The sequence below is a fragment of the Hippopotamus amphibius genome, chromosome 1 (genome assembly GCF_030028045.1).
Source record: "Hippopotamus amphibius kiboko isolate mHipAmp2 chromosome 1, mHipAmp2.hap2, whole genome shotgun sequence".
Classification (NCBI taxonomy): Eukaryota; Metazoa; Chordata; class Mammalia; order Artiodactyla; family Hippopotamidae; genus Hippopotamus; species Hippopotamus amphibius.
In genome coordinates, this window is record NC_080186.1 from 78,726,228 (window position 1) to 78,870,406 (window position 144,179).

General features: G+C 41.6%; 1 protein-coding gene and 2 pseudogenes across 2 annotated transcripts; 1 reads left to right on the plus strand and 2 right to left on the minus strand.

Moving 5' to 3' along the window:
• Positions 1–17,714: 17,714 nt before the first annotated feature.
• AK4 (adenylate kinase 4) lies at positions 17,715–94,378 on the minus strand. Of its 2 annotated transcripts, XM_057717300.1 has the most exons (7): positions 94,301–94,376; positions 93,562–93,833; positions 92,286–92,372; positions 56,654–56,773; positions 36,618–36,790; positions 33,704–33,822; positions 17,715–23,488 (listed from the first exon to the last, which is right to left on the minus strand). In XM_057717300.1, the coding sequence occupies exons 2-7, from the start codon at positions 93,704–93,706 to the stop codon at positions 23,374–23,376; spliced, it is 759 nt and encodes a 252-aa protein (XP_057573283.1). In that variant the 5' UTR covers positions 93,707–93,833; positions 94,301–94,376; the 3' UTR covers positions 17,715–23,373. The 2 variants fall into 2 exon arrangements, with proteins under 2 accessions (XP_057573283.1, XP_057573289.1); XM_057717306.1 differs by lacking the exon at positions 92,286–92,372 and having other exon boundaries at positions 94,301–94,378.
• On the plus strand, positions 24,133–24,650 carry LOC130858652 (nuclear nucleic acid-binding protein C1D-like; annotated as a pseudogene).
• Positions 94,379–107,817: 13,439 nt separating the features above from the next.
• LOC130833665 (CDP-diacylglycerol--inositol 3-phosphatidyltransferase-like) lies at positions 107,818–108,396 on the minus strand (annotated as a pseudogene).
• Between the last annotated feature and the right edge of the window lie 35,783 nt (positions 108,397–144,179).

Here is a 144,179-nt window from a genome sequence, read left to right on the forward strand (position 1 = left end):
TGTTGGTGAAGCTTTGAAATGAGTGGTAATAGGAAAGTGGAAATAAAGTGGGTTCTGTTAGGGACTCAGCTGCAGCCGCATAGGAGAGCATTGGCCATTTCAAACCTGTCTCACCGGCTGGGTCTGCACCGTCATATCTTTTGTTCTCCTGGAGACTGCTTTCGCAATACTTAGAATTGGAGTGTAATGCCTTCAGGGAAAGCCCACATGCTTTTAAATCTTAGAATGTTACATGCTCCTTTTTTTTTTTTTTTTTTTTTGTGGAGGTATAATTATAGTTAAAATTGGAGTTTTTATCTCTCCTTTATTTGCTGTGTATCTTTGTTATCACAGTATTAATTTGCTTTTGTGATAGAAATGGCGGGTGCTCACCAATATCCATGTTTCTCTTCTTCCTGGGCACACGGCTAGACTGCTTTCCCAGCCTCACTTGCAGTTGGTCATGGCCATGTGACTGAGTCTGCCCGAGGGAATGGGGAACAATGATGTATGCCACTCAGAAGCCTGGCCTCTGAAACTTCTCACATAACCCTTCAAGCTGTCTTTCTTCACATATCAGCTGACTGGAAGCTGAAGATCCAGTGACAGATTTTGAAGCCCAGAAGGATGGTGGAGCTTTCAGATGGAGGGAAGCCTGGGTCCCTGAATGACTGCATGAAACAAATCCCTCCCACTCCTTCATCAATCTCATTGAACTGCAGGATGAGCAAGACACATCTTTGCCATGTCCGGCATTGAGACTCTGCAGTTGTTTGTTATAGCAGTCAGAATATTCTTACTAACACACCTGGAGAGACTGCATACTGGGGGATAAATATCTAACTCGGAGCGGTATCCCTGGCAACATGATGCCAGATGGACACTTCCAAGGAAGACTAGCTGGAGCTGCATATCAGCATCTCCCAAGGGGCCACAAAAAGCAAATAAGATCATTGGATGTAACCTCTAAGGACAAATTTCTCTCAATTACATTTGCTAGTTTACATTTCCCTCTTCCATGAAAAACTACCTCTGCTTCTTATTTTCAACTGTGGGTGGTTGATGATGGAGAGAACTGAACGAGTGGATAATAAAAGGTGTTACAAAATGGAGAGGGCTTTGGACAGTATGAATATTTGAGAGGGTTTGCTTCTGTGAGCTTGGCTTGACATGTTACATTGTCTCATCCTGTGAAACTGACATGCCTCCGTGAATTCCTTCTTTCATTAAACAACTACTCTGAACAAATATCCCTTAGGATATAACACCAAATGACTGAACAACTGTGGTTCTTTTACTCAAGGAGCTTATAGTCTAATGGAGGAGAAAGACATTAAATAACCAAGTACCCAAACAGATAAACATGTGAGTGGAATAGGTGCTATGAAGGAAAAGCCCAGTGTACCAGCACTGTTAGAACATATAATGGTGGGGGTGGGGGTGGGGGGGGTGACTAAACTCACTGAAAGGGAAACATCTCCCTGAGAAAATGAATGGACTTCCAGACCTGCAGGATGACCAGTTGTCCGGGGAAAAACATGTACAGTATAGAAAGCAAATCTTAATGTGTGAGGACTACTATTGCTAATAATATTAACCAACACTTTTATAACACTGATTATATGTCAGCTAGTGATCTAAGAACATTACATATATTCATGCACTTAATCCTTTCAGCCACCCTATGAGGTAAGTACTATTATTATTTTCATTTTACAAATGAAAAAACTGAGGCACAGAAATGTTAATAAGTTGCTAATACCCGGCAAAGGAAGGATTTGCACGCCAGCGATCCGACTCCAGGGGTTGTACTCTTAGTCCCAAGGGTCTACTGAGATTTGGTGTGTTCTGGGCAGGAACAGAGAACACCTGCATGGCTGAAGCTTGGTGAGCAATGCAGAAGGTGGCAAAAGGTGACAGGACAGATATGCGATTTGAGACTCCTTTGGGGTTGGGGGAAGCTATGGTATGCACTACGAGGTCAACAAAGTCCCCTAAAATTCTGCAAGCCATCTTGATCTTTGTTTTCTCCACGGGAATTTGGTGACCCATGAACTTTGGGGGGGGCGGGGAGTGACCCCTGAAGGATAGAGAGGTGGTCCTGCCCTGTTAGCAGCTTGCACATCCTATCAACCATAAGTTCTTCCCTATGGAGTTTAGTTTAGTTCTTCCCTCTGGCTGATCTGCCTGGGGGCCACCTGGATATCCTACCAATGGGTTCAAAGTTCCTGCTGCTCTGAGAAGTGAGTTTTACTGATGCTGCCTGTGACTCATCAACCCGCCTGATACACCTTCCAGATGAGCCCAGGGCAACCTGACTACATCTAACTCAGCACAGTCATTTCCCTTATGCACCCTCCTCACACAATTCACCCCTCTTGCAGTCAAGTACAGGAAATGCAAGAAAAATCAAAGTTTTTAGAGCTATGTTGTTCAATACAGTATCCACTAGACGCATGTGCTATTTGCACTTGAATTTAATTAATAAACTTTAATTGAAAATTTAAATGTCAGTTCCTTGATTGAACTAGTCACATTTCAAGTGCTCAATTGCCACATATGGCTAGTGGCTACTATATTGATAGCATAATTAGAAAATGACTCTATTGTTGAAGAAAATTCTATTGGACAGTGCTGCTCTAGAAACATGCTTCACGTCCCTTGGGCTCATCTCAAGATCTGTAACCATGGCAGAGAGCATTTTATTCCAAAGCCCATTCTTATTACACAATGCTTCGTTCCCATTTATAGATTATTCTTTTTCATTCAACTAATGCACACTGAACATCTACTGTTGTCAGACCCTATGCTGGATATTGAAATAAGCTGAACTGTCATTTTGCTAGAAAGTCTTAGATGACTAGAGCAAGAAGTGTTTGAAATATGGGCGTACTGTACTGTCCCATTTTTTGTGAGTTTGTGGGTAGGCAATCAAACCTTGGGCAAGTTACTTAAGCTCTCTGAGCCTCATTGCACTGTTGTGGGTATTAAATGAGATGACATGAAAAACACTTAGCAAACACTCAATAAATGGTAACCATTATTGTTCACATCACCATCATCTCTCCAGTTGACAGGGAACACAGTGGGAAGGGAAGCCAGCCTCGTTCAGTATGGGATAGTAATAACTGTGTAACTCTTCTTCGTACTGATCACAGATCTATCTTCTCCCTAGCGTTTAGTCACCAGTCTTAGCTGTGCCTTGCACTGCTTGTTACCGCTCTTAGATATCTCTAGAATATGCCCTCTTGTCCACTCCCCACACTCAGCCCCAGGTCCTTCACTTACAAACCCCCCTTCGGCTGCTTCTCATTTCACTCTCTTCTTCTTTTTAAAATATTTATTTATTTTGGCTGCCCCAGGTCTTCGTTGTGGCACGTGGGATCTTCGTTGCGGCATGCGGACGTAGTTGCAGCATGTGGACTTCTCAGGTGCGGTATGCGTGTGGGAATCTAGTTCCCCGACCAGGGATCAAACCCAGGCCCCCTGCACTGAGAGAGCAGTCTTACCCACTGGACCACCAGGGAAGTCCCTTCACTCTCTTCTGAACGTTTCCTTCTTTCACAATACCTTTCTGAAAAGTAGAACCCAGAACCTCCCCAAGTACTTCAGGTATTGTCAAAATACCCTATATTCAACATCTACCAAGATACATGGCCATGCAGAGGCATTCATTTAATAATTTTCTAACATTTAAAAAATCATTTTTGAAGGTTGACTCCTATAGCTGAATTTTGAAAATTAAATACAAGACAGTTCATATCCACTACTAAACACACACACACACACACACACACACACACACACACACACACACAGTTTTTACACAAATGGTATGTATCATAGTTTACGTTTTGTTCATATTTTTTGTTAACAATATATCTGGAAGTATTTCCAATGCTGGAAACAATATAATGCCTCCATTAATCTGAACACAAAACTATATTTCTATTATAGGAGCGAAGATCCTATCACTTGTTTTTTAGGAGGAGGAGGATTTTTTAGCATTAGATTAGGCTAGTGTCTAGTTATCTAAAATCTCAGAATTTTTTTTCATAAAACTGTTCACAAGCCAAGTTCCTCCCATTTTATACTTCTGCAACTGAATGTTTTAAATTTAAATGTAGGACTTGGCATTCATTTCCATTAAATTGCATTTTGTTGTTTTGACCTAGCCTCAAAGTCTTTTGAAATCTTGACTCTTTTACCCAGAAGGCAATCCCTCCCAGCTATAAATCTAATTAATATAATTCTACTTCCACTAAATCACTGAAGCATCCAAGGCCAAGAACAGAAGCCTATAGACAACAAGACAGGTGTGACCTTGCTCCAGATACATAGATCTGCTTCCCCTTGCACTGATCTTTGCAGGTGTCTTGTCCTGGGACTATGTGTTTTACTGGATCCTGACCCTTTGCTTTCCCCTCGTTCTCCATTTAGGTCTTCCTCTTTATATTTTTTAAGACTTTTTTAAAAATCATTTTTATTTATTTATTTGGGCTGTGTTGGGTCTTGGTTGCTGCATGCGGGCTTTCTTTAGTTGCGACGAGCAGGGGCTATTCTTTGTTGCAGTGTGCAGGCTTCTCATTGCAGTGGCTTCTCTTGTTGTGGAGCATGGCCTCTAGGAGTGCAGGCTTCAGTAGTTGCAGCACGTAGCCTCAGTAATTGTGGCATATGGGCTTAATTGCTCCATGACATGTGGAATCTTCCCAGACCAGGGATCAAACCCGTGTCCCCTGCATTGGCAGGTGGGTTCTTAACCACTGCGCCACCAGGGAAGTCCCTAGGTCTTCCTCTTTACATTTGAACCAAAGACTGTCAAGCATGATGAAGCAGAGAATGCATTCATTTACTGTACTACTCCTTAACAGCTTTGGTGACAAAAACAAAATTCATCACAGGAATGTGAAACAACAGAGATAAAATAGGGTTTGGGGGTCTACCAAAGATTCCAATTGGAAATTAAATATAGATCAGAAACTCATTAGATGAATCCATTATTTATTAATCACATCCATTAGGAGGGGATGGATGAGAGGTGACACCCACTCTGCTTGTAAAAAGTCAGCAAACAAGGATGGAAAAAAGGAGTATCTCATACATGTCACTTTTTCTGAACCTCTAGTTTGGAGTGTGTGGAGTCTTTAGTGGGTTCACAAATGTCATTCTCTTTCTCCCTCCAGGCACACAGCAGGGTTGCAGCTCCCTACTTTTTATAGCCTTTCCCCAGAGACAGCAACTGTTAACTGCTTGACATATACCTTTCAAGACCTTTATTCTACATTTCCACATATGAATAAATGTAAGTAAAAAATATCACTAGAAACTATTTAGAAATATTAACCAAATTCCTTTCTTGCCGTAACTCTCCAATTCAAACACCTTGGCTCTTTTGTGCTCGCTGAGAGAAGGATGAGAAAAAACAGGATCAGCGAAACGAGTCCTGCACCTGAAGAATGATTTCCGCACCCATGGACAAGGTGGAGAAGAGGCAGGGAGAATGCGTTGGAACTCCGATGCAACCCTGGAGAAAAGGAATGAGAAACTTTAAATTCATTGAGAGTATATCTACAAGGTTGATATGGTGAGGATTTGAAAGAGAAATTAGACCAAATTATAACAGAAAATTATAAAAAATTTTTAAAGTTCTATTTCGGAATTCCCTGGTGGTCCAGTGGTTAAAAGGGCACAGGTTCAATCCCTGGTCGGTGAACTAAGACCCCACAAACCATGCATGAGGGCAAAAAAAAAAAGAGTTCTATGTCTTCTATACCTGACTTATGGACTTTGGACTTACTATCCATCACACACACACACAGATGCACACACACACACACACACACACACACACACACACACACTCACACACCATTTTTTACATAAATGGTATCATAATCTACATATTGTTTTTATTTTCTCATTAAGAATATGTCTGAAAATTTTTCCAATGCAAAGTGTTCCACATATGGATAGAGTATGATTTATTAGTTATTATTTAACCATAGCCTTAGTGTAAGATATTTAGGATGTTTCCAGTTTTTGCTGTTTCAACCAAGACTTCAGTGTATATTCTTATGTATATAACTTTGTGCACATATGTATTTCTGTAGGAAGGATTCCGTAAAATAAATAGGATATAGGATCAAAGGACATGTGAATTTTTAATATTGATATATACAAGCAACTTGCCCTCTGAAGTGACTCATCAATTTGTATATCCTGTGACAGTATATAAATTTCCCTTTATATTATAACCTCACAATCCTGAATATTATCTGCATTCTTAATTCTTGAGAGCTTGATAGTTAAAAATGTTCTTCATTGTTCACTTCAGGGTAATTGTAAAATATGACATTTTCTTCCTCTTTCCAGCTTTGGCCAACTGAGGAATCCCATCTGAGGAATTAAAGAAGTACAGGCTTCTAACAGAAAAAAAGTGATTAGCCAAACCAGATTTCTAGTAGAATCTTATGTTAATATATTGTAATGTAATCCTTATTAACAATCTCATTTTTCTCAGATACGTTTAATGAATTTAATGACAGAACTCATTTATAGTTGTCTATAACTTAAATGCAGACATGCAATAATAGAGAACATACCTTCTTCTCAAGAATTCATGGAGAGTCACAAAACTTCACAAAAGAATATTCAAAAGTTCCATAAAATAGAAATCATACCAAAAACATTTTGACCACAATGCAATACTACTAGAAATTAATATCAAAATTAAAAATCGAAAGTCCTTCCACACAGAAATTTAAAAGAAAAACTATTAAACAGCCTTTGTGTGATGAAAATATACAAAAATTGAAGAACTTCTAAAAGTACTATAATGAAAACATTGCATCTCAGAATTTGTGAGATGTTGCTATGACAATAATCAGAGGAAATTTTACAGTCTTACATATGTGTAAAAATGATAGAATAATTACAAGTGCATTAAATTCTCAACTTAAACAGCTAGGAGAAAAAAAACAACCCAACAAACTGAACCAAGAAAGCACAGGAAAGAGATAATAAAGACAAAAACATAAATCACTGGGATATGACACAGATACGTAATTAAAACTTCTTGAGCAAGAATCAACGAAAGGAACATAGCTAACTTTTGAAATGGAGGAAATTTAAAAAGTCTTATTTGTGGAGAAACATGAGAGGCATTCCTTCTAAGGCCAGAAACAAGATAAGGATGCCATTGTCTCCACTACTATTTAACACTGAGTTGGAAATATTACCCAACGCAGTCAGACAAGAGAAAACAATTAGAACTAAGAAGTAGAAAATAAGTAAAACTATTTCTATGTACAGATATTTTACATGGAAGAACCAACAGAATCAATACTATAACAAATAAATAATAAAGGAATACCTTAACATAGCAGAAAATAAAAATGCTAGTTGTCTTCAAGAAAATAAGGAGAATGTAAATCAACTAGGCCACTAAGCGAACTATTGAACTGGACTGGCAATTTTTTTAAAAGAAAAACTTCCTAATTGCTGAAGAACATGAGTTGATTTACATAAGGCTGGGAATAGCACTGGGATAAAGAAAATACATAAATATATTAATATAAGCAGGAAGTAAGATTTTCAGTCTGAGAAGGAAAAATAAAAAGGGGTATGGAAAAATTCTGTAATGTTTACATTTGAATCAGAAATATCAGGATGAACTTATAACTTAAAATTTATGTATTTCTTAATTCTATCTAATGTCACCACAATAACAATGAGCATGCTTGGTACCAAAATCTTGGTGGTTTATAAATACCCCACTACCCCACTAAAAGAGACCAGAGGTCTGTGGAGAAATTACTAATTCCAGGTCTTGGAAGGGAAAACACAAGATGACATTGTGAAATCTTACACCAACAATCAAGTAAGTGTTCAAGCACTGAAGGAGCCATGTCAAAAAGAAACAAGAACAACTTGAAGAGGATCCTATTTGCCAAATTTGGGATGATTTGAGTGTGAGAAAGAATAATTATTAGAGCTAAAAAAGGAATTTAGCAAGGTGTCAGGATACAAAATCAACATACAAAAATCAATTGTATAGCGGTATTAGCAAAAAACAATCTAAAAATGAAATTAAGAAAACAATTCCAATGTTACAATAACATCAAAAGAACAAAATATTTAGCAAGGGACTTCCCTGGTGGTCCAGTGGTTAAGAATCTGCCTTCCAATGCAGGGGACGTGGGTTCGATCTCTGGTCAGGAAACTAAGATTCCCACATGCTGAAGGGCAACTAAGCACCCCCTCCCAAACCCAGTGCCACAACTACTGAGCATGCACGCTCTAGAGCCGGTGCACCACAACCAGAGAGCCTGCATGCCACAGCTGCTGAGCCCGCACACTCTGGAGTCTGTGCACCACAATTAGAGAGAAGCCCATGCATCACAATGAAGAGCCTGCATGCTGCAACTAAGACCCAAATTAGCCTAATTAATTAATTAACTTTTAAAATACTTAGCAATAATTTTTTTAAAAAATAGTATGACTTGTACACTAAAAACTACTAAATATCATTAAGAAAAATTAAATAAATAAGATACTACAAAAAAAGAAAACTACAGACCAATATCACGGATGAATTTAGATGCAAAAATCCTCCACAAAATACTAGCCAACAGAATCCAACAACACATTAAAAGGATCACACACCATGATCAAGTGGGGTTTATCCCTGGAATGCAAGGAGTCTTCAATATATGCAAATCAATCAATGTGATACACCATATTAACAAACTGAAGGATAAAAACCATGTGGTCATCTCAATAGATGCAGAAAAGGCTTTTGACAAAATTCAACACCCATTTATGATAAAAACTCTCCAGAAGGTGGGTATAGAGGGAACCTATCTCAACATAATAAAGGCCATATATGACAAACCCACAGCAAACATCATTCTCAATGGTGAAAAACTGGAAGCATTTCTTCTAAGATCAGGAACAAGACAAGGATGTCCACTCTCACCACTACTATTCAACATAATTTTGGAAGTCCTTGCCACAGCAATCAGAGAAGAAAAAGAAATAAAAGGAATCCAAATTGGAAAAGAAGAAGTCAAACTGTCACTGTTCGCAGATGACATGATACTATACATAGAAAATCCTAAAGATGCCACCAGAAAACTACTGGAGCTAATCCATGAATTTGGTAAAGTTGCACGATACAAAATGAACACACAGAAATCTCTTACATTTGTATACACCAACAATGAAAGATCAGAAAGAGAAATGAAGGAAACAATCCCATTCACCATTGCAACAAAAAGAATAAAATACCTAGGAATAAACCTAACCAAGGAGGTAAAAGACTTGTACTCAGAAAACTATAAAACACTCATGAAAGAAATCAAGGAAGACACAAACAGATGGAGGCACATACCATGTTCTTGGATTGGAAGAATCAACATTGTGAAAATGACTATGCTACCCAAAGCAATTTACAGATTCAATGCAATCCCGATCAAATTACCAATGGCATTTTTCACAGAACTAGAACAAGAAATTTTATGATTTGTATGGAAATGCAAAAGACCCCGAATAGCCAAAGCAATCTTGAGAAGGAAAGACAGAGATGGTGGAATCAGGCTTCCTGACTTCAGGCTATACTACAAGGCTACAGTGATCAAGACAGTATGGTACTGGCACAAAAACAGAAATATAGATCAATGGAACAGGATAGAAAGCCCAGAGATAAACTATGGTCAACTAATCTATGACAAAGGAGGCAAGGATATTCAATGGAGAAAAGGCAGCCTCTTCAATAAGTGGTGCTGGGAAAACTGGACAGCTACATGTAAAAGAATGAAATCAGAACACTTCCTAACACCATACACAAAAACAAACTCAAAATGGATAAAAGACCTAAATGTAAGGCCAGACACTATAAAACTCCTAGAGGAAAACATAGGAAGAACACTCTGCGATGTAACTAAGAGCAAGATCTTTTTTGATCCACTCCCTAGAATAATGGAAATAAAAACAAAAATAAATAAGTGGGACCTAATGAAACTTCAAAGCTTCTGCACAGCAAAGGAAACTGCAAGCAAGACGAAAAGACAACCCTCAGAATGGGAGAAAATATTTGCAAACGAATCAACAGACAAAGGATTAATCTCCAAAATATATAAACAGTTTATCCAGCTCAATATCAAAAAACAACCCAATCAAAAAATGGGCAGAAGACCTAAATAGGCATTTCTCTAAAGAAGACATACGGATGGCCAAGAGGCACATGAAAAGCTGCTCCACATCACTAATTATTAGAGACATGCAAATCAAAACTACAATGAGGTATCACCTCACACCAGTTAGAATGGGCATCATCAGAAAATCGACAAACAGTAAATGCTGGAGAGGGTGTGGAGAAAAGGAAATGCTCTTGCACTGCTGGTGGGTATGTAAACTGATACAGCCACTATGGAGAACAGTATGGAGGTTCCTTGAGAAACTAAAAATAGAGTTACCATATGACGCAGCAATCCCACTACTGGACATATACCCAGAGAACACCATAATTCAAAAAGACACATGCACTCCAATGTTCATTGCAGCACTATTTACAATAGCCAGGACATGGAAGCAGCCTAAATGTCCATCAACAGATGAGTGGATAAAGAAGATGTGGTACATATATACAATGGAATATTACTCACCTGTAAAAAAGAATGAAACTGGGACTTTTTAGAGACATGGATGGACCTAGAGACTGTCATACAGAGTGAAGTGAGTCAGAAAGAGAAAAATAGGGCTTCCTAGGTGGCACAGTGGTTGAGAATTCACCTGCCAATGCAGGGGACATGGGTTCGAACCCTGCTCCAGGAAGATCCCACATGCTGCAGAGCAACTAAGCCCGTGTGCCACAACTATTGAGCCTGCACTTTAGAGCCTGTGACCCATAACTATTGAGCCCATGTGCTGCAACTACTGAAGCCCACGCACCTAGAGCCCGTGCTCCACAAAAAGAGAAGCCACGGCAACGAGGAGCCCGCGCACTGCAATGAAGAGTAGCCCCCACTCACCGCAACTGAAAAGAAAGCCCACGCACAGCAAAAAAAGACCCAACACAGCCAATTAAATAATAAATAAATAAACAAATAAATAAATTTATAAAAAAAGAAAAGAAAGAGAAAACAAATATATATTAACACATATATGTGGAATATAGAAAAATGGTACAAATCAACAGGTTTGCAAGGCAGAAACAGAGACACAGATGTAGAGGACAAACATATGGACACCAAGTGAGGAAAGCGGGGAGGTTTGGGGGGAATGAATTGGGAGATTGGGATACCAAATTGTGCACTCTAAAATATGCAGTTTATTGTATGTTAACTGTATCTCAAGAAAAGTTCTTAAAAAAAAATAGTATATGACTTGTACACTAAAAACTACTAAATATCATAGAGAAAAATTAAATAAATTGTAATGCATCACATGGTCATGGATTAGAAGACTTAATGTTGTTAAAATGGCCATACTCCCCAAATGAATCTACAGATTAAATACAGTCTCTAGCAAAATCCCAGCTGTCATTTTTTGCAGAAATTGACAAGCTGACCCTAAAATTCATATGGAAATTCAAGGGACCCAGAAGAGCCAAAACATTCCCAAAAGAGATCAAAGTAGGAGACTCATCAACTATACCCCAATTTAAAAAAAGAAAAGATGGGAGACTCACATTTTCTATTTTTTAAATAAATAAATAAATAAATAAATTTATTTATTTATTTATTTATTTATTTATTTATTTATTATTTTATTGGCTGTGTTGGGTCTTTTTTGCTGTGCCCAGGCTTTCTTTTTAGTTGCGGTGAGTGGGGGCTACTCTTCATTGTGGTGTGCGGGCTCCTCATTGCCATGGCTTCTCTTTTTGCGGAGCTCAGGCTCTAGGCATGTGGGCTTCAATAGTTGCAGCACATGGGCTCAGGAGTTGTGGCTCGAGGGCTTAAGTTGTTCCTTTGCATATGTGGAATCTTCCCCGACCAGGGCTCGAACCCGTGTCCCCTGCATTGGAAGTCAGATTCTCAACCACTGTGCTACCAGGGAAGCCCAAATGGGCAAATGATTTAAATAGACATTTCTTCAAAGAAGATGTACAAATGGCCAATAGTGAAATATGAAAAGGTGCTTGACATTATTAGGGAAATGTAAATCAAAATCACAATAAGATCACATCAACAAGAATAGCTATAATCAAAAAGACACAATAGCAAGTGTTGGCAAGAATGTGAAAATATTGGAACCCGTTGGAACTCATTGCTGGTGAGAATGTAAAACGGTAACAGCCGCTTTGGAAAAGTTTGGCCATTCCTTGAAAAATTAAACATAGGGTTACCATATGACCCAGGAACTTAATTCTTAAGTATATAATCAAGGGAATTAAAAACACATGTCCACAAAAACTTGTACACAAATGTTCATAGCAACATTATTCATAATAGCCAAAAAGTGGAAACAACCCAAGTGATGACTGGATGAACAAAATGTGGTATAGCCTATATAATAGAATGTTATTCATCCATGAAAAGGAATGAAGCACTGATCCATGCTACAACATGGATGAACCTAAAAACATGGTGCTAAGTGAAAAAGCCAAGCACAAAAGGCCACTTACATGGTTCCATTTATATGGAATATCCAGAATAGGCAAATCCATAGACAGAAAGTAGATTAGTGGTTATCAGGGGCTGGGGAGAGGGAGAGAGTAGCATTGACATATATACATTAACAAATGTAAAATAGACAGCTAGTGGGAAGCTGCTGCATAACACAGGGAGATCAACTTGATGATGGGTGATGACTTAGAGGGTTGGGAGAAGGAGGGTGGGAATGAGAGGGAGGGTTTATATGTATAAATACAGCTGATTCACTTTGTTGTACAGTAGAAACTGGCACAACAGTGTAAAGCAATTATACTCCAATAAAGAGCTTAAAAAAAAGAAATCAATAAATACTCAAAATAATGTATTTTTAAACTTAAAAATTTTTTGCAATTTAGTGTTTAGAATTTTTCCCATCTGTAGAACACTTAAAAGAATATTATCCCAGTGCCCTACACTCAGCGTCAGCAACTATAAACTTTTTTTTTTCTTGCCACATTTGCTTGATAACTGAAGGTCAGCTTGGCTAGATGTGAAATCCTTGGTTCATGCTTTCTTTCCTTGAAATATTGCTCCATTGTTGGCTTGGTTTGTACGTTGAATCCCTTGGTCTTTTTGCCTGAAGGCTTACAGGAGTTTTCCTGGACACACAAGAATATGTCTTAAGTTGACTATTCTGAGTCAGTTTTCAAAGTTCCACAGTGTAATTTTTAATATACAGTGTCCCTTTCAATATATAGATTCAAGACTTTATTTATTGGTAAATTTTTATCGAATTATAGTTTTAAATGTTGGCTTTGATTTACTATTTTTCTTCTTTACAGAATCAGTTATAGGTGTATTAGATCTTCTTTGTCTATCCTCTATAGCCATTATTTTCTTTCTGAGCTTTTCACATTGTTTCATCTTCATGGAAATTTTCATTTCACTTTTCTATATCCCCTTTGTATACTTTGTTAATCTATTCCCTCTTGTACATCTTGTAATTTAGTCCTAATTTTGGAGATTGTTGTCATTTCATTCATTTTCTTTTCTGCATTCAGTCAATTCTTATTTCACACCTTTTTTTGGTGCCCTATTCTGCATTTTTGAATTACTGATTTGTGACTTTTTTCATAATTTTTATGCCTTGTCTAACAATATTTGATTCAAGTTGGAGTGTTGTGCTACAGCTTCTTCTGATTTAAGGTTGGGTCTTGGGTGTTTTCATCAGCTGAAGAATTTTGATTAGCAATTAATTTCCTGTTAAAAGTAACTTTGTGTGGCTGTTGGCTGCTTTCAAGTGTTCATTTTCAAGACTTTTGGATTTTCCTGGACCAGATGTTTCTACGAATAGGGTTGAAAGATTTGAGTGACTTACTAGTTTCTTAGTTCAAGAGTGCCCTCTTCAGTTGGTACAGTGAAATACAATTTCTTTAATGAAAAGGCTCTCCTGGATAGGGGAGAAGGATTAGGGAGAGTTCAGTGTGTTTTAGATTTAATGAAACACTCATTTCTGTAGAAAACTTAATTTATACCAACTTCTTTATTCTTCCCTCCTCGTCACTGAATCTCCAAGAGACGTCTCCTCCTTCCAAGTTCCTTGTTCTCTCCCAGAAGCTACACCTCTACATACATGTTTAGACACATTCAGACGCATGTACTTTCAAGCCCCTTCCTTCCCCCATTAGTGACGGCTCTAGTCCAGCGGGGCTGTTCTCAGTATTTTTCCGCTTAGTGTGGAACTCTCTGGGATGTCACTGCACTCATCTTTCCCAAATAATCCCTGCCTCACTCTCCATTTCCACATGGGCCCCAGAGCTGGTGCCACTCATTAGATATTTACATCTCCACCCTAATGCAATGAGAGTTTGTAGTCTTCTGCTTCCTGGTTATGCAGTAGATATAACTGTGTTATGTGGTAAGTTAACTGCGATTTTATTTGCTTTCCTTGATCTGTACAGTTTGGGGAAAATATGTGGAAAGGGTAAGATTTAGGCATCTGTCATCTTCAAAGAGCCCTCACCATCTAACCTCAATTGATAAATGCCAACATTTACAAATTTTTAGGTAAGGTTTTCATATGAACACTAAATAATTGGGCTGTTTTATTGGCTTCATATGGGGGAAATACAGCAGTTTTTTTTTATATACATACAGATAAAATGTAGATGCTTCATTCAGGTCTTTAAGCAATGTTAGCCTGCACCCCCTTCTCCCTGACCCTGTTGGACCGATAGAAGGCTTCCATATCGTGCTGAGTGCATATGATAAATGTGCCCAGGTAGTTAGTACACCCTGGAGGTCAACATGTCCAGAGTAGTCTGAGATGTCAGTGCACCCAGGGTGGTTGATGTAATATAACATAGTCAGTGGATCTAGAGTAGTCAGTGCATTGGGGCCATTACTGTGAAAAGTGGCTGATTTGTATTGAAGAATCTGGATAAGGACCATTCCTTTCCATATCCCTGATTCTTTATTGACAGGAAATCATTTTCTCAGGGTGCATGGACTTAGAATGCAAGGTACAAGATGGCAACTCCTGATGGGATATGAGATTAATCTCTCCTGGGGAAGTATTTTTGCCTTATTAAAGGGACTGATGCTGGGATTCTGGATAGGAGGAAAGCTGGCCAGAGGAGAAACTCAGCACTGCTCAGGTCCTGGTCACCCCCAAGTGGTAAGGCTCTCTACCTTGACTCCTGCGAGTCCTGCCCAAGGCCCCCCCAGGTGGCAGGGCCCTTAATTGTGGTCCCTCTGGGTCTTTGGGTAGCGAGAGTCAGAATGAGGAAGAACCACTGAAGAATCAGAAGTGAGCCCTGGAGTTGAAGTCTTCATTTAATTTCTCTAAGCCTGAGGATCTATAACTGGTATACAATGCTCGGCCCATTGCCTGGCACCACAGAATAAATCTTCAGTAAGCTGTAATTTCTGTTATATATGCATATATGTACACACACATATAATCCTATTTACAAACACATATACACATATAGGCACACATATATAAAATATGTATACAACATAACTAGTTTAGGTAGGTTCCCTCACGTATGGGTATGGTTTTCGTTTAATTATTGGTTGCTTACATATTCACTAGCTGAAATGAATATGGGGAAAATCAAATCCCGTTGAACTGGGGGGGAAAAAACTCAAGTGATTTATTTAAACAGGTGGTGTCTCTGATAAAGCAGACGTCTATATAACTGTGCATTTCTTTGGGTCATCAAAGTTAGAAAATCGTTCCCTTCATACTCCTTTTGTCCTTATATACTCTACCTCCTCACTTCATAGACAGCTAGCGACTAAGACCCTCCTTCCTACCTCCTGTGTGCTTCTGATCCAGAAGTCCCACATCAACTTAAAAGGACATGCTGTTTGGCCTGTGCAATGTTTTTTAAAGTTTAAATTGTCAACATTTAAAAATAAGATTTCACAGAGTGGCTCCCCTTTCAGAAAAAGCAGTGCCCCCGTTTCCCACAGTCCCTGCCACTCAACACGGCTTCCCCTCATTGTCCTGTTTCACGTATTTGTGTTCCTGGCTTCTCTCCTGGAGGCACTTAACTCTTTTACTCCTTATAATTCGATCAGCCCTTTTGGTGAACTCTACTACCACCTCTTAGTTCAGACCTGTAGTACTTCATGCACATCGGATGAGTCACTTCCCAGCACTGAGTCTGTACTGTCTTCTGTGAATTTTAAGACCAGGTCAATACAACTTCCTAACATAACTTGATCTTTATCTCCCCAGTCCTGCCTTACACCGTTCTGGCCTCCACCTGGCATAAATGCTTATACTTCCATACATATTGCGTCCCCTTGGCCTGGGTTCCCTCTTTCCTGCATCACTCAGCTCAAATATTGGCTCTCCCTTGGTCTCTACTTAGCCAGCCAAGAGTCACTCCACCCCTATTCTGTCGAGTATAATCCAGTGATTAATTCCAACAGTGTGTGTAGTTATTTAATCATGTCCATCCCCTCCAAATATAAGGAAGTCAAGGACAAAAACTGGGTCTTGCTCATCTTTGCAGCCCCAGAACCTAATAGTACTTGATTAAGAGATAGTTATAACTGGATGACATACTCATCTTGGACCCTTCTATCAGTCAGCTTGGGATGAATTATGCTACGGTATCAAACTCCACCCAAATCTTAGTGGCTTATGAAAACAAAAGTCTGTTTTTCATGCAAACTACTCATTCATCATGGACTGGCTGCATCCCTGCTCCACATCTTTACTTTAGGATTCAGGTAAAAGAAAAGCCCCATAAGGCTGCCAGGCTCGTTGCAGAGAGATGGGTGCCCATGCTCTGGCTTCATTTCTGCTCACAGTCCAGTGGCTGAAGCACATCATATACCCACGCATGAAGCCAATGGGGCAGAGATGTAAAATCCTCCTAAAAGGTGAATGTTTGAACTTTAAAACAATCTCCCGCATTGTCATCATGTCCAGTTCACCTTTCAGGGTCATGGAAACCTGGAGAACATGCCCCTCAGGCTCCTGTGTCAGCTGGCTTCTGACTGGCTTCAGCTGATGGAAAGCCCCTGGAGGAGACAGGATAAGGCAAGTTTAGGAGAAGCCGGGGCCTTTGCCCCTCTCCCTGCCACAGGGAGCTTCTCCTGCAGAGGCTGTATTTCCTCCACTCCTCGAGTTCCCACGAGACAGGCCCGCTGGAGGTTCTGCTTCTGCTGAGTAAGCCTGGACCCTAGGACCATAGAGTCATGTGTTCACATACTTTGATCCAGTCTCTCAATCTGTAGAAGGTGATCTGTGTAAGGTGTAATGATGGGATCTGCTCACATCATCCAGCTGTTTTAAGAATAAACTAAAGAAGGCCCATGAAAATATGTCAAGAATAAAGTGCTGGAAAATAAGGAGCCTGAGGGTAAACAAAGTAAGGCAACATGGTGAACAGACAAGAAAATGAGACCAGGGGTCATAACTCTTGGTTTCAGGGTCTCACTCTGCCACAACTGTTGCCCTATCCAGGAAACAGTGTGTTCTCTATTTTCCGCATCTGCAAATTGGGGAAAACACTGTTGATGATGGCGTGGTTGCAGACTTGCATAAATGAGAACATCTGTGAAGGTGTATATTGCCAAGTGTAGAAAGCTATAGAAATATTAAATGAACTCATTAGTTATAAGCAGAAAAAAAAAACTTTATTTCTATCAAATTAAAAATTCTGAATCAATCTTCAAGCAAGATAAAATCATCAATAACACAATTAACAGTTAAGAGAGCATGTACAGATTAGACTACAAGGTTTAGAATCTCTGAATTAAGCACATACACCAAAATCAAGAGGGCCGACAACTTTCACAGAGGAAAAGCACTGACTCATGGTAAACGCACGACTTCTGGGAAAACGCAGCTGACATTTCACAGGACAGTAAACCAGAGACAAGTTGTCATTAGGTTAGAGAACTGATTTAAGTTCAAGAGGAATCACAGTGAAATGCCATTGTAACTCAACAATTTCCCGAGACCTATTCACCTCAAAAACATGAACATATAAAAATCAGTAGTACAAATTCTCATAAAACTAGAAAAGCCCTCTGAGCCCTGACACCCTGGAGCTTACAAAAGACTGAGTTTCTGTTTTCTTCCCTTTATTCTTCTCTAAATTAAACACAAAACATTGTTTTTATTTAGCACATTTCTGACTTTATATTCAAAGCTTTAAAATGAAGAAAAGAAAGATTTTATGAAATGAAGTTAGATACACATTAATAACCCCAGGGAGAATCTTTAAGGTGCACTGCTCTTTTGACATGTGTTTAAACAGGAAATCTTTTATTTCAAGAATGACACTGTGCTTTCTGGAATAGCCTAATTTATCACCAAAGAAGGAATGAATATTCTCTCTCAAACACACACGCACACACAACGCACACTCATGCATGCACAACAATTTAGGGAATTTCCTGAAGCACACAGATAATGTCATTTATTTTGGCAAGAATTGTGCAATTTGTTAAAGAAAAAGTACACATTTATCCACAATTGTAATTATGTCTCAACAGATGCAGGAAGCACGTTTTTCCCACATAGTTGAAATACAGCTTCAAGGTTCCCCGACACCTGGGTCTTGCACATTTCTCCTCTGGAAAAGGAGACTGGGTCAGTTATTTATGGAAAGGGATGATAACCGCATTTCCGTATTAAAAGAAGTCTCTGCTACTGGGTTCTTTTGAAACACCAAACAGACAAGGGGTACTGAAAATGGAGGGGAACAGAGAGAAAGCAATTCATTCTACGAAAACAACGCTGTCTGACGAATTGCCTTTCTGGTAAAATTACTGCAGCAAGAAAAGATACTGTCTATTAAATGAAAAGAAATGAAATTCATCAGGTAGATAAGAATGCCTCCCAAGATCCCGTTCTCCTCCCAAGATCCCATTCTCATCAGGTAGATAAGAATGCCTCCCAAGATCCCGTGACCCAGCCGACTACAGATGAGACACACGCCCTCTGTGTACACAGTGTGCAACTACCACCAGGACCCCTGCAGTGTCCACTTCCTGTCTCAGCACCAGCGTCAAAAGCAAGGATTCCAGGTGGCAGCAAATACACTGTTTTACCTATTCATGAGAATAGGGCGCTCAAACTAGAGACACGTACAAAAAAGGCCTTTTTGAAACTTCTGATTAATCCCTAGAGGTATAGGAAGAGGTTAAGTAAATAGGATTATTTCCGTTTTTAAATACAAGGAGGCAACATCATTGAGATAATACTATTACATAACGGTAATTGTGGAGGATTTCATTAGACAATGGATGTAGTGCACTTAGCACCAAGTACCAATAAAAAGTAACTACCAAGAATATGCTGACACCATAACATGTCTGGAAATCTGCTGTCTTTTTTATTTGAGCAGGTACCCCCACCCCCCCAGCAGATGGTAAAACCTCTTTTCACAAACAGGCAAAGTCAGATATTGAACTCAGTTTCCAGTGACCTAAATTTTATAAAAACCCTATTTACAGGTTTATATAGGCACCATCCTATCTAAATTTATCCTGTCAACAACCTAAAAATGGCAGGAAAGGCCACAGCATCACTCTCTCCCAAGAAGCCTTCGCACCTATGCCTATTCTTACCTTTTCCCCTTCCCAACCAAAGAGAGGGGCATACCCTGGGTGAAGCCGGGCTGCTAGAGGGTGCCAGGGATGCCCCTGGGGAAGGAGGGTGAGACAGGAAGCCAATATCCCATTTCTGTCAGAGCTGTGCACGAGAAGCAGTGCCACCACATCAGAGGGCAGGCAAAGGGGTAGGTTTGCCATTCAGGATCATGTTAATGTGTAACGTCACACGGGGAAGATGGTATGAAAGTCAAGGATGACCCTGTAATAAGGGCTCAATCACCACTTGTTCACCTGCTATCCCTTTAGGGAAGCTCAGTTACCATCAAGGCCTTGTCTGGGGGTGGGAGTGAGGGAGGGATTTGTCCTGATGTCAGGGAAGCAAAGTGAGTAGCGTCTGGAGAACTCGCAGGAGCACCATGGCTGGGGTGGCTCAAGCATGAAGGTCCCTTCAGGGTCACGATACCACGGATACTGAAAGGGTATGTGAGGACCATGAGCTTGACTCTGCCACAGATTAGCCTGGACCCAAGCCAGGTCTACTTTGACAGCCTTTCATTTTATTTATAAATGAGTAGTTATGGAGGATCAAGGGCTCAGACTCTCCTCTAGCAGCTTCCTTTGCTTAAGCAAAAGGAGGAAGAAAAAAAAAAAGGAACAGTTTCATACAGAGCTGAATGTCACCAATGAACTCCGCTATTTTTGATGTGAGGCCACTTGGAAATATAAGCAAAACCAAGCAGCTCAGCACCCTGCGTTGCTTAAGACAGGACACAGGTAGTTAACATCCAGGAGCAGAGTCAGGAAAACCTAGGTTTGAGTCCTGTCTACACTGTGCATGGACAGCAGGCGTCACGGCAAGATGCTTTACTTTTCTGACCCTCGCCTTCTTTGTTTATAAACATGGAATCGTGCCTATCTCGAAGGATGCTGGAAAGATTAAACGAGATGTTTGTAAAGGTCCTAAAACTGTACATAGCACTCAGTAGGCCTTCAATAAATGGTACCTATTATATGCTTGCTTTAGTGTTAGAGTGTTTTTAAACACAGCAATGTTTTCAAGTTCCAAATAAGCAGGAAGCCAGTCAGCATAGTGTAAGGCCAAATGAACACAGAGCCAGGCAGAATCACAGACGGTGGGGATGGGTAGGAATCTTAGAAACCACCTACACTACGCTTTTTGCCTAACTGTGATGGAACCTCACGTGTGGCAGTAGAAGGAAAACTAAAGAAAGATATCTCTTTAATTTCACCTTTGTCAAAATATTTTCAAGAAAATTTTATTTTTTTTTACAAAATCATTGAACGAAAAACTAGACTTTGTTGAAGAAAACCAGAAACATTTTTAGGCCACTGAACATGAAACAAGCATCATCTTTCAAAGCCCACGGAAACAGTGTTTGGCTTTTATTGGTCTCACCTAGCAAAGGCGATTGCCCTCAAATAGCAGGGCAACCTCAGAAACAGCAAACATTGTTGAGACAGACTGAATCACTCTGACACTGGCTCTAAGTGTCTATTTTGCTGGAAGGGAGAAAGGAGGGAAGGATGGAGCAGCAGAGTATGGAGTCAGGGGTCCCCTGGGCCACTTCCCACACCTCTTCCCAAAACTCCAAAGCCAGTGATTACAGGGAGCATCTGCTAAATATCAAGAGAAGTGAAGAAAGAGGTTTGAAGATTTTTCTGCTTCCAGAAAAACACACAATTTCCTCTTCTGAATGATTCACATAATAACGTTCTACTTTTCCCACTTTGTGGAAATTGTCTCCATGGCAGAACTACTCTAAATTGTGCAATTTTCCTCATATCAGACTTATTTTTCTCTATGCCTGGTTCCCCAGGAAACCTGAGCTATATCTGTATGTCTGATTTTCACCTTATCCCCATCAACTGGCATTCAAACACGACTCTTCCAAAAAGTCACTATCATGCACTGATGTTTTATATACCTGAACCAGGCATTTTAATTGCATAAACCTAAAAAGTAAATAATCTTTTTTCGATTTGATTCAGAGTATAAGGAGGAAGCTGGTCTGTGTTGCCACTAAGGTAGCCAAAGCACATTCACATGAAGGGACAAAGAAGGACTGGAAAGAGTGGGAGCAGTTTTTGTAAGGAAGGTGTATGGCTACCATACAGAATCCATGGGTCAGTGAATCGACAGGGCAGTCACTGCGACATCTTCAGAAAATAAATATGTTTCAACACAACCCCTGCTGAAATAGGCTTCTTTTGTTTTCTCACCAGTAGAGAGTAGGACAGAAGTCACTCCCAGGAACAGTAAAGGACCCTCCCTGGGGACAATCATGATGCATGAAGAGGAGTATCTATTTTTAAGGCAACAGGAATAAATTTCATTGTCCTTCCCAGAGGAGAGCAAGAATTATAAAAGATGGCCACCAAGTCTGGAAACCAGGCAAATCCTTAATAAATGGCTGATTGATACTACATTTCAATGAATGACAAAATGCTATGATCTATATTTCTAGACTTAATGGCCACCCTATAGAAAGCATCTTTGGAATAGAATAAAAAATTACGACTTTGTCAAATCCCATAATCGTAAACCTGTCATCATCAGTGTAGGCGTGGCTAGTGCAACGTTTCCTGCAACCCCACAGGCTCCATTCCCTTCACCAACTGTTTACAATATGCTTCGGTCACTCACAGGAGAAAAACACTGTCAGCATCAATATTTAGCAGCATTTTCAAAATACATTTTTTTTGTCTTGACTAAAAAGCTAAACTAGTCATTTAGTCCAGTAATTCCATATGGTCTTATTTACTTCTATACATAACATATGATCTTCAAACATTTATGGAGGTGAATATTTCCCAGTTTTTGAGGGTTCCCTAAAGACTCTGAGGGTTTTATTTTGCCTGTAAAAGAAAGGAGCGGTGTCAACACATGAGAGTCAGACCAGCAGTTTAAGTAGACCTCCACATAGCTCAGTTCCCGGTGCATAAAGGGATTCAACATGGTCCCCTAGCTCTCAGCTCTTAGAAAGGAATTTGAGAGGGATAAAAAGCAGTAACAATCTGTATTATTTAATAGTCTAGGAAGGGAGAAAACAGATGTCTAACAAAAGTAGTAGAAGCCAAATCCTTTCATTCCAGGATGTCTGGAAGGGAGAGAGTCTATGGAGTATGGATGCAGAGAGAAGGCATCATTCTGAACAGAAGAAATGAATTGTGGACAGTGACTCAAGGCCAGAGAAGCAACCACCGAGAGCAATTGGCCTCAATCTCATTGTCACCAGGAGGGCACATACCAGAGAACCTGGGACAAGGGTAGCTACAGCCCTTGGCATTCTTAGGCCTCCTGGTGGTATGGTTCAACAGCCTCTGGGGGCTGGGGAGAACCAGGGACCACCACCATCACAAGTGAAAAGGCTACTATGGCAACAACATGGCTGTCGAAAATCAGTTAGAGCTTGGGTTACACACCACTTGAAATCCAGCCCATACTTGCTTGCTTTCTTGTGAAGGACTTGAGACATGTGCAGGGACATCTTAAACATGTGTAGGTAACCCCTCTTTTAAAAAGGCAAAGAAGAGCCTCTTCATAAACTCTATTCATTAGTTTTCATATCAGTTCACCATTTAAACTAGAAAAGATGCGGCAAGCTATCTCAGCTAGCTGCTGATTGGGACACGGCACCAATACTACACATACAATTGAATGACCATATCTTCCTGGTTCTTCCACTGTGCAGGCTCAGTAGGCTTCTTTGGACTGAATAGGTGTGATCTTGTTCGAGAAAAGTGTGTAAACGTAGGGCCAGATCTTGTTAGTCTCTGTTCCCGAAAACTGGTGGAGCACTCCTCGGCTCCTGAAAAACAAAGTCCAACATACAAGGCATTTTAGGTTTCCTCCTGACATGATACTAGCGCGGAAGATCCTGGGTACAGAGTGAGCACAATCTCATGGTCTATATCACGTATCACTGAATGCCAAAACAGCCCCTACAAATGCATCAACACCCCCGCTTAGGTAAATCCGAATAAGGCCCTATCTTCTGCAATTCTGGCAAGCTTGCTGTCATGCCACCTTTTCTCCACCTCTATAAAAACATATCAAAGAATAACATTATAGGGACAACCCCAAATCTGCCTCAATATATGCATTAAAAAGCAAATCACTGACAAACCCTGCTACTCTAAAACTCTTATTACTTACAACAATAGATTATGAAACAAACACAAGATGTATCCTAATAATATGATCAGAAACCTCCTATCTAAAGGCTTGCTAACTTATCTGGGGGCTACAAGATCAGAAATTGTTCATAGCAGAGGTTGTACACTGCTGTCCTGAATGCAGTCTGCATAGGGGGTTTGTTTGGCTTCTGTGCTGTTAAAATTTTTTTAACCTTCCTGCCAATATAAAAACTGGGGAGAGCCGGCATGCCACTGACATCACCACCACTGACTGCTTTCTGGAAGGCAGAAGGGGAAGGCCCATGAGTTGGTCACGATGGCAGGCGAAGAAATTAATGAAGACTATCCTGTAGAAATTTATGGTATGTATCAGCGTTTGAGAATTCCATTGGTGCTATGGATGAGATGCTGAAGACCATGATGTCTGTTTCTAGAAATGAGTTGTTGCAGAAGTTCGACCCATTTGAATAAGCGAAAGTGGATTTAGTTTCTGCTTACACATTAAACTCAAAGTTTTGGGTTTATTTGGCAACTCAGGGAATCAATCCTAACGAACATCCAGTAAAAAGCGGAAATTGGAAAGAGTTCAGAGTATACGTGAACAGAATCAAGGAAATAACAGACAAGAATAAGGCTGGCACGCTGGATAGGGGTAGAGCGTTGAGCTTTGTAAACAAAATGCCCTCTGGGAACCAAAACCTAAAAATGCATCCAAAGTTGCCAATACAGGAAAAAGTAAAAAATTAACCTTTTGGTTTCGGTGTACACATATTCAAAAAGTACAAAATTGTTATTGTTTTCCGCAAAACAGATGATTATTACGTGGCAGTGTAAGGTTTAAATGTATTCTTTATTGAATTCATATATAAAATTTACATTTTAAATTTGTAATGCCAAATACTTTTTCCCCAGAAAGATTAAGTTCTCTTTATTGATTTTCCTATAGAACACTAAGAGGTTTTTAACATTGTGGTATATTTTATATTTATAGTTTACCATCTCTCGGCAAGATTCTTACTTCTTTATATGGATCAATCTTTCAAGTGCCTTTTTATAAGCAACAATGAAATTTAAATGTTTTTTGTAAACATTTGTCTATTTCTGATGAACAATGATTTTATGGAATATGCTGAAGTTATAAATACATCTGTTTCCACCATATAATATTAAGAAAGCATGAAATGAGTTAAATCCCTTTTTTTCTGTGTAGTTATTTCATTATGCATTCATGGTTTTGGGAATCACTGCTTTTTGTGATATCTGAAATATGAAATTAAGACTTTAAGATTATTCTTTAATTCTTGGCACTGTGCCAGTATGTCCCATTTAAAGTAAAATATATTCTTATCAAAATTAATGATATTCATGTTGAAGTATTAAGGAAAAAGTAATATGAAATTGGCAATGCATTAAAAAGTAGATGGGGGGGCGGAGTCAAGATGGCGGCGTGGGAAGACTCGGAGATGGTGTCTCCCCACAAATAGATAGGTTGCCGGAGGTCGGCAGGGGACCTGAGGCCCAAGCAGACCGCAGGAACCCCGGAGCACCCGGGTAGGACCTGGGGGAAGTCAGGGGGGCAGGGAAGGGGAAGCCGGGTGGGACCGGCGCCGCTGGGGGTGGCTGGGTGAGGGGGGATGTTCCGGCCTGGAGGGACCGTTGGGGGCTGGGGAGATCCCAAACCACAACTGGGTTTCCCCTGCCCAGGAGGCCTGCTGGGCTCCCCAGCGGGGTCCTCCACCCTCCAAGGTCCCCTCCAGGCTGCCTGGGTCCTGGGGGTGTAGGAAGGAGGGAGGAGGGGCGAGGAGGTGGAGAGGCAGACAGGCGGGGGTGGGGGCTTTGAGATCGGGGGACAGGGAGGCAAGAGGGCATTCTGCCTGCCCTCTTGGCCAGGGAGGCCAACTGGGCTACCGGGCCTGGTCCTTCACTCTCCGAGCCCCCGAGGATCCTGGGGGCGTTGGGGTGGGGGGAGGGGGAGGGGGAGGGAGAGAGGCAGACAGTGGGGGTGGGAAGGGATCTCTGCGGGCCAGAAAAACAGCAGAGGCGCAGCCAGGTTATTTCTTCTGGGCGGGTCCTCCACCTTCCAAGGCTCCTCCCAGCCGTTGTCCTAGAAGTACAGGAGGGAAGTGGTGGGGGGAAAAGAAGAGAGGCGGAAGGGGGGAGGGACCCTCTGGAATCAGGGGATCGGGGGAGGAATGGAAGGCACTTCCACTGCCTACTGGCCCAGGAAGCTTGCTGGGCTCCCGGGCCTGGTCTCCAACTCTCCAGGGTCTCTCCCCTCTCCAGTGTTGGTCCCGGGGACGTTGGAGCGTGGCAGGGGAAGAGGAAGAGAGGCAGACGGGTGGTGGGACGTTCCAGGAGCAGAGGACCAGGGGAGGTGCGGGGGACCTTTCCCCTGCCCACTTGGCCCCGGCGGGGCTGCTGGGCTCCCGAGTCTGGTCCCTCGGTCTCTCTGGCTAAGGGGGTCATACAGGCGTGGGAGGGAGAGAGGAGAGGAGAAGAGGAAGAGAGGCAGACAGCGGTGGGGGGGACCCTGCAGAACCGGAGGATCAGAGGAGACGCTGCGCGAAATCTCCCTACCCAGTTGGCACTGGGAGGCCTGTTGTGCCCCCAGGCCTGGTTTTCGGTCCTCCAGGGGCCCCTCTAGGTCTCACTGGTCCTAGGAGTGTAGAAGGAAAGCAGGGCAGAAGAGGAGAGGCGAGCAGGGGAGAAGAGGAGAGGCGGGCAGGGGAGGGGGTCTTCTGGGATTGGAGGATCAAGGGAGGCAGAGAGGGTATTTCCCCTGCCCACTAGCTCTGGGAAGCCTGCTAGACTCATGGACCTGGTCTTTCACACTCCAGGGCCCCCTCCAGCTGCTTGGGACCTAGGAGAGTGGGGGGTGGGGGAGAGGAAGAGAGGCAGACAGAGACCCTACGAGACTGGGAGATCTGGGGAAGTGCTGCAGGCGTTACCCTGGCCCAGTTGGCCCTGGGAAACCTGTTGGGCGTCAGAGTCTGGTCTCCTGCCTTCCAGTGCCCCCTGCAGCTGTGAGGGTCCTAGGGGAATAGAAGGGAGGATGTGAGGAAGAAGAGAACCCAAGGGGAAGGGACCCTCCGAGATTGGAGGACTAGGGGAGGTGCCTAGCATTTCTCCCACCAACTCGGGCCCAGAGAGCCCGCTGGGTACCTCGACCTGGTCCTTTGCCCCCAGGACCAGAGGCATTCCTGGGCCCCTCTGCCTCACTGGGCCTAAGCCCCATTCCCCACCACCCCCAGGGCCTTTACTAAGCATAGGCCCTGCCCATTGCCTAACCTCCCCGCTCCCCCGACCCTTGTCTACGCCCCAACCCCACAGCCAAGGCCTTTTCTGGCTTTTTTTTTTTTCTTCCCACCTCCTCACTTAGGCTATTGCAGTTGTTTTACCTTCCAGTTATTGCTCCATCTTTTTTTTATTTTAATTTTTTCTAACACATCTGTTAGTTTCCTATTACCGTATTTTTTTTCTTACTATTGTTCTGCTGTTCTCCTACTTTTTTTTTTTTTTTAATTTTTTTCATTTTCCTGTTCCACACGGCTTGTGGGATCTTGGTTCACAAGCCCAGGGTGAGGCCTGAGCTCCTGAGGTGGGAGTTCTGAGTCCAAAACATTGGACTAATAGAGAAACCCAGTTCCCAGGGAATATTCATCAGAGTGAGGTCTCCCAGAGGTTCTCACCTCAACACCAAAGACCCAGCTATATTCAACAAGCCTACAAACTCAGGCCAAACACCCAGTGGGACAGGAACACAATCCCGCCCATCCAAAGTGGGGAGAAAATGAGACAAGAAAAAAATATGTCACAGATGAAGGAACAAGGCACAAATACACAAGACCAAACAAGTGAAGAGGAACTAGGAAAACTGTCTGAAAAAGAATTCAGAGTAATGATAGTTAAAATGATACAAAATCTCGATAACAAAATAGAGAAAATACAAGAAACAGTTAATAAGGACTCAGAAGAACTAAAGAGCAAACAAACAGTAATAGATAACAAAATAACCAAAATTAAGAATACTCTAGATGGTATAAACAGCAGAATAACAGAGGCAGAAGAATGAACAAGTGAGTTGGAAGATAGAATGGGGGAAATAACTGCCACAGAACATGAAAAAGAAAAAAGAATAAAAAGAATGGAAGACAGTCTCAGAGACCTTGGGGACAACATTAAGCACATCAACATTCAAATCATAGGCATCCCAGAAGAAGAAGAAAAAAAGAAAGGGTCTAAGAAAATATTTCAAGAGGTTATAGTCAAAAACATCCCCAACATGGGAAAGGAAATAATTAATCAAGTCCAAGAAGTGCAGAGAGTCCCATACAGAATAAACCCAAGGAGAAATACACTGAGGCACATACTAATCAAACTAATGAAAATTAAACACAAAGAAAAAATATTAAAAGCAGCAAGTGAAAAGCAACAAATAACATATAAAGGAAAACCCATAAGGATAACAGCGGATCTTTCTACAAAAACTCTGCAGGCCAAAAGGGAGTGGCAGGATATACTGAAAGTCCTGAAAGAGAAAAACCTACAGCCAAGAACACTCTACCCAGCAAGAATCTCATTCAGATTTGATGGAGAAATCAAAGGCTTTACAGACAAACAAAATTAAGAGAATTCAGCACCACCAAACCAGCCTTACAACAATTGCTAAAGGAACTTTTCTAAGTAGGAAACACAAGAGAAGGAAAAGACCTACAAAAACAAACCCAAAACAATTCAGAAAATGGTAATAGGAGCATACATGTCAATAATCAGCTTAAATGTAAATGAATTCCAACCAAAAGACACAGACTGGTTGAATGGATACAAAAACAAGATCCTTACATATGCTGTCTACAAGAAACCCACTTCAGACCCAGGGACACATATAGACTGAAAGTAAGGGGATGGAAAAAGACATTCCATGCAAATGGAAGTCAAAAGAAAGCTGGAGTAGCAATACTCATATCAGACAAATTAGACTTCAAAGTAAAGCCTATTACAAGAGACAAGGAAGGACACTACATAATGATCAAGGGATCCATCCGAGAAGAACATATCACAATGGTAAACATCTATGCACCCAACATAGGAGCACCTCAATACATAAGGCAAATGCTAACAGCCATAAAAGGGGAAATCGACAGTAACACAATAATAGTAGGAGACTTGAACACCCCACTTACATCAATGGACAGATCATCCAAACAGAAAATAAATAAGGACACACAAGCTTTAAATGACACATTAGACCATCTCAACTTAATTGATATTTATAGGACATTCCATCCAAAAACTACAGAATATACTTTCTTCTCAAGTGCACACGGAACATTCTCTAGGATACATCACATCTTGGGTCACAAACCAAGCCTCAGGAAATTCAAAAAGATTGAAATCGTATCAAGCATTTTCTCTGACCACAACGCCATGATACTAGATATCAATTACCTGAAAATAACTGTTAAAAATACAAACACATGGAGACTAAACAATAAGCTATTAAACAACCAAGAAATCACTAAAGAAATCAAAAAGGAAATCAAAAAATACCTAGAAACAAATGACAATGAAAACACAACAACCCAAAACCTATGGGACACAGCAAAAGCAGTTCTAGGAGGGAAGTTTATAGCAATACAGTCCTACCTCAAGAAACAAGAAAAATAACGAAGAAACAACCTAACCTTACACCTAAAACAATTAGAGAAAGGAGAACAAAAAACCCCAAAGTGAACAGAAGGAAAGAAATCATAAAGATCAGATCAGAAATAAATGAAAAAGAAAGGAAGAAAACAATAGCAAAGATCAATAAAACTAAAAGCTGGTTATTTGAGAAGATAAACAAAATTGATAAACCATTAGCCAAACTTACCAGGGTAAAAAGGGAGAAGATGCAAATCAGCAGAATTAGAAATGAAAAAGGAGAAGTAACAACTGACACTGCAGAAATACAAAAGATCGTGAGAGACTACTACAAGCAACTATATGCCAATAAATTGGATGACCTGGAAGAAATGGATAAATTCTTAGAAAAGTACAATCTTCCAAGACTGAACCAGGAAGAAAAAGAAAATACGAACAGACCAATCACAAGTATGGAAATTGAGAATGTGATTAAAAATCTCCCAACAAACAAAAGCCCAGAGCCAGATGGATTCACAGGCAAATTCTAACATTTAGAGAAAAGCTAACACCTATCCTTCTTAAACTCTTCCAAAATATAGCAGAAGAAGGAACACTCCCAAACTCATTCTACGACACACCATCACCCTGATACCAAAACCAGGCAAAGATGTCACCAAAAAAGAAAATTACACGCCAATATCACTGATGAATATAGACGCAAAAATCCTCAACAAAATACTAGCTAACAGAATCCAACAGCACATTAAAAAGATCATACACCATGATCAAGTGGGGTTCAGCCCTGAGATACAAGGATTCTTCAATATACACAAATCAATCAATGTGATACATCATATCAACAAATCGAAGGATAAAAACCATATGATCATCTCAATAGATGCAGAAAAAGCTTTTGACAAAATTCAACATCCATTTATGACAAAAACTCTCCAGAAAATGAGCATGGAAGGAAACTACCTCAACATAATAAAAGCCATATATGACAAACCAACAGCCAACATCGTCCTAAATGGTAAAAAACTGAAAGTGTTCCCTCTAAGAACAGGAACAAGACAAGGGTGTCCACTCTCACCATTATAATTCAACATAGTTTTGGAAGTTTTAGCCACAGCAATCAGAGAAGAATATGAGATAAAAGGAATCCAAATTGGAAAAGAAGAAGTAAAATTGTCACTCTTTGCAGATGACATGATATTATACATAGAAAACCCTGAAGAGTCTACCAGAAAACTGCTAGCACTAACTGATGAATTTAGTAAAGTAGCAGGATACAAAATTAATGCACAGAAATCTCTTGCATTCCTATACACTAACAACGAAAGAGCAGAAAGAGAAATTAAGGAAACTCTCCCATTTACCATTGCAACAAAAAGAATAAAATACCTAGGAATAAACCTGCCAAAGAAGGCAAAAGATCTGAATGCAGAAAACTATAAGACACTGATGAAAGAAATCAAAGACGACACAAACAGATGGAGGGACATACCATGTTCTTGGATTGGAAGAATCAATATTATGAAAATGACTATCTTAACCAAAGCAATTTACAGATTCAACACAATCCCCACCAAATTACCAATGGCATTTTTCACAGAACTAGAACAAGAAATCTTACGATTTGTATGGAAACGCAAAAGACCCCGAATAGCCAAAGCAATCTTGAGAAGGAAAGATGGAGTTGGTAGCATTAGGCTTCCTGAATTCAAACTACACTACAAGGCCACAGTGATCAAGAATGTATGGTACTGGCACAAAAATAGAAAGGAAGATCAATGGAATAGAATAGAGAACCCAGAGCTAAACCCAAGCACATATGGGCAACTTATCTTGACAAAGGAGTCAAGAATATACAATGGAAAAAAGACAGCCTCTTCAATAAGTGGTGCTGGGAAAATTGGACAGCAACATGTAAAAGAATGAAATTAGAACACTTCCTAACACCATACACAAAAATAAACTCACAATGGATTAAGGACCTAAATGTAAAGCCAGACACTATAAAACTCCTAGAGGAAAACATAGGCAGAACACTACTCTATGACATACATCAAAGCAAGATCCCTTTGGACCCACCTCCTAGAATCATGGAAATAAAATCAAGAATAAACAAATGGGACCTAATGAAACTTAAAAGCTTTTGTACAGTGAAAGAAACCATAAACAAGACAAGAAGACAACCCTCAGAATGGGAGAAAATACTTGCCAACGAAGCAACTGACAAAGGATTAATCTCCAAAATATATAAGCAGCTCATGCAGCTTAATACCAAAAAAGCAAATAACCCAATCCACAAACAGACATTTCTCCAAAGAAGACACACAGATGGCTAACAAACACCTGAAAAGATGCTCAACATCACTAATTAGAGAAATGCAAGTCAAAGCCACAATGAGGTATCACCTCACACCAGTCAGAATAGCCATCATCAAAAAATCTAGAAATAATAAATGTTGGAGAGGGTGTGGAGAAAAGGGAACCCTCCTGCACTGTTGGTGGGAATGTAAGCTGGTACAGTCACTACGGAAAACAGTTTGGAGGTTCCTTATAAAACTAAAAATGGAACTACCATATGACCTGGTAATCCCACTACTGGGCATATACCCAGAGAAAACCATAATCCGAAAAGAAACATGTACCATAATGTTCATTGCAGCACTATTTACAATAGCCAGGACATGGAAGCAATCTAAATGCCCATCAACAGATGAATGGATAAAGAAGATGTGGCACATATTTACAATGGAATATTACTCAGCCATGAAAAGGAATGAAATGGAGCTATATGTAATGAGGTGGATAGACCTAGAGACTGTCATACAGAGTGAAGTAAGCCAGAAAGAGAAAAACAAATACCATATGCTAACTCATACATATGGAATCTGAAGAAATGGTACTGATGAACCCAGTGACAGGGCAAGAGTGGAGATGCAGATGTAGAGAATGGACTTGAGGATATGGGGCTGGGGTGGGCGGTAGGGGGCGAAGGGGAAGCTGGGATGAAGTGAGAGAGTAGCATAGACATAGATATACTACCAAATGTAAAACAGATAGCTAGTGGGAAGTTGCTGTATAACAAAGGGAGCTCAACTCGATGATGGGTGATGCTTTAGAGGGCCAGGACAGGGAGGGTGGGAGGGAGCTGCGGGAGGGAGTGGATATGTGGATATATGTATAAATACAGCTGATTCACTTTGGTGTACTTCAAAAGCTGGTACAAGAGTGTAAAGCAATTATATTCCAATAAAGAGCTTAAAAAAAAAGAAAGGTAGATGGGTTTGATGGATAGAAGAATGAATATGGATAGATAAGTGATAAATCAAGTATATTAAGATGTCAGAGGCAAAATTGCTAATGATATATAGGGGTTCACTGTAAAATGTATTTTTAAATATTTCCTTAATAAAGTGTAAAAATTAATCATATTTAAATATTAGCAATAAACAAAGAAAAATGAAAAAATAAATAAAATAAAGTAAAATATATTCTCATTAACTTCAGATGGGAAATGAGGTTATATGATGATGGCTGAATTTCAGCATAATGGCTATACCCTATCAATAAAGCTGTAAATGTTGTGTAAAAAAATAAAAAATAAAAAAATGAAAATTGGGATTTGCTTCCCCAGAGAGCTCCTGATTTCTGCATCTCTTGAAAAGCAGGGATCACTGGCCACACTGAGCCTGAGTGCCCCTGTGGTGATAACTGGCTGGAGAAACAGGGGAGCCATCCAGTTCAACTGTCACTCAACTGCCCAGCTTGACGCGTCCCCTACCAGGTTTGACACTTATTTCCAATACTTGCCTGGCCTATGTAGCCATGTGAATTTGCAATCTGTAGTTTTAGCTCTTCTTTGTTAAACACCCTTCAGACATGTCTAGGCCAGAAGTGCCTTCTAATCTTCTAACCAAATGAGATATTTACATGTGGGAGTATCAAAATATAAACCATTATTTCAGTTCCTTAAGAATAAAAATGAAAACAAGTCTAGATGTAATTTTACAATCAAGCCAACAGAGATGATCAGATTTTGGTCCTCATAAGAGTTTCAGCATAAAAGCACCAGGCATTCTCTCTCATGTACAAGGCCAGCATTTCATCTGACTTTCACCTGGGAGGTACTGGGCCTTTTAGGTTTATCAAGCTTAAAGAAACACTACCCCACTGCAGCCCAATGTCCTTCCCACGAGGAGCCACACCTTTCTGGCTGGTCATCTGCCATGGAAACACTGAAGCACACTCACTTGTATAATTCGATGACTGGTTTTGCCACATCCTTGTACTGTCTTAGTCTGGCAGCAACTGCTTCAGGTTTGTCGTCCTCCTGCTGGACCAATGGTTCACCAGTGACGTCATCAATCCCCTACAGATACCGGAGAAACAAGTCAGTATGGCCAACAGTTGGGCCATTCCATAGGTTAAAACTTCTCTGTGCAAAACCATAGATTCACCTTTGATTCCTACCACGTGATGATTTAAGCCTGGGATACAACAGTAATGGTGAAGGTAGTTGAAAAAGAAATAGCATTCGTAACAGTATGTTAAGCTTTTCTCATGAGAGCTGACGTTAAATTTTTATTAACTTCTCAGATCTTTCCAAGCATGTTCCAGTGGTTTTGATAAATGATACCTTCAACTCACAGTGCAAAATTTCATGCTGCCTCCCCCAACAACAAACAACCGTTAGACAATGTCACTCTGGCCCTCTAAATATTCCTAAAACTAGCTTGCTTTCTAAAGCCTGAGTTCTTAATATGGAAAATAAACATCTCAAAGAACCAAATGGTTTACTTCGGAAAAACACTTAATTGAGGAGAAGGTATTTCAGTCCTGTCTCTGCTAGCTTTCAAATTCTATCACGTAGCTCTTCTGAGATTAAACTTACTCAGGTTATTTTACTAAATCAAATAATGACACCTGAAGGTAGAACAGGCATGAATCATATACCCATGATAATCAGGAACAAACATTCTGAGAACTGAAAAAACTGCAATTTTAGAAATTCTGATTTTCAATGTATTTTAACCTCAGGAGCCACACCTACTAGCAAATAGCAAAATGGACACATGAGAATTTTGGACCCATGTCCATGCTATTGCCTACCAGGGGAGAGAGTAATAAGAAATAAATCTGTCAAAAGGCAGGCTAAAGTGGAACCAAAAGGCTCAGGCAACTCAACTGGATAGTCTGAAACTGGCTGTAAGTTTGAAATGCACTAAAATTGCATTACAGCCCAGGGTCTTAGCTACATAACTGACACTTAGGATTTCTTGGTGAGCCACATCATTATCACACGTGTATTCCAGCGCTGTTACCCTAACAAAACACGAGAGATGGGCATGGAGAAAGCTGTACATCACTTATATTTCCTCTCCTTTATTTTACTTATTGCTGCAAAGCTCAGAAGCCATTTCCAGCACTTCAGAGCATTCGGAAATAACAACTGCTTACAGAAAGAGCAGAATGATGACAGGACAACAGCGTCTCTCCTTGGGGAGCTTGGCCACAGCAGCTGGTTGACTTGGCCTAGGTGAGCACTTATATGACTGTCTTTGGAAGTAGCATTGTAATTGCAGGTGTTCTTTTAGGGATAACCCAGTCTTTTGAAAGCAACTCAGTGTTAAAGCTTCTCCAATCTGAGGAGAATCTGCGTCAGCAGGTCTAGGCAGAGCCAAAATATGAAGCTTTTGTGTCAGACTCCAATGCATGTTCAGACCCTATTTTCATCCCTATACATTTTTTCCGCATACAAGCTTTTGGAGATGGAATGGAGGAAGGGCTCTAATAAAGGACTTCCAGAGCTACTTACGTTTTAAAAAGAAAACTTGAAAAGGAGACCAGTGCTTAACCAAATGAAAAAGACTCAGCAGGACTTAATGAGGACTTATAGAGGAAGGAAGGCATCCTTAACCCCTTGAAGTAGTTTTCTATCGTTATTACTGATTCTATCCATATTCAAGTCTAGCCTATTCCATAAACATTAACCCAGTAAGACACAATAGCCACCCCTTCCATATTTGGATAAGAACAAGGAATATCATCTATCGCCAAATAACTGAAGTTAAGAATTATCAGATTGAACTACTTCATGTCTTTAACAGAAAGAACAGAAACTCTTTAAACGAATTTGTCAAAAGTTTCTTTAAACATATGCCTTTACATGTATGTAATTCTGCAGACGCAGAGATGCTATATGTTGAACTTCTTTTAAGGGCAATCTTTTATGCCTTGAGCCCTGCCTAGTCCCTATGCCTCCCCACTCCCACCACTCACATGACCCCGCTCACCCTAACCCTGTTCCTTATGCTGGCCCAGCCACAACCACTGGCCAGCTCAGGACAGATCCTTTATATCTTTATCCATGCTCTTATGAAGCTAGAGAACACTAATAGACATACACGCAGTTAGGGACTCCTAACTCCAGGGAAGTGGTTAGGACTCTGCACTTTCACTGCGGAGGGCGTGGGTCCAGTCCCTGGTTGGGGAACCAAGATACCGCAAGCCACAAACCACAGACATGGAGGGGGACAAAAAAAAGGTGGTCATGGTTTTTAGAAAAATGTAATCATTCTGCTATTTGCTTTTCTCATTCAACAATACCCAGGGGAAATATTTCTCCAGGCCAAAGAATACAGTACTATATCTTTTTAAAAAAATTTTTTACCTTATACATAATATTCCAAAATGTAGATATTCTCAAATTTATTTAATCATCCACATAGATGAATATTCACCTTGTTTTCAAGTTTTGTTTCATTTTTCCCACTACAAACATGGAATAAGCCTCACTGTGTACATGACCTTACCTGCAAGTGCTTACATTTCCATAGACTGAACGCCCAGAAATGGGTTGAGGGAAATATGTATTTAAAAGTTTCAATGTAGGTTGCTAGGTTGCTTTTTCTAAAAGACTATTAATATTTCGTATACCTAATACAGATAAGAGTACCATTTTCCCAGATCCCAACCAGCAATAAATGTTGTAAACATTAATTTACGTTCCTTCACTACTAGTGAATGAGAACTTTAAAATATTTGTTGGCTATGTAAATTTTTTGCTCCTTTTGGAACAGCCTATTCATATCGTTCCTCCAATTTTCAGCTGAAATGTTTTACCTCTTTCTTATCAATGTGTGAAAGTACTTTGTATATTCTTACATGTACATGAGGTGGGTTGAAGTCCAGGTTATATACCCTTCCACTAGGAGGGTGAATCCAACGTCGGCTGAGACGATCTTTGAGTGTTTCAAATGGAATGTTCAAAGTGATCACTAGATCCAGGTCACATAATTTGTCCAAGGCTTCAGCCTGAACTAATGTTCTAGGAAAACCTAAATGCCAAAACAAAACACATCAAATGTGAGACCCTTCCCAATTCTAATTAGCTGTTGAAATATTTTCAGAGACAGAATCATCAAATCTGCACATATACTACTCAGAAAGGAGTTTTAATAAGGAATTTATATCTACTTCCATAAATTTAATACTAGAAGAAAACTGCTACTTTATAACCTAGCTTCAGCATTTGGAATATGAAAGGTTAAGGAGTCACAGGATAAAAGCAGTAAGTGCTAAAAATCACCGGGCTAGTCCCAGCTCTAGTCTCAGCCCTGCTCTTAACTTCCTGTGTGACCTTGGGCAAGTTACAACACCTCCATTTCTTCTTCTGTTAAAGAATCAAAGGGACAAATTTATATTTGTGTCCTTTTAGTTCTAACAGCTCATGAGTATATTATTCTTAGGCTACTAGATGTGTGTGTGTGTGTGTGTGTGTGTGTGTATATATATATATATACATACACATATATGTACACACACACATATTTTTTAAGTCCAAATCAATTAAAGTAGGATCAGACCTTCATTTGAGCCTGCATCTTAATAACAAGGTGGGCAAAATTCCAATCTCAAAAACAACTGGTGCTTTTGAAATTATTTGGATACTGCAAAACTTATAAATTCATCCTACTTTTCTAAATGTGGGAAAATAAACTGCAATTGAAATTTGGATTCATGGGCATTACTTTCTTTTTTGCAGTTAGTTGACCCCAAATTTTATATATATATATTCCCCCAGGGATTGACCTGCTTTAAATGTAACTCCAGGTTTGGCTGGGACGGTGCTACACAGTAGCAACTTGTTCCTAAATAGTTTGTCAAGTTGTTCTGTTTTCTTAAAAACCTTACTGTTGTCGCTTTTTTAAAAAATGTCCTTTAAATCTTAGGTAAAAGAGCCAGGTGGATAGAAGCAGGAAAGAAAGTATAATAGAAGGTGCAACATTCAGAAGAGAAACTTTTAAATCACTTCGCATAAGAAAACCAGCCCATCTCCACCCTTTCATCACTGGCAGTATCAAGAGGACATTGTAAAGATGGGTCTTCATGGCCCTAAAATACTTAACAACCAAAGAACTCCTTTTTCTATCACAGGAAGTCAGTTATTCTAACATGAATGTGCTGCACTCTGTGTTAAAATCCCCAAGTTGTACGAATGCCAAGGTGATTTCAGAGTGTTTGTTGAGTTCAGTGTGACAAAACCCACCCAAAGCCGTCTATGCCCCTCCTTCAGGTACCAACCTCTGCTGAAAACACTCTCCAGTGCTCCCTTCAATGCCTTCCCTATTGCCTGTGAGGCCAGGCCCTTTTCTCCAAAGCCCATTCCTCTCAGGCTCCTCATGCATCATCTTTTGCACACAGAAACAGGCCCCTGCTCCTCCTCTCCAGACACCAGGACTCTGGATGAGATTCCTACTTTTCCTTGGTCCTGCATGTTTCCCGGTTGCAACCCAACTCACCTGTTTCCACAGCTTCACCTCTGGGCTACCCATGACACCATTTTCCTTATCTACACTCCCCTAATTTATTCTTCTTTTGTTCCGTATCACATGACATGATGCCCGAAGTTGACTTTGGCCACATCAACTTACTTTCAATATTGTTCTTGTCAGGCCTCACTAGCTCCTTTCTATCTTTGTATGTGTCAAAGATACCTGTGCCTCAGGGCCTTTGCACTTGCTGTCCTCTGCCTAAAATGTTCTTCCTGCAGACCTCTGATTATGACTCCTTATCATTTGCAACATTTGCATAAATGTAACTTCCTCAGGGAGACTTCTTACACTAGAATACTTAAAATAGTCCCATTTCCGCCCCCACCCCCAACTACCTATCTTATTACTCTTTGTTTTCTATTATTTATTACTATGAATGATTTCAAAGTATTTATGTTTATTTTCTAACCCTATCTCACTCTGAGAAAAGGGACTTTTCTGTCTTTATCATTGCTATACCCTTTAGCTCCTAAAAAATTTACACAGATGAGCAACTGAGTGTAGGGCCTTGGAGCTATTTCCAAAATTTATGCCCTGATGTACCTGCTTATAGTACTTTGCATCTAAGTACTTTGCAAGTTCCATCAGAAATTATCCATTCCCTACATCTTACTAAACTCAACATCTGGTCTGCAGTCCAGCGTTAGTACAGAAATGAGAAAAAACATTTAGGAATTTTATAGCAATTCCAGAGTAATTTTAAGTCTGCTGAATCTAAAATTTGGGCTTGAATTTTTTTTTTTTTCTAGTAATTTGTTTTTATTGTATTTGGCAAAAAGGATTGCTCTGCAGTGGATTGGGAAAACAAATAAAACTGGATTTTCGCTACAGAGAGTTTGTTCTAGGCTTCCCCTGGTGCTTCTTTTCTAATTTTCTCCAGTAAGGGAAATTATCCAATGGCCCAAGTTTCTAAATTTTGATGTTGTTTATTACAAAATCTCTTAGGAGATTAATTGCTTTCTCTTTGCAAAGGGATACAAGAACAGAGAGACCCAAACTCAGGGCACATTTAAACTCTATTCTTATGACAAGGAAAGACAGAGCAAGTTCAAACAGAGGTGAGGAGAGGCTTATCTTGCAGAGCACATTTCAGTTCATGGGCTATCCTGTGCCTAACCCAAAGTAAACACAAGCTCCCCACCAGACAAAACAGTTGTTGCAACATTACAGACAGCATCAGAAGAAACTGCTTTCCCATCGGCATGTGCTGTCCTCTCATGATCTATCTTGCATTCAGGATGGCTTTAGCAGAGAAATAGGTACTTCTCATCTTGCAGCCTAGGCTCTTATGCCAATAGCCACCCAGCTGCATCCTCTCCTTCCTCCCACAATGACTCTATGGCTAAGCATCCCCTTCACATAAAGGCACCCACATGCTGGGAAATTATGCTTGGAAGTATGTTCATGGTACTTCTGCAATGGGAACTGAGATACAGTGTTTTCAAAATAGAAAAAAATTGCCTTTAAATAAACTGCTAACTAGAGTTTTTTCAAATCTCAACATAATTTCTATTAGATCAAATTATGACTACTTGCTATTTAGGGAAGTGCAAGGTCAAAGCATATCTGCCTAAGATCAAGTACAATGTGGACACCTTGGCCTCAGCCCTGGAAGGCTGCAATGCCTGGTGCACAGTGGGCAAACACTAGGGTAGCTGTCCTCTAGTTTTCTATTAAGTGAATACACTTCTTTGATTAGTCTGACTTATTTGTAAATCATTCCATGAAATTATATGACTCTTTTGAGCTCTGTAAAGTCTATATGTTAATCCTCTTTCTATTTTGAAATGGCTTGATTACTTTAAAATCGATTCATTAAGCAACTTCTCTTTTGATTATTATTAAGTTCAAACACAAACTGACTTTTAGAATTGGGGTTTCATAGCACCTGAGTGTACTCTGGAGCGCCATATATGTGACAGCTACCAGGAAGGTAATAATGTGATGCTATCTGGGTCACCAAGGAACAAGATGTGGACCCATGTGGGCCCTCATGGCTCAATTCTATCTACAGCTACACAGATTGGGGGATAGGGATGGGGTCTTAGGAGAGTCCAGATAAAACCACACCAAATTCTTTCCCACCAAATTCCCTTTTGAATACTACACACACCTTCAGCCAGGTTCTTTCCTCTGTCTCCCTCCTCCCAACAGCTCACTTTAGATCAGGCTGGGGATGCTAGAGAGAACACTTTGGTCGGAGGCCCAGGCACTATGCCAAGTCTCTTAGTCCACTTCAGCCTAACTTTCCCTACACCATGCACCAGAGTCTGCCCAAAAGATGAGCTTCCTGAGGTAGGAATTTAAGACATGCCTCCCTCCCCTTGTTGTCCCCTGGTACTGTGCCCAGTACAATCTACATTGAACTCCCAATAAACTGAGGGCACTAAAGCCTTCCACATAAAGTCACTCTCCCACAGATGGCCAGGTCCTGCCTTTCCCTGTATAACCCACTCCTCGCTGAAGCTTCAAGATGACAACTGGAATCAGAAAGATGCCTGCAGCTGAAACAACCCCAAATCAATCCTTGTTCTTCCCCTAAATCCAGCTGCACGGAAATGCCATCTTCTAAAGCAGTAGCTTCCAAAGAGACCATCCTTAGAGTACAGAAAGAAAGTAACAGAACTTCTATTGTTTTTTTCTCATTCTTATTTTAATCTTGTATTTTGGAGGGCTCGTTTTACAAGGTATATATTAATAAAATTGTATATGTACATCATTTATACATAAATATCTGTATACTGAAGATGCAGACAACATTTTTATTGATGAGTGTGAACGAAGAATTTCAGAGATCACTTAAAGACCTGAATTTTCAGCCACCGTCCCCGGGGCCTTGTGTTCCAGCATCACTGGCCACTACCCTGACGAGAAAACACTGTTCCTCATCCTTTGGGTAGAAGCTGAGAGCTGAAAAAAAGCCCTAAGAAAGAAGAGGCAGCTCTAAAAGAGAATATAACAGTTCCTCCAACACATAAAAACTCAAATCTTACTGGTTAAAGCTTCCTTTTCTAAAGAGGGTAGAAGCCAGTCTGCTCAGCTCCCCTAGAACTGTTTCTGAACTTTGGGGGCCTCAGGAGGAATGGGTGGGAAATGCAACTGTGTACAAAATAAACTGAATTCACAAGGAACAGACTCAAAAGCATGTTGAGTAATGCCAACCTACTGGGCTCTCACATTCAGACCCATATTTAATTCCTTTCCTGAGATTCTCTAAGAGTTTTGGGGGTCACTGGTGCTCTTTGCTCTTTGCCACAATTATAGCTCAGCACATAGACTACACATTCTGGTCCCATCCAGTCACCAGGGAACTCAACCCAAGCATAGCTTAGAGCCCAGGCACAGCTTAGAGCCTGGACAAAGCATAACCAAGACAGCCATAATAAGCTTCCCACTTGGGTTATCTATCTGCCCCTTTCATCACCTCATTTTTAGATTAAAAAAAAAGCTCTTTAAATTTACTTTCCTGGTCCAGTTCAATACCTTATCATGATGAGCTTTAATTTGGGTTAAGGTTCAGAAGGCTGGTGAATTCAGCACAAAGATTCAGCCTCACGCTGCTGGTAGTACAGGTGTATCTTATGGCGGCAATGGGACACAACTTGCAAGGAACTAACCACACGCAGGCTGCACTAACATAACAGAGCCCAACCCAAGAAAGGTATAGCTCAGACATCCTTCCCACTAGTGCCCACCCCTTTTCTAGAAACATTCACACAGACAAGGCAACTCTAGAAGCCGGACTAGATAGTTTCCACATTCCAATAATAATTCAGCAAACCCAGCCTTTATGCTTCATGTGTATTTTTAGTCTACTGTTTACAAAGTATTTATATAAATTTACTTATCTCATTCTTCACATCAACCCTGGGAGGCAGGCAGAGCAGGAAATATCACCCTCAGTTTCATAGATGAGTATGTTTGCCTTCAGTGAAGGTCAATAGCAGAGCTTGGATTTAAAATCAGGTCTCTGGTCTTTCAAGCACTCTTTCTATTCTACTGTGCTGTTGTTCCAGGGGTAGAAAGGGAGGTACTTAAAAGAATCCTAAATGTCACCCCATCTATCTTTTTTCAACCAAAAGAGCAGAGCCTCACGGTAACACCCTCATCATCACAGTTACTATCTGTGAAGCATCCTCGATGTGCCAGATATATTAAACACAACAGAGAAACCAAAACTCTGCAGTAGCCAACAAAGGCCTGCTCTTACTCCTGACTCTTGTCTCTCCCCGTCTCCCTGTCCATCACTCCACACCAGCCACGCGGACATCCTTGCTGTTCTCAGGCAGGCAGGCCCACAGCCTGCATTTACAGTTCACGTTCCCTCTTTAGAAGGCTCTTGCTCCAGATGGCCAGGTGTGCCCTCGGCTTCACAAGCCTTGGCTCGAAGCGTGCCTGTCAGTGAGGGCTTTTCTAACCAGCCTCCTCCCAAAGCCCCTATTCACCCTTCATTCTTTTTCTTTTTTTTTCTCTGCATCATTTGTTGTCTTGACTTATTTTCTGAGTGCTTCTATTCCCACCAGAATGTAAGCGAAATGGGGTAGAACTTTTAAAGTTATTTGCTGCTATAGCCTTAGCGCCTAAATCAGTGCCTGGCACATAGTAAGTGCTGAATAAATGTTACTCAAATGAATTAATAAATATCCCAGAAGCCACAATTCTGCCGGGTGGGCATCATCCCCATTTTAAAGTTATAAAAACTGAGGCTCACAAGAGTTAAGTGACTTGCCCAAGACCACATATTTAATAACCAAGGAACCTAGAACCAAGGAAACACGTGCTGACTCCAGAATCACACACCATGTACCACACTTCCCTGTCTTCCTTCTATAACAGAAAACTGCAGACTGTGAGAAGCAAACTCTGGGATGGGAAGGAGTGCCTGCTCCTGATGACAGCAGCAGGCAGCTTACAAAATGACTTGAGAAACCCAAATCCTGGTGGTTTCAGGGGTTCTGCCTGGTCTAGTGCTGCAGGCACAGACATGCCAGATTCTGTTCCCACATACACACAATAAATGTTCTGCATCTTGCTTTTTTCTGTTAATATAACTTGGAAATTTTTTTATACATAGTACACATTGCTTCCTCACTCTCTTTAATACCTGCAGAGTACTCCCTGGTTTGGATGTACCATAATTTAACCAGTCCCCCTACTGCTGGACATCTAAACAGTTTCTGTTATACGCCAATGAGCATCATCGCACACGACCAGAAATACGACTAAGGAAAAACAGCATGGTAAATGTGAACACAGACTCTGGTCACAAACTGCCTCGGTTGGCAGTTCACATATGGCTTTCTTTCCTTTGCGATGTTGGTTACCTAACCTCTCTGTACCTTTGAGGATGACGATACCTAATTCAAAAAATTACTATCTGTAAATCCCAGCATGGTGGCTGGCCCAGGGCAAACTGCTGGAGGAGTGGAAAATGGGGGGGAAATGAAAACCATGTGCAGCTGGAGGTCAAAAGACAAACCAGCAAGTTTGACAGTAAGAAAAACATGAAGGATAAAGATAAGCTTGGGCTTTTATAAAAGTATGAAAGACGCGGTAGGGAGACAATAATACCATCACCACCACAATCACCCAGCAGGATGTTTTCACGTGGGAAAAATGAGTCTCTTCAAAAACAGAAGAGACAAAAAAGAAAGCAGCCTCGTAAGGGGAGACCCTGGTTTTCCTTAAGACAGAAGGTAGACAGAGCATTCTACAAAGACAGGACATGTGGAAGGTGGAGACGATGGTAAGGAAAGAGGATTCCAGAGTACAGTGGAAGAGTCAAGACTTATGGGGCAGAGGAGGGGAATCAGTAACGAAGAGAAGAGGATTTTTAAGAGGTCACGTTAGAGGGATGTAACGTAAGAGGGATGACACGTAAGAGGGATGACTTACATTTCCATTAATAATCAAGCATCACAGTTGGAAGTAACCAGCCTCGAACAGTATAATTTTCAGGGTAGGTATAGTGTCCTAATCTCTGAAGTGGTCACCAAGGCCCTGGGGATGGGCCGAGGCTCCTGCTGGAATGTGGGGTACAATGTCACAGGCCCGAAGGGTCACAGGTCCTGTCTGTCACTCTAGTTAGGCATAAGGACAAAGGCTCCATGGAATGAGGAGCAGTGTTTATCTGTCTACGAGATAATTAAAAGATGAATATCCTTCAGCATACAGAGCCTAACTTTAAGACTTCAGGGCATACAACAGGAAATGGTATCTAAAAGGCAGCAATGGCAGCTCCAGAATTCCTTAACTGATATACATCAGTGTCTCAAGTTGGGCTGAGCAAATCTTCAAAGTAATTCATTGGTAATTCTCACATCAATCAGCTGCCAGGAAGAGAATGTCAGAAGAGGTACAATGTGACCAGCACATTTTAAACCATTTTTAAAAGAGCATTATTACCTAGCCATACCTATTTTTTAAAAAGAACATAATGTCAAAGGGACAGAGTATGACGACTACTTGAAACCTGTCAATCAAGATGTCCCTATATCAGGACATGAGATGTTCATACCGACTTGGGGATGGGGTAAATGTGGGCATTTTGCTCTAGAATTCATTCAGTTACCATTTGATATCCACAGGTCCAAGCACTCTTCTAGAGATATACTCTTGGTATGAGATTCAACTTGTTGGTATTTTAAATTACTAGGATATTGGGATTTGGAAGGAAACAAATAATTAGCAAATGTATGGAATCTTAAACCATGATCCCATGGAAGTCTTGTAACAGAAAACCTGTATCTAAATAGGAACAGCCGTTCTGAACATGAAAGGACTTCAGTGCATATGTAAGGTATTTAAATACATTCTAACTAAGAGATTATCTTCTCTGAATTAAGTGATTTAGACTAGGCAGGCTATGATTGCACTGGCAGGTCCAAGGAGAACTTGCCACTCTAGCTGTGGATATTTATTCTTCTTTAAATATGCTTGCTTGTCGTGCCTATTAAAATTACAAAATCCCTGGGGGCTGGGGCTGTGTTTATTCCTGAAATGCCCAGGATACAGCCAGATCTCATGCGGATATGGTATTCCTGGCAGGCCAGGATTACTCACCAAGTGGACTGATGCACACTCAAATTCTGTCAACAGGTGGCAGCATTAATAATTTTTCGGCTTAGAAAGAAGTGCAACAATTATGGTTTGCTTTTATTTTTACTAAAAGTAATCCTCAAAGGCATGCTTTTAAATAACCAGCAGTATTCCAACCTCTTTAGAAAGCCTATTCCAAGTGAATACATTCCACTGTTGAGGAAATCAGAAAGCCCAACAGGTAAAGTAAAATAAGGATCATATTTCAGCACGGAAAGCTTGCTTCCCTCCCTTTTAACTACACATATGACACTGTTCCCTGCATGCTTTCTGATCAGGACAATGGAAAACCTACCTCATGGGATCCCCATCTCATCTCATAACCTGACCTGTAAAAGCTGCTCTGTCCTGTTCAAACAGCCAATCCACAGTGAAAGCTGAAATTTCATGCAGTTAAATGTCTCCCAGAAGCTATTGTGGTGCAGCGCTACGTACGGTGCCTTACAGGTTGTTTTTCAGACCTCCCAAAAGATTTACTGGGTGCAGGGAGCTGTCACTAAATTCCTGACTGGTATTATGTTCCCAGCAGCGCTGGCCACTGGGCCTTGGCACCAGCTCCTGTCGGCCCTGCCAAGAGCCTGAAGGAGGGCAGCTGAAGCAGAGGTGCCACAGCAACAAGCTGAGGCAGTGGAGGGCAAGAGAGAACCAGGACGTCTCTGTTTTTCTAATTTGGAGTGCATTCACTCCAGAGGAAGGGCACAGTGCCAGAGTCCACCACCACATTCCCAGGCAGAAAAGCAAGCCCTCCCCTTGATGGAAATAAAAGGGCAATTCTGAAGGGCAACCTTCAACATCTGCCCGGGACTGGCAGTTTGTGAAAAGGCCAAGCAACATCAGGCCCCCTTCCTACCGCCCTTAAGATCTGGGACCAACACCGAGGCTCCTGACCACCTACCTCTGCCCAGTTGTTGGGAAGACAAGAACCAGGTTACAAACGGTGCGTCACAATCACAGAAGGATCAAAGCTGAAAGCAGTCAGCTATTCTTCCATGGTCTTCCCTAACCCAGCGGGGCATTCAAACCATTCACACCACCCACCAGAAGCCTTAGTAGTAACTTAAAATTAATCACCACCAAAATGGTGAAGGCCTTTTCTCTCTCACAGCTTATCTGTTTGGACGATATTTATTTGTATGTGTATCTAAGACCTCCATATTCCATTTCAGCCAGTTTTTATTGACAGATGGTGAAAAGATTAAGCAGCAGCTGTGCTCCAGATGTTGGCAATGGAGCTTATGCTGCCTCCTATCACTGTGAGCTCCACATTTCCCACTATGCCAGGAGAGCTTGAGGACCCACTTTCTGCTCACTGAAACCTTCCAGGGACACTTGGAACTCCTGTTATATATCCTCCCGTTTAAGAGATTTGTAATAAGTGGGTACTGCTCTCAAAGAGCTTACAGGTGAGTAGTAATGATTTAAAAACCTAGATATGCTATAATCACTACTTAGCGATCCACTGATAAATACAAGATACAAAAAATTTGGCTTTAAAGCAAAAGTTTTGATCTTCGAAATGGCCTATTAAAATTAAAGAATTCCTATTAGGTAGGCATTCTTGGGGAAATTCCCAAATGGCATGGACATGCTCTGGCATCAGCTTAAGGATTTTTCCTGTTTAAGGACATAGAGGACAACTACTAACTTAAAATCTTGTTCTTAAACAAGTTACTCTAACAGCAATGAGCCCTTTTCCCAGTAAGAGAAAATGTATATTGCACTGAGGAAGGAGCTGTCATCTGCAAATCCTTTGCTTAAAGGCTCTTCTGTCTAAGAATTCTGCTTGCTCATTCTTTGAACATAAGTCTCTAGAAACAAATTAGGGGAAAACTGGTCCCACTGTATCCCAATTGAAAAAAAGGAATCTGTAAACGATTTCACCACAGGCCCACATTTTTTGACCCAAGTAGCCCCTACATAGGCTTAGCTACAGGCTGTGAGCCAGACCTCGCCATAATGGGACATATACTTATAAGCCTTTTCTATGTGGCAAACACAGTGGTAGGGCTTCCCTGGTGATGCAGTGGTTAACAGTCCGCCTGCCAATGCAGGGGACATGACTTCTATCCCTGGGCCAGGAAGATCCCTCATGCTGCAGAGCAGCTAAGCCCGTGCGCCACAGCTACTGAGCCTGTGTTCTAGAGCCCGTGAGCTACAGCTACTGAGCCCACGAGCCACAACTACTGAAGTCTGCCTGCCTAGAGCCCATGCTCTGCAACAAGAGAAGCCACCGCAAGGAGAAGCCCGTGCACCACAATGAAGAGCAGCCCCCACTCATCGCAACTAGAGAAAGCCTGTGTGCAGCAACAAAGACCCAACGCAGCCAATAAATAAATAAGTGTTTTTAAAAAACAAAAACAAAAAAACTCAGTGGTAATACAACTACGAACAACAGATATAATCTCTGCTTTCTGAGGCCTTCATTGGGGGTGGGAGCATGAGGAAGGTACAAAACACCAAAATTGCAGATAAATATCTAATGTCATGATCGATAAGAAGAAAGAGTGACATGGGTAGACAGGATGGTACACGAAGGATTCACTGAGGATGGGCTATCTGAGTAGAGATGTGAACGCAGCAATCCACATGGATCTCAGGAGGTAGGGCACTGCAGGGAGAGGGCGTGGTAACAAAGGCCCTGCCACATAGCGCTCGTGGCAACAAAAGGTAGAGAAATGATAAAGTAGTTATGGAATATAAATAGTTTTGCTCTCCTCTGCCCTGAACATGTTTGAAGACAAAAGGAAACACAGCAGCAAGAAAAATTTAAACAAAATACAATGACAAAGAATATTCCATACAGCATCCAATATAACTGGCATTCTTGAAAGAGAAAAACTGAACAGATGGATCAAAAAAACAAAAACAAAAACATAATACAGGAGAACTTCCCTGAAAGGAAAGAACTGAATGGAGATTAAAAGGACACACACTATATAAGAGGAAAAACAAAACCAACAGAGAGATTCTATTTACTTAAAGCATGAAGAAACTATTTTTTAGGAAGTCTATACAGGGAAAAAAAATCATATTCACAAAAGGGAAAAAAGTCAAGACTGGCCTCAGCTTCTAACAGAGCACTAATCCGGCCCAGAAAACGATGATACATGGCTGCAAAGGACAAAAGGACCACTCGAGATTATCACAGTCAGCTGAACTGTTGACCAATAAGGAGACATTTTCAAACTTCGAAAACTCATTCAATATAGCACCTCATGAGCTGTTCTGCAAGGGGGGTGGGGGGAGGAGGGAAAGGCGAGACAGGAGAGAAGAATTCAACAAAACCCAGTCAACCAAGTGATGAATGGCAAAGTTGTGTTTAAAAGTAGTGCAAACGAACTTAGTTACAAAACAGAAATAGAGTCAAAGATGTAGAAAACAAACGTATGGTTACCAGGGGGGTAAGGGAGGGGGGGATAAACTGGGAGATTGGGATCGACCTACATGCACTACTATATATAAAATAGGTAACTAATAAGGACCTATTGTACAGCACTTGGAACTCGTCTCAATACTCTGTAATGACTTATGTGGGAAAAGAATTTTTAAAAGAGTGGGTATATGCATATGTATAACTGATTCACTCTGCTGTACAGAAAAAACTAACAAAACATTTTAAATCAACTATACTACAATGAAAATTATTTAAAAAAAAGAATGTGTATATATATGTATAACTGAATCACTTTGCTGTAGAGCAGAAATTAATGCAACATTGTAAATCAACTATACTTCAATAAAATAATTTTTTAAAAAAGTAGTAGAGCTTTATTCATATATAAATCATATACCATACAAGCCACTCATTTAAAGTGTACAGTGCAATGCTTTCTAGTATATTCAGTGATATAACTAAGATTAATCAAAATAAAATTAACAGAAGTGGTAGTGGTAAAAAAAAAATGACTATAAAGAATTCATTAAAATTTCTTAATTGTAAGGCAAAAAAAATGGGAAACTAAAGTTACACAGAAATTTATAATAAATTTTAATAAAAAAAAGCTAAAAAAAATGGAAGGAAGAGGAGAGGAGATGGGAGAAAGTATATTGTCTAAATATGAAATGTGAGATTAGAAAAAAAAATGTCAATCTCCTAACATCTTTCATAATCTTAAGGGGCTCCCATAAGAATTAACATCCCTGGTGATGATGAAAGTTTTATCTCAAATTCAGTAATAATTCCTTAGGGTTCACTTTACCTTCTGGTATAGTTAAATTTGAGTAAAATGAATTGCTTTTTTTTAAAGTATGTAAAGTATGATGTCATTCTTACAGATTTTTATCTGCATATGTGCATGAAGAGGCATCTAGAAGGATGGTCTGCAATTATTAACCCTGGTTATTTCTGGCTAATGGGATTCTAGGCAATTTGTTGCTTTTCTTTGCATTTTTCCATATGGCCTGAATGTTTTATAGTGATCACGTATAATTTCTATAAAAACAGTACAAAAAAGGTAAATTAAATTGTCTGTGGGAAATTCCTGGTGGTCCAGTGGTTAGGACTTGGCACTTACACTGACTGCCGAGGGCCTGGGTTCAATGCCTGGTTGGGGAACTAAGATCCTGCAAGCCGCAAGGCATGGCCCCCCAAAGATAAAATAAATTGTCTGCATTTTTCCGCATCACTTTCTACTTTTAACCCTAATCAACTTGTTCATCTTTCCAAAATCAGATTTTTCTTATTCGTGATAGGAAAATCAGAGTTTTATCCTATTTTGTTTTATATTGCTAGGTAAGGTTTAATAGAAGATGAGTGATTTTATTTACTTAGGCTTTCCCCAAGTGTACTTAATGAGGGGAAAATAGGATGATCCTTATTTATTACAATGACAAATTTTTAAGTTTCTCAACAGTTTATTGTTGAAATGTTACATTCTAACATCTATATCAGTGCCTATCACATATTTACATTAATAATTATCAATTAAATTATCTTTACACAGAAAATAAGAACACATACCTAACATCTGACCACCTACTATGTTCCAGAACTCTACTACAAGTTTTACATTTGTTAGCTAATCCTCGCAAACCTATGCCATACATACTCCTATTTTACAGAAAAGAAAAAAGCATCCCGGAAAGGTAACTTTGCTTGTTCAAAACTACAAGCTAATGAGGCCTGACTCCTAAGTTCATGCTTTTTCCACCACATAACTGTTTTCTTAGTGCATAGTAAGTATACAATAATTGTTTTATTATTAAACTAGCAGAGTATACCTCATATGCTTTGGATGGAGTTTTGCAATGAATTGTCTTGGTTCATCCAATTCCCAAGATATCTGCTTCATAAATTAGGGAAGCAGGCTCTCCTAACATCTAAAATTAGTTTCCCCCTATGCCTTACTTTATAGACTTCTAAGTAAGTAGCATTAGCAAATGAGCTAAGTGCATCTGAAAGTGTATGACAAGACAGGCCCAAACACAGGGAAACCATACTTTAAAGTCTAAAGTATGTCTGACTTTAAAATTGTTTAAATTTAGTTAATTTTTAAAAGTTGGAAGGAAAGTTTAAAAATAAGTTATTCACTCTTTCAAATTCAGTTTTAAATTTTATTTTTAACTTCCTTCCAACTCATTTATAATATTAATTTTGACACAACTCCCCGTTTTTGAATTTCAAGAAGTGTTTAACTTTTGCCCCCACCCACTTTTCCAGCCTCATCTGCTCATATTTTCGGCTCCAGGATTATCCAACTACTTGTGGTTTCCAGAACACACCATGTTGTTTCATGCCTCTATACCTTTTTTCTAAATTAATTTTTATTGGAGTATAGTTGACTTACAATGCGTTAGTTTCTGCTGTACAGCAAAGTGAATCCGTTATACACATACATACTCCTTTTTAGAGTCTCTTCTTGTGCCTCTATACCTTTTGTACATGATGTTCCCTCCATCTAGAATGTGCTTTATTCCCACTTTCCAAATTTCACTCTTGGCGTCACCTTCTCTCAGAAGCCTTCCTAATAGCTGTCTCCCTTGCCCCCAAACCAGGGCCAGTCACTTCCTCCTCCGTACTACCTTGCCCCTCTCACCCCCTTCGCTGGTGCTCCCAAGATCTTACACTTCGACTGTTTAACGCAGCATTTGCTCCTCCTGGGCTATAACGTCAGGAAGTGTGCTATTCCCTCCTCGGATGGATCAATGGGATCCACAGATAATGTACACTCAATTTGATTTTTGAGCTCCGAACCAAGTTTTTCTAGGATGTGTTCAAATATCCGTATACATATGTTTCCCGTATGGCCTTTAATGCTTGCATGTTAAAATCTAGTCATTCTCTGAAAACATAAACCAAATAAACAAAGTCAGGATTGTCTACTATATTAAGATTGTTCCTTATCCTGAGGCAGTGGTCTGATCAATCAGAAGAAACCCACCAGAAATGGATACAGGGACCAGGTCTCAGGAGAGAATCCAATGAAATGAAGAAGAGATCTGGAGTTTTACCATGTTTTTCAATCATACTCTGAGCTCATATGGATACCAAGGACACTGAACAAAGGAAGAGTCATGGAATAAAAACCAAGTTCTTTGAAATTATGGTTACCAGGGGAAGGGGGCAGGGAGGAATAGTTAGGGAGTTTGGGATTGACATGTACACACTGCTATATTTTAAATGGATAAGCAACAAGCACGTACCGTATACCACAGGGAACTCTGCTCAATATTATGTAATAACCTAAATGGGAAAAGAATTTGAAAAAGAATAGACACCTACATATGTATAACTGAATCACTTTGCTGTACACCTGAAACTAACACAACATTGTTAATCAACTATACTCCAATATAAAATAAAAAGTTTAAAAAAAAAAAACAAAACTTCTTTACTGTGATTTAAGCCAAAGATGACCCTCACAAAGACTGAACATTTTGTTAAGTTTCTCAGCAGTTTATTATCGAAATGCTAAATTCTAATATCTATATCGGTGTCTGTACATATACATATCTTTTTCATTTTCATGTTCCTTCCTATATATGTGATTGTGTCAAGAAGGAGGCGTCTGGTAAGAGACCAGAGGTTACAACTGTTCAATCCATGCTTGGCAGGCATGAAAACTGCCACTGTACCCAGCAGAGTTCCATCGAGTCTAAGACTATTCTTTAGCAGTCACTACAACTGTTTCAAACCTTCTGTTCACGGTAAGAGTAGACATATTGTCTTAACAGTGATCGAAGATACAAATGTTACCTGACAATATTTTTCAGGGCTAAACATCTGCAGGTATGCCTACTTTATAGCACAGGGAACAATATTAAATATCCTATGATAAACCATAATGGAAAAAAACAGAAAAAAAGAATGTCTATATGTGTATAACTGAGTCACTTTACTGTACAGCTGAGACCGACACAACATTGTAAATCAACTGTATTTCAATTAAAAAATATCCGAAGGTAAATGAGTAAGATACTCTACCACCCTCTTAAACACACGCACATGAGCACACACAAACACATGCACGCATACACAACAAGAAAGCCTGACTTTTTTCCCCCAAAGAGAATGTTCAGTGACCATCCAAACAAACCTATCATACATTTTATTTTTGAAACATACCCTACATTCACAAGGGCAACAGAAAAAACTGCCCTTGGCATTTCTTAAAAGACGTGATTCAGAAGATCTTTCAAAAAGATATGGGATTGGGCGATTGGGATTGCCATATATGCATTACTAATAAAAAAAAAATACCAAATTGTATACCCTAAATATATGCAGTTTATTGTCTGTTAACTGTATCTCAATAAAAGTTCTTAAAAAAAAAAGATATGGGATTGTTGGCTTTTTTTCTGTAGGCATATGTTGCCCAGTGGGATGTAAAACACCATTCAGAGGTCTGATTCAGAAAGAAAAATACGAAGGGGATAACGTCAGAGCAGTTATGTACAGTCCAGTATGGTAAAATATGTTTGCAAAATCAGGACAAAATACTGTAGCTCCAGCATCTGTAGCTTGGTTTCCCAGCATCCACCTTTTACTTGGATAGCAAGGGCTCTGAATGAGCATGTATCCTGGAATATCTTAGGCCTGAGAACACTCAACACTCAGGGAAAACAAACACATACAAACACTGCACACATTCAAGTGGCTCTGACTTCTGTGGAAAAAAAAAATTCCCAGAATTACCCGCAGAAAGCACCAGCTAGCACTCAGAATGAATCAAAAGGAATATACAACCATGGACTGAATGACGACTTTCCTTGTAAAGTTATCTTCATCTCCAATGAAAAGGCTTAAGTTATATCCCACTCATAATTCCACAACTTAACATTGCTTTCTGTCAAACCACACTTTGACAACAAATTTAAAATATTTTAGATGACACCTAAGGTCATCTGATAATTCTGTTACATCTTGAGATAAATTAGCACTGAGCCTGAGAACTTGCAGGTTACCGTTTAAATGCACAGCTTTTGGCAGCCACCTTTAGAAATGGAAAAAGAAAAAAAATCTAGTACCTAACATACCTCCCTATGGGCCTCATCTCACTGCCAGCTTTTTTTTTTTTAAAGTGAAGAATCTGCATTTGAGCTGGTTATTTAAAGAGCTGGTTATTGTTCCCTAGTTACTATTTCACCTTAAGATCACCTAGTAAGCAGTAAACACCCTCTTTAAAAAATGAAAAACAAACAAAACAAAACAAAACCATCATAGCAAAATTAGAAGGCTTGTGCATGACATTCCTCTGGTTGAACATTTGTCTTAAAAATTAAAGAAAATTATTTTTAGAAAACTGCTCTCAGACATTAAACATCTAAAGAAATTAAAGAAAGAAAAAGAAAAAACAGAGGGGAAAAACCACACTTATATACACATATTAACACATAAGAGAGTGTTTCTTATCCAACTAAAAAGCACACTGTGAAGGCAAGGTGGTGCTGAACTGTTTTTAGCAAGGATGTAGCTGACCAAACCACAGAGCACTCACCAAGCCCATCCACTGCCACCCCTGGCGTTCCCCTGGCTTGCATCCATGCTTTCCACCCACCATTTGCAGGATGCCTCCCTACAGCCATATGGACCAAGATGATGAGTCATCTGTCAACCAGAATTCTTTTCTTGACCTTTCCACATGCAATCACCTTTCAGCACACTCAACAGGCACAGCCTCCGCAGAGCATGTGCCCCGGAACATAAGGAGTTTCAAACTGAACACAGAACTTAGCATTCCTGATGGTCCTCACTTTGCCAAATGGATTTATTCCAGAGCTTTAAAGAAAAATCACAACCAAAACCGTGACCAGATGGGTTTTCAAGGAGAAAGATACAAACTAAATCGGAGACTGACGTCCTTTACTAAAAACAGGCCTATGATGTAAAAGAACTTCAGTTACTCACGGAGAGGAAAAGTTATGGCAAAAGCAAAGCAATGAAAAGATACATAAAACATTTCACAACTGAAGCTGACTTTTCAACTTCGCATGGCTGAATATTTTTTAAACTATTTTTGAACTTAACACTTCACAGTCACCAAAAGAAACCATTATCTGCACTTCATGTACAACAAATCACAAAATCTCATACTTCCATAGCACTTACTATATGGCCAGTATTCTACTAAGCACTTTCTGTATATTCACTTACTTCATCCTTTTTGAAACCTCTGTTTTCCATGAGGAATAAAATGCACAGAAAGCTAAGGTAACTTGCCCAAGGTCACTGACACTGCTGGTAAACTGCAGAGCTGGGATTCAAAGAGGAGAGTGTTGGCACTAACTGGGATTACTGGTTATTATACTAACCACCTCCCAAAGGAGTTTAACATAGATGATCCTTTTTTTAAAACAGTTAAGTTTACTTAAAACTATACAAGTTTATTTTATAAGGTGAGAAGCCTTACAATTAAAGAATTTAAACTAGAGAAATTACTGTTAGGTGGTGGCAAAGCTAAAGTTTATCAGTCATGGCAAACACCCACATAAGAAGAAGTAGTGGGAGACTAACTTTTTTGAGTTAAATATTTAGAGTCTGGAGAAATTAACATAGCTGGAGAAGTGTAGGGAAGGTGATGACAGCCAAGAGACTCTAAAAGCTGGGAAGGTGATCAAAGAAAACCCCCGGGATACAGTGCCTAACATCAGTCCCACCCCTGTCAATTCTTCCTCCTCAATGCAGTCTTTCAGGAAGAGTGCCTCCTCGCCATCTCACTGCTGGTGCTTAAATTCAGGCCTTCGGCATCTCTTGGTCCAATGGTGCTAACAATCTGTTAATTAGCTTCCAGTCACCATCTCCTCCCCTACCCCAGCATCTAATCACTCTGCTGCTAACGGAATAGTCTTTCTGAAACACAAATAGATCTGATCATGTTACTCCCTTTCGGAACTCTTCGGTGGTCCCTACAGCCAAAAATTTCCAGTTCCACCATCTGTGTATAGAATCGAAGTCCATCACCCCAGGACTTCTCCTGCCTCTCTCTGTTTGCAGGCCCAAGAAAACACTAGGCTATGCCATTCCCCTCTTACCCAGTTCACACTGCCCCTCTTCTGCAACAATCCCTCTTCCCAACCCCCATCCATCAACCTGCAGGATATCTCTCCATTCTTCTTCCATAAAGTTGTTCCAACCCCACCTCCCACCAATAGAGCCGATAATCTTCTCCTTTGTGTCTTCAGTGTGCCACATGTATATGATTTTATTATACTGTCAATTTTTTACATACCTGACTCCCCTACTGTGATATGTCCCGTTAGGAATAGAGAAAGTATCTTGCCATTTTATCAACAGCACCTAATAGTTCCTGACACACAGTAGGAGCTTTATTCATTACTGCCTAATAAATAAACACATGTCTTCCACAGGCCAAAGGTTGCCCATTTTATACTCTCAAGAATACTGATTTCCTACACTCTCAATAAAAGGTTTTCAGATTTTCCATCCTTTTTTATCTGACAGGTAAAAAATGATAACTAATCCTTTTTAATTTATGTGGCCTATTTTGAATGAAAGAACCTCTGATTTAAGATAAGTCATACTTATGATAACAGTCACAGAAACAAAAGGCATGATCAAAACTGCAGTAACAGGACTTCAGTGAAGGTTCGCTTCCAGTTGATGGTGCTAGGGATGGCAGTCTGCAGACAGAGGAATTAAAAGGCTTCGCCACATGGGGTTTCTATCACGTTGCCAAATTGGAATATATCTAAATAGATGACTGAATGTTTAGGGGGAAAAGTCATTTTGCAAAAGAAATTATGGAAGTGTGCAAGGAGACCATGACCCACTAGTGGCAGAGGCCCAGCAAATCCACAGGGTCAACTCACCATCCAGTAGCCAGTGCTGGTCGCGCCTGTTCTCCAGCTCCGACAGCATGAGGCGTGTGATCACGTGATCTGGGACCAAAAGACCTTTCTCTATGTACTGCTTTGCCATATCGCCAACTTCTATTAAAAAGACAGGAAAAAGACACTCAAAAAAGCTTCAAAAAAGAAAAAAGAAAAAAAAAAGCTTACTAACTCTCTTCTGACAGTTCTGCTTTCTCTCTAATTCCTCCCTGATGACCTGGAGGAAAGCTATGGCTAAAGGCTTTTAGAGTAATTTTTTAAAAACTAGCTTCAATAATGGTGGCATTGTCTCCCATTTGTCTGCCAGAGAATTATAAAAGCATCTCTTGAAGATATACACAGACAGAAATAAAAGTAAAAGGAAATATAAATAAGGCAAAGAGAAAATCAGAGTGGGGAAAAAAAGTTGGAGTCTAGATGGAGGATGGAACACAAGTGGCCGGAGAGGAAACAAGTCCAGGCTGCTTCCTGGAAGTGAGCTGCACATTGAACCCAAGCCTCCCACCAGTTTATGGTAACAAGAAAACTGGATCGACCACACGGTTCACAGTACACGGAAGACTAAAGGAAGCTGAGGGACACAGCCATTCTTTAGAGACCAAAGGAAAAAATTTCCACTGCTCTTCTAGAAAGAATGCTGGATGACACAAATATCGACCAGTTTATTTCTTTCCATGAGCCTCAGTAGAAGCAGATGGCACCTTGCTGACGCAGTTGTAGAAGCAACTCAGTGTTATTAGTGGAATGCCAAGTTCGTAAAAAGATGTGAATTTTAAAATTTTTTTCAAAGAAAAAAATGCTCCTATCATAATTTAAAATAACAATTTCTTATATGTGGAAATTGTAAATTGAGTTCAGGAGAACAAATTAGCAGTTTAGATCTGTTAAATTTCTAGGAACTGATTTTTTTTTTTTTTTTTAACCAAGATGAAGTCCCCTGCTCTCCAGGAATCTGATAATGAACCATTCTTGACAGGCCAATTAAGTTCTTATAAAAACATAAAGCAGAATTATATTACTAGGACAAAAAGTGCAAGAATCACTTTGCCCCCACCTTCACCTAGAATTTAAGGCAGAGCCCTTCCTTCGCCAGACTGAGTCTACATTCTCAACTCTTTTGACTTCAGCGCTGAAACATGGGCTGTGAAGAGTTCCCAGTCACTGAACAATGAGCCCAAAACTAGGCCAAATGATGTGGATTCATTACCATGCTGCAAGAAATGGAACATATGTATGGCTAAACAGGAATGTGAACAAAACACGTTCACTCAAAAGGATTTGTTGACTGCATGCTATTTAACAGGTAATATTCTACAAATGCAGTAGTGACTAAAAGTTGCAGCTTACTGATATTTAAGCAGTACTACTTTCCTTAAGAGCAACAATAACTGAGAGTACATATTATCCCAGGGACTATGCTTTAACACTTTACAAATGCTATTTCATTGATTCCTCATAAGAGCCTCAACTTTAGACAGGAGGTAATATCCGTACTCTTTCACCACAGCTTTACTGAGACATGATTCACACACCGTAACATTCACCATTTTAAAGTGTACAATTCAGTGGTTTTTAATACTTCCTCAGTATTGTGCAACCATCACCACTACCTAATTTCAGAACATTTATATAACCCCAGAAAGAAACCCTGTACCTATTAGCAGTCACTCCCCATTCCCTCCTCCCTCTAGGCTCTGGTAGCTCCTAATCCACTTTCTGTCTTTATAGATTTGCCTATTCTGCACATTTCACATAAATGGAAGCACACCATGTGGTTCTTTTTTTTTTTTTTTTGGGGGGGGGGGGTTACCACCATGTGGTTCTTTGTGTCTGGTTGCTTTACTTAGCACAATGTCTTCAAGGTTTAACCATGTTGTACCATCTATCAGTACTTCATTCATTTTCATGGCTGAATATTATGATTCCATTGTATGGATATACCATATTTTGTTTATACATACATCAGTTATCAGGCACTTGGGTTGTTTTCACTCTTTGGATATTCTGAATAATGCTGCAATGTACAAGTCTTTGTGTGACTACATGCTTTCAGTTCTCTTGGGTAATACCTGTAAGGTATACATGTTTTATATCTGAAAAATCACTGTCAGACAGCATGCTCAGAGTAACTGACAAGCTTGGTACTTACTCTGCAATGGCCAGGCCAGCCCCAGAGCCCTGTTTTTAGTCCCATCCACCAAACTTTAAGGTACATATAAACAACAAATACACATCTTCCAAGGTGAGAGACCAAGACATGAACTGGCTCCAGATATCCCATGAGGAAACAGTAATGAGTAGGAATTGTTTTGTTTGGAAAAGAGAAGACCCAGAGAAGGACAGGATAACAATTTACCCATAACTTGATACTTGACACATGGAAAAGGCATTATCTTATTTAATCCCCAGGGTTTAGAATTAGGACTAGCAGTGGGAATTACAAATGCACAGGAAAAGCTGCCTAAGGAAATGTTTGAGTGGAGACTGCCCAGAAGGGATACCATAGAGGGATTTTGAAAACTGGATTGGGGATTGGGCTTCATTCATGTTTCAGGTCCCTCCAGATGGAGGATTTATGGTATTAGGATACACCTGAATTCAGTAATTTAATGAAGAACAGTATTCAAAATGATATACCTCTAAAGCCTCTGAGTATCCCCTAAATGGCTCACTATGTCCTCCCACTGACACCTCAAACTTATCCTGTCCAAAATCAACATTCCCCTCCCCTCTGTTCTTGCCCTAGTGTTTCTTGCATCGTCAGTAATAGAGAACCGCCTTATGCAGTTTCCTTGGATTCAGTTACCCAAGGTCAACCACAGTCTGAAAATATTACGTGGAAAATTCCAGAAATAAGCAACTCATAAGTCTTAAATTGGGCGCCATTCTGAGTGGCATGATGAAAACCCTTGCTGTCCTGCTCAGTCCCGCCTGGGATGTGAATCACCTCCTGGTCCAGAGCATCCCGTCTGTTAGTTGCTGAGTGGTTCTCTTGGTCATCAGATCAGCTGTCTCGGTCCATACCGCTGTTCCAAGTGACCCTATTTCACGTAATAACACAAAGTGCAAAAGTAGTCATGCTGGCCATTCGAATGTGCCAAAGAGAAGCAGCAAAGTGCTTCTTTTAAGTGAAAAGGTAAAAGTCTGACTTAAGGAGGAAAGAAAAACACTGTATGCTGAGGCCGCTAAGATACACGGTAAGAACAAACCTATCCGTGAAACTGCAAAGAGGGAAAAAGAAATTCATGCCAGTTTTGCTGCTGAACCTCAAACTGCGAAAGTTATGAATCCAGTGCATGATAAAGGCTTAGTGGAGACGAAAAAAGCAATAAATTGGTACAAGATATTCTGAGAGATGACATTCACATAACTTTTATCACACTATATTGTTATTACTCTTCAATTTTATTATTAGTTATTGTTGTTAATCTCGTACTGTGCCTAATTTATAAATTACTTTACCATAAAATTACCTTATCAAAATTACTTTATCCTAGGTATGTATGTATAGAGAAAAAAAGATAGTTTATATAGGGTTCAGTACTCTCTGTGGTTTCAGGCATCAACTGGGGGCCTTGGAAAGAATTCCCCACAGATAAGGGGGGACTACTGTACTCTTCTCAGATGTCACCTAAGCTTAAGCGTTAGTTGTCTTGTTTTTCTTGATTTCTCCCATTCTTTTTATCTAACTAAACATGATCTTGAAATTCTACTTCCACAGTGTCTCTCATATCCAAGACAATTGATCAAAACACAATAGTGCAAACAGCAACTGTGGGTGAACAAACTAGAGCAAGCTGTGGTGCTGCTGCAGAATAGGCTATGTTGCAAGGAGAGGAAAGCACGCTGAGGGCCCTGGACCACCCTGGTAGTTAACAGGAGTGCCTGGCTTATCGGAAAGCAGAGCAAAAGGAAGGAAGCAGTGAGAAACACTCAAAGATCTAATTTAGAGATCTTTATATAGTGAAGAGGAGACAATTGGTCAACGAATCAACGGACTGATAAACAGTCTCATACCTAAGATCAAAGCGGGTCCTTTACCCATAACAATCCTTGACCATCTACAAAATCAAAAGATTGCTTCTGCGGTTTTCCACACATCAGTCAACCAAATAGAATATTCAGATGACCTAAACTGCCAATTCTCAATACTTAGCTTACTTGACTTCTTAGTAGCATGTGAGGTGGCACCTTTGCATAACTGCAGCAGCTAGAGCCATCCTTTTAACATGCAAGTCCACCATAACTCTCCCATGACTTCCCATCTCATTGAGAGTATAAGCCAAGTCCTCACCTTGGTCTCCAAGCCCCTAGTTCTCTGACCCCATCTCCTACTTCTCTCCTTATGGTCCATCCTAGTTCAGACACAACAGCCTCCTTGCACTTTCCTGAAGATCATAAGCATGTGCTCACTCCAGGACCTTTGCATTTGTTCTTCCCTCTGCCAGGAACACTCTCTCCCCCAGAATTTCACATGGGCCAAGCCCTCACTACATTCAGGTCACTGATTAAATATCACCTCAAATAGGCCTTTCACCCTATCTAAATAGCACAAGCACAAACACACACCCTTATCACCCTCTACTCTCTTATCCTACTGTGCATTATTTTCTATAACTACAGACCTTACATATTATATATTGATGGATTTATGAATTCACTTTCTGTCCCCCCTGACTAGAATATTATTATTAGCTCATTGAAAAAAAAATAGTACTTGGCACACTGCCACATCCTCAGTGCTTAGAATATAGTCAGGCGTGCACAGATATTCCGTAAAAAATTTGCTGCATGAATGAATGAATATATCGAAGATCATAGAGAATTCTTTTCCGCTGGCAAAAATCAACTGATCTTCCTATACACAATCATCATGATAAAAGGGGATTTAAGGATCAGTTGTTGTAAAGTAAGGGATGGGATTCTTCTTGCAATCCTTTCTGTACACTTATTACAGAACCATTTCCTCAAGGTCATATATAGCTCAACCTTGCCAGGTATCAACTTTTTCAAGGGAGATATGAGACAAAGTGTGATCAGTACTACCTAGGTGAGATGGCCATGTAGGGTTTCACAGCTCAGTCTTATTTCCTCAGCATGTCAAACCATGAAGAGCAACGAGCCAGGTCCGAGAGGGGAAATGGGGGGGAAGGAAACACCAGGAGCCAGTGTTGCAGAGGCATGGGGCTGGCTTGGCATACTTGGAGGAACTTCAATTAGTGACATCTGATAAAAACCACACCACGAGAGAGAGAGCTAGACAGGAAGGATAAGGAGCATGGGCTTTGAAAACTAAAGGAAAAAGAGGTAGTTCCAGAAATGCCACTCCCACAACTAAAACCAACTACTTAACTCGCCAAGCCCAGCACCAAGGGAAAACATGGAGCCTCCCTGTTCAAAAGGTAAAAATTTCAAGATGTCAGCAGCAGAGCATTACACTAAGTGCAGGGCCTGTGTGACCACACAAGCCACAGGCCCACGGCAATGTGAAATTTGGATGGGGTTGGCGTGGTGAGAGCAAAGGAGCCCATGACAATAACCCCAGCACAGACAGGCCCAGCCCAAAGCAGAAGCGACGGTATAAGACCTTCTGGACCTTGAGAGATTACCTTGAGCTAACCCATCGTAGACTGTGCAACTCCAAGTTCAAAATAACTCTGTGGAAGGCTTCCAGAACCATCTTGATTCAATTTACTAATGAAGAGAAAGGTCTAAGGGCAGCATCCTTTCCCAACTATTTTTGGCAGCCTTGGCTCTCCTCTGGAGCAGGACAGACAGCATGCCCTCTAAGCGGATACAAAATCAAACTTCCTCCATGTCTCTCAATTCACCCCCACCCAAGGAAAACCAGGAAAAGTCAACAGCAGCCAGAGCAAAATGGACTTAATGTATCCGCATCTGAATGAAGACCTCACCACAACAGCAATCTGAAATAAAACACTAGTCAGAAGACAGGCCCATTCCAGAAAACAGGACTTTCATCTGCCCTTGTCAGTTTGCTTGGAAGAGAAAGCAGTATCATTAAATGCTAATGCCAGCATGTTGGCATAAAACACATACCTGCTCTAATTTCTCAAGCAGTATTCCAAAGAAAGGCTGTAGATACACATACGCTGTCTTACACAGCTTTTGCATCCCCAGTGTCTACACATACGTGCACATGCACACACACACTCACTAAAAACACAAACCACAAACCACCAGGAAGTTTTCAAAAATAAACTTAATAAATTAAGAGTATCCAAAAAAAAAAGGCCAACAGCTTTGCATTTTTCAAGTGTCACAACAACCAAAAATAAAACTAAAACTAATCATGTGTTTATGAGATTGACCAGAATGCTAGTGATTAAGGCCACCTTTGGGGAAACTTTCTTTAGAAAAGGGAAAGTGTCAGATTATAAAATGGTATGTATTGGACTTCCCTGGTGACACAGTGGTTAAGAATCCGCCTGCCAATGCAGGGAACATGGGTTCAAACGCTGCTCCAGGAAGATGCCACATGCCACAGAGCAACTAAGCCTGTGCGCCACAACTACTAAACCTGCGCTCTAGAGCCCGTGAGCCACAACTATTGAGCCCATGTGCCACAAGTACTGAAGCCTGTGCACCTAGAGCCCGTGCTCCGCAACAAGAGAAGCCACCGCAGTAAGGAGCCTGTGTGCACTGCAATGAAGAGCAGCCCTGGCTCAATGTAACTAGAGAAAGCCTGCGTGCAGCAATGAAAACCCAATGCAGCCAATAAATAAATAAATGATTAAATAATTAAATACATTTATTTTTTAATGGTATTATAAAATTATGTATGTATATATATAGATATATATTACCATCCTCAATGTTAAATGTATTAGAAGAAAATCAATGTTCCATCTCTTTTATAATATAACATCTGTAGCAATGTTTCTTAAAAACCTATTCTATTTAATTACTACTAAATATAAATTAAAATAGACATGACCTTGGTCACCTTTAGAAATACATGTTTTCAATTTCTAACCAGATCAGACAACATATAAATTTTCAGAATTTAATTCTACCTATTAAGTTGTATATTTAAAATAATACCAAGCATAAAAATTTAAGATGACACAGAACTTAACAGTACCTATTAAACTGGCCATTTCTCCAAAACTCACGCTTCCAGGCTATGGAAGATATTTTTATTGGCTTCAGTTCTTTCACGTTAAAGTTGTCCGTATTCACATTAGCAGACTGACATAGATCATTGTATTCAGGGCAGCAAATATGGCAAAACACTGTCCACTGCTAAAAGGGAAGGATTCTGAACACACAGTGTGCATCATCTTGATTGAAAAGAAAATATCTTTGTCTAAATAACTAGGAGCCACTAAGCAACTAACATTTCTTTAGAAAAACCATGAGAACACACACACAGATATGTAGGTGGCACAAAATCCATTCTACAGCCACCCTAAATATTCATGACTGCCAGCTCAAACATTTCCAGAGACTGAATGACTTCCAAAAAGGAATAGATGCATAAAGACCCAAAATGTGAAAGACAGATTACTGAAATTGGGGGGGGGGCAGGTGGCACACAGATGGGAAACTCTGTTCACTAAGGGGAAACTGGAGAATATGGGATGTGGTTGGTTTGATAGTTTAAATCCTCTCTGAATCCACTTAATACTCACTCAGTTGATATTTATTCAGCATCTACCATGGGCCAGGCCCTGTACCAACCCCAGAGAAGGCCTGTCCGAGAGCTCAGAACCTAAACACTGGGATCCGGTGCCAGCTCACAAAAAGCTTTCAATAGCAAAATTTTATGGAATTTTACTTTGCGAGGCAAAAAAATTAAATGGTAATTATCACATTAAGTTATACTTATACAAACGTCACATTAAGTTACACTTACATTGCCAATAAAGTTCCATATAAACATATTTTGAAATAGAAATAGGTTATTGGTCACAAACTAAATGAGAGTTTTTAGTCAAAAACTCAACCTGCCAGTTAATTCACCTTTGACCACTGAAGAGTATCCCTGAAATCCTAGACCAAACTTACAGAAAGTCAACGAGACTCCCTTAGGCTCCTGACACTGAAGACAAAAGACTTGTTTTCACAAAGGTGGAGATTAAGACTCCAAGATAATCAACTTTAGTCACGTAAAATCCACTTATGGAATGGAAGTCTCTCGAAACCAAACCTCAACTACTATTAATACTTTAAGCAAAGGCAAGTGAGGCCTTTTTTATTTTATTTGAATATATCTGTCTTTTGTCTCTCTTTGTCAAATACTTTTTTCAAAAACTAGCCCAGACAAGAATAAAGATGCAGATGTAGAGAATGGACTTGAGGACACGGGGTGGGGGGCGAAGGGGAAACTGGGACGATGTGACAGAGTAGCACTGACATATATACACTACCAAATGTAAAACTGATAGCTAGTGGGAAGCTGCTGCAAAACACAGGGAGATCAACTCGATGATGGGTGATGACTTAGAGGGGTGGGATAGGGAGGGTGGGAAGGAGTCTCCGGAGGGAGGATATATGGAGATATACGTATAAATACAGCTGATTCACTTTGTTGTACAGCAGAAACTGGCACAACAGTGTAAAGCAATATACTCTAATAAAGAGCTTAAAAAAAAAAAATAGCCCAGAAAGTGCCATCATAAAGACAACAGCGACAAGGGTGTTTTGTGGCATGGGCCTCCAACCTGCGGTGCAATGACCCTGCCAGCATCTTATTTTACCCCTAGGGTATGTCAGAATCACTCCAATTACTCAGAACCACAGGTGAAAATTCTCTTCCCCAGGAACACGCCACTTACCTAATCAAAATGTTCTGTGCATCTACTACATGCAAGGCACAAGACATACAAATATAAGAACACCCCCAAGAATGAGAATAGCAGAGGGACAGACTCATGAATATAATTACTGAAAAGTGTATGCTCTGAACTCGCATGTAAGGAACTTGGAAGTCACCACTAGGTCCTAACCACAAGTAAAAAGCTGAACATACTGAAAAATCAACAACTCTTCTTGGTTCCATAAAAGAGGGGAGGACACAGAGCAAACCACTGCTCCCAAGATTGGAGGGACAGACAGGTGAATACAGGGGGTCACAACGTGCCTGAGCGGAGACTCACAGGTGTAAACGATGCATGCAACCCTGCAACCCGTGCCAGGGAGGAAAACCTGAACTGTAATTGACAAGCTGCTGGAGGCTGTGTGTGGACAAAAACTCCAGGAGGGCCCAGTCAGAGGGAGGACCCCGTAATATGAGATTTTTCCCCAGAAGCTTGACCAGGTTGCCACAATAAGTATCAGAGAAAAATCAGGCATCCAGTAGGGTGAGGGGAAAGGGAACCATTTCAAAATAGCCAGAGCCAGATTCTTCTCAGCAATCCCCCATGCACATGGAGACAGAAGGGGTGGCTGCATCGAAGGAGAGCTCTGCATTTAACCTTACGTTTAACCCTGGAAAACAAACAGCTTCAAACACCAGGTTCACAATTAGACTACTAAAATTCCAAATGTCATCTTGCCCCTGGTACAAATCTCAAACTGATTTTATTTCCTCTTTAAGGCTAGGCTTCAAAAGATAGGATTTAATATTCAGTAGCTTTCTCCTAACACTAATCTCCTCCACATCCCACAATCTCATGCCACTGTTTTCCACCCTGCAGCCAGAGTGGTTCAGGTTGTGTGGAGTGGTCCAAGTTGTGTATCTGAGAACACTGCACCCCTGCTCAAAAGCCTTCAAAGGGATTCCACTGTGATGGCTTTCAAGTCCCTCCAAGATCTGACCCCTGCCTACCTCAGCAGCCTCAAAGATTTTCTTCCATCACCCGTGTGCTCCCACCCCACTTCACCTCTACTCTCCAGCCCCAGGTCTTTCTTCCCTCCTCAACTTCTCCAAAAGAGGCTAGGGGCCCAGAACATGCTCCCATGGCTTCCTGTCCTCCCTCCTTACAGCACCCATCACATCTGCATTTTATGTCTCACTTAGTCTTCCCCACCATACAACAGGGGATTGTGTCTGTCTGGTATACGGCTGTCTCGGATGCCCCAATGAACAGCACCTGACACAAAGCAGATGTTCACTACGCACCTGAAGACTGACTGATCCTTCCAACTCTATTCATTCCCTAGAGGACCAGGGCTAACGGAGTCTTTCATAAGGGGTAGCTACTCCTGACAGAACCAGACCCGTGTATAAACACTTCCGCCACTAATCTGTATGCTGGATTACGAATTTACATTAGAATATATATATATATATATATATATATATCTTTCCCAGTTAGGACTCCCACGTTCAGTTCAGTTGCAAAGAGATATCAAAAACAACTACATGGAAGTTGTAATAAGTGAAGTTCACTGACCTTGTAATTACAATTCATTCTTTCAAAAATATTTACTGAGCAACGACTCTGTGCCAGTCTACGGGAGTCTCACTACACGGCAGGGAGACAATGAAGGGAGCACCACACGTTGCTACAGGCTACTGACAGCTTGGCCGGGCATCAAACGGTTGACAACCCAGCCTATTTCAAAACAGTCAAGTTCTGGGACTTCCCTGGTGGTCCAATGGTTAAGAATCCACCTTCCAATGCAGGGGACGCGGGTTCGATCCCTGGTGGGGGAACTAAGATCCCACGTGCCAAGCGGCGACCAAGCCCGCGTGCTGCAACTACTGAGCCTGCGCACTCTGGAGCCTGTGGGCCACAACTAGCGAGAAGCCCGTGCCTCACAATGAAGATCCCACATTCTACAACTAAGACTCGATGCAGCCAAATAAATAAATATTAAAAAAAAAAAAAAAGAATCGCCCTTCAAGTACTACAGGTACCAGCCCTTCAGAGTAGTAATTCCCTCTTCTGTATTCCATCAGCACCTGGGCTGAAGCTAGTACACACAGTGTGGCTTCAGAAATTAGAAGAAACACCTCCCCTCTGGAAGGTGCCCATTCCTCCAAGTCAACTCAGCTGTATGCCAGGGAAAACAGCTTGGTGGACAGAACCAAGGCTGGACTGTAAGCCCACCCCCAACACTCCTCAGCCAGGTGCCCCCCGCCACACCCATGCAGGTCACAGTCTGTACAACCATAGGTGGTTGCACCTCCACCTACATTTCACTCATCTTGTTGAATGGGGGTTGTTCACAAATCCTTCATACCAGATTATAATCCCCTTGAGTCCAGAGGCTATCTCACTTTAATGATCAATAAGAACCACTCTACTTAAGAGGAAGAACTACCCTATCTTTAAACCCCATCCATGGGACTTCCCTAGTGGTGAAGTGGTTAGGAATCTGCCCGCCAATGCAGGCGACACAGGTTCTATCCCTGGGCTGGGAAGATCCCACATGCCTCGGAGCAACTAAGCCTGTGTGCCACAACTACTAAGCCTGCACCCTAAGCCCATGAGCTACAACTACTGAGCCCACGTGCCACAACTACTGAAGCCCACATGCTTAGAGCCTGTACTCTGCAACAACAGAAGCCACCGCAATGAGAAGCCCGCACACCATAAGGAAGAGTAGCCCTCACTCACCACAACTAGAGAAAGCCCATGTGCAGCAACAAAGACCCAAGACAGCCAATAAATAAATAAATAAATTTATAAAAAATAAAAAAATAACTCCATCCTTCCATCCCTAAGGCCTTACAAATTAGATGAACTTTCTTATCACTACTCCCCCTACCAGACCTTATATCTTTTGTATCGTTCAACAGTTTTGATAACCATAGTCATACTTTAAGGTAGCTGAGGCTCAGAAAGACCTTCTCACACAGTAAAAATCATGTACAGAAATGTCTCCTTTAAATATTATCTTTTCTAATTCTTTGGCAAGCCTTGAATAACTAAGTCAAATAAATTACTGAATTAATAAGCAAAACATTCTGTTATCTGATTAGTCTTTACAAATGGACACTGTGAACTTTTGTCAATGGGTCTCACGACCATTGCTTCAGTCCATTCAAGCTGGTGCAGAAAAGATCGCTGCAGGTTGTATAGGGATCCCAAGCCTGACCTCTTCACAAGAAAGAGTCTGTTCCTGCAAGCGGATATTTGCTCCTCCTGAAGCCATCTCAAATTCTTAAATACCCATAAGATGTGCAGGAGTCAACTCAAAGACTTCTGAGATTAAGACTCAAAAATATTGCTTATTGAAAGAAACGTGAAAGTCCCTTCTTGAGAATTTGAAATTATTTCTAATATAAAAAAATAGTATGTTCCATAAAAAAAAAAAGAGACTCAAAAATATTCCCTAACATAAGAAGCAGAAAGTTTAGCATGAAGGAAACAACTTAATTTCAAACTAACATGCAGGTACTTGGAAGTCGCCCCAAGTGAGAGGTTACACTAGGCGAAACTCAAAAATCTGCTGCCTCTCTCTGAGCCGTCTCTTCTTCTGGTTGACTGTGTGTCACAGCTAAGTTTTACCCTAACGCTTTCCTGATAAGTCACAAGATATTAGAAACTGTAAACTATTTCTAGAAAAGGTACCAGAGGGAATTCCCTGGTGGTCCAGCGTCTAGGACTCCACACTTTCACTGCTGAGGGCACGGGTTCAATCCCTCGTTGGGGAACTAAGATTCCACAAGCCACAAGGCACGGCCAAAAAGAAAAAAAGGAAAGGTACCAGAGATAAATGTATAACTTATTTAATGTAAAATAATGCAAAACTTTGAAACTATAAAGACTTTAATCCTATTTGTTCATTGTTCCTTTGGACATCATCAGACTAAGATCCCCATGGGATCAAGTCACTGACAATATGTCTCTCCTGACTTCACACGAAGCACACCTGTCTTCAGAACCCTTCCTCTGCCATTCCGTCTCAGGGTAAAATATTTAGGTCATCATGGGGTCAAATATTATTGGTGTTTTAACCAAAGGAAATTGTAGCGAAAATTATGTAAATCTGTGGTCTATATAATTGATCACTCCCTAGGTCAAAAGAAGCTTAATAGTAAAAAAAATTTTTTTTCTTTTTAGATTTGAACCCAAATTTACATAAAGTGCAAATGTTTATCTCACTAATTCTGAGATTAAAATGGAAGAATTTGTAATGTGATTTCTTTTTTTCTACTGAGATAAAATTCACATTAACATTATATCAGTTTCAGACCTGAAACATGATTTGATATTCGTATATATTGTGAAATTATCACTGCCGTTAAGTCTAGTTAACATCTGTCACCATACCTAGTTACAAACTATTTTTTTTCTTTTTTTGTTTTTTCCTTTTTTCTTTGTTTTATTTTGGCCACGCCACGCAGCATGTGGGATCTAGTTCCTCGATCAGGAATTAAACCTGCACCCCCTGCATTGGAAGCGCAGAGTCTTAACCACTGGACCACTCCCCTAACTTTTTTTCTGATGATGAGAACTTTTAAGATCTATTCTCTTAGCAACATTCAAATACATAATACAGTATTATTAACTACAGCTGCCATGCTACACATGACATCCTAGGACTCTTATAACTGAAGTTTGTACCTTTTGATCCCCATCCCAGGACTCATAACTGAAGTTTGTACCTTTTGATCCCCCCCAAGTCCCCACCTCTGGCAACCACCAGTCTGTTCTCTGTATCTATGAGTTCAAGGTTTTTGTTTTGTTTTGTTTTGTGTGTTTCTTAGCTTCTACATATATGTGAGATCGTACGGTTGATTTATTCCTGATATCTGCATTTTTATCAAGGGACAATACCCTTTTAAAAACACTGGCATGGCTTCATAATGAGGCAAAGAGCCAGTACAATGAGTTACCACCAGGCTGGGACTATGGAGTCTTAATCTGAGGTTTGCCTCCAAGTCACTGCCCACAGGACTGAACACATCAATGTCCTTCACTTATCACAGCCTCAAGTTTGCTCATCTGCGTGAAGGACGTGGACTCTTCCTGTCATCTCAGAGGTAGAATTTCAATTTCCTGTACCTGGCTCTTGGCTTAGAGCACTGGCTTCTCAGTATGCCTGGAACCACGGCAGGGTCCTTTCAACCACCAAGACTCTACCTCTGAGGTGAGGACAGGGACGCCAAAGACTACGGAGAGTCTCCCTGTCTTTGTGGGCAGCTAAGGCACGGATCATTACACCCATTCTAGATGTGAGGAGTGGAGTCTAGACCAGAACTCTGGCTTGACAGTCTGCCTGGGAATAAGGGCCAAGCTTTGGCCTCTTTGCTTTCTTTCTCTCTAGCCAGACTGGATATTTACATTTACTTAGTCTAATTTTGTACCCTAGGTCCAGAAATGTGTTGGCAGTGGGTGTGTTTCTATAATAGCCAAGATAAAAATATGCATGGACAAAAGCCATGACTTTGAGTAGGGGAAGGGCAAGCACTACTGGGTAAGAAAGTGGTCCAATATCTAAGCACAAAGAATATCCTTAAGCTTTCTCATCTCACCAGCAGATCAATTATGTGACCCCCCCCCCACCGCCTCAAAGAATAAAATTGTACAGTAACTTCATTTTAAGACTTTAAATAAATCATGATAAGAAAAAGATACTAGAATTTCATTCAGCCAAAAAAACTTTGGATGTCCTATGTTGGGAATATTTTCTTGGCCCAGAATAGGAATACATGCATTTATAGACACACCATGAACATCTGGTGAAGGACCACATGCTGCCTTACATAAGCAGCAGAGGAGAAAAAGCAGATTGGGATGAAGGCAACAGAATCTGGGCAAGGAAACAAATGGGAAAAGGCAAGTAATCCATAAGGTTTGCCAAAATCAAAGAGGCGTTTTAGATTCAGAGCATTTAACCATCTCCTCAAGCTTGCGTTCTGCAAGTCTGCCTTGGCATCCACCGTACCAGGCACTTTCAGCCCGGAGGAACAGGATCAGACTTCAAATGTCACAAGCTCTCTAGATTTTTTTTCTCTAGATTTTCTCCGCCTCCCTTGCCACCGTATCACAACTACTAGCCCAATTCAGAGGACAGGGAGGAATTTCACTTTTAAAGCAACATAAAAGGAATTCCTTCCCATTGCAGAAGATCCCGGGTGTGGGTCTGGCTGTGCCAGGCACCTTATCGGCTGCCTCTCTGTGCAGGATCTTGGCTGCAGATCTGCACACGGGGAGCTGCTGTTTCCTCCAGTGCCATCTGCTCAAACAGAATGGACTGTGACTGCGGCCCATGGGGGACTCTCTCTCTCTCTCTCTGTCTGCCTCCCTTCTTCCCTCCCTCTGTCATAGGTTTCTGGCAATACTCTGGTCAAGAACTAATCCAAGAACACCAAAGATGTGCACATTCACCAGCCTCCCAGGGCTGCTGGCAGAGAGTCCTGTGAACAAAGGGAAAGAGGAGTAGGGAAACAGCTGATGCTACCACTCTTTTCTGCCAGGGCTCCCAGCGGGATCATGTGGTCCACTGAGAAGGCCGACATGCAATCATCCTTTAACACCAGCAAGGACATAAATACCAGAGGGCGGCCATATGAAAAACAGCATGGAGGTCATGCAAAAAAATTTAAGATACAACTACCATATGATGCAGCCAATTCCACTCTGGGTATTTATCCGAAGAAAATGAAAACACCAGACTGAAAAGATTTATGTAGCCCCATGTTCACTGCAGTTCAACAGCCAAGATATGGAAACAACCTAAATGTCCATCAGTAGATGAATGGATAAAGAAAATGTCAGAGAGAGACACACACACACACACACACACACACACACACACACACACACACACACTGGAATATTACTCAGCCATAAAAAGGAATGAAATCTTGCCATTTGCAACAATGTGGATAGACCTTAAGGGCAACATGCTAAGCGAAATAAATCAGAGAAAAACAAATACCATATGTTCTCTTTTATGTGTAGAATCTTAAGAAAGAAAAAAGAAAAGAAGAAAGACAATCAAGCTCATGGATACAGAGAACAGGTTGGTGGTTGCCAGAGGAAGGGGGCGGGGGACAGGTAAAAAAGGTAAAGGGGGTGGGGGCCAAAAGGTACAAACTTCCAACTGTAAAATAAGCAAGTAGCAGGGATGTAATGTACAACATGGCAACCATAGTTAATAATACTGTATTGCATACGGGAAAGTTGCTAAGACAGTAGATTTTAAAAGTTCTCATCACAAGACAATTAATTCTGTTGACTACGTGACAGGTGTTAACTAGACTTATTGTGGTAATCTTTTCATAAGATATACAAATATTAAATCATTATGTTGTACACCTGAAACTAATATTGGGTTGGTCAAAAAGTTCATTCCGGTTTTTCCATAAGATGTCACGGTAAAACCTGAACAAACGTTTTGGCCAGCCCAATATAATGTTGTATGTCAGTTATACCTCAATAAAAATAAACAAATGAATAAATAAAAGAGGTCAGTTTTAAGATAGATAGATAGATAGATAGAGTGTAATGGGAAAAAATACCAGAAGCAAGTCATTAGACACTTATTAAGTGCTGAACCAGTTGTTGTCAAACTGATGTTGGTATCACTATTCTGGGTAGTCTTTTGTGTTTTTTTGTTAATTAAAAAGTGTTTTCTGGGGGCTTCCTAGGTGGCGCAGTGGTTAAGAATCCGCCTGCCAATGCAGAGGTCACGGGTTCGATCCCAGCTCCAGGAAGATCCCACATGCTGCGGAGCAACTAAGCCCGTGTGCCAAAAAAAAAACAAAAAACAAAAAAGTGTTTTCTGGGACTTCCCTGGCGGTCCAGTGGTTAAGACTAAGAGCTTCAACTGCAAGGGACACAGGTTCGATCCCTGGTAGGGGAACTAAGATCTCGCACATCACATGGTGTGGCAAAAAAATTAAAATTAAAATAAAATTAATTTTTTAAGTGTTTTGTACACAAAAAGGGAGACTATCACAAATTTTTAAAATGCATTTATGTGTATATACTTAATTGCAAGGTTAAACTGATTCCTACTCTTAAAAACAATGATTAAAGATGACAATTTAGGTGATGCAAACTTCATTTAACAGTTCATGAAATGGACAGTCTCCTTTCAGAGAACTGCAAAATGGGGCAGAAGGCAGGAAGCTTTTATAGGATAAAAAACAAGGAAGAGACAAGAAGAAAATATCTTATTGGCTGGAGCCATGTCGTCAGTCTGATTTAGGGTGAGAAGACCTAGAGCTGGATTGGCATTTGGGGACTGGCAGACTGTATGTACTCGTTTATGGTCAAGTGGAACATTGACACAGACACAGAAGTTATCCAAGTTTCGGCTTGCTGGTGTAGCACGCCAGACAGAAGCAGCTCCATCTTGGACCTAGAAATTTATTTCAACACTATTACGGGTCACATTAAAAAAAGTAAACACTGGGCCAAGCCTTACTCCAACCACTTATATACATTATCTCATTTAAATTTGACAACAACGCTAAGAGGTAGTATCAGTACTTTTTTTTTTTGGTTGCAGCAGGCAGCATACGGGATCTTAGTTCCCCCACCAGGGATCAGACCCGTGCCCCCCTGCAGTGGTAGCACAGAGTCCTAACCACTGGTCCACCGGGAAGTCCCAGAGGTAGCCCCATCTTTGGTTTGTAGTTGAAGAAATGGAGATCCGAAGTGCTTTACCTTCGCAGGCAATGCATTCCCTGAGCCTGCATCTTGCAAGCCCGACAGTGCTGGACTCCCTGGCCCTGCCTCCAAGCCTTCCTCCACTTCCTCAAGCAATCATAGTCTCTTCCTCTCAACTCCTCCCACAGCGGAATCCTATGTTTAACCATCCCCTTCTGAACTGAGAACATCTCAAGGGTAGGTCTGGTCTAGCTGAGTGACTTAAACTAAGCCTCAGGGAACAAAGGATGCCTTCAAGAGGTTTTACGTTGAATAAGTAAACAAATAAAAACAGAATTTTTTTAAAGGAAGAGAAACAAAAAACCCCTACGTTTGAGGGTCTGTTCTAGGCAAAGGGAAACTGAGTCTTAATAACACGCCTCTCTTTCTTAGGAGTACTTGAAGGGAAAAAAGAAACTTTTATCTAAAATTTAATCAGATTTTTAAAACACACACACTAAAGTTTTAAAGCCTCTGTCTATCCATTCAGGGAAAGCAATCTGATGAGTTTTTGGCTTAGTAAAGGTAGGGCTAGGATCTATCTGGGGCGTAGATGCTGAAGAAGCAAACTGCTCTGGATGAGAAAGTAACAGGACAACTGAAAGCTGGGAAATAGAAAAAGAACAAATTTTCCAGAAGGGAAAAGAACAGGAAGGGAAACTGAACTCTAAGGTAGGGGAGGGGCAGGCTGGGCTAAAGGGGTGTGTAGGGAATGGCAGGCAGGTTTTCAGATAGTGGTGTCTAATATGCCATGTCGGGATTTCCCAGGGCTTAAGCTTCCGTGCTTCCACTGCAGGGGGCCCAGGTTCAATTCCTGGTCAGTCAGGGAACTGAAATCCCACACGCCGCATGATGCAGCCAAAATAATAATAATAATAACAACAACAACATGCCATGTCATGCGTCTGCCAGACTCTGATTTTCATCACCCCCAAACCTTCAATACAATCACCTTAGATTAAAAGTCCTTTGGAAGAAGAGTAATGTCCAACATGGAGTAAGGAGTGCAGAAAAGAGCAGCCCTTACAAGACTGAAAAGCAGAAAAGCAGAAGTGAAGAATTCCAGAGAAGCATGAGATCTGAAAAAGGAGTGATCGGAGACTGGACTGGACTGTCGACAGTGGAATGAAATGCCGTGTACTGATCAAGCAGGTGATGGGAACCTGAGTCTTCCTAACTCAACAGATAATGCTGGGGGACCAGCCAAGGGCCACAGACTGTTCCCCAGCGTCGCCCATCACCCCCACTGTGACAGCATGTCTACTGCTGAGCACAGTCAGTCCCAGGCCACACATCGTAATGACTCGACACAAACGACCAGGATTTGTGGTTTGCACATCTCTTTAAAACTCAGTCCAAGCTGGCCCAGAAGTAGAAGCAATGAGAAGGAAGAGAAGAAAGCATTGGATTTCATCCTCCGACTCTGGAAGTCTTACCTCACTAACTAATCTAAAGATGAGCTGGTAAATTACCCAACAGGAAACATTAACCTCTGCCCATTAAATCAAAGGATCGATTTCAGTTGAGGACAATGTATGCCCATAGTTAGTTGCCTCTATTCCAATAGGAGTTCCTGGATAACGGAGGATGTTTCCCTTGTAAATCAAAGTGCCACTAGTGTATTGGCCCCTCGATTAAGCTTATCCTGCACTCGGGTCTCTACATCTTCTTCTACTAGATATGCATATACCTGAAATTGAATGCTCCACCAGATATACAATTTTAGACTCAATTTAAAACTTTCACACTTCTCTACCTGCCACATGAAAGAAGGAAAACAAAGCAGACATATATAGTTCAGCAGCTGCCACAGCTGTTCTCTAAAAATTGGTACAAAGCTGACATACATTCTTTTGAGACAAGAATTTCCCATCTTTTTTTTTTTTTTTTTTTTTTTTAATGCTAAGTCAGAAGATACCTGGAATCTCCAAAAATGATCAAATTCATGCAGTAGAGCCACCTCGCCACAGCAAGGCAGCACTGTCTGGCAGCAACGGACAAAATGAAGTTATGTTTTAATTTATTCCACTTTTCAAGTATATAATTGGATTCCACTCTCTGGAATCTAAAAACAAAATGAGAAAACCTGCAGGTAAATTTAAAGCTAATCAAAGCCAATGATAACTGCTATGGTGATTATTAGTTTATTTAGCTTTACATATTTTATGCAAAGCATCAACAACATCCAGTTTATGTGACCTATTAAGAACGACTATTTCTCTCTTTGTGCGGAAAGCAACATTGGATAAATCTGTATAATGAAAGAAGGAAGGAAAGAAAGAAGGAAAGACTACTGCAATAGGGTGGTACCCTAACAGATAGCTTGCCTTGCCTGTGTAACATCTGGACTGTCAAGAACAAAGCTTTAAAACATTCTGCAGCATTTTTTTTGCCTTTCACTGGTCACTAACTATTAAAAAGATTTCCAGGACATGTTTATAATCAGGCCTATTAAAACTAAAGGCAAACTGGAGCAGAACCAGAATTACAGAAAGATTCTATCACCATAATTTAACTTCTAGAAACACCACTTCCCAGCCCCCAGTGGGGTCCTGCCTTCTGTCACTTAGAATATCTCCTGCCAACTAACAGCAGTTCCAGCTCCAGCCCAGCCACCATCTGTGTCCGTCTTTCACAATCCCCACCATCCATCGAGGAGAAGCAATGCTGCAGTGCTATTTGGTTTGGCTAGATTCCCCTAGACATAAGCTCAGTACATGCATTTTTTATTCTCTGGGGTGTGAACTTCAGCAGTGTTTGAAACATGACATTTCAAAACCTAAAACTGACCTTGATTATGAGATTTAGACCAGCACTCTGAGATAATGTAGCAGAATTATCTATGCTGGGGAATTTCCTCCACAAAACTAGCATTCCTGCAATAACTACAAACAAACAACACGCAACACATTTGCCTGCAACCAGGTCACTCATCTCTGGCAAAAAATTGGAGGGTACAAGAGAAAAGCTCTAGTAACCAAGATAAATATTTTAATCCAATGTTTGCAAATATCAAAATTAAGGCAAAAACAATCCATGATGAAAAAATATGAAAATTTTAAATAAAGATAGGATCCAACCCTGCACTTAGACAACTCATTCTCACTCACCTCGCCCTAATCTGAGTCCTGTCGGATCTGGCCTTTATTTAAAATGTTGGTATTTTAGTTGTTGTACTGCATTAAACTACTATTTATCTTGATTATTGACTTTTTGGCACCCCTGTAAATTTTTTACTCAAGGAGAGTGCCTTGCTCATCTCATCCTAGCCTCAGCCCTGCCAACACATATTAACGTAATACGCACAAGGAAACCCTGTGAGGCAGCTCTACCATTACTCTCATTTATAAATGAGTAAACACAAAAAGGTTAGCTACTTTACCCAAGTTCATACAGGTAGGGTGGCCAAGTCAGATTCCAAACCCAGCTATGTGGGTCAGAGCTCAAACTCTTAAAGACTACCTCTCAGAGCTTTGCATCGATAAAGTATTTAGCAAAAGTGAAACCGAACAGGACCCGGTGGGGCCTTCCTGGGCGCAAAAGCCTTTCCGGGTTTCCCATTTCTTATTTGCAGGATAAAGGCTTCAGCCTCCTAAACCTTCCCTGTGTTTCAAAGGGCAGATTCAAACAGCTACCAATGCGAGAAATAGGAAATGAAACAAAGGAGGAACAATCAAGAAACTAGTTTCTTGCAGGGATGAAAGTAAAATCCTGGTTCCTCCTCAAGGAATATACATAATTTCTTCGAGTTCTTCTGCAGGAACTAAGGCCCCACCCAAGTGGAGGATGGTAACTCAGGCTGAGCACAAGATTCTGGGAGCACCGCCCTGTTACTCACTACCAACCAATCAGAAGAGTCACACACCCTGCAGCCCTCACCCCATATTTTGCCTATAAAAACTTTTCCCCCCAAAACTATCAGGGAGGTTCAGGGGTTTCTGAGCAAAGCCACCTGTTCTCCTTACTTGACCCTGTAATAAACCTTTCTCTGCTCCAAACTCCGACTTTTTGGTTTATTTGGCCTCACTGTGCATTGGGCACTCCAACTCTCATTCAGCAACCTAGTCTCTACAGGCCTGGGTTCCATAAAATAATATGTGGGAAACAATCCAAAGAAACTATAATTAACGACAATCTGGGTAAATTTAGTAAATTTAGGAGTTGTTCTTCGGTGATCCATGTCCTGCAATATTCAGGCTGATTAATTTCATCTGGAACTCCTCTGGGACCCTTTCTAACGTGTCCCTAATTCTTTAGCCATCCTAACCTTCAGAAAGAGCCAAGGAAGAGAGAAGATCTCTGGACCCTCATTCAAGGACAGGACTACAGAAGTGAGTAGTCTGGAGTAGTTTGGTGTCAGTACTTAGGTCTGAGATGTACTCAGTACATACCCTCAAATACTGTGAGCTTTACAAGGCTACTTGAGCTACACTGTGCATTGAAGGACAATGTTCAGAAATACTCCCAAATAATGTGTTCCTTTAGAGTAGAATATAGAAGTAAATCTACCACAACTGCAAGCAGATAGGTTAGGAGGTCCCCAGAGAAAGAGAACCAGGAATGCCTTTCTTGACATGAAAGAACCCATTTTGGCCTAAGCCATTTTGTGATCTAGGGGCACAATTCTTGTCCTTGAACAGGTCTAAGTAATCAATGATCTTCAGGGAACAAAGGAATGTAGGAACAGAGAAAAGGCAGTCAAACAATAGTCCAGTGATAAAGCAGAGTCCTAGTTCCTGTAATATACATCTTTGAGCTCTGCAGGAACTAAAGCCCCAACCCACGTGAAGGACAGGATGATGATTTTGACCCACCAGGCTTCAATCAACCAAGACTTAGACCTTTGCCCCAATTTTATGCTGAATTCTCCTCTGCTCAAGCCCCTTTATGAATATGCATGTACCCTTAGCTTAGAACTTCCCCAGTTTTGCTGCTTTGGGAAAGATCCCAAATTACTTGCTGCAAGTAATAAGAATTCCTTCCTTCTCCCATTCTTTGGCTTGGTTGTGTCTTTTGGCTTGACACCCACCAAGAGGTGAACCCAGGTTTCCAGTAACATAGCTACAAGGCCACATTTAGCCAGTTGTTAGGAGGGGTGGCCACTGCAGATTAAAAGAGTCATAGTGAAATCAAAAGAATCTAAAAACAGTATCATGGGAAGAATGGCTGGGGGAACTAGGACTATTTTCCTTGGGGGGAAAAAAAGACAGCTTAAGTCAGGGGAGTGGTGCCTAGCAACTATTTTCAATGATCTGAAGAGCTAGTGGATTTAATTCATGTGACACCAAAGACTGACGTTGGATAAGTGGACGACAGTTTATGGATGACAGTTTCAAGGAGCTGGCTTTCATCTCAGTATAAGGGAAAAAAATCCTCCAACAATTAGACCTGTCCAGCAATGAAAGAGCCTGCCTCCAGAGGAGTCAAGTTGGCTGTCAGCGGCTGTAGAAGGAATCTAGCACAGAATGGCCACTTGGACAGAAGGATTTAAAATCCCTTCCAATTCTAAGATGTTAAGAATGCAACAAATAATTAAACTTAACACAGTCATTGTTATGCATAGTGTTTAGTTCCTAAGAACCCTAGAAAAGTGAAACAAAACTATGAGCTCAATGGAAAGGTTTTGCACTTTCATCTTATTCCAAGCTGTATTCTTGGTTTTATAAAAACTAAGCCACTGAAGTAATGCAAGTTGAAAATCAATCTCCCTCTTGGAAAAACTAAGTTATGTCCTAAGTTGGTATTTATAGTTACCATTTAAGAAAACTGGGAAACTATACTCATATATGCAATCAATATTTTATAGCTCTTCTGCAAACCACATTGGCTATTTTTACCAAGACCTACAAGGATCATGTAGAAGAAAAAATACAGAAGCAACTGTGTTAGGATTTAGGAAAACCAAGCAAAGCAAAAGTTGAATCAGATATGTCAGCTACCCTGTATATAAAAAGACCTTTGAGAAAAATCTATCCAATCAGACAAATAGGTAAAGTTAGAAAACTGTCCTTTTCAATGATGACACAACTTTTAAAAAGCAATTTTACGTTAAGGGAGTCTTCCAAAAGAGGCACACACGTAACTTTAATGTAAGTATTTTTGTTTGGACAAGAATGGAAATGACAAATTCAAAGGAAAACAGAAAGACAACACAGTTAATAGAGCTTAAAAATAGGGAGCGAATGCTTATAGCCTCTGCAGAATAGTGAGTGGTTGAATGGTGTATACACACACACACCCTCATATGTTGCCTAAACACCACTGAATTGTGCCAGTGATTCCATTCAAAGCATCACATTCACTGAGGGAGATTTTAAATGAAATGAAAGTATATGACTCCAGAGAGGAAGGGAACAAACCAGAGAGAAGCCTCTTACTTGCTGGGTATTTCCCATAGATGACCCCTTCCGACCCTCCCAACAGCCCTATGAAATAGTGATTCCTACAAAGGAGGAAATCTAAAGTTAATTAACTTCCCCCAAATTTACAAATTCAGTAAGAGGTCAAGCCTGAGGTATGCATGACTCCAAAGCCCAACTCTATTTCCTCTGTGCCATCTTCTGCGCCAACTACTTGCTATGCCAAAGCTACATGGGTCCTTCCAACTGGAACTTCTCACAGGTATGGACTGCCCTCCATCTGTTAAATGGGGTCACTCTTCTCCACCATCATTGAAGTTTCACACTTCAAAGGGCTGCCGTGGGATCTGCCCTTGCCCACCGTTCCCATACCCAGACGCATCAGGTACTGCCATCGTCACCTTAACTTCTCCCAAGCACTTCTTTCCACTACTTTTACCGAATACCTGATCTAAACTGTTGTGATGCTGCCTTAGCTGTGCTCCACTTCCTCTCCACCACAGTCCACCCCATACTGTGCTATGAAAAACAATCACACCACTAAAGGAGCTTGGGGCAGGCATCAACTCCCCACAGTCTTCCCATTTAAAAACTTAAGCTGGACTTACATATAACCCCCCAGGGACATTTCCAGCCTCCCTGCCTATAATTCCCCAACTCTAGGTTTCAATCAAAATATCCTTAATTTTAATCACCTACTCCCAGAGATGATCTTTCCATCAAAAACACCCTGCTCCCATTTTTCCACCTGCCAGTACCTTACCCATCTGTCAAGGCCCAGTTCTAATGCCATCTCTCCCACAGCTTTCAGGTACTGTCATCCAGAAGTGTAACAAACAACTATTACACACTGACTGTATGTTAGACATTGGACATAAAAAAATGAACTCACCTCACTCTTCTTGTAATAAAATTTTCATTCTTTTTTACAGTATCAGGATAATCTTCCTGATAAAACAATTAACTGGCTGTATGTTTTACCTTGTGAATTTCTTAAAAGTGGAGACCATTTTTTATTCCTAACAGGATGCTATTGGAATACCCTCATTTAACAAGTGCTTACAAAAGTTTAAAGTCTACCCATTTGTCTCTGGATACCATAACAACTTCTTAACTGTCCTTGCAAGTTTCTCTCCAGAACCATCCAATCTGGTTTCCACACAGCCTGAGTAATTTATTAAAAATGTGAATCATGTAAAGCAACTATATTCCAATAAAAATTAATTTAAACAATGTGAATCAGATTGTCGATTCCATATTTAAAAACAATGGCTTCACCTTATATTAGGCAATGGTGTCTTCCCCACAACACCAAAAGCACAAGCAGCAAAAGAAGAAAAAAAACAAACAAACTGGACTTCATCAAAATTAAAAATTTTTATGCTTCCAAGGACACCATTAAGAAAGTAAAAAGACAATTCACAGGGAATTACCTGGCGGTCCAGTGGTTAGGACTTGGCACTTCCATTGCAGAGGGCCTGGGTTCGATCCCTGGTCGGGGAACTAAGACCCACAAGCCACGTGGCACGGGGTGGGGCGGGGTGGGGAGCAAAAAGACAATTCACAGAATAGGAGACAATATATTCAAATCATACATCTAATAAGGGTCTTATATCCAAACTACATAAACAACTCAACAATAAAGGACAAACGAGCCAGTCTTAAAAACAGGCAAAGGATTTAAACAGACATTTCTCCAAAGAAGACAAACAAATGATCACAAGCACATGAAAAGATGTTCAACATCGTTAATCCTTAGGGAAATGCAAATCAAAACCACAGTGAGACACCACTTCACATCCACTAGGGAGGCTAAAAGAAAAAAGACAACAACAAGCATTGATGAGGATGTGAAGACACTGGAAAACTCATTCATTGGTGGTGGCAACGTGAAATGATGCAACCGCTTTAGAAAATACCTTGGCAGTTGCTCTAAATGTTAAACAAAGTGTTACCACATGACTTAGCAATTCCACTTCTAGGTATACACACCCAAGGGAGATGAAAACATATGTCCACACAAAAACATGTATACTAATGTTCACAGCAGGAAACAACCCAAGTGTCCGTCAACAAATGGGAGAATAAGTAAAATGGGGTATAGCCATCCGATAGAGTATTATTAAGCAATAAAAAGGAATGAAGTACTTATGCATATCATATTATCACATAACCGAATCTTGAAAACATGCAAAGTTAAGACAGCTACAAAAAATAAATAAATAAATAACATATTGTAGGGACCTCCCTGGTAATCCAGTGGTTAAGAATCTGTCTTGCCATGCAGAAGGTATGGGTTCAATCCCTGGTCAGGGAACTAAGATCCCACATGCCACAGGACAACAAAGCCCTTGCGATGCTACTGACCCTAGCGCTCTGGAGCCTGCATGCCATAACTAGAGAGCCCGTGCACCACAACTAGAGAAGCCCACGCGCCCCAACCTGTATGCCACAACAAAGATCCAGCGCAGCCAAAAGAAAAAAAACTTACATAGTGCTGATGGTTGCACAACTCTATAAAATATACCAAAAAGCATTGCTCTACACACTCTAAAAGGATAAACTTTATTATATGCAAGCTATAGCTCAGTAAAGCTGTTATATCTAAAAAGTAAACAAAAATAACAAAAAACAACAACAAACCCCATCACTTCCCATCCAGTTATAATGAAGCCCAAACTCCTGGCCACCCGTGCAAGGCCCTAGGCCTAACCTTTCCAGCCTCCTCTTCTGCCATCTCCTCCACACTCACAGTGCTCCTGAGACACCTGCCCCTCTCCCCTCCACTGATGGAGGGCTCACGCCTACATTACAGTCTTGTCATGTGCTCGTCCCTCTGCCCATGTCTTCACACACCTGGCTTCCCCCACTCATGTTCAGAGCTCAGCTTATACCTCATCTCCTCAGAGAGGCCTCCTTCGACTTCACATTCTGAAGTGGGCTTCCCAGTCACTCTGTCATTGCACTTTTCATAGTACTTGTAAGGTGTAAGGCATACAAAGTGATCTTGATCATTTCCCCCTTGTTTTTCCCTCCTGCCCTAATAGGCTACCAAAACATCGGTTAAGCTGAACTGATGCTAATGAACTTACTATCATTCAAATGGTGAACGACTGTCCCGGAAGCTATGCAATAAATCATCTTACAGGGAGGTGTTAATGAATGCCGAGGTAGAGGTACAGATGGGTATGAGAGACATTCCAGATTAGAAAATGACATGTAGCCGCAACAGCTGTAGGGAATTTTCATGGAAATGATGGCACAGAAAATAGACTAAGAGATTAAGGGAAGTGTGAAAGGCATTACGGGAGAAAGGTACATCTGGATAGACCCTCCCGGACCGGATCGGTGACCAACACTTCACCCACATACACCCCATGACTCATGGGAATGTAACGCAGAACCTAGACCTTGAATCCTGGACCCTAAATGCCTCAAGGGCACCCGTGCATGCCACCTCCTACCTGACACGGGCATAGAAACATCTGGCAAAAGACTAATGAAAAAACAAGTACAGGTATTATCCCAGAAGTCTTACCATTGTGATGAGAAGCAATTTCTGCCTCCTCACAGTTACACGCGGTTTCTATTTTAGACCTTTTTTGGCCCTTTTTTTTGGAGAAAGGAGGAAGTCGGTATTTCCTTTTTTAGTTGTTTTAATGTTTTAGGGACAGAATGATAACAAGAAACCACGTGCCTCCAGTTCACCCTTAAAGCTGAATCTCAGTGGACTTGTGGAGAGCTACGCTGCAAAGGTTCCCTGCCATTCCTGTCCCAGTGTGACACTTCTAAGACATGAAGTGGATATTCAGTAGTCACTGGAGTGCCTGCATGGCAGCATGACGGGAAGTTTAATTCCAGCCATGTGGTCCCAAGTTTCAATGCTAGCTTCTCTATTTAACTGTTTGACCTAAGGTTAGTAACACAACCTCTCTGAGGCCATTTCTTTATTTGTAAAATGATGTATTACAACTGCCCTGCAGATTTGTGTGTGGACTAGAGAATGTGCATACTTCAGCCAGTGAGGGCCTAGCACATGCTTGACCCACTGCAAATGTTAGTTACAGTCACCAAGTCACAAGAATTACAAAGTACCAAGATCACAGGTTGCTGGTCAATTAAAAAGTGCTTTAGTACAGAAAACAGCTGATTTCTAGCTTCTTGGGAATTTGATGAGCAGGAGTGACTTTGCATTATTTCAATATTATCAGTCTCTCTGGCTAAGGAAGGGATGCTTGCTGCTAGACCTGTCGTTTAACCAGTACAAGAACTCTTGGAACTTGGAAGTGAGACTGTTAAAATATAACATCAGCCATCTAATTGGATTGCATGGAACTCTACAAATGAGACCTTTTGTACTATGTCTTAAAGGCCAACCTGAACTAAACATCAACTGGTGAAGGGAAAAAGGCAGAATAATCCAAAGCCTCTACTACCTGCTTTAAAAAATATATATATATACACACATATATGTATATACTTATACACACACATATATATACACACATATATAAATATCTAGTTTGCTAAAAGACAATACATAGTTGATATATCTGATCCATTATGAGAGCACACTGTCTAAAACTTTACAAGAGAAACAATTTCCAAGTCTTAAATCTTCTCACAACCTGGACCACACAGAGTGCTAAAGAGCAGACTAGAATAATCCAATACCATTTAACAACTTACTTGGTAGACTGTTAAATAGGCAATTCTATATGCCCTTCATAATGGATGGATTTATAACTAAGCCTAGTATCCAATTTACTAGTTTCACAATCAGTTGCCATCATGTGAGTTCCAGGACACTTGAAGCAGAAGATTAAAAGTTTCCTGGTACCATACGTGTTGTATCTTAAAGGTAAGCACAAGTAATGGAAACTGAATATGGAACAGGTATAGTAACACTTTCCTTTGATCCTACGTATAATTAAGAGATCAATGAGGTCTAAAATGATACTCTACAAGGTGTGATCAAGTCACAAAAGCGCACGAAAGATCTCTGTGGGTTACAAACGAGCTCTAGAGGAGGACTAACAATTATGTTGTGGCAACAACCACCTCGCTGCACCTCACAGCTGGGCTCATTTGTCAGGAGGCTCCTCTAAAAAGCCTTCCCTAATCCTATCTCCTCCTAAATGCTGGGTAGGCTGCCTCTTCCCTATGTCCCCCTGACCTACAAATGTACATCTTATAGCCTTTCATGCCCTCATATCTGCTTGCCCAACTGCCTCTCCCAATAAACTTAGCAGCTCCTTCAGGGAACAGATCTTGTCTCACCTCTTTGTAACCCATAAGCCAACACTGCCTGGCACTCAAACATTTGTTGAAAAGCATATTTACAGGACACTCAGTCCAGCATGCTTTGTATACTAAAAGACTATAAATAACCTACATTCCCATCAACGGGGGACTGTTTAAATCAGCCATTCTCAAAATGCGGACCAAGGATCCCTGAGGGTCCATGAGACCCTTCCAGGGTTCTGTGAGTTCCCTCTTTAAACCACATATCTGGGTGAAGCCAGATTTTCTCCCAATACTTTAACCAAAACAAAACAGCACACCGACTAAGTGAAGAACCATATGTGAGAATCTAGCTTTCTTCCATTAAGCCAAACACAAGAGATTTGCAAGTATGCAAAACAAAACTACTCTTTCTCATTGGAGTTTGTTCTGGAAAAGTTTTTTTTTAACAGAAATATGTTAACACGTAATGGGTTTATTATTATTAGCGTTAATGAATTAGCAAATCTTCTAAAGTTTTCTCAGTTTTAATTTCTAATAAAGTTAGTATCTACAGATAGAACCTGTATAATAAAAGGCTCTTTGGGATTCTCAACAATTTTTAAATATGTTAAAAGGTCCTGAGACCAAAACATCTGAGAGTTGCTGGTTAAAGAAATAATGGTACAGGGAATTCCCTGGTAGCACAGTGGTTAAGTGCCAATGCAGGGGACATGGGTTCGATCCCCGGTCTGGGAAGATCCCACATGTCACGGAGCAACTAAGCTTGCCTGCCAAAACTGCTAAGCCTGTGCTACTGAGCCTGCGAGCCATGACTACTGAGCCCACATGCAGCAACTACTGAAGCCCAAGGGCCTACAGCCTGTGCTCTGCAACAAGAGAAGCCACTGCAACGAGAAGCCCACACACCACAATGAAGAGTAGCCCCCGCTCGCCACAACTAGAGAAAGCCCACATGCGGCAACGAAGACCCAACGCAGCAAAAAAAAGAAAAAGAAAAAAAAGAAAAGAAATGAAACAATGGTACAGTTGTGCAATAAGAGTGTGCAGCCAGCCATTTTTTTTTTTAAGAATTTGGTAGGTTGATAAGTGCTAGTAGAAACCAATGTCCAAGCTATACTGCTAACTTTTTTTTAAGTCAAAACAAAGTATATTCATGTACATTTTTTTAAAAGAGGCACCACTATATATACATGAGATATATGTATTCACAAATTCTTTGGATGAACATCCAAGAAAAGTAAAAAAGTAGGTATCCCTGTGGACAGTAATGGGGGAACCAGAGGTCAGGGATGGAAGAGATACAGATTTTCCACTCCATTCCTAGTGTATTTGAAAATTTTACCATCTGCATGTATTACCTTTTCAAAAAATCGAGTGGAATAAAACTTATATTGAAATAATACAAAGCATTAAACTCACATTAAAGAACACACTGTAATGACACTGGAAAATATTAAATGACACACTGTGAAATAAAACAAGCAATTTTCAAAAACAGTGATACATAATATATTCCTGAAAAACAGTCGAAGGTATACTGCATATAAAAAGCATTAACAGTATTTTTTCCTTCCAGTTAGTGTGATTACAAGTTTTTTGCTTCCTTATCTTTTTTGGATTTCTAAACCATTGATAACTTAACACAAACTATTTCTATACTAGAAAAACAAGCAAAGGGACTTCCCTGGTGGCACAGTGGTTAAGAATCCTCCTGCCAATGCAGGCGGTTTCTATCTCTGGTCCAGGAAGATCTTACATGCTGCAGAGGAACTAAGCCCCTGCACCACAACTACTGAGCCTGTGCTCTAGAGCCCGTGAGCCACAACTACTGAACCCACGTGCTGTAGGGCCCGTGCTCTGCAACAAAAGAAGCCACCACAATGCGAAGCCCGCACACCGCAACAAAGAGTAGCCCCCACTCGCCACAACTAGAGAAAGCCCACATCTACCAACAAACACCCAACACAGCTAAAAATAAATAAATAAATAAATAAATAAATAAATAATATTTTTTTTTTAAAAAATGGAAAAGAAAAACAAGGGAAGAGCTTAAATAGGTACATAGGTACAGGGAGTTCCCTGGTGGTCTGGTGGTTTCACTGCTGAGAGCCTGGGTTCAATCCCTGGTCGGGAAACTAAGATCCCACAAGCCTCGAGGTGTGGCCAAAAAAAAAAAAAAGGGTACAAATGCATGTGTATCTATGTCTATACTTAAATATTCAATAAGCCAAAAATTATATGAATAAAGTAGCACTTTTACACCAAGACCTTGACTGGTTGTTTGTAAGCTAAGTTTAAAACTCTCTTGTGGGACTTCCTTGGCAGACCAGTGGTTAAGATTTCACTTCCAATGCAGGGGGTGTGGGTTTGATCCAGGGTCCGGGAGCTAAGATTCCACACACCTGGAGCCAAAATGCCAAAACATAACACAGAAGCTATATTGTAACAAATTCAATTAAGACTTTTAAAATGGTCCACATTAAAAAAAGAAAGAAAGAAAGAAAGAAAGAAAAACTTTAAAAACCAAACTCTCTTGTTACCTTATGGTTTAAAAACTATTCTGGTCTAGTCATTTTATTCCTAGTAACCTATCCCAAGGAAAGGATATCTGCCCAACGGTTTACATACAATGATGTTCAAACAGCATTATTAAACAGCAAATAACCCAAATTTTCCATACCACATTGGTTAGACACACTCTAGTTCAACCCTAAGGCACATTCAACCCAGAGGCTCAGGCCAAAATCCTAGGACTCACTGTAGACTGCTTTCTCTCCATCACCCCTCACAGCCGACTCATTCTGTCCAGTCATCTCTGCCTTCATACACATCGCAAGGCCCTTCATTTCTTGCCTCCTTCACCGCCAACACCCAGTTCAAGCCATGGTCCACTCTCTTCATCCACCTGCTCTCCCTGGTACCATTCTCATCACTTCACAGAGAATCCCAAAGGTCCACTTTTACAAGGTCAATCCACTCATGTCGCTGTCCTGTAAAACTCTTCAATAGCTTTCCAGGGCCCTTAAAGTCCAATCTTTCCCAGGACCCTCAAGGCTCTCCCTGACCTCCTTCGACATTCCCCTTGTTCACTAGGCTCCAGTACTGCCTTTCTCATGTTCCTCAAACAAGCTATGCTAGTCCCACCTTAGGGCCTTTGCACTTGCTGTTCCTTCTCTCTGGAACACTCTGCTTCTAGATCATTACATGTTCATCCTTGTGGTTACTCACCTCCCAGAAAGGCACCCTAATCACACCAACCTAGGATAACCACCTTAGCCCTCATCACTAACTCATCACCATTTCATTTCCTTCATAACACACACCTTTATCAAATACTATGCTGCTTATTCCACAGGTGCTATCTCCTGTCCCCTCAATGCCCTCATCCCCTCACCTTGCTGTAGACTCTCACCTCTAAGAACAAAGGGATATCTGACTACTCGAAAGGTACCCAAAAAAATATCTGCTGAATAGACTATAATACAGAAATTTTAAATGTTCATGAAGAAGCCTTAAGAACACAGGAAAACACTCACAATACACATCTGAGTGGCAGGGGGAACGGTTATCAACTAATGTAATGCCAAGTGTGTTGGGGGTAGCGAGGCAAATACACAGAAAAGAAAAAAATGTCAGGGTGGAATTGTGGGTAATTTTCACTTGCCTTTTCAGTTTCTTCCACAGCTTCGCATTTTCCAAATTTTACAAGACGTGACTTTGATCAGAAAAAGCTACTTCAAAACAATGACCACAATGGAAGGATGCTTAGATTCAGCTGTGCTTGTGTCAAAGACAGTCTTACTGTCATGGGACATACTCAAGTGAAATACTTCTCGCGAAGTATGCGTGAAAACCTTCAAAGATACCAGAAAAAATAGGGGGATGTGGAAGTGGACCTGCAGACTGGAGAAATGCCTCCAAACTGGTCAGATCCTTGACCTGGGCTACATCCCGAGTTTCACCAAGCTAAAAAAGGGGGGGGAGGAATATACCATACTCTAGAAATCACAGAATAACCAAGATCTTGTATGATCTACAAAGAGATGAACTAATAAAGTTGTTGTAGATACACTGTTGAATATTAGTCTGTATAATACTTCTCCTCCAATTCTCATAAGTTTTCATTCTTACTAAGAAAAGACACACATTTATACTTAATGAGTACTTAAAAAAAAAACAAAAAACCTAAGCCCTCTGAACTAGGTCATCTTTTCCGAGGAGAGGCTCAGCCCATAGACTAATTTGAAATGCCAGTCCCATCTGCAAACCTCAGCAAGAGTTTGAGTTTAATATTAATTAAGAGCAGAAGCAGGTTTGTTCTTGAACAGCTTTTCTCTCGAGTCCAGGATGCTTCTGAATGGAAACTTTCCAATTTTCCTGCACTTGAGATAGTAGATCCAGTATAACCCTTAAAACAGGATTCCCACACCCTTCAGAGGGAGATTTCAGTCACCCATCACCCAACAAAAGAAGCTATCGCTGCGCTTCCTAGGTGGCGCAGTGGTTAAGAATCCACCTGCCAATGCAGGGGACACGGGTTCGATCCCTGCTCCAGGAAGATCCCACACGCCGCGGAGCAACTAAGCCCGGGCGCCACAACTATTGAGCCTGCACTTTAGAGCCCGTGAGCCACAACTATTGAGCCCATGTGCTGCAACTACTGAAGCCCACGCACCTAGAGCCCGTGCTCCGCAACAAGAGAAGCCATGGCAATGAGGAGCCCTCGCAGCACAACGAAGAGCAGCCCCCACTCACTGCAACTAAAGAAAGCCTGCGCACAGCAAAAAAAAAAAAAGAAGCTATAGCTAATTATAAGTTTTAATGGAATTCACTACTGAGGGACAGCTCTGTGTGTGTGTCTGTGTGTATGCAAACAACACACACGCGCACACACAGAGAAAAGCTAATATTCTTTATGACAGTGTCGGACCCAGCTTCTGGCAACCTAAGAGAACTCTCCCATCTATTTACTCATTCACAGTGCTAAAGAAAGTGTGAGCCAAAGACTTGGGGGTGGGTCTTCAAATAAGGTATTTGATAAGTCTCAGCCTGCACTGCTCCAGGCAGACTAGGCAGAGCCAATGTGTGACATCTATCATGAAGCTAATCTCAGATTCACAGTAAATACAAACTTTTACCATAAATCATAGAACTAGTTAAGCAGAATGGACTTGATCGCTAGAGGCCGTCTGACTCCTTCTGGGGAAGATGTTAGATAGAATCCGTGACCCATGCCTTCCTCAGACCTGTTGAACTCCTTTTACGCATTAGGCAATTTGTCAGACCCCTGTCAAGCCTCTCATTGGGAAATGGAACATGGTGAAGGTAGAAAAAAATACTGCTATAGCCCCCAGTACCTAGAACATGGACACAACGCAGGCACTCAGTACATCTCTACTGGATAAATCAGAAGACATTTGCTGCACTGCACCGTAACTGTGTGTGACAACAGAATCCACAAGCTATTTGCAGAGGAAGGAGACGAATTCTGCCAGGGCAGGTGAGGGAAAACTGCCCAAAAGCAAAGAGTAGCCAGGAGCAGCTTTTCACCAGGCAGCGGCTGCAGGAAAACCATGTGGACAGGAGTATGCCCCAATCCAGGCTGCAGCAGATGGCCTGAGCTACTTTCCAATTCAAATTCCTACCAAGGTTTTATTTCCTGGGGGGTTGCTGCAATTCACCATCTCCTTCAAACCTTCAACTATAAAGGGGTACCTACAGAGGGGTCCTTGTGCTTCTCTACCAGGAAATTAAACAGCAGGTAACAGAAAAGCAAATGCTGTGGAATGTTTTCTTACTCACTAGGCAATGAGCCTGTAAGAGTCTTAGACCTTCTGAGAGAGAAAAATAATTCAAGAACACCCTCCAAGTCCACTAGAAACAGGCCACTTTCAAAACAAATCACAGTCCTTTACTCCTCCTCTTCTTCCTTCCCTGATAAAGTTTTTTAATTGATTCATGCATAAACTACCTGATTCCCAACAGATAAAAATAATTTAAACATTGCAGAGTCTCACTCCAGGGAGAAACACTGGGAGGGAAATGAAGGCATTTGAAAGAGAACAGAAACTAAAATTCAGAACAAAGGAAAGTTAAAAGGAATAAGGAAAAACAGCAAGTGGAAAGTTTTCAAAACCCCTAAAGAAGTGCAGAAATAAAGGACTTCCCAACATACTCTCTTAAAAAATGGAAAGAGCCACTAATCCAGTCCCAGGATGGATGGTGTGAAGCCCTTCATGCCAGAAGAAACAAATCACCAAGTCAGGTTCTATAGAAAACGCAGAAAAATGAGCTCAATCCCATCCCAGCAGTTTCCTCCCCTCATTAGGCCTACCATGGAGAAGCCCCACCTGACCGCAAAACCCCTGGGTGGAGAGCCAGCCTATCCTCTCACACAGTTCTCCCCTGTGCCCAAACTGCATTCCAAATACGGAAGGAATAAAATGCATTTGAATGTGGTATTAAAATTAAAATAGACCCAACTGTGGTAATAGCTGCAAGAGAAAATTCCAGGTGCAATCTGGTACTCAGAACTCGGCCTCTGGAACGTTGCGGATGGGGGACAGGATTCTTGAAAATCAAAATAAAAGTTTGCTTTTACAACCTGCTTGAAAGAGTACGAATAGAGGTCTGCCTTTGAGATACTTCTTAATTCCCTGCTTTGAGGCTTTTGGTTTTCCAGCACCGTCCTCCACCCACCTCGTCGAACCACTCTGTGCTTCTGTAATGAAGATGCCTGGATAATTAGCCCATCGCAGGCCATAACCACCTAGGACACTGAGGAGAACAGAAGCCACAGTGAAGCACCCCGTTTGCACTAATAAGTTTTCATAAAGGAGTTGCTAATTGTGAGCATCTGCATCCCCAAAGGGCCACGTATCTACCTCGCAGCAGCACCACAGCTACCTCTCGCCTTTTAACGCCAGTTCATCATGAACTGGTGTGAAGGTGGGGTGGGCGGAGAGGGGAGAAGGGCCGTACTGAAAGGCTGAGAGAGCAGGCAATCCATAGCCCCAGATTCACCTCGCAGGCCAAGGGAGGCATTCTCCAGAAGCCATTTCCAAGGAAGCTGGATTCAAAATGCAATTTATCAGAACGAGTCTCCTCGTCTGCTAACGGCCAGGCCCCGTCTTGGAGAGGAGGGGGCAGTTACTGGTGAGAGTTTACCTTAGAAGGCGGCAGGGAACAGACAGGCCTTTCAAAGCCACCCAAGGCTCTGCCCAGAGGCCCCAGGCGGCGCCGAGGGGCTGGAGCAGCGCGCGGCTGCGAGCCCCGCGGCGCCACAGGTCCCCCAGCGCGCAGCCCCGCCCGACTCCCACAGGTGGGCGGCGCTCGGCCCCGGGGGGCTCCGACGAGACGGAGGGACGCGGCGGACGGGTAGGAGACGGCCGGGGGACGGGGACGGCTTGGCCTTAAGGAAGCCGAGCGAGAGGGAAGCTCGGGGTTTTCGGCTGCCTGGATCTCGCTCCTCAGCTGGGTGGTGACCGGCTCTTCGCCGCTGCAAGAGCAGCCCGCGCGGGGAGAGGGGCCGCGTGCGCCTCCCACCCTCCTCCCAGCGAGCCTCGGCCTCCGCCCTGGCGCGGTTAAGCCGCACGGCCGCGGGCCACCGGCTGCATGCGCCCCGGCACGTAGGAGCCTGCACGACCACACGCGGGCGGGGGAAGGGCGCCCGGGGACCGAAGAGACCCGGCCCTTCGCCTCCCGGCCTCACCCGATCCCGCGTCGGCTCACCCCGCCCCTCGCCCCCGCGCCCCCTCACCCGTGTTGGCCTTGATGTTCTCCCGCAAGAAGTGGCCGCTGGAGAGATGCTGGAAGCCAAAGTTCTCGGCGATCCTCTGGCACACGGTGCCCTTGCCCGAGCCGGGTGGCCCAAGGATGACCGCGCGCAGGAGTTTGGAAGCCATTGCCTTGGCGAGGAGGGGGAGGCCGCGCTGGCAACCCGGACAGCGGCCTCGGAGAAGCCCCGGGAACTTTGTTTCTTTTGCTCCAGCCTCTGCCACCCTGGGCTCGCGCGGGGACGTGCCGCCGCCCCTGCAGGGGAAGGAGAGACTTTGGAGACAACCCCTCCCCTCCGCCCCGCGCCGGGGCGGCCCGAAGGCGGAGTAAGCGCCACGCTACACCTCCCCGCCCTCCTCGCCCCCACGCTGAGATTCTGACGAGCTCCCGAGCGCCCGCCTCCGGCTGGGGCAGCCCTCGGGGGCTCGGAGGTCAGCCCCGGTCCGTCCCACCTCGATCCCTTCCTGAATCTCGCCCTCCACACCCCGTCCGAGGAGGGGGTCGGGCATCCCCACTCCAGTCTCCATCCAGCGGGGGAGCCAGGACAGGCCGTGACTCCAAGCTCGCCTCCAGTCGACCACGCCCCGGGGGCCCGGGGGCCGAGCTCCAACCCGGCTCCACGCACGTGGGTAAGCGTTTGATCCGCGCCTCGGCCCCTCCCCGGTGACTGTCATCCCCGGGATCGCAGCGGCCGCCGCCCGCGCGGACGGCCCAGCGCCCACCTCGGCCGAGGGCTGACGGATGCGCTCCCCGCCGTGAGGAGCCGGAGCCCGGCGCTTCTCCACCCCGAGGAGTCAGATAAACACACACCTCCGCCGGGACGCGGCGCTCCGCGAGGCTTCCAGCCCGGATCCCGCGGGGCGGCGCCGCCTCCGCCCGCCCCCACTCGGAGCCCCGGCCGGCAGCGCGGGACTCGCGCCTTACGTAAGCGGGGGGAACGGGCTCCGCGCTGGCCCCCCGCCCGCCCGCCCGCCCGCGCCCCCTCCCCGCCGCGCCGCTCGGCTGACCCCCGCCTCCCCCCGCCCACTTGCTCCCCAAGACCGCGGGGGGCCGCGGGGGCGAAGGGAGGCGGAGGAGACGCAGCGGGTAGAAACCCCTTTTCTGAGGTAGGCTAGGGACCCGGTATCCCGTGGAGAGGAAGGAAAAATACAACTTGTTAAGCGCCCACTGTGAGTCAAGTTCAGGGCTAGGTGATTTCCTTAAGCAGCAACCGATCCAAGTAGGGTAGGCACGGAGGAGGAAAAGAGGCTTGGAGTATGGCCCTTCATTCATTGATTGATTCATTCACTCAGCAAAAGTTTATTGAGTGCCTACTATGTGCCAGACACAGTTTTAGTCCCTCAGCATATAGCTGCGAACCAGAGATAGAATCCTGCCCTGGAGGAAGTTACGGTCCAGCGGGATTTTTGAACTCTCATCTGCCCGACTTCAAAGCCCAGGTTCCTTGGGTTAAGAGGAAAAAGGGGGAGGCGGCCGGGAGGGGGGTGGGGCGATGATCCTGCGCTCAGACTCTTACAGCCAGCTGGTTCCAGGACTTCAGAAGCCAGGACGTTGGCAGTACGTTTACAACTCACAAAGTCCCAATGGGTCCTATCTCCTCCCTCGCCTCTGCGACATAACCAAATATCCCAATCCATATTCTCTTAAATCTGCTCCCACACCACACAAAGCTTTCATTTCCCGCTCGGAATGTGGGAAACCGCCTGCCCACAAGTCTCCGGCTTCCCGCGAGTCCATCCGTGGTGCAGCTGCCAGAGATATCGCTAAAGTGCAAATCAATTCCGTTATTTCCCCACCTCAGATATCATCGTCCCTTCAGCATGAAGCATAAAATAGTCAGCAGGGGCACACGGGTGCTTTCCATACAACTTTGCATCCTACCGGCTCTGCTCCTCTGCTCTCCTTCCTTTTGGGGAAATCCACTGCAGGATTCTGAGTCCCCCACCACCCACCCACCCCAACCCCCGGCCGCTGGTGGCTCACAGACTCCGAGGGCGTGTGGAAAAGGGCCTTCTCTAGATTCCTGGCTTCTCTGTCTGTGTTGGGGGGGGCTAGGGATGGAGGAGCCTGATGGTATTCCAGGTCTCAGCCCTTCCCCTGGACACACTGATGGCCAGACAGCGCCTGTCTCTGGCTATCTGGGAGCACACCCAGGCTGCCAACCCCAGGCCAGTATTTGTTCCACAGGCTCATCCCCCTGTCTAAAATATCTCCGTGTTCTGTGGACCTCAGGGGGTTGCTACATTGAGCCCCTTCAGCCCTTCCCCTGGAAACAAAGAGGGAAAAGAGCTTCTGGGGGATTGGAGGGGATGACTTAAAGCTCCCCTGTTTTTCCTGCAATGTGCTGTATAATATATAGCAGATACTTTGAGGTCATTCTCAAACCTGAGCATACATCGGGATGACTCTCGGAAGGCTTGTTAAAACGGATTGCTGAGCTCCACCCCCACAGTCTCTGATTCTGTGGTTCTGAGATGGGCATTTCTAACAAGTTCCCTGGTAGTGCTGGGGTTGCTGATCTGGAGAGTACACTGAAAACCACTGCTCTTGGGAAATGAGCATAGGGACACCGGAGATGTGCTGTCTCTGATTCCTCTGCCTGCTGTGGGAGCTTTGGCCGTAACCTCTTCTCCTAAAACGAGGAGACTGAATTTAGCACAAGCCAAAAGTCCCTTTGTATTTACCAAGAATTGATTCTTTGAGTTCCCACAGGAAAGACAGCTCCTATTCCTCACAAAATCTTACTTTGCCCTCTCACCCAGTTCTTTTGCCTAGTTTTGAAGTGTCTTCACCAACATCACCTTACGGTGTCATGCAGCCATGTTAGCCACTCAGATAGTCCTAGGACTTGGTGCTTTAAGAGTTTAGGAATAACCCAAAGCAATCCAGGTTCAATGCAATCCCGATCAAATTAGCAATGGCATTTTTTACAGAACTAGAACAAAAAAATCCTAAAATTTATATGCAGACACAAAAGACCCCGAATAGCCAAAGCAAATTTGGGGGAGAAAAGCAGAGCTGGAGGACTCAGACTCCCTGACTTCAGACTATACTACAAAGCTACAGTAATCAAGACAATATGGTACTGGCACAAAAACAGAAATATAGATCAAAGGAACAGGATAGAAAGTCCAGAGATAAACTATGGTCAACTAATCTATGACAAAGGAGGCAAGGATATACAATGGAGAAAAGACAGCCTCTTCAATAAGTGGTGCTGGGAAAACTGGACAGTTACATGTAAAAGAATGAAATTAGAACACTCCCTAACACCATACACAAAAATAAACTCAAAATGGATTAAAGACCTAAATGTAAGGCCAGACACTATAAAACTCCTAGAGGAAAACGTAGGAAGAACGCTCTTTGACATAAATCACAGCAAGATCTTTTCTGATCCACCCCCTAGAATAATGGAAATAAAAACAAAAATAAATAAGTGGGACCTAATGAAACTTCAATGCTTCTGCACAGCAAAGGAAACTATAAGCAAGACGAAAAGACAACCCTCAGAATGGGAAAAAAATATTTGCAAACGAATCAACAGACAAAGGACTAATCTCCAAAATATATAAACAGTTTATCCAGCTCAATATCAAAAAAACAAACAACCCAATCAAATAATGGGCAGAAGACCTAAATAGGCATTTCTCCAAAGAAGATACATGGGTGGCCAAGAGGCACATGAAAAGCTGCTCCACATCACTAATTATTAGAGACATGCAAATCAAAACTACAATGAGGTATCACCTCACACCGGTTAGAATGGGCATCATCAGAAAATCGACAAACAGTAAATGCTGGAGAGGGTGTGGAGAAAAAGGAATGCTCTTGCACTGTTGGTGGGAATGTAAATTGATACAGCCATTATGGAGAACAGTATGGAGTTTCCTTAAAAAACTAAAAATTAATTACCATATGACCCAGCAATCCCTCTACTGAGCATTTACCCAGAGAAAACCTTGATTCAAAAAACACATGCACCCCAATGTTCATTGCAGCACTATTTACAATAGCCAGGACATGGAAGCAACTTAAATATCCATCAACAGATGAATGGATAAAGAAGATGTGGTACATATATACAATGGAATATTACTCAACCATAAAAAGGAACAAAATTGGGACATTTGTAGAGACATGGGTGGAACTAGAGACTGTCTTACAGAGTGAAGTAAGTCAGAGAAAAACAAATATCGTATAGTAACGCATATATGCGGAATCTAGAAAAATGGTACCGATCAATCAATTTGCAAGGCATAAATAGAGACAGAGTTGTAGATAACAAACATATGGACACCAAGGGGGGAAAGTGGGGGTGGGGGGAGGATTTGGGGATGAGATGAATTGGGAGATTGGCATTGCCATGTATACATTACTAATAAGAAAAAAATACCAAATTGTACACTTTAAATATATGCAGTTTATTGTATATCAATTGTATCTCAATAAAAGTTCTTGGAAAAAATGTTAAAACTTTGGGATTGACATATATACATTAATATGTATAAAATAGATGACTAATAAGAAAAAAAATCAAATTGTACACTTTAAATATATGTGGTTTATTGTATTTCAATTATATCTCAATAAAACTATTTTTAAAAGAAAAAGAAGTTTAGGAACATATATTATGAAACAAAAGAGGAGTTGTGACGTAGTAAATTTAGAGAAGCCTGTCTGAGATTAGAACCTAACATTGCGCAAGAGCCTGAAAGGACCTTCCCTGTGCACAGCTGTCCTCGGTCCTGCAACTCAGCAGCTGATTGGAAGCAGTAGAACTGGAAGAAATGGATTTTGGAATCAAACAACACCCCAGGATTAAATTGCAATAGCACCATTCACTAACTCTGCAAGCCTCTTAATCTCTGTGAGTCTTAGTTTGCTTATCTGTAAAAGGGAGATAGGACTTATCTCACAGTCTTGTGATAAGGCTTAAATGAGGTAATGTATAAGAGAATTTAGCGCAGGACTGGGCATATAAGTAATTCATGAACACCATGATTAACCATGGAACAATTATTTAGCCTCTGTGATCTTGGTTCCCAAATTATGAGCTAGTATGACAAAGTACCCAGCAGACTCCCTGGCCCTTGGAAGATATTCCATAATGGTAGCTGTTCTTATCACAAACGCTCATGTAATCAGCTTCTTCCTATTTCCTTTGCCTAGGGTTTTAAACCCATTCATAATATGTATCACAGTCTACAAAATAATACACATCTATGTGTTAGTCTGCAGACAAACTGTAAACTCTGAGGTCTGAGGCCAAATTGAATTCAGTTTTATACTTTCAAAAATATACAGCCCTTTGCCCATAGTAAGCACTCTGTAAATGTTGGCAAATCTCCCTCCACATCCTAACATACTCACCATCAAGCCGTGTTGCCTCTCTGCAGCTTCACATAATATAAAGTCAACATTTGTTCACATTTTACACCTTCCTTCAGATTCCCACAAGCTTGCAAAGAAGGTCGTGTAAAAATTTTTGTTCCTATTTACAGATGAGAATACTAAAGTTCTGAGAGGTTAGGTGAACTGCCCAAGATCACAGAACTAGTTGGTGGTACTGCAGAGACTCAAATGTAGATTTTCTCATTCTAGGCATAGTGCTCTTATTTACTAAACTTCAGTCATTTCCATACTACTTTCACAATTTTGCTATAACCTTGTACCATCTTGGCTCTAATCTGCTTATCATATTTCTTTATATTGACTCAATTTGTTTAAATAATTTATTTGAAAAAGAAACTATATAACTCACTAATCATAAATAAAAGGATACACTAGAATAAATGCAAGAAAAATAAAATAAAGCTACGAAATTACAGCTGAAATCTACCTGTTGAGTTTTTGAGATTAATCTTTGTTAAAAAAAGAAAAAAGACATGCAGCATGTACATGAGACTTTCTGTGGGACTTCCCTTGGTGGCACAGTGGTTAAGAATCTGCCTACCAATGCAAGGGACACAGGTTCCATCCCTGGTCCAGGAAGATCCCACATGTCATAGAGCAACAGCCCGTGGGCCACAACTACTAAGCCCATGTGCCACAACTACTGAAGCTCATGAGCCTAGAGCCCCTGCTCCGAATCAAGAGAATCCACCTCATTGAGAAGCCCGTGCAGCTCCACAAAGAGTTGCCCCTGCTACTAGAGAAAGCCCACTCGCAGCAATGAAGACCCAAGACAGCCAAAAATAAATAAATAAAATAAATAAATTTTTTTAAAGGTGAAAAAAAAGGATATATTATGTATATCCCTTAAGGAGCAGCTAGGACTCTGCTTTGTCACTGCACTATTGTTTGACTGCCTTTTCTCTGTTCCTGCATCCCTTTGTTGCCTTAAGATCATTAATTACCAAGACCTGTTCAAGGGTGAGCATTGTGGCTAGACTTGGATCACAAAATGGCTTAGGCCAAAATGAGTTCTCTTGTGTCAAGAAAGCTATTCCTGGTTTTCTTTTTCCAGGGCCCTCCAATATCTGTTTACATAGTGGCTTCATCTTGTATTGGGTTGGCCAAAAGATTTGTTCATTTTTTTCCGTAAGATGGCTCTAGTAGTGATTAGTTGTCTTTAACTTCATTCAAAACAATTTTGTTAGATTGTATATGACAGCTATCATATCAGCGTGCGTTTAAAAAAAGACTTATCAAAATTGGTGAGGGACTTCCCTGGTGGTCCAGTGGTAAAGAATCCACCTTCCAATGCTGGGGATGCAATTTCGATCCCTGATCAGGGAACTAAGATTCCATATGCTGCAGGGCAACTAAGCCCACGTGTCACAGCTCCTGAGCTTGCACGCCTCAACTAGACAGCCTGCATGCTGAAAACAACAAAGCCCATGAGCCCTGGAGCCTGCACACCACAACTAGAGAGAAGCCCGAGCACCGCAACTGGAGAGCCTGAAACAAAGAGCCTGCACACGCGCCACAACAAAAGATCCCACATACCTCAATAAAGATCCCACATGCCCTAACTAAGACCCAAAGCAGCCAAAAATAAATTAATTTTTTTAAAAATTGGTGAATATTTGTGTAGCCATTTTAATATTGAAGATGGAAGAAAAAAAGCAAAGTTTTTGGCCTATTATGCTGAATTATTTCAAGAAAGGTAAAAATGCAACTGAAACACACAAAAAATTTGTTCAGTGTATGGAGAAGGTGCTGTGACTGATCAAATGTGTCAAAAGTGGTTTGCGAAGTTTCATGCTGGAAATTTCTCACTGGACGATGCTACATGGTGGGGTAGATCAGTTGAAGTTGATAGAGATCAAATCGGGACATTAACTGAGAACAATCAATGTTATACCTCTCGGGAGATAGCTGACATTCTCAAAAAATCCAAACCAAGTTTTGAAAATCATTTGCACCAGCTTGGTTATGTGAATTGCTTTGATGTTTGGGTTCCACATAAGTTAAGCGGAAAAAAACCTTCTTGACCGTATTTCTGCATGTGATTCTCTACTGAAACATGATGAAAACATTCCGTTTTTAAAACAAATTGTGACAGGCAATGAAAAGTGGATACTGTACAATAATGTGCAATGGAAGAGATCATGGGGCAAGTGAAATGAACCACCACCAACCACACCAAAGGCCAGTCTTCATCCAAAGAAGGTGATGTTGTGTATATGGTGGGATTAGAAGGGAGTCCTCTATTATGAGCTCCTTCTGGAAAACCAAACTATTAATTCCAACAAGTACTGCTCCTAATTAGACCAACTGAAAGCAGCGTTCAATGAAAAGCATCCAGAATTTGTCAACAGAAAATGTGTAATCTTCCATCAGGATAACACAAGACCGCATGTTTCTTTGATGACCAAATAAAAACTGTTACAGCTTGGCTGGGAAGTTCTGATTCATCCTCCATATTCACCAGACACTGCACCTTCGGATTTCCATTTATTTCGCTCTTTACAAAATTCTCTTAATGGAAAAAATTTTCAATTCCCTGGAAGACTGTAAAAGGCGCCTAGAACAGTTCCTCGCGCAAACAGATAAAAAGTTTGGGGAAGATGGAATTATGAAGTTGCCTGAAAAATGGCAGACGGTAGTGGAACAAAAAGATGAATATGTTGTTCAATAAAGTTCTTGGTGAAAATGAAAAATGTGTCTTTTATTTTTCTTTAAAAACCGAAGGCACTTTTTGGCCAACCCAATATAGTGTGGTCTCCACAGAGTTAGGTATAGAGTCCAGACATGCAGAGCAAATATTACTGAATGACTGACTCACGCTGAATGAAGGGTGGATACAGTCTCTGGACAGACAAAAGAAAGGCTACTGACTCGATAATGGCAGGGTTCAGAAAAGAAAGATGTGAAATAATGGGAAGAAGGGACAAGATAGAAGCTTCAGAGTGCCTGGCTCCTTTCTCCCTGTAGGCATTCACAAAATACGTAAGACACCAAAATGCTGTGTAACAGGGAAGAACAAACTCTGACTCCGTGTTGGATCTGTTTCTTGTACTTTAACCTTTGCTCTCCGTTGCTTTTTGTTACTATAATCACTGAAAGGGTGCTGTTTATAGCTCCAAGTGTATGGAGTGGACTACCTCGGGAACCTGAGAGAATAAATGGTGAGGACTAACATGGTATTGTGTGTGACAGTAGGACATTCTTACAAGTGAAAGAATCATCTTAGCTCCAAAGTTTACTAGTTCACATAGCTATTAACCTATAACATCTTATTTTCAATAACTGTTACAACTTATAACAGTTATTGAAAAGAGGCAGCAGCATTTATTTTATGAACTTACTCTCAGACAAAAAAAAAGTTCCCAAGCAGTTAAAAAAAAGAACTGAGAGGAAAGAAATCAACGTTCTTCATATTTACCGGACATGGCCCGTTCTTCTCCACGAGCAAAAGATCACTTACAAATTGCTCCTAGAATAACAGTTTATGATAGAGGTGCTTCCTCGGGAGATGAAGGTGTTGAACTCCCACCCTTGGTCTTTTCACTGTGAAACACTACAAAGCAAGCTAACAATCTGTTAAGCTCTACCCTCCAAATATAGTGATATAATGATGATAGCTTGCTCAGAACTTTGCTCTGATTTGCACGTCTGGTAGTGGGGATGAACAAGACTGTGTCACTCACTCTTCACCCCACCTTCCTAACCACAATCAATAGCAAAACCCCTTCTCCCAGTTGCCTTGGGGTTAGTATGCAAGTCTCTACTTCGGATGCCTTTGACCATGTCTTTCCTCCAAGCAAAGTTAACTGCCGGGGGAGTGCAACTCTCTTCCTGATGCAACTGGATGAAGAGACTGGAACTGAACACTGAGTTTATTCTGCCCAAGTATTGCTCATCAATGCTGGATGGGTAAAAGGGATCCCACTTGTGGAAGCCTTCTGAGTTTGGTCTTCTGATATGGGCAGTATAGATTATAATTAACATTTATCGAGTATTTGCTATGTGCCAGTGTTTCTCTCTCTCTCTATATATATATACACACATTTTTATATATATAAAATATATGATATATAACATAATAATATAATATATAAGTATATAATTATATAATTATATTATGTCATTATATATCATATGTATTATATACTATATTATATAAGGTAGTATATAATTATAATATATAATATATTAGTAATATAATTATTAATATAATCTGTATATTATATTTATTATATATAACAATAATACAATTATATATTTTATATATATAAATAATACATATATAATATTAACCCTTGCCACAGCCTTATGCCGTAAGTGGCCTATTATTTTGTGTCCATTTTATACACCTTAAACCTGAAGCAAGACATCTGGTAACTTGCCTGAGGTCCCATAGCTATAAGTGGAAGATGAAGGCCCTATATCAAGCATCCGGACTCCAGAGCCAGTGCTCTTTAATCACTGTGCTGTGATAATTCAAAGACCTCTGGAGTAACGCTGTTATCTTTTTATTTTATAGATGAAGAAACTAAGACACTAAGAGGTTAGGTAATTTACGCCCCAGTGTCACTGAGCCAGAGCTGGGATTTGAACCCAGGCATCAGGGTCAAAGCACATAACCACTACACCCTACCCAGTCTCCCCAGTACTTGAGTGAAGAGGGTCCTAAGACTCTGTCAGGAGGGCTTTGCAGCAGATTGCTGCTCTGTAGAGAAATACTAACAGCAAGGAGAAAGTCACTTATGTTCAACCCGGTTTCACACTCTCACCAGCCAGGTGAGACCAGCAGGGTCCTAGGAAAGATTCTTCCCACTAGGCCCTCCGTCTCAGGAATCTCTGCAGGTTTTAACTTACATCTTCCCTCCTGAACCTGCCAGTTCATCTGTCAGCCTCCTGCTGCCAACCTGTTGTCAAATCATTGCTGTGTCCCATATCTTGCTTCCAGACCCCTTTGACCAGAGCCTGGCTCACTGTGGATCTGGCTCTCAAATGCCGTTCCCACTTTATTCCCCAACCCATGACCACAGGTCAGCCTACCAACTCCAGGGTCAAGTTCCAGCTGTCCTCCCCTGCCACCCCCACTGCCTTTCTACCACACCAGTCCCAAACTCAGCTGCTAGCTCTCCAGCCTAGGTCATAGACCCCCACCTGTTTGAGAGGTCACTACAGACAACTCATTCTGAGTGACAAACCAAAAGGGTAGAAAGTGAGTATAATTTTAAAGGGTGTGTCTTACCTACGGATTGGGAAAAAATATTTGCAATGGGACTGACAAGGGGCTAATTTCCAAAATATACAAATAGCTCACACAACTCAATATCAAAAAAGCAAACAACCCAATCGAAAAATGGGCAGAAGACCTAAACAGACATTTCTCCAAAGAAAACACACAGATGGCCAACAGGAACATGAAAAGATGTTCAACATCACTAATTATTAGAGAAATGCAAATCAAAACTACAATGAGGTATCACCTCACACCGGTCAGAATGGGCATCATCAGAAAATCTACAAACAGTAAATGCTGGAGAGGGTGTGGAGGAAAGGGACCCCTCCTACACTGTTGGTGGGAATGTAAATTGGTGCAGCCACTGTGGAGTACAGTATGGAGGTTCCTTACAAAACTAAAAATAAGGAATTCCCTCGCGGTCCAGTGGTTAGGACTCCAAGCTCTCACTGCCGAGTGCCCATGTTTAATCCCAGGTTGGGGAACTAAGATCCTACAAGACTTTCATATATTTTAAAACAGGCACATTGTCCCACCTTCTTCTCTTCTTCATGCTCAATATTCTGAATTACTCAACCATTCCTTATATACTACAGTATCTTGCTGGAGACTAGCACACCAGTGTGTCTTTTGCTGCTCAAGCAAGAAATACTACAGAAATAGACTCACAGACATGGAAAACAAGTTTATAGTTACCAAAGGGGAGAGCAGGGGTGACGGCCGGGGCGGGGGAGGCAGGGGGGAGATAAACTAGCAGTTTGGGATTAACGTATACACACTGCTATATATAAAATAGGTAAACAACAATGACCTGCTGTACACTGCACAACAACAAAGCTCTTTACGAAATTAGTCTTACCTTGCTATGCACTCCCCACTAAAAGAAGCAGGCACATGATGTAAAAATAATAAATGACTTGCACTTCCTCACATGCCAAGTACCTGTTTACATCCCCATTTTTTTAAACTGTGGTGTTCCCTCTACTTGAATGCATCCTTCCATCATTATTACTATTACCACCACTGCCATCACACCACCACCACCATCACACCACCACTATCACACCACCACCACCACCACAATCACACCACCATCATCACACCACCACCATCACCATCACACCACCACCATCACACCACCACCATCATACCACCACCATCACACCACCACCATCACACCACCACCATCACACCACCACCACAGCTCCTAAAACCATTTTTCATATATAAAAGATAGTAGTACATTTAATCAGACTTCTTAAATATAAAAATACCTTGATTATTCAATAAATCCAAACTCAAATGTATATTTATGTATTTAATTTTATTTGGTATACACCACTATGACCTTATTGTAATTGAAATCCAATACAGTATTTTTTTTATGACTAGTCAACTGCACAAAGACAATAATACTGCTGTGGAAGACCAAAGGGGGAAAAAACTGATATATTTATTTACAGTTCCCTATACTGTAAACATTTAATCTATACACTGTTAGTAACTTTTAATGAGAGCTTCACATAAACAAGGAAATGATGCCCTGCATTTCTATTCATATTTGGCAATGGCATATTAAATAAAATATGAGATTTTCTTTTTCATTAGCATTATGCTTTCTTTAGATAATTATCTAAACTTCCAAAAGATCTAAATATATTCAAGTACTATACAACTAAAACTACTTAAGCCAACATATTTGGCTTATGATTTCATTTTTAGAATAATTTAAAGTGCTATAAGCAGCCTGACAATCAACACTTTCCATAAGAAGAAAACTACCTTTAAACATTAATTTACAAGATAATATACAATGTTTATCTGGAATAGCTGAAATTTTAGCACAAGGTCACTGTCACATGCATAACAGCAGGATTTTTTTTTTTTTTTACGTAACATGAAGTTTTGAAATTAACTGGTGAATAATTACCACAATGGCTTATTACTAGTCCGCTACAAAAGAGGATAAGAACTACTGATATATTCTACCTTTTTTTTTTTTTTGAGGTCACTTGACAGTAACTTTGCATATTCAACAAGTCTACTGAGTTACAATATTCTACTATAATCATTGCCCTTTTATAACAGCAAATGTTACTGGTAATTAATAACATATACCACTCATAAAGAAAATCACAAGTTTTTTTTTCCTTTTGAACAGGAACCTATATTTTGGAAGTTGGTATGCAACAAGGCTAAAACAACAGAACTATAAAACAGTATACCTGACACAATATGTTGATGAAATATGCATCTGTTTCATCGTTTTTGTAGTCAGGATAATGCCCCGCTAAGCTAAAAATATGTAAATAGTATATTTTCTGGCTTGATATATTAAATCCAGTAGCATCATCAAAAAAAAAACCACAATGACGTAAACTGTATAGCACAGAGAACTATACTCAATATCCTGTAATAATCTATAATGGAAAAGAATCTGAGAAAGAATATATAAGTAAATATATACACGCATATATAAAATAACTGAATCACTTTGCTGTGCCCTTGAAACTAACACAACAGTGTAAATTAAATAAAAAAGAAATAAAGTTATCCTGTTCATCCTCAAAAGATTTATAGACAGGTAACGTATAGAATGTTCCCTTCTTAATGAAATATGAATAATAACAACAATAGCTAATATGTATTAAATATTACTATGCCTTGCATGAGACCTCATTGTGAACCATGTAAATCCCTGGAGGCTCTTAGAGGATCCACAGAAGATCCCCAAAGAGGACGATACAGGACTTCCTACCTGGCAGCTTATAGTACTGTCCATGAAATATCCTGATTTCCCATCGTGAAACAGCCCTCCTCATGCTGCTATCTGAGGCCGCATGATTTACTTTGGCAAATAAAAGCAATTGCTTAAGAGTCAGCATTCCCCTTGTCCATTTCCTCTTGGCCAAAATGGTCCGCAAATGGCACGGGTCCCAGAGTAAATGACTCCACCACCCAGGAAAAGAATGAACCATAATGGGCATGTAACAGAGCAAGAAATAAATTTTTAGTTTTGCAAATCACCAAGATTTTTGAGGATTTTTTTTTCCCAGTGACGCTCCAGCCTTTGTTATCAAGGCTTTCAGAGCCAGGACAAATAGGACAGAGGAGACTGCAATGGGGATCTTGACGGCCCCTACGCTCCCAGCCATGGTATCCACAGCCTTCCTTTAGCCAGGGGCAGAGGTCTGAATCCCTACCTTTTGGGAAACTTGGCCCTTACCCCACCTCCCTCACTCAGATGTCCCTAAGGTCTCGGGCCAAGCCAGATCCCAGAGCTGAGCCAACTTGTGTGACAATGCCCGGTCCTCAGACAGCTCTCTTGGGGCCTCAGAAGCACTGCCCGTGTGGGTGGGGCCTCCAAAGCATCCTTCCTGATTTAAAGTCCAGGTCCCTGGAGACCACAGGGGTGGGACTGGTCCCTAGGATTACGGAGAACACGTCCTCACCAAAGGGGCTGCCCCCTCTCCCCAGCAGGTTGGACGACACTTTGGGAAGACGTGAGCCTGGGACCTCCTGCGAGGGACAGGGGAGCCACGTGGCACAGTGAGAATCCCAGGGCAGGTGGGCAGCCAGGGGCTAGGGGTTCCAGGGTCACCTCTTCTTGGCACAATCTGCTGTGTCCAGGGCAGCCGTGTTGCAGGCGGCTGTGATCAGGTGGTGATCCAGAGGTCCATTCAGAAACGACCAGCAGAGCCAACTAAAGGTCCCTCGGAGAAACTGAACAGGTAGAGGAGGCAGTTGAAGATCATACAGGATAAATAGAGCAGGTCTGCAGGTGTAGCAGATGCAAAGCACTGGATTTCCAGACCGGTCAGTCATCGTGCGGCTTTCACAGCCTCAGACCACAGAACTGTGGAGGGCCAGCCAATGGCTGGTCACATCCAAGCTCATGCTGAGCTGGAAGAGAAGGGTGGCACCAGGGTACAGCAGGGCCAGGATGATCAGCAGACACATTGCGGAGCAGCGGCCTGCCAGCAGCTCCAGCATGGCCCCAGACCAGGTCCCTTGATTAAGGACCTGAGCAGCGTGTCCACCGCAAGTGCCCAGAAGAAGTCTGCTGAGCAGGTAGAAGGAGGAGGCTGTGAGGAGGCAGCAGGGCATGAAGTAGAAAGAAATGATGGCGAAGACAAGCCAGGCATAACCAGTGAGGTCAGGCACCAACAGGAAGATATTTTCACATAGCGTCAAGAAGTTCCCCTGGCCACCCCGCCCTGGGCCTTATCTGGAGGTGCCAGCTGCGTGCCAGCCCCGCGCGAGGCTCACCCTCCAGCCCGGTGCACTGACCCTGCCCACTGAGTGCAGGTCTCCGCTGCCCTAGCCAGGTCCCAGATGTTAAAGCTCGCTGCCCGCCGGAGCGTGGGCCGACCCAGCTGTGCGTGGGGCCGAGCTTATTTATTACCACAGGATAAGCTAGCCCATCTTGACTGTAACATCCTCAGCCTTGGATGCTGAATGTTGTATAGACGTCTTATTGATTATATACTTATATAACGTGATTCAAAATTCCATCCCCCCCCCCCCCCCCGCCCCGCTCCCCGGATCTTCTGTGGATGAAGGTATTCTTTCTGAGATACATAGCAATATATAAGACATTCCCTGTGTAGTCTGATGAACGCGCCCTTGTTCTGGATACTCTATTTCTTCCATAGCAGGGTAACATTTCCCCCTATTTCACCCCATGTTCCTTCTCCTTATTCATGCAACAGCTGCAGAATATTGTGCCCATAATCTTTTTTTAAAGAAATTTATTGAGATATAATTGACATACAATAAACTGCATATATTTAAAGTGTACAATTTGATATTTTTTTCTTATTAATAATGTATATATGGCAATCCCAATCTCCCAATGTATCCCACCCCATTACCTTAAGAAAGGTAATGCAGCAGAAAGAGAGAAACCAAGAGTCTCTTCTTGACTTTGAGTTTTGGTCTAGGGCCCCAGAAGAAGTGGGAAAAAATGCTTGTGCTTTGTAAACACAATTGATTTGGAAGTCTGCAAATGGTCGAAAGCTTTCTACTTCCCATATCCTGAGCTAGGAAAAATCCCCTGGGTTGGGAAGACGAGAGAGTCGGAGGAGAACTGTTTTTAAATATTTATTTATTTTTTTATTTGGCTATGCCAGGTCTTAGCTGCGGACTGAGGGATCTTCAGTGCGGCATGCATGTGGGATCTAGTTCCCTGACCAGGGATTGAACCTGGGCCCCCTGCATTGGGAGCACGGGGTCTTAACCGCTGGACCACCTGGGATATTCCAGAGGAGAATTTAAGTGAAAATGATTTCCTGGAAAGAGGGGACCCACCTACCTGTTTCCTTCCCAGGACTGAGCCCAGCAGGGAGGATGAAAGAAACCACAGAGAGACTGGGAAGATCCAAATGCAGGGAAGATGTGTAGCCGATTCCCCACGTCGGACCTAGAGAAATGGCAAAACCCCGAGTAAAGTACATCACAGAATAAATCTGGTCCACAAGCAGGTCTTGTTTGGCAAGCACAGCATTTTTAAACAATTTGATTTTGAGTGACTTTGAGTGGAGCATGCTCTTTCTAGGTTCTCCAGTCCTCTCTCCCTATTACCTCATACCTGACCTACTATACTGACTTTCCTGCAAAGGCATTGTGTTTAGAATAACTGACTACACAGACAGACATGAAAATACTTCACACAGTTCCCAATATGCCTCAGCAGAGTAGTTCCATCTTCTCAAAAGAGAGTGGTGAGAGAGAAAGAGAAAGAGGACAGGTCAGCTGTGGTTGAAAACCAAATGTCAACACGAGAATTCCCAGGTGGTCCAGTGGTTAGGACTCTGTGCTCTTAGTGCCGAGGGCCCGGGGGTTCAATCCCTAGTCAGGGAACTAAGATCACACCAAATAAATAAATAAGTAAATAAATAACACTCCCACCAACAACAAAAAACAAAAACCATATGTGGATGGGTAACAATTTGACCGGGATGCTTCCCCAAAGTTACGGCACTTTCAAAGTCCCACTCTCCACCAAAACTGGGGCAAAGCATAGCAACACCAAACTGATTGAGATGAAGCTTTTACCACCTAGTAAAATAGATGTTTTGGGTTAAATATTACATTTGACTCCCTAGTAGCTATTCCCTGTCTCTCTAATTGAGGACTGGCAGTGAAGCTTGGGAAACTGACCCTGACTCAAGTGATATACCTGATTGGTCCAAGGGCATTTCAATTGCCCCCTGCCTTTAATTAATTCAAGAATGATAAGTGACCCAATTCTGAGAAATTATGAGTAAAATAGATTTTATGGAAGTTTCTGGGAAAGTTCGGCGTCAGCAATGAGAGCCAATCTATCTCTTTAAAACAAGCTGTCTTTGTAGCCCAGCTATTGTTGAGAGTCATCCTACAGTCATAAGGGGGACCAGCATGAGTTTGAAGCCAACAGCATGAATGGCAGAGCAGAAAGATGAACAGAAGTTGGTCCTTGATGACATAATTCAGCCAATAGATCAACCCCGAATTCTTCTCTACTTTTGGATGTCCTCTTACATTAGCCAATAAATTCTTTATTGTTTAAGTCAATTTGAGTTATATTTTCTACTGCCCACAGTTAAAGCTGACTGAAAGTCTACTGACATAGACTCATAAGTATTAATTTTAGTCATAGAAAAATTCTAAAGTTACAATTTTCACATCATAGTTGAAGAATTAAGATTTGTTTTGCTAAAATTTCACATTATCTAAAATTGAAGTTGCTTTTTTTGCAAACCCAGTAATTATTAACTTATGGAAAGCATTGAAAATATATTTTTTAATTGTTCATGGATATTCCCTGGAAACTAGACAATTTCCACTCTCTACTTCTGCCTCATTCATTCAACAGCATTTATTGAGTGCCAACTGCATGCCAAGCACTTTACATAATAATGGTCAAAAGAGTCCCATTTTCATTGACTTACGTATTATCAGATACAAAGAATTTGGGTTCAGAAGTGGTTTAAAAACCTCTGCCAGGAAATCTCTAAATGAAAGAAAGAGATATGGGTTAAATTCTTAGACGAAGGTAAATTCAACAAGGAAGGCAGTTCCAAACACTAGCCAAAATAGAGTCCAAGTTGAATTGGTGGTGGAATCAAAAATCTCAGGGGAGGACTTCCCTGGTGGTCCGGTGGTTAAGACTCTGCGCTTCCACTGTAGGAGGTGTGGGTTCCATCCCTGGTTAGGAAAGTTCTCCCATGCCACAGTGTGCGGCCAAGGGAAAAATAAAAATCTTAGGAGAGTTTTAAAAGGCAGCATCATAAAAATGCCTTGTCTTAAAGTAGACCATATCTCAGGTTATATTCAAGGCTTTCTCCAATTGGATCCAGGAAGCATCATTTTCCTTTCTTCCTCAATATAAATAGGTATAAATAAGCCACTATGCATTTTATTCATTCAACAAACATTACTGACTGCCTACTTTATTCCAGCCTCTAGGCTAGGTGTTGGAGATAGAGTTGAATAGGGTCCCTGCCTTTAATAACATTTAAGACTAATAGAGGAGCCAGACTTATAACAACAACAACAACAAAACAAAGCAAAAACAAAAAATTGGAAAAGAACGAGGTCCAGTATCAAAGGTACCTTAATTAGAAACCAGTATCCACGAGTTACAAGCTGGATGATATAGATCCATTGTTTAACCTTAATTCCTTTATATCCAAAAGGGGAATAATAATATAATAATACCTATATCATAAGATTTTTTGATGATTAAATGCTTTCTGAAAAAATCATATATCAAGCACATAGTAAGCACTCAATAAATATTAGCTATTATTACCATTCATTAAACACTATGATTCAAGCACTGTTCTAGATGTTTGTGATAAATCAGTGAGTAAAACAGACAAAAATCTTTGTCCTCGTGTACCTTACATTACTATTCTCATACTATATAATACACATAATGAAAGCTAACTGTTGCATCCTTAAAATCTGATTATCTTAATTTGGGATTCTCCCAGATCCTGAGTAAAGGAATTGCATGTGTTTTGTTTTTTTGTTTGTTTGTTTGTTTGAGAGGTAATCCTGGAAAGTATGGTGAGGGAGAGAAGTGAAAAAGGGAAGAGAAAAAAGCCCAATATAGTACACATGTATTAGTGGATCACCTCAAGGGGCAACTGGAGCTCATTTTCCCAGGGACTTTTTGAATGACTGTCACACAGCTCAGAACTGTCCTGGGATATCAGTCCACCAACTTGTTTTCGTTGGTAGAAGATTGCTCCTGAGGTGTCCCTCAAGCAGAAAAACACAGGAACCCTCTGCACGACAGGAATCGTCCGCAGATGATCTTGTGGGAGGGATAAGGGGATATGCGTGAGGAACACCAGCTCTGCTATACTAATAAAATTATTTTACTATAAATGCCTCTCTTACTAAGATAAATTATATTTTAAAAAATTAGCTCAGGGACTTCCCTGGTGTCGCAGTGGTTAAGAATCCACCTGCCAATGCAGGGGACACAGGTTCAATCCCTGGTCCGGAAAGATCCTGCATGCCAAAGAGCAAGCCCGTGTGCCACAACTACTAAGCCTGCATGCCACAACTACTGAAACCCGCACACCTAGAGCCCATGCTCCACAATAAGAGAAGCCACAGTAAGAACCCCACACACAACCACTGAGTAGCACCTGCTCACCGCAACTAGAGAAAGCCTGCGCACGGCAACGAAGACCCAACGCAGCCAATAAATAAATAAATTAATTAATTATTTTAAAAAATGGTTATACATATGGTCTTGACAGTCCCTGCAAGAAGAAAAAAAAAAGAGAAGCCCGAGCACTGCAACAAAGAGTAGCCCCCGCTGGCCTCAACTAGAGAAAGCCATTGTGCAGCAACGAAGACACAACACAGCCAATAAATAAATAAATAAATAAATTAATTAATTGTTAAAAATTAGCTCATATAAATATTACTGCTAGACTGAGGATAGTATTCAGCATTAATTACATTCTATTTTCCATTCTATAGAGATAAGTATTAAGAAAACTTTTCCACACAAATCAGAGGATGGGAATAGAGTTTTGTTGCAGCAATATCTTTCAATTCTTTGAATTCCAAGTTATATTCCAAAAACCACGGAATGATCTATCATTAAAATGTATTTTTAGTCATCTGTTAGCTGAAACTCGATTCTTCCCTCAATTCTGTTGCAAACAAAGAATTAGAAAATACCTGACTTGCAAAAGCATTTGTTAGCCAGTCAGGCGAGCCATTCACTTTCCGGATTTCTGGGAAGTTTATCAAAATGGCTTTCTCAAGAATTATAAAATATTTATTGTCAGACCTGTTACTTTTCCACCTAGAGTCATTTTGATTAACCTGGTATGTTCAGAAAGGTTTAGAAAATGAAAACACTATTAATTTCAAAATAACCTTAGGTAATAAAAATTTTGACAAGGAATTTTTCTCTCTTACTGTGATTTAAATACATTTTATGCAAAAATCTCATTGCTGTATTTTTAGCTCGTTTGATTTATGGAAATATCTGCCTAACACCTAACTGGCAAAGTCAGCCCTCACTGTCAAACCAACCAGCCAAATCAGAGTTTTTTCCTGTCAAAAAAGATCTGACTACATTTTTCTATCCAAATAAACACATTGAGACACATCCTCAAGACAACCGTCTCATTTCTGAATTCAAAAAGAGAGAGGATCTTGCTAGGAATTTGTTCCTGAATGAAATAAAATATATAAAGCGCCATCCAGTTTTAAAACTTTTGATCAATACTCCCCCACCTTCACCCCCATTTGTTTGTTTGCTGTCACAAGACTCTGTCAGAAGTGATAGGTTCTTTTTTTTGGCCATGCCTCATGGCATGCCTGAGATCTTATTTCCCTGACCAGGGGTCAAAACTGTGCCTCTGCAGTGGAAGCTTGGAGTCCTAAACACTGGACTGCCAGGCAGTTTTCAGAAGTGATAGATTCTTTGACAGTAGTCAGGGGACGAAAAGGCTGAGGTTGTTAAATTAAAAATGCCATTTTGTCCCTACTCTACAATGTACCTAGATTCAAAACATCCAACAGAGACCAAAATAGTCCATCCCAGAAGCCACCTTTCCTTCTTCACAGGATGTGCATAAGAAAGGAAAAGACACAAGCCCTACTTTGGGTGTAGGCAGCCTGGATTAGAAGAGGCTTAGCCTACCCTAGTATTTTATTTTATTTACTTATTTTTAAAAATTCATTTATTTATTGGCTGTGTTGGGTTTTCATCGCTGCACACAGGCTTTCTCTAGTTGCAGTGAGCAGGGGCTACTGTTAGTTGTGGTGCGCAGGCTTCTCATTGTGGTGGCTTCTCTTGTTGTGGAGTACAGGCTTTAAGTGCATGAGCTCCCATAGTTGTGGCACATGGGCTCAATAGTTGTGGCTTTTGGGCTCCAGAGCTCAGTAGTTGTGGTGCACAGGCTTAGTTGCTCCACGGCATGTGGGATCTTCCCAAACCAGGGCCCAAACCCGTGTCCCCTGCATTGGCAGGCAGATTCTTAACCACTGTACCACCAGGGAAGTCCAAAGCTATTAATAATATGACTCTCATTTAACAGATGAGGAAACTGAGGTGCAGAAACATCACACCAGTTACCTAAAGTCACTTGAACCTAGTTGAATCAACATTCTGGATTCATTTAGCAGAACCCCCTGATTCTGCTCCAGCCAAGTGGACCAACACACCACCACAGCACCACTGCCTTCCCCTGGGAGGCCTCTACTGCTCTCCTCTCTGCCATCCTCATAGGATGCCGGACTGAATGACACTCAGGCTTCTGTCAGTTTCTCATTGAGATTCAATGAACATGTTTTAGCTCTAGTTCAAGATAATTTTTCTCTAACATTTTATTAAGAAAAAATTTGAAAACATCTAAGATGAAAATGTTTATATATCCACCTATATACCTAGATTCCAGCATTAATATTTTACCGTATCACCCAGGCTTTCTTTTTTTTTTTTTAATTTATTGGCTGTGTTGGGTTTTCATTGCTGTGCGTGGGCTTTCTCTAGTTGTGGCGAGTGGGGGCTGCTCTTCATTGTGGTGCGCAGGCTTCTGGAGAACAGGCTCTAGGGCACACGGGCTTCAGTAGTTGTGGCAGGCAGGCTATTTGTGGCTCGTGGCTCTAGAACATAGGCTCAGGAGCTGTGGCACACAGGCTTAGCTGCTCCTCGGCACGTGGGATCTTCTTGGACCAGGGATGGAACCCGTGTCCCCTGCATTGGCAGGTGGATTCTTAACCACTGAGCCCCCAGGGAAGTCCCAGCCAGGCTTATTTTTTAAACAAATCTTTGGCAGCTTACATTTCCTCCTTCTATAAAACAGGAAAATACAATTGTACCTTCACCCAAGGCATTTTCAAGGAGTAAGGCTTCTGACCCACAGAAAACTAGAAACATAAATTTTCTCGTCTCCACTGGTTCAGGTCATTCATTCAGTTCAGTACTAAACTTGGAAGTACATTAGAATCACCTGGGGAGTTTTTAAAACATACCTGTGCCCCAGCCCTCTCCCTGATCAATTGGGTCAGAATCTCTGGAAGTAGGTAGGTGTTTTAGCATTCAATTAGCCAGCAGGTGATTAACAAGTACCAACCACGTGTCAGGCGCTGTCTGAGGCATCAGAGTGAATAAGGAAAGTCCCTGCTATCACGGCAATGCATTCTCCTGCTTGCTCACCAAATTCCTTCCTGCACAGTGTGTCTCAGCCCCTTCCGTCTAACTCTCCTTCCCTCTCTTCAGATCTTTGTTCAGATCTCAGAATATTCTACTTCCCATTCTCTAACTAGGAAGCACCTACTCCTGCCTTGAGGTCCAGTTTCCACGCCACCTCCTCTGGAGCCTCACCTGGCCTAGAGCTCACTCCTTCTCAGGAGTCCTACCGCTGGCTTTTGATACCATCATTATCATAGGATACAGCTCATTATGCAAGGGTTTCTGGTTTCACCTGTGGGACTCCGAGTGCTGTGAAGAGGGAGAGACTGTTGTATTTGACCTGATATGCTCATCATGTAGGAAAGTGCCTGGAACATGGCACCACTTCAAAATTTGAAACAAACAAACAAGCAAAAGGCCAGTTGATATTGTATCGAGTCTAGGACAGTCACCCTCTCAATGTATGGCATGTTTCCTGAGACTTTTTCTGAGTTCCTTCCTTATGGCTTGTTTGATGCCCTCTTTTATCCAAAAGGACAGAGCTAGAGTTTACAGTGGACAGACCTGCTAATGAAGAGCTCTGGAGGCTTACAAAAGTGCTTGGATTTTTCTATATCCTCCATTGAAAACTCTTTAAAACTCCTGCCCCCACCAATGAAATTTGTAAAGGGGAATGTCCGGGAGAAGAAAGGCCATGAAAGAATCCATTTGATTAGACAGAAATAGTTAAGCACACAAACTCTGAAGTCTGATGAAACAGAGGACTTCACCCTACTATCTTTGACTTGGGCAGTTTACTTAACCTCTCTGAATCTCAGTTGCTTTACCTATAAAATGTGGACCAATATTTTCTCCCCGCCTTGTCTCCATATCAGACTGCAAGCTTCATGAAGAATCACATTAATAGCTAACATTTACTGAGTGTTTACTGTTTGCCAGGCATGTTGCTAGCTCCTTTACAATTCAAAACAATGACCCTTCGAGGCACTGTTATGATCCATGATTTGCAGGTCATGAAACTGAGATAAATTAAGTTGTCAATGATTACACGGCTAGTAAAGAGTGGATTCAAATCCAGACAATCTGGCTCCAGGAGCCCACTCCATGTCGTAGGGACTTTGGTTACCTTATTCAGCCCATATCTGCAGGTCCTAGAATAGTGACTGACACATGGGTGCTAAAAATAACTGTTGAATGAATCAATCAATACCTTCTTGCAGCATTGTTGTAAGGAAAAAGAAAGTACTGTTTATTTTTTACCTGCCACGTTTCATGCTCTTGTCTGTCTTATTTCACTTAATCCTCCTATCAAGTGCACTGTTGTCAGATGTATGTTAATGCTTGCATACACAGCGGAGGAAACGGATCGGAGGTAAAGTAACTTGCCCAAGGACACACAACTGACAAACAGCCTCTATGCCTCCTCACAGCAAAGCCTGTGTGCTCTTATCTCTATACCTGTGGCCTTTAAATATTTTTGCTCACCTTGTACCCTTTCATGTTGATAGCTAGAATGTTTTATCATTAGTTGAAGTAATTTCAAAGGCTGTAATTTCCTGGGTTTTGTAAACATTAACATTTTAAAAAACATTGCATCACTTTTCTTTGGCAGGGTAGTTAAAATTTCCTTAATTTTTAAGATTTCTGGTACTACTACCACAATTCGCAAATCAGGGCAATATGCCTGATGCAATAAAAGGAAAAAGCTACAACTGTTAAAAGATCTCAGGAATATTCATCTGACACTACATTGCATTAATCATTAATCACCCTTTTGCCAACTGACTACAACAACCCTAAAAAAGAAGTGTTTCCTATTTAAGCTGCAGTAACTTTTCTGTCTATGGATGGTCATCATCCATCATTCCTTTCGTGACAGATTTTTCTAGTTCCTCTAACACATTTGGGAAGACTGTCTCAAAGTAACCTGCAACTTTCCTGACAACTCCTTGTTCTCTCTCTTGCTAAAACTGTAGCCCTTTTATGCCGAGTTTTTAGAACCTCTAGTACCATATCCGCTACTTCTACCGCTAGATCCAGATCCATAACTATCACCATAGAGATTGCTCCCCCTTTGTTGGTCTATAACTTGACTGCTATTGTCCATTATAATTTTCAAAATCATAGTTCCTACCACCACTATAGTTACCACTGCCAAAACTTTCTCCTTCATTGCAACCATTATATCCTCCACCCATGCCACCATATCTTCCACCTTGGTTTCCACATTCTGGTCCTTTGCCCCCTCTACTACCATCTGCCATAGTTGCCACCATCACCTGCAAATCTCTGTATCAACCATTATGCTCTTTATAACTTCCTGTGCTGCTGAAACCGCACACCTCTGATTGGGACTTGAACCCACGTACCAGGACTCGAACCCAGCTAAAACCCACGGTCTTCCAACTGAGATTACACACCTGGTTTCAGGACTTAATGAAGTTCAGGTTCTTGATGTCTCATTGCAGAAAGAATTCCATGAGAGACAAAGTGATAGGTAAGAAGTGGATTTAGGGACTTCTCTGGTGGCATAGTAGTTAAGAATCCACCTGCCAATGCAGGCGACACAGGTTCAATCCCTGGTCCAGGAAGATCCCACATGCCACAAGGCAACCAAGCCTGTGCACCACAACTACTGAGCCTGTGCTTTAGAGCCCGTGCTCCACAACAAGAGAAGCCACTGCAATGAGAAGCCCAAGCACCACAGTGAAGGGTAGCCCCCACTCGCCACAACTAGAGAAAGCCCAAGTACAGCAACAAAGACTCAACACAGCCAAAAATAAAAATAAATAAATTTATTTTTTTTTAAAGTGGATTTATTTAGAGAGCAACACACTTCACAGACAGAGCATAAGCCATCTTAGAAGGTGAGAAAGGCACCAGGGTATGGGGGTTGTCAGTTTTCTTAGGAGTGGGTAATTTCACAGGCTAATGAGTGGGAGGAATATTCCAGCTATTTTGGGAAGGGGCGAGGATTTCCAGGAATTGGGCCACTGCCCAGTTTTTGATCCTTGTGGTTGGACTTGGGACTGTCATGGCGCCTGTGGGAGTGTCATTTAGCTTCCTGATGTGTTAGTGTGAGCATGTACTGAGGCTCAAGGTCTAGTGGACGTCGACTTGTCCACCATCCTGGACCCATTTGGTTCTAATCAGTTTATGTCATGTGCTCAGGCTATGTCATTCTTTCAAAGGTTGTATCCTGCCCTCTTTCCTCCTGTTTCACTGCCACCACCTCTATTAGCATAGCTGACTCCCCAGAGATTACCACTAGAGGTGAAGTTCCCTCCGTGACACATAAAGTTGCCACAGTCTCTCCATGACTCTTTGTAATCCAGCAGACTGCACTTCTTGTTTAGAAAAAGCCTTTTTTCACTTCAAAATTATGCCCGTTAATAGTATAGTCTTGCGACTTCCCTGGTGGTGCAGTGGTTAAGAATCTGCCTACCAATGCAGGGGACACGGGTTCAATCCCTGGGCCAGGAAGATTCCACAGGCCGAGGAGCAACTAAGCCCATGCACCACAACTACTGAGCTTGTGCTCTGGAGCCCACGAGCCACAACTAACTACTGAACTCATGTGCCACAGCTAGTGAAGCCCGTGGACCTAGAGCCCATGCTCCACAACAAGGGAAGCCACCACAATGAGAAGCCCTCGCACTGCAATGAAGAGTATCTCCCAACTCTCTGCAACTAGAGAAAGCCCGTGGGCAGCAATGAAGAACCAACACAGCCAATAAATACATAAATAAATAAATAAATAAATAAATATTTTTAAAAAGATAGTGTAGTCTTTCTGAACAACAATTTTATCAACTGTATCATGATTATCAAAAATTACAGAGACTTCCCTAGCAGTCCAGTGGTTAAGACTTCACCTTCCAATGCAGGGGATGTGAGTTCGATCCCCGGTCAGGGACTAAGATCCCACATACCTCGTGGCCAAAAACCCAAAACAGAAATCAGAAGCAATATTAAACAAATTAAATAAAAGACTTTAAAAGCGGTCCACATCAAAAAAAATCTTTAAAAAAAAGTACAGGGACTTCCTTGGTGGCCCACTGGTTAAGAATCCACCTGCCAATGCAGGGGACATAGGTTCGATCCCTGGGCCAGGAAGATCCCACAGGCCAAGGAACAACTAAGCCCACAAGCCACAGCTACTGAAGCCCACATGCCTAGCTTCCGTATTCCACAAGAGAAGCCACAGCAATGAGAAGCCTGTGCGCCGCAAGGAAGAGTAAAGAGTTGCCCCCACTCACTGCAACTAGAGAAAGCCCACACACAGCAACGAAGACCCAACACAGCCAAATATATATATAAATAAGTAAATAAGTAAGTAAATAAATAAATAAAAATTAATTTAAAAAAATTACAAAAGGAAATCCTCTCTTTCACTCTGCTTGGTTCTATGGTTTCAATCTTACCCATTCCTTTCAAAGTAGTCTCTCAAATTATATTTTTCTGTATCTTCTTTAATACGACCAATAAATTTTTTTCTTTACTGTTAAATGGGAACCAGACTTTAGGGCATCCTCTCTAGAAACAGCTCCTGGCCCTCTGGAGGCAGATGGAGTCTAGCTGGGGGCAACTGGGCAGAAGATATACCTCCATTTTGAGACCTGACTGGCCTCTTCCAACTTGGGTTCAATATGGGACTGAAAGGAAGAACTGAATCACTTTTTAAGATATATCCAGTGGTAGGCTTCCCTGGTGGTGCAGTGGTTAAGAATCTGCCTGCCAACACAGGGGATACGGGTTCGATCCCTGGGCTGGGAAGATTCCATATGCCGTGGAGCAACTAAGCCCATGCGCCACAACTACTGAGCCCACAGGTTTGCAACTACTGAAGCCCGTGGGCCTAGAGCCCATGCTCCGCAACAAGAGAAGCCACTGCAATGAGAAACCTGAGCACCACAACGAAGAGTAGCCCCCGCTGACCACAACTTGAGAAAGCCCACGCACAACAACAAAGACCAAATGCAGCCAAAAATAAAATAAATAAATAATAAAATAAATCTTTTATATATATATATGTATATATATATCTATATATATATCTCCAGTGGGATTTAAAACCAAAAGTGAGTTTGTATCCACATTATCTATTTTTAAAAATACATTGGTCTATAATGGCTAGAAATTTTGCTTTATTCGCTTCTGTCCTTGGACTCATCTCTTCTTCACTTTTCCCTTAAAACTGTAGGAGAGAAAAGATGGCGGCGAAGTAGAGAGACGTGGAGTGCATCCCTCTCCACAGATGCATTGGGAATGCACGGAAGGAGGCAGTCATTCCCACAGAGAACCAGCTGAACACCAGCAGACGGCCTCGGACACCAGAAAGGGCTGCGGGGAGCCCGACATAGCCGGTAGCGAGGCATCTACGAGGGCTCAAAGAGGGTGAAGCGGCGGAGCTGTGGCAGACGGGAGGGAGTGAGAAACATACGGAGGGTCCGCAGCACAGCTCAGCGTTCCCGGACCGAGACATCGATCTGCGCCTGAACGGAGGGTCCAAGAGCGGGAGTGTGGGAGCAGGAGAGCTGGGTCAGGGTGAGAAACATTGTTGCTGGTAGGGTGACCGACCGAAAGGACAGGAGGGAGGAGGTCCGCGGCGAGGAGTGCCCGTCCCTGAGAGCTGCCCGGCCATGATGGCGGCTGGAGGCTGCAGGCTCCCGGGCGGGGGGGAGGAGCCGTGCGCATAGCCTCTCCCTCTCTTTCGGTGCCTCTGCAACAGGCAGTGGAGAGATGCCCTGCGGGCCACCTAAGGCGCTCAGGGATAACAAGCACCCTCAGGCACTCGGGCGGGGCTAGATTAAAACCCCTTGCAACGCCAGCAGCAGGGAGGCTGCCGAGAGAAAAAAAAAAAAACAACAGCATCAAAAAGAAAAAAACCCCGAGAGAGGCCCAGCTCTAAGACTTTCTGTGTACGCCTGAGCCACCAGCGCCCTCTACAACAGGCACCTCCAAGCCTGACTGAAACAACAGTGCGCCACTGCTCACTCACTCCCAGGAGAAGGAGCCACTATTGCACCCTCTCCCTCCCCACACACCGACACTTACAGACGAACAATAAAGGAACCTCTGCTGGTCACAGAATAACGCAAAAAAAAAACCCAAGGCAAGGAGAAGGACACTTACAGCTGAGACGCTAAGGAAACAGAAATAGTAGTATCAATACCTATTGAACTGGTCCATTCTGGGATCAGTTCTGGATTTTTTTTTTTTTCCTTTCTCTCTCTCTCTCTCTCTCTTTTTTTTTTTTTTAATTTATTAAATACGCTCTTAGCCCTAAGGGATCTGCAAGTTTTATAACGTAATTTTTTAATGATATTTTTTATTCTTTTTTTTTTTGTTTTTTTTTGTTTTTTGCCTTTTTATATACTTCTATATCTAGCTAAGTTTTTGGTAGTACGGACAAAATATCTCTCATACTTTCCTTTCATCCCTATCTTTTATACATTTCTATTCCTTTCTTTTTATTTGCATATTTCCAACCACATTATGCTCTTCTGTTCCCCTTTCTTCCAGCCTTTTAAAGTTTATTTTATCTTAACATACTTATAAGCAACACTATCGATCTGCTCAGACTCCTTGCTCTATTCTCCAGATGACGCACTGCCTTGGTATTTAATATTAAGCTTTTGTCTTTATCTTAGTTCTTAGTACAGTTGTCTAATTACATTCTGAGAATCTCCATTCTCTCTGGTGGTACTCCAGTTCTTTTCTATATTTGATCCTAGCTTACAAAATCTCCCTGGATTGATGTTTGTATGTGTAGGGTGTTATTTGTTGTTTGTTTGCTTTTGCTTTTGTCTCTGATTTGTTCTGTTTCAGTTGTCAATTTCTGCTGGGTTTCTCTTTGAATATCTGATAGCACACTGGGGTTCTGTCAGGTCTTTCTAGAGCCTTATGTCCTAACGGATTCAGTAATTGTGTGTCTTATACATGTATGTGTTTCCTAGACTGAATATTCGTTTAATCCAATACTTGGACATTAGTCTGAGGCTTGGACAGTCTTCTATAAACACCTCTATTGCCAGGACAAGCAACCCCAAAAGTTTGGACAACCATGAGGAAACAAAGAAACACCATGCAGGCAAAGGAGCAGGAAAAAAACCCACAAGACCAAATAAATGAGGAGGAAATAGGAAAAATGCCTGAAAAAGAATTTAGAGTAATGATAGTAAAAATGATACAAAATCTCGATAAAAAAATAGAGAAAGTACAAGAAACAGTTCATAAGAACTCAGAAAAACAAACAGCAATGGATAACAAAATAACTGAAATTAAAAATACTCTAGATGCTATAACCAGCAGAATGACTGAGGCAGAAGAACGAATAAGTGAGTTGGAAGATAGAATGGGGGAAATAACTGCCACAGAGCAGGAAAAAGAAAAAAGAATAAAATGATTAGAAGACAGTCTCAGAGACCTCAGTGATAACCTTAAACGTACCAACATTCGAATTATAGGCATCCCAGAAGAAGAAGAAAACAAGAAAGGGTCTGAGAAAATATTTGAAGAGGTTCTAGTGGAAAACTTCCCCAACATGGGAAAGGAAATAATTAACCAAGTCCAAGAAGCACAGAGAGTCCCATACAGAATAAATCCAAGGAGAAATACACCAAGACACATATTAATCAAACTAATGACAATTAAACACAAAGAAAAAATATTAAAAGCAGCAAGAGAAAAGCAACAAACAACATATAAGGGAAAACCCATAAGGATAACAGCTGACCTTTCTACAGAAACTCTGCAGGCCAGAAGGGAATGGCAGGATATACTGAAAGTCCTGAAAGAGAGAAACCTACAGCCAAGAATACTCTACCCAGCAAGAATCTCATTCAGATTTGAGGGAGAAATCAAAAGCTTTCCAGACAAACAAAAATTAAGAGAATTCAGTACCACCAAACCAGCCTTACAACAAGTGCTAAAGGAACTTCTCTAAGTAGGAAACACAAGAAAAGGAAAACACCTACAAATACAAATCCAAAACAATTCAGAAAATGGTCATTGGAACACACATGTCAATAGTCACTTTAAATGTAAATGGATTAAATGCTCCAACCAAAAGACACAGACTGGCTGAATGGATACAAAAACAAGACCCTTCTATATGCTGCCTACAAGAAACCCACTTCAGACCAAGGGATACATATAGACTGAAAGGAAAGGGATGGAAAAAGATATTCCATGCAAATGGAAGTCAAAAGAAAGCTGGAGTAGCAATACTCATATCAGACAAATTAGACTTGAAAATAAAGACTATTAAAAGAGACAAGGAAGGACACTACATAATGATCAAGGGATCCATTCAAGAAGAACATATCACAATGGTAAATATCTATGCCCCCAATATAGGAGCACCTCAATACATAAGGCAAATGCTAACAGTTCTAAAAGGGGACATCGACAGTAACACAATAATAGTGGGAGACTTGAACACCCCACTTACATCAATGGACAGATCATCCAAACAGAAAATAAATAAAGACACACAAGCTTTAAATGACACATTAGACCATCTCGACTTCATTGATATTTATAGGACATTCCATCCAAAAACGACAGACTACACTTTCTTCTCAAGTGCACACGGAACATTTTCCAGGATAGATCACATCTTGCGTCACAAATCAAACCTCAGCAAATTCAAGAAAATTGAAATCATATCAAGCATCTTCTCAGACCACAATGCCATGAGACTAGATATCAATTACAGGAAAAAAACTGCAAAAAATACAAACACATGGAGGCTAAACAATTCACTCTTAAACAACCAAGGAATCACTAAAGAAATCAAAGAGGAAATCAAAAAATATCTAGAAACAAATGACAACGAAAACACAACAACCCAAAACCTATGGGATGCAGCAAAAGCAGTTCTAAGAGGGAAGTTTATAGCAATACAGTCCTACCTTAAGAAACAAGAAAATGATGGAATAAACAACCTAACCTTACACCTAAAACAACTAGAGAAAGAAGAACAAAGAAACCCCAAAGTGAGCAGAAGGAAAGAAATCATAAAGATCAGAGCAGAAATAAATGAAAAAGAAAGGAAAGAAACCATAAGAAAAATAAATAAAACTAAAAGCTGGTTCTTTGAGAAGATTAACAAAATTGATAAACCATTAGCCAGACTCATCAAGAAAAAAAGGGAGAAGATGCAAATCAACAGAATTAGAAATGAAAAAGGAGAAGTATCAACGGACACCTCAGAAATACAAAACATCATGAGAGACTACTACAAGCAACTATATGCCAATAAATTGGATAACCTGCAAGAAATGGATACATTCTTAGAAAAATACAATCTTCCAAGACTGAACCAGGAAGAAATAGAAACCATGAACAGACCAATCACAAGTACAGAAATTGAGGCAGTGATTAAAAATCTCCCAACACACAAAAGCCCAGGACCAGATGGGTTCACGGGCGAATTCTATCAAACATTTCGAGAAGAGTTAACACCTATCCTTCTCAAACTCTTCCAAAATATTGCAGAAGGCGGAGCACTCCCAAACTAATTCTACGAGGCCACCATCACCCTGATACCAAAACCAGGCAAAGATGTCACAAAAAAAGAAAACTACAGACCAATATCACTGATGAATATAGATGCAAAAATCCTCAACAAAATACTAGCTAACAGACTCCAACAGCACATTAAAAAAATCACACACCATGATCAAGTAGGGTTTATCCCTGGGATGCAAGGATTCTTCAATATACGCAAATCAATCAACGTGATACATCATATCAACAAATTGAAGGATAAAAACCATATGATCATTTCAATAGATGCAGAAAAAGCTTTTGACAAAGTTCAACATCCATTTATGATAAAAGCTCTCCAGAAAATGGGCATAGAAGGAAATTACCTCAACATAATAAAAGCCACATATGAAAAACCAAAAGCCAACATCGTTCTCAATGGGGAAAAACTGGAAGAATTCCCTCTAAGAACAGGAACAAGACAAGGGTGTCCACTCTCACCACTATTATTCAACATAGTTTTGGAAGTGTTAGCCACAGCAATCAGAGAAGAAAAAGAAATAAAAGGAATCCAAATTGGAAAAGAAGAAGTAAAATTGTCACTCTTTGCAGATGACATGATATTATATATAGAAAAGCCTAAAGACTCTACCAGAAAACTGCTAGCACTAATTGATGAGTTTAGTAAAGTAGCAGGATACAAAATTAATGCCCAGAAATCTCTTGCATTCCTATACACTAACAACGGAAGAGCAGAAAGAGAAATTAAGGAAACTCTCCCATTCACCATTGCAACCAAAAGAATCAAATACCTAGGAATAAACCTGCCTAAGGAGGCAAAAGATCTGTATGCAGAAAACTTTAAGACATTGATGAAAGAAATCAAAGACGACACAAACAGATGGAGGGACATACGATGTTCCTGGATTGGAAGAATCAACATAGTGAAAATGTCTGTACTACCCAAAGCAATTTACAGATTCAACGCAATCCTTATCAAATTACCAATGGCATTTTTCACAGAACTAGAGCAAGAAATCTTACGATTTGTATGGAAACGCAAAAGACCCCGAATAGCCAAAGCAATCTTGAGAAGGAAAAATGGAGTTGGTGGAATCAGGCTTCCTGACTTCAAACTATACTACAAGGCCATAGTGATCAAGACAGTATGGTACTGGCACAAAAACAAAAAGGACGATCAATGGAATAGAATAGAGAACTCACAAGTAAGCCCAAACACATATGGGCACCTTATCTTTGACAAAGGAGGCACGAGTATACAATGGAAAAAAGACAGCCTCTTCAATAAGTGGTGCTGGGAAGATTGGACCGCAACATGTAAAAGAATGAAATTAGAACACTTCCTAACACCATCCACAAAAATAAACTCCAAATGGATTAAAGACCTACATGTAAGGCCAGACACTATAAAACTTCTAGAGGAAAACCTAGGCAGAACACTCTATGACATACATCAAAGCAACATCCTTTTTGACCCACCTCCTAGAATCATGGAAATAAAATCAAGAATAAACGAATGGGACCTCATGAAACTTAAAAGCTTTTGCACAGCAAAAGAAACCATAAACAAGACTAAAAGGCAACCCTCAGAATGGGAAAAAATAATTGCCTATGAAACAACGGACAAAGGATTAACCTCCAAAATATACAAGCAGCTCATGCAGCTTCATACCAAAAAAGCAAATAACCCAATCCACAAATGGGCAGAAGACCTAAATAGACATTTCTCCAAAGAAGACATACAGATGGCCAACAAACACATGAAAAGATGCTCAACATCACTAATCATCAGAGAAATGCAAGTCAAAGCCACAATGAGGTATCACCTCACACCAATCAGAATGGCCATCATCACAAAGTCTGGAAACCACAAATGTTGGAGAGGGTGTGGAGAAAAGGGAACTCTCCTGCACTGTTGGTGGGACTGTAAGTTGGTACAGCCACTATGGAAAACAATTTGGAGGTTCCTTAAAAAACTACACATAGAACTACCATATGATCCAGTAATCCCACTCCTGGGCATATACCCAAAGAAAACCATAATCCCAAAAGAAACTTGTACCATAATGTTTATTGCAGCACTATTTACAATAGCCAGGACATGGAAGCAACCGAAATGCCCATCAACAAATGAATGGATACAGAAGATGTGGCATATATATACAATGGAATATTACTCAGCTATAAAAAGGGATGAGATGGAGCTATATGTCATGAGGTGGATAGAACTACAATCTGTCATACATAGTGAAGTAAGTCAGAAAGAGAAGGACAAATATTGTATGCTAACTCACATATACAGAATCTAAAAATGGTACTGATGAACTCAGTGACAAGAATAAGGATGCAGATACAGAGAATGGACTGGAGAACTCGAGGTATGGGAGGGGGCGGGGGGTGAAGGGGAAACTGAGACGAAGCGAGAGAGTAGCACAGACATATATATACTACCAACTGTAAAATAGTCAGTGGGAAGTTGTTGTATAACAAAGGGAGTCCAACTCAAGGATGGAAGATGCGTTAGAGGACTGGGGCAGGGAGGGTGGGGGGGACTCGAGGTGGGGGAGTCAAGGAAGGGAGGGAATACGGGGATATGTGTATAAAAACAGATGATTGAACCTGGTGTACCCCCAAAAAAATAAAAAAATAAATAAATAAAAAAAATAAAAATTAATTAAAATGTCAAAAAATAAACCAAAAAAACTGTATTCTATTGTGATTTATTTTATGCATGAAAGTCATTTGTTGATCACCCTTGCACACAGGTCTTTTTAAAATGTGTATTGAAATTTTGATTAATAATTATTACATATTAAAAGCAAACTGTATTGGAAATCCATCTTTCAATGAGCTGGTTGCATTTTTGTATTTTCAATTAGTTCATGAATCCATGGATTAATATAAACTATTGCTAGAATAGAGAAGACTGCATTCCAATTTCATTGCCATTTTTTTATTTTATGGATATAAGAGCTGAGAAAACTGTTCATAAAATATAGATGGGAATGAATGTCACTGAGCACGTCACTGAGTTTTCTGAACTCCTGAGTTGTATATCAGTTACCATACTCAGGTTCAGCTACTCGCCACTCCAAAGCCAATGCTCTAGAGACAAGTGTTATTTGGAAAGGAAAGGCTGCTTTATTCAGGAGGCTGGCAACCTGGAGAGAAGGTAGACTCATGTCCAAAAACCAACTCCAAAGATTTCTGCTTGACCATGAAAATTTTTTTAAAATTAATTAATTAATTAATTGGCTGTGTTGGGTCTTTTTTTGCTGTGCACGGGCTTTCTTTGGTTGCGGTGAGTGGGGGCTACTCTTCATGGTGGTGCGCGGGATTCTCATTGCTGTGGCTTCTCTTGTTGCGGACCACGGGCTCTAGGTGCATGGGCTTCAGTAGTTGAAGCATATGGGCTCAATAGTTGTGGCTCACGGGCTCTAAAGCACAGGCTCAAAAGTTGTGGCACACGGGCTTAGTTGCTCCTCGGCATGTGGGATCTTCCTGGAGCAGGGATCGAACCCGTGTCCCCTGCATTGGCAGGCAGATTCTTAACCACTGCGCCACCTAGGAAGCCCAACCATGAAAATTTTTAATGGGAGAATCATTTAGGGAGGGGGTCAGAGTCTTTGTTATCTTCCACTGCGTGCAGACTTTCTTCTGATTAGTTGGTAGTGAGGTAACGGCAGTATTCTAGGAATCTTGTACTCAGCCTGAAGTAACCATCCTCCACATGGGTGGGAGCCTTTGTTCCTGCAGAACTCAAAGATATATTACTATGCATATCCCTCAAGGAGGAAGTAGGACTCCGCTTTATCACTGCATCAGTTTGCCTTTTCTCTGTTCCTGCATTGTTCTGTTCCCTTAAAATCTTTGATTACTGAGACCTGTTCAAGAGTAAGCATTATGGCCAGGCTTAGATCACAACATGTCTTAGGCCAAAATGGGTTCTTTCATGTCAAGAAAGCCATTGCTGGTTCTCATCCTCCGGGGACCCTCTAACCTATCTGCTCGCGCTGGTAAACGTCTATTCCGTAAACGTAGTCTTACCAGCCTCTTCTCACCACCCATCCTCCTAGCTGTTGCTGTTAGTACTTTTCTGTGTTCTGTGTCGCCTTAGTACTGGCACCCACCTCTGTCATTCCCTTATAATTTTAAGCCTACTGATTTTTCTCCCCTTTATTTGTGAGCTCTTTGAGGCGAGGGTCAATGTCTTTCCTCTTTGTCCCCAGAGCCCAGCTCAGGATCTAGCCCACAGGAAGCTTTCAATAAGTGTACTTTTGAAGGACCAAGGGAGGAAGAAAGAAAGAACCAAACACAACTGTGTTAAGAAGAAATGCAGAAATTGGGAACAAGATGAGTCTAGATACAATGGGAAGAGCAGAGCTGCTGACCTAAGCCCCCTTCCAACCTTGAGCTCTGATGTGTCTGGGATGAGAAAACTCAAAAATAATAATGAAAGAGGACTTTTATTGTGATTCATCTCATTCAGCTCACTCCCTCTCTCCTCTGGTCTGCAAAGAGAAGAAAGACATTTTCAGACCCTGAACGAGGAATAAGCCAATGGTTTTGCAGGTGCCATCATTTATCTATTTGCCTATTAAAGCCTAGCAATGTACAATCTTTCCCTGCCTCCTCTTTCTGATTATCTGCCTTTTCACGAAGGAGAAAAAGGGAACAAAATACTTACTAGAGGAATATGCTGTTGTTTAATTTGGGCTTCTCTTGTATCCTCTAATAGCCCAGCAAACTGGTAATTCTTATTCCTTGCTGAATTACAAAGGATATATTATCCCTGCCCATTCTACTGCAGGAGAATAATGGTGCGGGGAAGGAAGAGAAAGGGACATTATTTTTCCAGGCCTCTTTCCCAACAAAGAGGAAAAAGCTGTCGCCAAAGGGCTATGTGTTTTGCTAGGCACTGGATCCTTCCCTCTGGTAATATCTAAAATCCTCAGGTGAACCCAGTAATTAGAAATCTCTTATACTAAATCAAAAGTATGAATAAATAAGAAGATAGATACACGAATATTTTGTGCAAAATGTTATTTGAAGTGACAAAAGACAAAAACACTAGAAACCACTTGGGCATTTATTGTAGGGGAATATACAAATAAAATATGGTATATCCAAACTGGATATTATGCATAAAAATAATACTCAATCTATATGTATTTACCTGGAGGAGTTTGAATGAAATATAGGTGAAAAAAGCAAGTAATTCTTATGAGTTTATAAGCCCCATTTTAAAAGAGTATGACAAAAATCTCTAAATAGGTGAATATATATCACATACAAATATACAGTGTGTGTGTGTGTATATAAAATGCACAGATAAGGATGTGAAAAGATATGTACCAAAATGTTCACATTTGTTATCATGGGAGGTGGGGAACAGGCAGATTAAGCAGAAGGGGCTATTGTTGACTCTTTTACACAGTGATATTGTTTGATTTGTTGCCTCAAGCTGGCATTACTTTTGTACTTCAAAATGAAAACCCAAAATTTCCAAGCGCACACACATACACATACTTTAAAGTCCTCAACTAGTGCTTTAAGTCTTAAAAAAACAGTTTAACAGGCAGGATCCCTTTGACTTCTCCTAAAGTCTCTCTGGTTAGCTTATTATAATGGTGCACCTGGAGAAGAAAGAAAAAAGAGGCTAAAACCCTCTGGCTGGGCTGCATAAATCTTTTTCTAAACTGACCGCCCTGCTGAGAGAGGGCACTAAGGACTGTGGAAGCCCAAGCTCTGGAATGGTCCATCGGAACTCTGTGTTCTGGGGAAGGAGAAAAGTAGAAAAAGGCAGCCTGATTGCCTCTTGGCTCTTAGCCAAAGGAGTTGCTAGTGGTGGGAGTGGAATTTTTCCATGGCAAAGGAAGAGGAAAAATCAGATCACATTTCCTACAGGGAGAGCCCTATTTATTCAGGAAGATCTTGGGGCCCTTGCTGTACACAACAGGAGCATGTTCATTGAGTCATACCTTGATTTTGCGATTAGAAATCTTTCCTTTTTTTTCTTTTCTTCTTTTCTTTTGCTTTCCTTTTCTCTTTCTCCCTTTCTTTCTCTTTTCTTTTTTGCCTTCAAGTTTGAAAATGTTTTTCCCTAAAATGCAAACACCCTAGAGAAGTGCCACAAGTGACCATTGTCTCCCTAGTCTCTTGTGCAAAAGAAAGTCAGGGCAAAAGAATATTGGTTCAGCAAGGAAACTTACATCCTCCCAAAGAAGCAGGCATTTCTCTCTGTTACCTCCCTAAATGAACTGCATCATCTGGGGGACTTGAAAGCTGCAAGGGGAGGCTCCTGCTCTTACCTCTTCTCCCACTCTTTCCCAGCCAGGGCACTTGGATAGGAATCTTGGACCTTCAGAAGTCATTTTTGTCAAATTTCACTTGGGAGCATGTTCTATGGGAAACAGGGAACCACAGAACCAGTACACTGGGAAGGCACTTGATGGCCATCTACTCCCACCTCTACCGATTTACTCACCACTAATACTACTTGACACCATTTTCTCAGGGCTTATTATCAGCTATGTGCTCTGTCATTTGATATAATCCCCACAATATCCCTAGAAGGAAGGGGCTTCATTTTCTCAGCTTACAGATATAGAAACAGGCTAAGGAACTTTCCAAAGTCACACTGCCAATAAATTGTTATGACCAGGCTATCAACCTCCAGACTTCATGCTCTTTGCCCCAGATACATTGCCTCTGTTTATGATTTCACTGAAACATGATCACCATCTCTGCTTAGACACCTCCAGTAATGGGAGGCTCACTATTTTTGCAGGCAGTCCCTTGCTAATTATTAGGACATTCTTTTTTTTTTTCTTTTTTTTTTAAATGATGGCTGTCTTCTGTTCATGCTGGTCATGTTTATACCATCAAGCACTGCTCAGAATATATCTAATCTCTAGGTCTCCTCTGTTCTCTCTCTCTCTCTTTTTTTTTTTTTTTTTTTGCTACACTGCACAGCTTGTGGGATCTTAGTTCCCAGACCAGGGATTGAAACCAGGCCCTGGGCAATGAGAGCATGGAGTTCTAACCACTGGACTGCTAGGGAATTCCCTCTGTTATCTCTTTTTAGTTCTTTCATCTGTTCCTTCCTGTTTCTTGCTATGCTGGTTTTATTTCTCTATATACTCTCTTCCTTGTCAGCTTCCCAATTTAATTGTCATGGCCAGAACTGAAAACGAACAAACAAAAACTACCTAATTGTGAACTCCAGATGGCAGAGAATGTATCTGTCTTGCCCACCAAATAGAGCAAGACTCTCATCTCATGCTGGATGCTGTCAAAGTTGGCTAATGCCCTCTAGCTCACTGCTAGCTTTAGTGGCAGTCCCCCCACCCCCAATACTGACAGCTCACCTGGAGTTCACTGTCCCTTAAATCACTGAGGCTTTCTGAAAAAAATACGGGCACGGACTTCCCTGGCGGTCCAGTGGTTAAGACTCCACTGCGGTGGACGCCGGTTTGGGGAAGATGATCCCTCATGCCGTGGGGCACGGGCACCCTCCCCCCAAAAAGTAAAAAAATACTGGCACGTAGCCAGGTAGGTCTTCCCCAAACAGTTTTTGTAAGATAGGTTTTAATTTTTTGCCTCTAGAGACAATATGCTATAGCGAAAAGAACATAATTTTTGGCCACACACATATCTGGGCTTTACCATTTACTGGCTGCGTAATCTTGGACCCATCACTTGGCCCTTTGGAACCCCCATTTTCGACATCTGTAAAATGAGGATAATAACACCTCATCCATAGAAATTCTCTGAGGATTAAATGAGGTAATGGATGTGAGGTACCTAACACATAAGACATGCCTGATAGACTGTTAATTTACCCAAAATAAATTTCTATCTTAAGTTCTTACGTTACATATGCAACTTAATCACTCAAGGACACTGCATTTAGCCTGAAAAACAGAGACCAAGAAGAATATATGAAACTCCCGGTGCTTCTATAAAGAAAACAAGACCTAAGAACTAAGACACCTGGAAAATTAAAAGATCAAGACTGCTCTGCAGAAGACCAGCTATCAGTGAAATATCTCACTGGCATAGTGCCAGGCCCAGAACAAGCAACACACAGCCTGCCGTCATGAACACTGATGGCACAGAGAGCCGTCAGGTAAGGCAGGTGACATCCTGATACCTCCAGGCTTCCACAGTGTCAGAAAGATAAATCCAAGGCAACAAAGCAGCAGCGGTCAGGAAAGAATTAGGGTGGGTTTTCCAGGATTTAATCCATTCACTTATTCAGTGAATTATAGAGTGTTTCATATAAGCCAGGTGCTGTGCTCAGTGCTGTCCACACGGAAATGAGAAAGACACAGTTGCTGCCCAGCAGCAGCTTGAAGTCTGGTAGGGAAGACAAGGACACAAATATTCGCTGTACAATGGGGTAAGTGCACAAATGGTATTTGCAAAGTCTGGTGGAGACACAAAGGACTGCAGAGGACGTCAAAGAAATGACCCAACTGTTTCTAAAACCTTACGTGTGAGCAACAGGCCAGATGCTATACTTACAAAGCAGTCAGCTGACACTCAGAAGACAGGAGTTCTAATCCTTTCCTGCTACTCTTTGGCTTTGCACAAATATTTTCACCTCTTTGGGGCTTAGTGTCTCAGTTGAATGATTTGTATGTTTCTTAAGGTTCAAGCAGTGACCTAAGCTCTCTGTATGTCTAAGTTTCCTCATCTGTAAGATGGGGATAGTAATAATACCTGTCTCATAGGACTCAATGGCTTAATATTTGTAAAAGTACTCACAGCAATGCCTGATTCATAATAAGCACTGTACACCTGTTAAATAAAATAAATATAACTATTCTAATTGTTTGTCACGAGGTCCCTATTTTCAGCCTCTGAGTGAAAGGAATTAAAGGACTTTTCAGGAAACCTACAAGCCCCAGCAGTGAATTTCATATCATCAGACTACACCGCCCCACACCCTACCAGTTGCAGACATCTACCAACCCTGGGTCCCTGCCTCAGCTCCTGGTTCTCTGGGACTCTCCCCAACACTGTTCCCATCATTGTTCTTGTGATTTCTTTATCCACATAGATGATTCTTCCCGTGTCTCCATCTCTTTGTCCCTGACTTATGATCTCTATCCTACTTGGGAGGACTCATGGGCATGAGTCACACTGTCATTTTGACTTCTGACAGAATGCAGTTTATGTTTACTTAGGAAGTCCCTACTTTTTCCTAATTTGTACAGAACTACGTATAAAATATTGATTTCTGAATGTATCTTCAGTTTTTCTGTTAAAGGGACTAAAAGCGTCATAACATAGTGGGTTGGAATAACAGAGCTCATTACAGACGAAGTGAATAAATTTCATTCCTAAATAAACACATTGCAGATGTTTCTTAGTTGAAAGTTGCCAGAGAGTAAATGGGTACTGTCTATTTAACATTAAAAGAATGAATGAATGAATAAATGAATGGGTAGAGAGAGACTTTGCATTGTGCAGCTCAAAGAGAATCCATGTATGTCTCAAGAAGGTTGTGATTTTATTATGGCAAGAGAAAGGAACACTGTTAAAAGCTAAGTAAGGGGGTCTTCGCTGGCAGTCCAGAGGTTAAGACTCCATGCTCCCACTGCAGGGTGGTGGGGCACAGGTTTGACTCCCGTTTGGGGAACTAGGATCCCTCATGCGATGCAGCGCAGCCAAAAAACAAAAGTTAAGTAAGGCTCTTCCATCCCTTCTAAATTCTCCCATCCTGTGTTAATAAAATACTCCTTTCTCTTTCTCCCTTGTCTTTACCAGGCCTCCTTACTCTCCACGGTTGCTTCTTCTCTTGCGGGTTTCACCATGGAATCCTCTAGCCTTCTTGACAGAAGTGGCTCCTCTAACTTCAGCCCTTGCTTTGCTGGAGTCAAGGAGTCTGGAATTGGACTGCTCCCTGACTCTGCTAAGAGCCCTGGGCTCCTGCCCTCGCCCACCCTCAGATCCCAGTCTTTCAGACTCTCGATCTACTGACTCCACCTCTGCCACTGCATGAAGTCTGCAAATTTCTCATTTATACTTGAATTCCCCACTGGGCTGAGAACTCTTCTATGAACCTCCATTTACTTGTTTGGGACTTCACACCCTACTTAGTCCTTAGCTTTTATGTATGTATGTATGTATGTATGTATGTATGTATGTATTTATGGCTGCACTGGGTCTTTTTTTTTTTTTAGGACTTTTATTCAGATACAGTTGACATACAATAAACTGCATATATTTAAAGTGCATAATTTGATACTTTTTTCTTATTGGTAATGTATATATGACAATCCCAGTCTCCCAATTTTCCCCTCCAACCCTGCCTGCTTTCCCCACTTGGTGTCCATATGTTTGTTCTCTACAACTGTGTCTCTATTACTGCCTTGCAAACCAGCTGATTTGTACCATTTTTCTAGATTCCACATATATGTGTTAATATACGATATTTGTTTTTCTCTTTTCGACTCACTTCACCCTGTATGACAGTCTCTAGGTCCATCCATGTCTCTCCAAATGTCCCAATTTCATTCCTTTTTACAGCTGAGTAATATTCCATTGTATATATGTACCACATCTTCTTTATCCATTCCTCTGTTGATGGACATTTAGATTGCTTCCATGTCCTGGCTATTGTAAATAGTGCTGCAATGAACATTGGAGTGCATGTGTCTTTTTGAATTATGGTGTTCTCTGGGTATATGCCCAGTAGTGGGATTGCTGGCTTATATGGTAACTCTATTTTTAGTTTTTCAAGGAGGCTGCATTGGGTCTTCATTGCTGTGAAGCAGCTTTCTCTAGCTGTGGAGAGCAGGGGCTACTCTTTGTTGCGGTTCTTGGGTTTCTCATTGCAGTGGTCTCTCTTGTTGTGGAGCACAGGCTCTAGGTGTGAGGGCTTCAGTGGTTGTGGCATGTGGGCTCAGTAGTTGTGGCATGTGGGCTCTAGAGCTCAGGCTCAGTAGTTGTGGCGCACAGGCTTAGCTGCTCCGTGGCACGTGCATGTGGGATCTTCCTGGACAAGGGATCGAACCTGTGTCCCCTGAATTGGCAGGTGGATTCTTAACCACTGCACCACCAGGGAAGCCTGCATCAGGTCTTTGTTGCTATGTGTGGGCTTTCTGTAGTTGTGAAGAGTGGGGGCTACTGTTTGTTGTGGTGCGGGGCAACTCTTTGTTGAGGTGCACCGGCTTCAAAGTGTAGTGGCTTCTCTTGTTGTGGAGCACAGGCTTCAATAGTTGCAGCATGCAGGCTCAGTAGTTGAGGTGCACGGGTTCAGTTGTTCAGTGGCATGTGGGATCTTCCTGGACCAGGGATCAAATTCGTGTCCCTTGCATTGGCAGGCGAACTTTTAACCACTGTGCCACCAGGGAAGTCCCAGCCTAAGTTTTGGGGTTTTTTTTAACGATCTTGGTTACTTTTTTTTTTAATTAATTAATGTATTTATTGGCTCTGTTGGGTCTTCGTTGCTGTGCGGTGGCTTTTTCTAGTTGCGGGGAGTGGGGGACACTCTTTGTTGTGGAGCACAGGCTTTAGGCTCGTGGGGTTCAGAAGTTGTGGCACATAGGCTCAACAGTTGTGGCTCACGGGCTCTAGAGAGCAGGCTCTATAGTTGTGGTTCATAGGCTTAGTTGCTCCACGGCATATGGGATCTTCCCGGACCAGGGTTCGAATCCATGTCCCCTGCATTGGCAGGTGGATTCTTAACCACTGCGCCACTTCCCCAACCTAAGCTTTCTGAATGTCCATTTTCTTTTCTTTTTTCTTTTTCTTTTTTTAGTTCAGTGTATTTTCAAATATTACATTTATTTTCAATATTTAAGATTCATGCTTCTCTTTCCCTGTGATCAATAGAATAAATTGAGATCCTTAAAAAAATGTTTTTCTGTATGACTGTCAACGGGAATTGAATCTGCAACCTATGCCGCATGAAGAGCAGGATGCCATAGCGAGCAACCAACTTAAACACAAACGAAGAGCAATAAAAAAGAAAGAAAGCAAAGAGGGGAGAGAGAGAGAGAAGAGTCAGGGAGAAAGGAAGGAAGGGAGGAAAAGAAAGAATCTCCACTTTCTGCTGTTGTGAGGACAAAATTAGTTTGACTGATAGATGCAGGTATGGATATAGATCAGGATATAGCTAGAGATACAGAGCTATTTAAGAAACATTAGTTTCCGTCTCTGCCTGCTTTTCCTTCATCTCAGCTTTGGGTGTCATGTCTGTTGCTTCCTGCCTTCTTGAGTCTCCATGAAAGCATGACTTTCCTATACTGTAAGCAGATAGGTGAAGAGGTCCCCAAAGAAAGAGAACATGGAATGGCTTTCTTGACATTGACCTACACAATTTTGTGATCTATGCCTGGCCACAATGCCTACTTGTTTCAACAGGTCTCAGTAATTAATGATCTTAAGGGAAGACAGGGAATGCAGGAATAAGGCAGAAGCAGTCAAGAAACAATAGTGCAGGCTTGGGGCAGGGTCCGGGACCCTCTAGGGATATACACAATAATATATTTTCGAGTTCTGCAGATGGAGATGGAAGGATGATGTTGAGCCTCCTGACTTAAATCATGGATTCTGTCAACTTTTGCCCAATTTTATGCTGAATTCCCCTCTGCTCAAGCCCCTTCATGAATATGCTTAAAACTTCTCCAGTTTTGCTGTTGAGGAGACACAGCTTTCGGAAAGATCCCCGGTGTTCCCCTTACTTGCTGCGAGTAATAATAAATCTTTCCTTCTCTCAGTCTTTGGCTTGGTTGTGTTTGTTGGCTCAACAGCCACCAAGAGGCAAACCCAGTTTTTGGTAACAATTCCCTCGCAGACAGTCCTGCACGCCTGCGAATGCCCTCTCCCCCATCTTCCTCCCCAGCTTACACACTGAGGTCCCTGCTTGCATCAGGGCAGAGCTAGCATCTTCCTCCCCAGCATGCACACTGAGGTCCCTGCTTGCACCAGGGCAGAGCTAGCATAGCTCCCAACACTTGCACCTGTTTGAATCATCTTCCCTTCTTCCTGTCTTCTTTCCCATCCCCAAACTTATACTTGGTACTCAGAGTTCAGTCTGAGGGCCAGCAGGAGCAGTACCAGCAGGAGCTTGTCAGGAACGCAGAATGTGGTGCCCCTCTCCCCAGACCTGCTGAATTATTGTATTTTAACAAGATCCCCAGACGACTCACAAATGCACTACGGTTTGAAAAGCACTGCACCGGGTTATTCTTTAGGGCCTAACGCATAGTTGTCATTTCTGTGAAAGTGTCGTTGACCCTCCTATCCAACTTGTCCACTCACTTCCATGTGGGCGCTGTCACTTACTCCTCCATGTTCCCATCTACCCACCACTCCTCCATCTGTCGATCCTCTCCTCCATCCATCTTGGAATCGGCAAGTATTTAATGAGGGCTTTTCTTGGCAAGATCTCTCCTCACTGGTGAAGATAAAAACTAAATCCTACAGGTTCCTTTCTCTCAGAGAGATCAGTCCTATGGAGAAGACAGCTAGTCTATAGGCAATTACAAGATATTGATAAGTGCTATTTATTCGGCAGTCACAACCATGTTTGCTGGAATAAGGGTTTGAACCAGAGGCTAAACAGTACAAAAAAGGCTCAGCTCACCCAGCCAATGAGGTTAGGAAGACTAATTGGTGACACTGACATCCAAGCTGAAGGCTAGTCCTTTAAGTCTCAGCCTACACATTCCTCGTTCTCCAGGAGCCTTCTCTGATGTCCCTCTACGAGGTTAGGGGCTCCTGCTCCATGCCATGTCCCACAGGAATCAGCCTGCCGAAACGCCAAGGAAACACATCCCCAGCCCTGGGAACAGCATATGCAAAAGTAGGATTGGGATTTCCCTGGTGGTCCAGTGAATAAGACTCTGTGCTCCCAATGCAGGGGGCCCGGGTTAGATCCCTGGTTGGGGAACTAGATCCCACATGCAACCTGCAACTGAGTCCTCATGCTGCAACTAAAAAGATCCCGTGTGTTGCAACTAAGACCCGGTGCAGTTAAAATAAATAAATATTAAAAAAATTTTTTTTAAGTCTATGAGATAAAAACATTGTGGAGCATGTGGTATATATATACATATATATGTATACACACACACACACATATATATTTTTATCCTATAGTCTTAAAATATATATATATGTATGTTAATACATCCCCTGCATTGCAATAGTCTCTGTTCTCATCTGTCTCCCCTACTTATCTGTGAGCGCCCTGAGAGCAGGACTATGACTTGTTGATCTCTGTATTTCCAGCCCCCAGCACAGTGCCTGGCATGTAGCAGGCATTCAATAAGTAAACAGACAGGACAGCAGCAAGAAGATAGGTTTGGAGAGGGATTTCCTCTGGGTTTAGCTCATTGTCCGTCAAACTGGTATCTTGGACTCCTTTCCAGAGCAGTAGGATAAGGCCACTAGGGGAAACGGTTTCCTTAATTAAGGAAAAAATTACAGATTATAGCAGGTATATGAGTCCTGTGTAAGCTAAAATGATCATTTAAAAAATCTCATTCTGGGGGGGAGTCGAGGGAGGGAGGGAATATGGGGATATGTGTATAAAAACAGATGATTCATATTGGTGTACCCCCAAAAAATAATAAATAAATAAATTAAAAAAAAAATCACCCCCCCCAAAAAAAATCTCATTCATTGGAAACAGTCAAAAGGATGGAGGAAAAAGTTCAGAGGTGGCTGAACAGTAAAGCATGAACACAGGTTTTTGGTTTCACTGCCCCACCAGTTTCAGGTCTACATACGTCCTTCACTGCAGACTCATGTATATGACTTAGTTACAGGCCCTGCATTATATTTCTTCTGCACATAACATAGAGGTGTGTGCCTCTTCTGCTCATTGCTGAGAAGGGAGCCAGATGTCAGCTGGCTTGGTCTGGTTACACAAGCTGAAGTTGCGAGAGCCTTAACTCTCACCCTGTTTTTCAGATTCTACTGGGATTATGAGTTTTAGAGTTAAGCAAACATTAAAAGTCTTCTAGTCCATCAATCTCCAATTTCCCTTGGTTCCAGTAGAGTTATTGTAAGAGGTCTGCGAATCTATCCTGGCACTCCACACTGGGTTTGGCCTGAATTATGGTTACATATGTGTACTATATTGTTCAGATCATAGTATAGTGATTTAGAAGAGAACACTGACTCTGGAGCCAGTCTGCCTGTGTTTGAATCTCAGCTTCACCTTTACAAGCCGTGTGCCTTGAGGCAAGACACTTTCTGTGCCTCAGTTTCCCCATCTGTAAAATGGGTATAAGAACTATACCTCTCTCAGAGGATTAAATGAGCTAATATTCATATAGTGCTTAGCATAGCTTCTGGGACATAGCAAGGACTATATAAATGTTGGTTAAACAAAACAACAATAAAGCTGGTTGCAGCATTTATCACAACTCTAATAAATAATTACTGTGCATATATGTAACACTGTCTGTCTCTCCCTAGGTTGTAAGAGCATAGAAGGGCCATGTTGGCCTTTTTCTTAATGATATCCACAGTGCTGGCAGAGCAACTGGCACATAGTGTTTGCTGAATACTATTACATAGGGTAGACTCTTCACCTCTTTCCTCACTCCATCACCCCTGCTCAAGAACCTACTATGGCTCCCTGTTGCTAACTGCACCAAATATAGTTTCTCTGCCTGAATTTCAAGGCCTAGGAAACCTGGCCACATTTGGTCTCTCTGTCCCATGGAATCTCAACAAGGGCAATATCACCCCCAAGGGGGCAAATATTGGTTCCTGGGGGTCAAAAAAATGTTACTCTTTTTAATGTATATACCATATAAACAGATCTATAGTACATAACAGATATACAGATATCTGTGGTATTAAGACTTCATTGGAGGAAGGCAATTAGAAAAAACGTCTAAAAAAGGTTCCTGGACTATAATGAAGAGAAGTCTGAGAAACATTGATCTAGCCTATTTCTCTCAAGAGAAGAACACTCACAGCATAAAGTGTCGAGGAAATCATCTTCTCCTCTTTGGTCCTCAGTTTCCAGGGGAATAAAACGAAGATCTGCCTGTGACCTCGGAGGCCCTCCTCAGTCCTGACAGTTGATGACCCCAAGAACTGGGCCCTCACCAAGCCCACAGGTATGTACTCGCCCAGAGCCTCTGCCCCTCCCAGAAGTGAATTTCATTCCCACCTACGGGCCTCTGTGTATTCAGGTTGCTCCCCCGCCACAGGCATAGACTCCCAGAGCCTCTGTCTCCTCCCCCCCTTTCTGAGCCCCAGCCTCCTTCACATGAAGCCTCTCCTGGTACCACTCCCACCTCCAATCCAGGTAGTGCTGACCTGGGTGTGGAAGCTAGGATGTGAGTGATGGAGGTCTCCTCAGAGCCCTAGGAGACGAGATTTCCAGCTGGCCCCCGGCACGGTGCTTGGCATGAGATCAATGCTTATGAAGTATTTGCGGAGGGGCAGGCAGGGCAGGAGAGCTGGCGGTGGGGGCGTCATTACTCTTGTCTCCATTTGACCTTAAATACCCTTTCATTAGGGACAGGATGAATGGGAAGATAAGCAGAGGTCAGCGCTCTTGTCCCCGCCCTACGAGGTGGTGTGTTAGGATGTTGTGGCGCTCTACTCCAGCTCTTTCCTGTCCTGTAGGACCCACAAAGCCCGGGCTGCTCTGTCCCCGGGCTGCCCTGTCCCCGGGCTGCCCCGGGTGCAGCTCTATGAGCAAAGTCAGAGGCAAGGAAACACAGCTGCGCTTGGAGAAGGGCCCTCTGACCGTCCTACCCCCATCACACTTGGACCTGGGAGGAAAGGGCCCTGAGCTTTAGACTGGACTCTGCCACTAACTTCCTGTGAGGCTGCAGCCAAGCCATTTAGCCTCTTGGCCTTCATTTGCCACGTGTATGAAATGGTTCAACGCTCCTGCTGCCACTGAGAGATAAGGCCTGAGAAAGTGTTTTACAGACTGTAAGGGGCTGTAAAAATATATTATCCTTGTTGTCATTAATAACGTCTCCTGTCTCAGAACTTCTAGTGTGCGTGTGTCGGAACCACACCATAGCACTCACATCTTCTCCCATAGTTGCATTCTGGACGACTTGCAGGTGCCTGTTCTTTCTTGTCTCCAGTGGTTTCCTCTGCCTCTGCTCATGTTGACTCCTGGTCACCCCCTACTCGTCTTTGAGGACCCTGCTGCAATGCTGCTTCTCCAGGCATTGTCTCCTGACCCCCGCCCTCTGCAGTCTGAGGAGGAAGTCCCACCTCTGGGCGCCCGTGCCTCCCTGGCCGCCCCTCTGTGGGTTACCGCCTTCTTTGTCTCCCTGAGACGGTGGCAAAGCAGGGAGACTGTATTAGTCTGCTAGGGTGGCTGTAACAAAAGGCCACACCCTGGGGGGCCTAGACCACAGAAGTTAGTTTTCTCACCATTCTGGAGGCCAAGATGAAGGTGTCAGCAGGCTTGGTTTCTTCTGAGGCTTCCCTCTCTGGCTTGAAGTTGGCCCTTTTCTTGTGTCTTCACATGGTCATCTCTCTGTCTGTGTGTCTGTGTCCTAATCTCTTCTTTGTAGGTCAACAGTCATCGGTGTCCCCAAGGGCCCCATTTTAACATAATGAGCTCCTTAAAGATCCTATGTCGGGGAGGGGGGGAAGTGGGATAGATTGGGAGATTGAGATTGACATATATACACTGCTATGTATATAATAGATAACTAATAAGGACCTACTGTATAGCACAGGGAACTCTACTCAATACTCTGTAATGGCCTATATGAGAAAAGAGTCTAAAAATGAATATACGTGTATGTTAACTGATTCACTTTGCTATACACCTGAAACTAACACAACATTGTAAATCAACTATACTCCAATAAAATTAAAAAAAAAAAAAAGATATTATGTCCAAACAGTATTACATTCTGAGGTGCTGGGGGTTAGGTCTTCGACATATGAATTTGGGAGGGACACAATCAACCCATAACTGAGACCTTGCTTTTATATCCCTGTTTACTCTACAACTCTGTGCTGACACAGTGAAAGTGCCCAAGAAGTGCTTTTGAATCACTGAATGAAGAAATGAACAGGTATGGGTTATACATGTTTTCTCAACCAGAGCATAAGCTACTTGAGAACAATGAAAGAACACTAGCCTTGGAATTGGGGGACCTAGATTATTCTCCTTTGTCAGTATAGGAGGAGGTCCTTTCAGCAACAACATCAAAAGATGCCCCTTTTCCTGGACCTGACGTGCCTGTTCCACTCCTAAAGCCATCGGAGATTCAGAGCATTTGTTATTCACAATGCCTAGGCACTTGCCAAATTCAGGTTTCCACAATTTCAACCTAAGAAAATGCCATCTGCCGCTCAAAAACTCATTGTTAGCCACTCTTTATCTGCTACATTCTCTTCCAGTGAGAAACTGTATTTCCCTGAAGGGTGAGTGGTTCTTCCGTAGCCACTTAGTAATCACTGGAGGGTCTATTGTCTTTACTATTGCAGCTTGATTAGTCATTAGCGTTTATTCAGCCAAAATGTTTCAGACACACAGAAATTACAGCATTTTGGCCTTGGAAGGAACCTTAGAAATCATGGGCCATGGAACTTCAGACCCGAGTTTAAACCCTGCTTTCTTGGACAAACTAAGGTTTTCTCATCTGTCAAACGTGTGGAGTAACATTTCACAGACTTAATTCTGAGTATTGACTAGGATAATGTGTATATAGTGTCTTGGACTGAGTAACTGTTCGTTTTCTTCATCTCTCCATTTTACAGATGGGCAAATCAAGGCCCAGAGGAGGAAAAAGCCCTAAGCCCTAAGCAAATCAGCAGCTTT

What these genes read in the sequence shown, in the direction of transcription:
- AK4 (XM_057717300.1), bottom strand. Translation starts at nt 93,706, where the DNA reads ATGGCTTCCAAACTCCTGCGCGCGGTCATCCTTGGGCCACCCGGCTCG. An exon ending in CTCTTGCAGCTATTACCACA is followed by an intron (nt 56,774 to 92,285) that starts GTTGGGTCTATT and finishes TCTTTTTAATAG; the next exon opens with AAGTTGGCGATATGGCAAAG. An exon ending in CCAGCACTGGCTACTGGATG is followed by an intron (nt 36,791 to 56,653) that starts GTGAGTTGACCC and finishes TTTGGCATTTAG; the next exon opens with GTTTTCCTAGAACATTAGTT.